Below are 142,933 nucleotides of genomic sequence, written 5' to 3'. Positions count from 1 at the left end.
GCTGAGTAAATTAGAACAAGTCACCCAGCCCTTGTCATTTACGGGGATTTTATTATGTCACAAACAGAGCAGGGCAGATAAATGGCTGGCTCGAGTGTTTGAATTTCATGCGAGTGCAGAGGGTGGGAAATATCAGGCAGTAAAATGAAACAACAGTGGGGCCATCATTTTTCCAGCCTAATTGATCTAATTTTATTCTACAAATTAATTGGCCGGAAAATGTCTAATTGCTCCAGTGCATATCATAAAAAGTGGGTCAGTAATCCCGGACAGCCCAGGGCCATGCTTCACCATCCAGGCTTTGCATGAAGTCAATGCTCTATCATTCTGGCTGCCGGCCCAGTCTTGCACTGACCTACAAAGAGATACATTTGTGGAATCAGTTTCCTTAAGGTTCATTTTTTATTTCATATGCAGGGGAGTCAATTTTCTCTCGCTGTCGTGGAGAAATAAATAATTCCCCGGCGGAGGAAGGGGAAGAAAGCTGGTTTTGGTCTGGGAACAAATGCTAATTTAATCAATCTGCTATAAATCTGACTGGATGCTGACTCATGCATGTCTGCTGCCCCGCGGGGACTTGAATAAAACCCTGTTCTCGCAATTTGTTACTTCCGAATTTAAAGCCCACTCTGCTCGCCAGCACTCAGCACAGCTCCCTCCCCGACGCACACACTCGCACCTGCAGACTGGCAGGGCTTTCTGTGATCTGCAGGAGCGAGATGCTGAGACTGCGCCTTCGGAACAAAAGGATATTGTGCTCCATTCCCTTGATTTGCACGGAGCGAATTTCCCAGTGCGTGTGTGTGTGTACCGTACGTGTGTATTTGACATCCGTCTCAACATCATGAACAGACTATCACAATTTCCTAATGAGCTGCTGACAATGCTAACGTTTTTAGTGGTTAAAAGAACAAACAAGTTGGTGCCGTGGGTATGGGGAGCGACTCAGCCAGTACTGAGCAGAATAAAGTCTGGTAAAGCTGATCACAGGCTGCATAGGGGAGCCCTGCTTTCACTTTCAGTAAATAGTCTGCTATTGTCGTTATATGAAATCTGTTTGGAAAACCTCTCCGTCCTGTAGTGCAGATGCTATCATGTGTGATTCTAGAAAAAAAACTCTATACTTCTGTCCCAGAATCCTGTTTTTTTCCTCTTCAAAGGACAGTTTCTTCCTTGTGGGACCCCAATGCGGAGCTCCAAGATTTCTGCCCGAACAGAGCACAGAATCTACGGAGTTTGTAAACAGACCCTCAGCAGGAGGTCAGGCTTGAATCTCACCCATGTCCACTCTGCTCACCTCCCGAACACTCTTTCTCACAACTCTCTCGCGCCCCTCCTCCACCCTGTCTTCACCCCTGCAGCGGCTCCCTGGCTCATTCCTCAGGAAGAGAGGGGGGATCCTGTCAGTCTGGACAGGCAGGTGAGCTACTCCAAACGTGCTTGCAGCATGCCACCCCTGCAATCTCAATTAGAGTTCGATAGCACTGTTGATTATGGGATTCAGGTTCCAGATCAGTGTTTTTGTTTATCAGAAAAGCTTCTGAGGCAGTGGTTACCGAGACACAGGAGTCTCTCAAAAAAAGAGCTTTAAAGGGGTTCGTCTTATGACTTTCTGACATCATATTTATATTATTTGAAGATTTCTCTAACTTTTTTCACACAAGGAAACTGTCATGGTACACTGTCTCACACGGAGACAAGTATCGCACAGACACACTGCATAGTTTCTCTGTCCCACCTGAGTCCTTAGGTTCAAAACCCAAGTGAATGAACAGCTAAACTAAAGCCTTTCAGTAGAACGTCCTTCAGATCCTACTGATCCACACTTTAACTGTAACCAGCATTAACCCTGACTTAGCCTCAGGACTCCACTAGCACGGGTTACATAACCAGGATACACAGCGTTGGTAGAATGAATACAGTAGTCATTGTAACCACTTTACTTTCTTTGACTCGAGAAGCAGATGAATTATGATCTTAGGGGTCAAAGCTAATGGTGTTGCTACTGTCTGCTGTCTGAGCTAGAGGGCTTTAAGCTGTTTGCTCTACATTCAGCAAATGGTTCCATCTGACAAATGTGTTATAGGCAAAAATGGCTCTGTCTGTATCAGTGAGTCCGAATGTCTGTTTGGATTAAATGGTGCTTATGAAGATGACATATTATGACAGGAAAGCACTAGCAGGAGTGATCGCACCTCTTTTTCGAAAAGGGGAGGGTGGTCGTTCTTCATCGGAGGCAAAGTGCTCTGGGGCTGTAAATAAGACAGTGATGTCATGTCTGGCAATTGCTGATCCATCACACCCCTCTTCCCGGAGGCTCGTTCCAAAATAGGCCCCTCCGACGAAGTTCAGCCCCTCCGAGCTCAGACAGTACCGCCGCTGTCCCCGGCGCGCGTTGCAGTTACAGTCAGTCACGGTCCCTGCAGGCCTGCAAAACCTGAGACCGGGACGGCTGCCATCAGCAGGCTTCCTGCACCGCCAGCATCTCCACACCCGAAAGGGGGCTAAACTAAACAGATCAGTGGACGGCTGGTGGGGAAGTAGCTCAGTGGGTTCCAAATGCGTGGCAGCAAACTTGGCAACCCTGGGGTGTATGAACAATCATTTAGCGCGGATGTGGGTTTGCACAATTAATCATCCTCCAGCGTCTGAGGGCAGACACACAGCACAAACACCCATCAGGCCTCCATTTGCTTGGAGCAGTGAGTTTCTGGGCTGATCTCATCCTGACTTCGTTCCAGCGGCACAAGGCACCAGCGTAGCAGGGCAGCAGAAACTACAGGTGCCATCTGGGCACTAGCTGGAGGCATTTGCTTCGTGAGAAGAGGAGAAACCAGACCAGGGACACATCCGTTTCCCACTAAGCACGTCCACCTCTCTGGGGAAGTGGGGGCTGGTGTTTCTGAAGTCTGGGGCGCACTGCTGCACTTGCGCAGTTCTTCTGAGGACGGGCTGCCTGGTGTCCTCCGGGGGGAGAGAAATGATGGAGCTTTTATGATGGAGTGGGTTGAATTTTCAACGAGCTGCGACTGACAGCACCGCCCGTCAGAAACTCGGGTCAGCAGATAACCGCTGCAGCGCTCATCACAAAACTGCCTCTTGGCAATTGTGTTCATCTCAGAGCTGAAATATTTAATAACGCCTCAGATCAGTCTTCCCCAGGCAGCGGCAGGCATACACTGTGCGTTTATTCACTCTTTTCACGTGGCCCACACTGCCTCCCTCTGTTATATTGGCCAAACAGTATCTGGACTAAGCAGGCGAGTTCCAGCTTAGGCAAAGGGAGAAGCCTTCACTCTGGGTCCGCTGTCTTCTATACTACACACAGTTACACAGTGCTGAACCATGATGTGGATTCCGCCCAGCAGATATGCAGAATACAACCGTTTGGGAAGAAAAACACTTCATAAAATCATGAATGGAGACCATTTGTAATTTGGAAATGATCACGCTCAATGGAGAGTCATTGGTGAGTTTATCCTTTCTCAGTTTATGGGAAATTAAGAAGGTTAATACTGTTGTTTACAGTGTGCCGCTGGCACTGTTTTTAAGTCACTGTAAGGCTGGAACTGAAGACAGCGAATGCAATGAGGCAGGAGTACAGCAGATGTCATTCAGGCATCTGATGCACAGCTGTCTTTCTGACTGGTCTGTGTCAGCTGATCAGATCAAAAGACTCAGGAAGAGCCACAGGTGGGAGCTGAACCTTGCGGCATCAGAAACCACCACCCCCAACTTGTGTCACTCCGCTAAGAGCGGAGAAAATAATCCAGATCCCCGCTGAGGGCCGGATCGTGAGCTTGTCTTAACACAGACACAGCTCCTGCGCGTCTGAAACACCACAGAAGCATTTTGTCTCACTGGAGGTGCGGGAAGCCGACAGAAACACTCCAAAGAGCAGCAGTGTCGAAAACAGTAACGTTAGCTGTGAGCTGAGCCAGGCCTCTGAAACACATCTCAGTGGCCATGCATTCAGTCAGGTACAGTAAGAGGAGCACAAGTGAAGTACATCAGTGCTGTGTCCTGTAGGCAGAATATGGCACTAATCTCACGGACAGACTCGCTGTCTCTGTCCAATCCTTCAGATTGTTTGAGGACAGTAATTGTCATTAACATCTCATTTCAAGCAACAAATTATCTGACGTGCTTTGAGCATGCAAAAAGAATATGAAAAATAAAGCATGATGCCCTTGCGATAAATTGGCCAGACAAGACGTACTTACTCACCTCCTTCCTTAATTGTCCCAGATAGGAAATTTTCTTTGCAGGCAAGTAAGAGGTAACACAACACATAAGACATTTAGCACAACATGAGCCCATTAACAAATAAGAAACATACAGGTATAAATCTGTCATTAGAGAGATGAGGGTTCCGGGGTAGGGGGTTTAGGGTAGGAGGGCAAATACTGCACGCATGTCTAACATTCAAATTTGAAGTTTGGTTTTCCAAAACCAAATATTAAACTAATCCATTCTCACGGAGCAGCCCGTGATGTGGTTATAAGATAGCAGCGCAGGATCTTGAAACATCTCCTGCGCGCAGAACGTCTACCGTCTTCAGGGTGATGACAAGCGACTAAACAACAGGTCATTGTTTCTGACCAAACAGCCAGCTCGCCTCCTGCCCTCACGGGCTCTCAGCATCTGGCAGCGCCCCCCACTGGAGCTGAGAAGGGGGACCTGCAAGGGATTTGGAGAGAAGAAGCTGGCAGCAGGCCCTGACTGACTGTGCCGAGTCATGCTGACATCGGCAGCCAGCGCAATGACTATATTATTGATGACCTGTTCCGGGTGCTGAGAGCACAGCCCTGCCAAGGGATCAGCAGGCCGGGGACGCGACGCGTCTTTCTCGTCAGCGCTGCCGCGTCCCGCCTGCAGGTTTTGGGACTCGCAACCACGACATCATCAGGAGAAGACCGCCTGTGGTTTGTCCGTGATGCCCGGAGACGAAGCCCGAAGCCTGGGACAAATATCCCAGCAACCAGCGCGGTCGGGCTCTGAGGCGCAGGCTGGGACTTGGGACACGTCTTCATGTCCGCGCACAAACGCAGGGCCAAGAGAATAGCTGTCCGAGGGCTGGAGGCTCGGCTTGTTTCTCACCATGTCTCTCTGTTTTGATTTGTGTTTTATTTTAGTAAACAACACGATGTCGACATTCTTCACATGTTACAGTATAACACACCAAACATTTTTTTCCACCTGACAGTGAATTCTAAGCCTGGAGGTGTTGGCTCTGGCCTTCTCACCTTGCAGAATTATCCACAACATCTTCCGATCGCTAGCTTAGGAGAAGACAGGAGGGTGTGATTAGAGCATGGCGCCTCTGCCCAGTGTTTGCCAGTGTGTCCCCTTGTAGTGTCATCGAGCTCTGGTCATGGTTATGCTCTTAACAAGCAATGATACAGAGAAGAGAGGTTGTGTTATTCATTGTGTACATAAATATAGCAGATCATCACACACCACTTCACGAGTGAGTCAAGTTCTGTGAATCTGTGTATTGCCTACACTCCCTTAGTAAAAAGAGAGCAGTCCCATTATTAGACCACACTCCCAATGACAGGCTTAGACAGCGAGTGCACAGACCTATTTAAAGGACAGGGACTTTCCAGGAGGCTCAGGGAAGATCCTTCTACAGCGTTTAAAGGGAAAAGTTAAATCACCAGAATTCCCTGCCCTCGCTCTTACGGTAAACAGTTTCACTTCAATTGTGTTGTTCTGGGACATTCTATGTTACTTTCCCCTTTGTTTTATTATTGGAATTCCATCTTTAAGTATGAAGAATTGTTTTACTTTTCCTTTTGTTTCATTATGGGAATACCTTCCTAAGGACAAGGAATGGTTTTTCACTTTGAACTTTCAGAGGCCCCTCTATTGCTTGAAAGGATGCCCATTAAATCCTCTATCTAGGTCAGCAAACACGTTTTTTGTGGTCCGCCAGCTCTCCACTTTTTACCTGCCTGGGAATCTGTCTGAGCTATTAGTTATTTTAGCCCAGCCTCTCTATCAGAGAGACTGTTTGCTTCTGTACCTGTATAGCTTGAAATAGCTCTGGCACACAGGCCTATCTCTTACCCAGACCTGTCAGGTTCCAGTGTTTCCATGGAGACAGAGGATTGTCATGGCAACAGTAGCGGATGCGAAAGAGAAAAAAAAAATTCAATGGGAAAGTCAGAGGATGGCAGTGTCTTTTCTCATTAAACGATAAAGAAACCGCAGCACCTTAATCTTGACTCCATGGCCGCTTTATCAGCAAGAAATCATTCTGCTTCCTTGAGAATAAATCACACAGCAGTGGCAGTCAATTTGGTAGTCTAATGTTGGTTGTCAATTAATACTGATGCCTGAACTCAATAAGGTCTATTCCGAAATGGGTTCGGTAAATGATAACTCGCAAACGACTCAAGTCTTGTTGAATTTTTTTCTCTCTTCTCATTTCCTTTCAGAATAAACAAGGAGCCTCGATAAGCCGTTATCAAAGGGGACTAAATCGACTTCAGAATCCCGAATAAGTGACTTTAATCTCATCACAGTGAGAAGGAGGAGTTTCTAGAACACAGCAAGCACAGTTCAAAAGGTGTCTCCAGCCCGTGGGGACGACCCGGCAGGAATAATGACGAGGGGGCCATCAGTAATGTCTGTCGCTTCACAGTGAACACCACCTCCAAGCACCTAAAGGTGCAGCGTGTGTTACAAAGGAGGTGATAGAATTAGAGTCGAATTATTACAAATGATATGCACATGGCTGTAGTTACGGTCAATGATACAGATACAGATATCATTTTTTGTTCAAAGCAAAGTATGGCAATGTCAAATCCTAAAAGCACATTTAAAGCATCACAATATTTTGTTGTCATAATCTCTGAATACATTGTGGGCCTGTATTATCTCAACATTAGTTATGTATACTAAAATGTTTTTGCTAGGACCACTACTACATTCTACTCAAAAACCTAGAGTGTCTTTCGGACTCACAGAAAATCAATCAAATTATTTTCTATTTTCCTTGTGTTACAGGCCACCCTCGCTTCATTTAGCCTCTTGTTAAAATGACATTGATCCAGGATTCGCCCGAGTGAATTTTATTTTTTTTTCTGATCACCATTAAAGTCTGCTAAAAAGGGAATTAAGCCTACCAAACTAATAAGGTCAGGTCCCACCCACCTCTAATATGTTAACGAGGTCAGTGGGAAGGTTAAGAAAACACAGGGCAGGTTTTATTAAGTTTAAAAACAGGGAGCTACTGAAGGATGTTATTGCAGTGAGTAATGGCTTCTATAGAACTTTATGGTGCTTGGGCTATTAGCAAGATTAGCTTCAGGGCAGCAGCAGTTTTTCTAGGCATACAGGCGTATATTTTGGCTGCAAAAAAATGAAACGAGTGCGAATGTGTAACATTAGTCAACTTGTCATTGTTCACATTGGTTCATTCACATATCTCTATTATATACTGAAACGCTTTAGAAAAGTACCGTGTATTGTAATCCCTGAATATTAATCATGCAATGCAAACTGACTAATGTGCTTCAGTGCAGTGTCATGAGAGGCTGTGAAATGCCTTTCTAAAAATTCACATTCCCTTTTTGCTCTCCTCATTGCTCTGGCAGTACAAAGTAATTAAATGCGTGACAATGCTATCACACCTGAGTGATAGGAATGGCGAACTCGAGCTCGCACTTGCATAGGTGCAGTTTGCACGCTTTTTTTTTTGCCAAGGTGCTGTTTGCACCTTGAAAACATCCTAAACAAAATTCAGTAAAGGCAAGAAAGAAAAAGAGAAATTCAGCTCTGCAATCATTCAGCCTTCATTTTGATTTGTTCCAGTAATACCCTGATGAAAATAAAAAGAGCCTTCACCAGATTAGTTTTCATTCAACTGTCTGTTTCTCAAAAAAAAAACCCTTTTCAAGGCCCTGTTTAATTGCCTTGTCTGTGGTTGGGTTTTTTTTATGAAGGAGGTTTTCCATTCATGAACCATTCTTGTAGCAGAGTGATTGAATTAATAAATTCAATTGCGTCTATATTGCACCTCATCAGGGATTTTTTTCAAAATAAGCTACATTGCTAATACCATTAATACCTGTGGCTTCCTGCCATCTAATCAGGCATCGGAAACCAGTGATTTTTACCATGGAAACTGCCAGAGCTATATTGAAATGCTACGTGCCCTTCTAATCAAGTTTTTAATTAAAATAAAATAAGCATCCTGATTCAATTACACTTTTTTTTTTCCCCTGCAATGAGGGAAGTTGATTTAACGTCTTTTACGGACTCCACAGAGAGTCGGGGACCAAGGGGGCATGGGTGGAAATTAATTGTAGCAAGCTGAGGATGAGCAGAGATGGCACGTCTTCCTGCGCAGGTGTAAGGAGAGCTCAGCACACCCTGCCCAGGGATGCTGAGTCACTGGGAGAAGAAGGCAATGGTCCTGTAGGTGTGGTAGCATCATTGCCATACAGCACAAGACAGGCCCCAGTGGTCTCCTGCTGTTCCACTCTGCATTAATGTCCGGCTTTCTTTTACCTCAGATGGAAATCTGTCCCACTCTTCTCTAGTGGCCAAGCCTGATCACTGTAAACCCTCACTTCAGACATGATCCCCTATCACTCCTATCTTCCTAGTCACCCTTGAAAAGGAGTCTTCTCCTGGGGATCCCACATGGTTCAAGGTGGAGGCAGGGGATTGATCTGGGAGGGTACTCTGCTCCAGCAGCCAGTGCACTGCTGTATTCATTGCAGCCGATCAATAACCAGCGCGTTCATATAATGGCTCCCCACGTAGATGTGAGGTGCATGGACTGGGACTGGGTGTGTCCGGGCTGGGGTGTGAGCCTGTGTAGGGTTATGGGGCTTTTATTAATTCAGACAAGGGCTTTGATCAGCAGTCAAGCATGCACTTAACATGGACGCTTCAGTGAGGGCTGATGGTAACAATCTGTCATGTACAGTATTTGTATGGGGGGCCACAATGCGTTATTTCTTCAATGTTTTTAAAATCATCTTGTTTTGAGAACACCAGCCAGTTCCCATGACAGAAAAGGGGCAGAAGTTTCTGATCCTGCACAGGTGGTGTGGGGTGTGCTTGTCAGCTTTTTAGATTTGCAATGCGGGGAATGTTCTTATTTTTTTATGTCATACAACAAAGAACATTTAAAAAACTCCAGACCGGGGATCGGTGTTTTTCTGATCCCTGTATTTTCAGAAAATGGTCTTCCAGGTGATGTCTAACTGGACGCCAGGCACTGTGGATTGATACAGCTGGACACTTTAGTGTTTTGTGTTAATTGTGGTAGAAGACCAAGGTTTCCTCTCCCCACTCTGTTTACTCTGACCTTTCTGTTTGTGTCCTTTTACAGGATTGCCAGGACTCCCAGAAATTCTTTAGATTCCGGGTTTAAAACTAGAATCACACCTTCCACCAGCTCTTGGTAACAGATTAGTTTCTTCTTAGAGATTCTCCATTCGCTGCCAGATTCCAGCTCCACTCAGCTCTCCTACAGTTCCCTGTCCCCCCTGTCTCTCTCTCTCCCTTGAGCCTGAAGAAGGCTGAGCAGCTGAAATATCGCCTTTTTTCATTCTTTCTGCTTTTGGACATGGAAATTGACCTCTTCCTGTTCCTTTGCAGCCCAGTCCACTGGTGCAGCTCCTCTCGAACCTGTGCCCTCTAAAGAAGACTGGTTCTCTCACAGAGCAGCCTTATTCTAGCTGCATGAAAGCTGTCTGACTTGTTACTGCCCTGCGTCGGGAAGTATCCCAGCAGAAGGTGCTCCGTCAGGCTCAGCGAGGAAAGAGCTGTCTAATGGGTTGTATTGATCAAAGGGCCAGATAACCTCCCCCAACCACTTACACCAGCAGCACAGTTGCAGCCTGGAAGAAAAAAATCAAAATATAAATAATTCGCTAGCACTCATCAGCTGCATCTCCGAGCCTCTAAACAGAGTGCAATGTGCTCCCGCTTGTATCGGCTGCAGTTCCTTTAATATTAATCACTCTCTGATCTGTGGGTTCAAATCAAACTGACTCACAATAGGGAACAGGGATGCAGCCCCTTAATTGCAGAGTGGATGGCTTGAAAAAGAATGTTAGTTTGATGACAAGGAAACAAACTGCATTTTGGCCGCTGCGCCGTCTTTTCCGGCATTTGGGTTTTGGAATTGTTCTCAGTCGCGAAGGCAGGTTTAGGATGTTTTGTGCACGCTAGAGCAATACTGAATTGCGGAGCCGAGATGTTCCAAATTACACAGGCAGTGCCGTTCTGTGCTCAAGAGGATTCAGCTACATGGAAAATGCCTCTCCTCTACTTAAGCTGTCACTTTCAAATCACGGGCGGAAAGAGTCTTTAGTGGAGAGAGCAGCAGGGAGCCGCATCGCACCTCCCCTGTGAATCTGGGGTCCCTGACTCCACAGCCAGCGCCGTGTTGGGGGGTCCAGGGGAGGTCTGCGTCTGACCCTGCACTGCGAGACCAGGAGGTGCTGAAATATCTCGTGGCCACGCCGCGTAACCAGCCACAAACACACCCAACACGACTCCTTCTGAACAGCTTTCAGCTTCCTGCAAACAAAGAAAACCCTGCCCTTCTCCTTACTCAGTAAAAATAAAGGATTTCTCAATCGGTCTTCACCGATACTCACAGGATTGCACAAGGAATTTCAGTCCTGCAGTCATCACAGATCTCTAAATATATCCTAATGGATTTTTTTTCCAGGAATCTTTGTGTGTGTATGATTGGGGGGGGTGGGGGGTATTGAGAATAGGAAACATCTGGAACGATGATGAGTTGGTTAAATGGCTTTCTGTTCCACTTAACCTTTCATTAAAGACACCAAGACACCCCCCTTTCCAAAGGCTTCTCTCTCGCTGCTGCAGATGGCTTCATTTTCAAATGAAATTAGCAGAGGGTCATCTGCCTGACACCGCACACCCAAGCACACACGCCATGCACAAAAACACGGACATCTCCGAATCCCCAATCAAGAGAAAACAGGCCCCCGGTAAACATCATTACACCCCGCGGGCAAAACACTGACTTCCTCGGGTTTCACGGTAATGAGGGATCCTGTTCCGTTTTAATAGCCGCGTGTGCTCAGGCAGCACCGAAAATCGATGTGGAGTCGTTTCTGCCAACGATCTCTGCAGCAGCAGCAGACTCTTCCACAAGGAACAGGGAGAGAAACGCGAGTTCGACACTGCCGGCAGAAATACTTTCCGGGGAAGAGGAGCAGGAGGAGGGAGGGGGAGAGTCAGAGGCGGAAAGAAGAGAGAACAGACAAAAAGCAAGGAGCAATTATGCACTTGCAGCGCGGAAGGCTGTAGAATCCGGGGAAAGGGGAGAGGTAATCATCTCCGCAGAGATACGGCGGAGACATGATGGGGAGGAGAACGAAACGGGCATAATGATCCTTAATAGGCCGAAGACCGCTAACAACAAGGAATTCCGTTTCCTCTCCTGCAACTGGCATTAAAGATTAATTTGCTCAAACTGCCTGCAACCTGCACCGCACTCTTAGGGACGCTGGCTGGCTCAAAGAATTGGGCAGAAACTGAAAACTCCTTTATTCCTCATAATAATAATAATAATAATAATAATAATAGAGACTTTGGGGGAAATTAGACAACGTGATATTTTACAATTAAATCACACATGCTTCTGTTTCATATTGCGTGCATTAAAAAAACAGGTGTTTGAAGTTTCAGTGGTCCTCGTCTTCTCTTTTTGCCCAATTCACCCTTTAAAATAGCCCACCAGCATCCAGTGGTTCACTCTCCCGGCGGAAACAATCGAACTAAAACCAGTTTAGGTCAGTGCCGCGGCTGTTGGAAGAGCTTCCCCTTCCTCTGCCTGTCGCTGTATTCATGTCACTGCCGACTGAGGACGGGACAGCGGCTCTCCTGCTCTCCTGCTCGGCTGCCGTGTCTGCCCGCCGGGGAGCAGGAAGCGCGGCTCGGAGGCTCGAGGACCTAGGGTGACAGGTGAAATCAGTGGAACTTGTTTAGCAATTTGGGGAGGTTTTTGATTAAGCGTGCTGGCATAGTGCTGCTGTTTGAACACGCCTTTTGGCTTGTACTGTACATGATCTTCCTAACAGTTCATATGTTTCAAGAAAGGCTTGTACAGTATGTACAGTATATGAATACTCGCATATACAAACTGCTATAAACTTAGGTGTAAATTTTAGACTTATTAAATGCAATACAGTACAAGAGAAGTGGCGAATGGCTTAAGACAATGCTGCAGGAAACGACGTTTGTGAAGGAAAGTTTTTAAAAAGTTTTTTTTTTAACTTGTCTAGTGTATTATTTTCAATCCCGTGTAACACATTGTTACATAGCCACACTTAACCATAATCTTAGTCAATTTACTTTAGAAATCTGACCGCAGGTGGGGAGTGAAATAAATACGTTACAGGTCACTTTGAACATACAGTTTCAGTACACACGTTTAAAAACTTTATTTTTGCACATGGCTTTTGTCACATTGTTTCGACCTGTGTAAGTGGGTACCAGCGTTTCTGGGGGAGGCCCTGCAATGCTCAAGGATCCCAACCGGGGTTCAGCCCGCCTGAACCCACAGAGGCTGGGATGAGCTCTGGTGCGATACGTCAAGGGGCTGGAGTGTGGATTTTGATCTTACAGGATAGCAATGCCGTCAAGCAGGCAAACGTGAGTCAGAACTCCTACATGTGGGGTGGGCGTTGTACCCCTTTTCTAAACACAGCCCTCTTTGACTTTACAGGGAGCCCCCTGTCCCCGAGCCCAGACCATGGACTGGCCTCGTCAGCGTCCTAATTAGGTCCTAGGGAGGCACCTAATGCTGCCGGGTGTTTCGTGTTTTTCTGGAGATTTGTGTGCCCCCATTTCGACCAGGCCTTTGGAAGAGAGAGGTTGCACACTGCAGGCTTGGACAGACACACCTGCGCAGGAAGAGACTTGCAGGGAGGCTCGAGACCCCACAGACAGCAGCAGGATGCTGTCTCCAAGGAGGGAACATGGCTGGCATCGTCCAAGAAGCAGACAATCTCAGAGGGGAGGACAGGCGCAGACCCAGGTCTTGTCCAGGGGCAGGCACCGCCAACACTTCCCGTCTGAAACAAGCGCAGAGAACACGAAGAATGGGACCAGAACGGTGGCTGTCTCAGGAAACCCGAAAGCACCATGGGAATCTGCCACCCAGAAACACAAGACCAGCCTGCGGACTGGACGTGCTGTAGAAGACTTTGCCTTTCTCAGCCCCTTTTCTATGGCAAAGGCAGTCTGTACATCTAATGGAGATGGACACCAGTGGGCATGGAGCAAAGACCTACAGACAATTTCCGACTGCCTTAGTGATGATAACAACCTGATCAACAGTACGGTGAGAGAATCCGAAGAAAATCTGCAGGAGAGGTACAGGGAGAGTAGAGGGGAAGTAGACAGTCTCAGGGTGGAGTAGATGATTTCTAATCAGGCCTCTGTTGGTTGAATAATGGAGATGACTGGGCTTAGGACTCACAGATTATTGCAATGTTCAATATGTTGGACTGATTTGCAACGACACCTTACTGTCCCCTCTAACCTCAAACATAACTCTGCTGTTTAATGCACGTTCAGCATTCCCTTATCAATATAATGAGGCAGCTGGCCTTCAGTAAATAGGCTGCATTATTATTGAGCAGCACAGAGGGAGGCCAGAGGAAAGGGGAAGGTCTAATAAGACTTTATAGCTCTTGATCAGTCTTGCATTTCTATCCAGACCAGGGCCAGTGTCTGACTCATTAGCCAAGCAAGAAAGGGATCCAAGTATTGCCCAGAACAGCACCGTCATTTCCAAGAAGGAGCTTTATTACTGGAAAAGCATTGCTTCGAAAAATTAATTGAAACACTCAGTGGAAAATCTAATCTTTAATTGTTCAGGTCATTTATGTGCGTGGGTTGCCTTTGTGACACTGTGTGGATCCTGAGAGTTCATATCCTGATCTGATCAAAAGCCTTGATGATGCACGCAGCGCTCCAGAAATAAATTGCCGTCCTGCTGCTTCTGATTCTGTGGTTGCACCTGAGATGTCCCGAAACGCTACACTGGCTGGCAGTGATCGTAAATCCTGTCATATTAGAGCAACAGCTGCAGCTCACACACACACACAAGCACAAGCACGAGCCTGTGTGCTCAAACACACCCAGACTGACACCTGGGAAAAAGCCTGCAAAGGTATCAAGTATCAAGTATTAACAGTTAAAGGAAAGGACAGAACTCATCTGAAAGGAGCACTTCTCATTACTGCAGTTATTACAATAATGCTGCTTAAAATGTGCTTATTTCAACCAGTCCTGATGTTGCCAGGCAGTTATAATCACCAGCGTGACATATACACATGTAGCTAAAGTTGGTCTATAGTAGGCAGTGGCCAGCTCCATTAAACACCTTTTTATCGTAAATACCTTAAGCGTATTATATACCACTTTCAGATTGCTGGGCTAGGGACCAGAAAGTCAAGGATGCTCTATACAAGTGACCACAGTACAAATCAGGTAGACCCTTTTCACCCAGACAGCTGTGTGAAAGCTCTCAATGATACTGATCTACAGGATAACAAAACAAGTAGCAAAGCAGCTGCCAGCTACTTACAAAACACCCCATCGAAACGAAGGTCAACATTTAAAAATATGCAAACTTTTAAAATATATCTGTTGAGTGACAAAGCCTCACAGAGTGGAGCCACAGTGGTGGACTGGATTTCTTGTTCATTCTTTAGGTCAGTTGCACTGCGGTGGTTTGACTGAAACCTTCCTGTTTCAGCATGAGATGCATGTTGATCAGGTCACTCTGCTGCTCTTCTGAATTTTTCAGCGTCCCTACAGGTAGCCTTGTCAAACTGTCCATTAGGAAAACCCACTGGATCTGGGAGTTGAATCAGACTGATTTTTTTTTCTCATGTAAAAAGCAGGGGATAATGAGATCAATGCATTGGCCACCTCTGTAGGCAGACTGGGGAGTCCAAGCGCAAGAGCTGCAGGATGTGCACAGCATGGATAAGCATTGCCTTAAATAACAGAGGTCTGGGTGTCTGCTCAAGGGAATTCTCAATCCTATGTCTCTGTGTCCGTGAAGCCCCTCCACATTTGATTAATGTACGCGTGCTGTCTCTGCTGAAACTCGAGGTGATGCACGTGCCAGGAGAAGCAGCACAGTAATAAAGGATCAGGAAGAACCCCTGGTGTACAAGAGGAGCTGGGTGTTAGGCCACTATTCCTCTTGGACGTCTCCAACTTAAAGAGAGCTTTGCTTACACTGCCACCTAGTGGTCCGTGTCCTCTGTGTTTTAGCTCCAGCACAATAGAACAGCAGAAAAGTCCTATATGTGGCATTACACCCATCATCTAATCTGGGTCTATTTCTTCATACCTCATAGCCAGTGCTAGTTGTACTGGGAATACCCCCCAGATTGGGACAATCAAGCGATGTATATATTTTTTTAAATCAAAATATACTTTATTTCCAAAAGCAACATCTCGCAATAGCAACATTCTCGTAATTAGTAAACATTCTAGCAAGGTTTTGAATTTAACATGCAAGACATACTTTCCGAACGGGGATGATTGTCCATTATCAATCCATGCAAGCCAGCGATACCAATACCACGCATAGCGGCCAATCAAACATCACCTGCATGTCTTTGGGAAGTCAGAGCAATCCAGACAACAGCTGCGTGTGGCTGCAGCAGCCCACCCAGCCAGCCAGGCTGCGGGGGCTTCAAAAGAGACCAGAGGTGACCCTTGAACCAACAGCGTCTGGAGCAGGGGAGCTCTTGTTCCCAGCCTTCTGACTTCCTTAGGATCCGTGCAGGAGCTGTAGGATTACATCACACGTCCTGCAGGAGCGCATCAGGAACAGCGCAGGGGAGGCCCTGCACCACTCGGTGCTCCAGAAGACTCAGAACCGATTCCCAGACGAGTCTTGCAGGGTTTGTTTTCTCCACAGGAATCTTGTGGGTTGTTTTTTTTTAATAAAAGGAAATAACCGTAATCATGTGGACAAAGACACATTTCTTTGAGTGTCGGCGACCGCAAAAGGAATATAGTGGAGTTGAGAAAGACAGGCAGCAATCAACTCCAGAACGTGTCCCGACCCTTAATAAAAAAAAAGTCCAGCTTCCCTCCAGTTTCCCTGACTCTGCTGTTAAGCCCCCAGAATCATGAAACAACAGCTTTCTGTTATCGAAGTGCTGAAATTCGGATTTAAAAGAAACAAGCGACACCACACGCAGCAAAATCAGATGTCGAACTGTGAACTTCAATAATAATTTATTGTACAACACTGCCCTCTTGTGGCTGCGCGTACAAGTGCGCTGGCCTAGGTCAGGCGTCTGGGCCTTGTGTCTTTTTGTTCCAACCTGGTTTAATTAATTAAACAATTGAACTCATTACTTTCTTACATCAGACATAGAAAGGCTTTTTCTTCTATGAGTTTGAATTTGTTTACACGCAACATTCACTTCAATACAGAACAGTCACCTATACAACATCTCGGAGGCTGCTTCAAGATACTGCAGTTGTTCCAGTTACTTAAATAATTAGACCAGCTTCATAACCGGGAATATCACTGGACAAAAACCAAAACACACCGGTCCCCCTGCCTTAGACAATTGAGGACAGTACACACCACCCGCTGTTTAACTCTCGGTCTAAAGCACTGAGGAGTAATACTGTATCTAAGAGCACCAGGCAAAGACTAGGAGCTGCTGCTGTGTGCTTCAGGAATGCCCGCATGCAAAGACGATTTTCCAGAAATACAATATACAACCCTAGATCGCTTGCAAGCCCATTTCTTTCGCAGTGGCAATCATTTTGGATGATAGCAGGAGCTTCTGGGAAGTTTAGAAAATTGTCCTGTTATGTCGTTGCATCGCCTGACTGACTTGTCAGTGATGTGCAGCAAGTCGGGGCTTTATTCAGTGCACTCTCTCCGCCTCAACAGTAGGGGGCAGTCACGCTGTTTTCAGGACGAATCTTCCTGGGGGGTTAAGAGCTACCGACTTCCTGTAAGGTCGGAAGCGAGAAATCTTTAATTTTTTGCGATATTGACTAAATTCAGTCGTGGTTAAATCTTTTTGTGCGAGCAACTCCGTTCACCGGAACATTTCAGGGAACATAAAGCAATATAAATGATGGAAGAATAGGCCAAAATCAGATCAGATATAGAGATGGAAACACGGCTTTAGGTCTGAGCTTGTTGCTTATTCACTGTGACGGACTGAAAAATGTCCCTTAAAAGCTTTTTCTAATAAAATATTTAGATCGTTTCAGTTTCCCGGTATTTGTAAATATTTTGAACCGGGATATTTTAAATTGTAAGGATATAGTCGGATCTAGATCCTGTCTTTTGATTAGTATCCGTGTGACATCAGGAAGAATATGTTGAAATTTGGCTAAACTACCGGTGGTTTTGTGCATATATTTCCAGCCTTTTATCAGTCGTGTGTAACGATACTGCAGTCTTCAATATCGGTCGTTTATTTTGTATTTGAAAGACATTGTGAATAATCAGAAATAAAAATATTCACGTATGTTGTTAACCCCTCGTCAGTCTTTGTGAACTTAAAAATTCTGATAAGTTGTTGAATTTCATGTTTATATAAACAGCCATGTGTGTTTGCAAATCACTAGTTCCAAAATGTGTGTAACATTTCACCCAAATTGCGTGCAACTCGGTCTGGACTCATGTGTTTAAGAGAGGACTGGGTTTCATAAACAGCGTCTTGCACCAGCATCATCTGACCTGATTCGTTTTTTTTTATCAACACCAAATGAACCGCGACGTGAACCTACTTCAAACCTAAAAGAACATCACCCACCTAATTATTACTGAAACATCAATGTGAAGGCGATTATTGTTATTGCACGGTGTAAGCGTTGTAATGTTAAGACGTTGGAGGTGTAGAGATTTGGAAGTTGAAGGCTCGTAGGTGTTATTTCACTGATAATTTCTGATTTCTTTCATGGGAGCATTTCGGACAAGACGAAATCGACTTGTTGTTTTTTTTCCCCCGCTGCCTTGTCTTATGCCCCCGGAGGGCAGTCCGGTGTCTGTTACCGGTCACTCGTCTGCGCATGAACGAGTGAGGTCACTGTGCACCGCGAGTCCTGCCCGAGCGGCTCCTCTGCACTGTACTGCCTCGCCTCGCCTCGCCTCCCGCAGGTGAAGGCTCTCTGCACTGGTGTACTGTTCCCAGCTCTCTCCTGCGGCCTGTGAACCAGGTGTTTCCGTGCCTTTTGAGTGTTCAGGTGAGGAGCAGTAACCGCTCCACGACAGCTAGTGTGCGCGGAGTCGTTCAGGCTCGTTTTATCGCCATTTTTTTTTTGTAAACGCGAGGGGAGTTCAGAAAGATTATTTTAAGTCCTGAAAATAAAGAAAAATTCTAAAATGATCGTCTGTGAAAAGAGTATAGTACCTGTGCCTTTTCCGCTTGCCGTTTTTAGGTCGCATTAACGCGGTGTGTTTCAAGCCATAACGAAATATAATGAATCTTTCAATGTTTGCTTTGTTGTGTTGTTGTTTTTAATAGTGATAATAATTCCTTACGTTTATAAAGTGTTTTACGTGCAGGAGGGACTAGACTCCACTTCTGCTTCAGCGTGCAGAGATTCAAATTCAAAGAGCTTTATTGGCATGACTGATGAATTACAGTGTTGCCAAAGCAGAAACATTTACATTAACAGACATTTACAGTAAAAACATGTTATTGGACATTTATATACATTACATAAAACTTTAGTATGATATAGGATCAATGTTTCCCAGGCTGCAACAGGAGATTACAGACTGGGCTGCAGCTCTGCTGAGTTTTCTGTCCCCGTAGGACTGGAAGCTGTTCCGATTGTGGCAGCTGTGGGAATTCTTGACTGAGGTTTTTTTTATTTTCAAGATGCATGTTCACTTGATCTATGGCAGTGGGGGCACAGCTTGTCCTCTGTGGACTGTCAGGTCTGCCTGTGTCCAGTGTTAATGGCTGGGCTGTGGTCACTGAGCCTGTCCTCTCTGGACAATCAGGTTTACAGGCATCTTGATGTTATAGGGCCTCCTTCTTATGGTGTGTGTATATATGGTGTTCATTGTGAAGGGATTTGTTTTTACCTGAGGCCTCCCTTTCTTCTGGAAACCCATGACTCCGGACTTGTCCAGATTTACTGCCATCTCTGTTCCACCATTGCCTGGCTCTGCTGCTCATGTTTGTTGATCTAGAAATTGAACAGTGCTGCGCTCAGTCTACAGCCCTGCCTCACTCCAGAATGTACAGACTGAAGCTGGACCACTCAGAGAACACAAGGAAGACAAAGACAATCACAGCCAGCTCTTTCTTTGTCAACAGAGCAAACGCTGAACAGGGCCGTTTGAAGATAGTCCCGTCTTTTTCTGCTGAGTCTCAGTCGCTGAGGAACACAGGAGCGCTGAGGGAAAGATGGCCTTCCGCCTGTTCGAGGAGAAGCACCATGCCTCCGTCTACCAGAAGTTCCGCTTCACCCCACCAGAGGAGGTCAAGACCATCATCCTCGACTACCTGGACAGAAAGGTGAGGGTCTCGGGGCCCAACGGCTGCTAATCAGGGTGGAGATTTCAAGCAGAAGGTGTCCTGCAGTGCAGAGAGTCAGCTTCTTTCCTGACCCCATTATGTTATTGAGCACTGCAAAGCCAGACCTGACTTCATAAGAACTTAAGAACGGTTATAAACAAGTGTTGACCACCTGCCCATGAAACTCCATTGCTAAATAGTCGCTCCCACTATTTGAGGTTTTGATGTTAAACAGGACTGGCCGTATCAAAATATTCTTTTAACAATGGTTTGCCATGTCTAATCTCTAGCTGTGGAATTAATGCTCAGCAACTCTGCTTCTAGCAAAGGGCTGTCCATCTCTGAGCACATTTATCGGCAACACAACCTCTGATTTGATTGCAGACACTGATTTAATCTCTATAAAGTCTTTCCTGTCTGCCTCCATTGAATGGAAATCATGTTTGTCATGTCTCCACACCACACTCAATAATTTGTACTGTTAAATAAGGTCAATTTGAATCATACCCGCTTGTCCAGCAAGTGAATATATAAAAAGACAATAATAAAACACCCAGGTATTTAGGGAGTTAAAGAGACAAAAGATAGAAGATGCCAACATCTATTAATTTAGAAGACTAACAGATTAGAAACCACATGGACTGTTTTTACAATCAGTATGAGTACTGCCTTTTAAAAAATAAGAGAGAGAGACCTACTGTAGGTGGCTCAGTGACAGACAAGTTCCAGCACTAACAAGACACAAATTCAGGTTAAGAAACGTTAATCGGTACTTATACCACTAAAGCCCCTACTGAGGACATAACCGCTCTCTGAACTTATGCTAACGAGAGGGAACCTTTCTCCCTATGCCTAATGATGCATCCAAATATGATACAGAAAGGTTCCTCTAGTTTAGTGGACACCACAAAAAGGAAATACTTCCCCAACTATTAGAATACAACCCATTAAGAATTTTGCCTTAATAAATAAAGAGCAACTGTCCCTGCTGATCTCTATGGTGCTGCACTGAGTAACCCTGCCTGACATGATGCTGCTCAGACAAGAATCTATTTTCTTAGCATTAACTCTCCACCCAAATGCTACTGCCTTTATCCATCTGCCTTTTAGCTATCTTCTGTGTGTCTTGCCGTAGAAAGAGAAGCCCCATGTGCTGGCTGTAGATCTGGGCTGTGGGACGGGCCAGAACACCAGGCTTCTGGCTCCTCATTTTCAAGAGGTGGTGGGTCTTGACATCAGCGAATCCCAAGTGGCGGAGGCAAGAGCCGTGCCTGGATTCTCCAACATCACCTACAGGTCAGTGTGGAGCGACCACACTTCTGGAACACTTCTGCCAGTGTTCCACAAGAGCCTCACAGGGAGGAACTATGCATGGATCTGATCTCTCCTTCTTACCGTGCAGAGCTGGCGGTGCTGAGGAGATGCCTTTCCCAGACAGCTCAGTGGATCTGATCACAGCTGCAACAGCGGCACATTATTTTGACACCGAGAGGTTCCTGAAAGAAGCCCATAGGGTCCTCAAGCCACAGGGCTGCATGGCGCTGCTGGGCTACACTGACCGCTTTGAGTTCTACTATGGAAATTGTGAAGGACGACTCACTTCCATCTACAGAGAGGTAGGGGAGACTCAGGCAGACAGAACATCAAGGGTCTTATTTGTAACAGGACCTACTGTATATGGAAATTACATTGAATTATAACTTGCAATGAATGCATGAAGTAAACTGCTACGACTTTATAGTTAAGTGTTCTTCACCATCTTCGGATTTCAATAGGTTTTTCATTGACAGACAGCTTAAGAATAAATCTGACAGACTGAAGTGTGAACAATGTTTTTGGTTGTAGTGTAATTTCTAAGGGACAGCGGTATGGACACACCAGTTCAGGAGATCTTAAGAAGTGAATCTGTAGACTAGGCTTTAAACTGAACCACCTCTGAAAGCTAGATGTTAGATAGAAACCTGCTAATGCTGCCCATGTCTTGAAAAACACTGAGTACAGATCCAAGCTGATCCACTGCGCTCGTAGGTGGATTTAAACATGTGCTCTCTTATTATACCTGAGCCCCTCGCTCTTTTTCACAGCTTGTGGATGCCCTGTTACCATACACCACCAAGCAGATCACCGTGGCCAATTCGATGTTACAGGACCTGTTTGAGGCTATTCCCTACCCTGACAAAGAAAGGTAGTGTGGAGAATGAGGTCGTGTGCTTAGAAAGTCACTGTTGAACCCTCATTGTATCCCAGGTCTGTGGGGAAACCCCTTATCCTGAGTTTAGTCCAGCTGTTCCCCTGTTGTTTCTACTGTAATTACATCAGCCATGAGGGTTGGCACATCAGAGGTGTGATCTCTGCAGGTGTTCTGTTGTGCAAGCAGCCAAGAGTGCTGGGCTTTCAACTGAGGGTCCCAGGTCTACAAGAGAGAGTATTGCTCCTCTGCAAAAGTTTCAGGAAATAGTTTGCACTTCATTTTCTGCTTGTGTGGGCATTTTGTTTCCTTCAGAAGCTCACTCTTACAGTGCTCTCTCCATGCAAGCATGATCATGAATCATCATGAGTGGTGGAATAGATGGCTCTGTGTTAGATTGCTTAGAAGGGGGTGTCATGTGACAAACTGCTGTGTCGTGCACTGTATTGCTCACCGCTTCAAGTCTTGTAGAACTATCTCCACCTAAGACCACTTCTGTCAAGAGTATAGTATTGGCTTTGAGTAGTGCACTGGTCATTTTGTAAATAAAATACAGCTATCGGTGTATTTTTTACAGGATTGAGAACATTATATTGAAGGAATTGAGACCGGTGAGCAGCGTTGTGGGGCTTTGTGAGTCCTTCTCGATGTACCAGGCGTATCAGAAGGCAGAGCCAGAGGCTGCGAGGGCACTGCTCCAGACCACCCAGCAGAGGTAATGTGCACCCAGACACTCACACCTCCTGTCACCTTATCACCCTCCTGCCACTCTTAGATCTGTACTGCCACAATAAAACCACAGGGGCCTGCTTTTAAAACTGAGAACAGGAGGCATGTGGGGCTGTGTGTGTCCGGATCAAGCTGCACAGACACTTTATATGAGCTGGCTCCTGGCTGACTATCATAATAGCAAACAAACGAGCTTTCTTACATTCGAGTTCTTATGCTCACATCTCTATGAACTGGGCACTGGAATTATATCTAAGTATATTGAAACACCTTTTCCTGTTTGTTTTTTTTACCATTATTTAGAAAAGAAATGGGATCGTACTGTGTGCAGTGAAAGCTTGATTGTATTAGAACTGCAGGCAGCCAAGTGAAATGGAAAGCCCTGTAATGTAATGTTTGTTAATGGGATTCATTCTTTCGTTGTGATCTGTGTGTGTTTTATCTGCAGGTTTCTAGAGGAGATGAGAGTCTCCTCCCCAGAGACGGAGGTGGAGGTCAGGATGAAGTATTTCTGCGTGCTGGCCAGCAAGCCGCGCTAACGAGCCAAGCAGTTCTGTTCTGAGCTCCCAGGGGCAAATTACTTCTTTGGAACATTCCTGATTGTCTTATTTTCTTCCCAAAAGATTTGGAAAAGGCCAAATATTTTTTCTTTCCATATCTTCCCCTCTTCCCCAGGGTACAGTCGCCGGCTGTACTAATCGACAAATCAGAGAGACTCAATCAATCCGTCAGTCGATCAGTCTACCCATAAATCAATTAATTTCAATCAACCTACAGCCTTTCAGTCAACCAGTCAACCAGTCAACCAGTCAACCAGTCAACCAATCTACAGCCTTTCATTCCAGAGCATGCTCAAGGGTCTTACATATATTTACCTATATGTCAAAAATAGAGCAAATGAAAAATACTACAAAAAATCCATGAATGTGAAATTAAAAGAAATGGGTTAAAAATTTAAGGCCATCGAAAACAAGTAAGTTTTGAGCCGAGCTTTAAAAACGCCAGCAGAGGGTGTGTTTTTAATGGATGGTGGGCATCTTCTGAAAAGGCTCTGTACCATATCGTACGATGCAGAGTCCTTGGAACGCTGAGGAGCCCAGAACCAGCCGAATGAATGAAGTGAATGAGCAGGGTCAGGTGGCGCTAGGAAGATGCAGGCATGCAGGAGAGAGGCTGTAGTGCCTGGAAGGTCAACATGAGAGTGTTAAAGTTTGTGCTGTAAAAGAAAGGTAGCCATGAGAGTAGAAGGTTATTTGAGACTTTATTTTAGATTTTTTTTTTAGTTACAGTCAACACTGGAGCAACACAGTTCTGGACATATTGTAGATTCTGAAGTAATTTCTTGTCTAATCCAGCTAGGAAAGCATTGCAGTAATCCAGACTTGAGGAGCTGAAAGCTTGAACTAAATGGGATCTGTTCCGCTAATGGAAGAATGAAACATTGGGGAGAGTCAGAAATCATCCCTTGGCTTTTAACATATTTGATACAAAACAATTTCTGTATCTCCAAAAGTGCTTTAGACGGTCTAATTTTGAGACTTGGTGGGGAGAGACTATAAAAATCTCTGTTTTATTCCTTTGTAGTTGGAGATAATTTTGAGCCTTCCACAAATGTGGCCTGATAGCAACATTGAAATATTGGCAGGGTAAGGGCCGGGAGACGGCGGGGGCAGGGTCTGATTTAGTGTCTCCAGGGTGCAATTGAATCATGCCTAGAACTCATGCCCTAACCATAACCAAAATACTCCATAATCCAAGGAGGTCAGAAAATAGAGCAGGGGAAGAAAAACCCCAAAGGAGAAGGGGCTGCCAGGTAGCGTCAGCGTCCTCGCTCTCTCCAGCAGAACTCGGCAGGTGATAACGGGGTTCGCGTGAGTGAGGCTCCCTCCGCTCTCACTGACAGTGCTGCGGCTTCACAGGGCTGCTGTTATTGGGGTTCGCATGAGTGAGGCTCCCTCCGCTCTCACTGACAGTGCTGCGGCTTCACAGGGCTGCTGTTATTGGGGTTCGCATGAGTGAGGCTCCCTCCGCTCTCACTGACAGTGCTGCGGCTTCACAGGGCTGCTGTTATTGGGGTTCGCATGAGTGAGGCTCCCTCCGCTCTCACTGACAGTGCTGCGGCTTCACAGGGCTGCTGTTATTGGGGTTCGCATGAGTGAGGCTCCCTCCGCTCTCACTGACAGTACTGCGGCTTCACAGGGCTGCTGTTATTGGGGTTCGCATGTGTGAGGCTCCCTCAGCTCTCACTGACAGTGCTGCGGCTTCACAGGGCTGCTGTTATAAGGAGGTCCATGCTAGCAGGCTATGTGCCGGGCAGAGGATAGGGGATATTCTGGTTACTGTTCATATGGTGCTCCTGGGATACATTTGGGAGAATCCCACAGCTGGCTAATGACCTAAATGTCCCACACTGTAACTTTTCATGTTTTAAATAAGTATTCGCATATTTAGATAAAGGTTCCACATTTTTTCTTTTCTTTTTTTTACTTTTCATCTTGGGGTTGACCACTAACTCTTCCTTTGCAGCTTGCTTACTTGTACAGCTGTGTGCTCTAACCTCTGTACATATGCATGGCGCAGCGGGATGTATACCTGCAGAAAGAATTCAACTGTATACAGAACGTGTTTTTAAAACACTTTTCACAAATTGAAGTTTTATTTATCATGGGCGCCTGGTAAATTCAATTAAATGTAAATTTAACTTGTGCAGTTTTTGCTGTTTCATTCAATATTTTCCTGTGGTAGCTGGTATGGGGGTAAACATTGCTGGAGAGGACATACCCCCCTGTGGTGGAAGAAAAAGGGAGTGGATAAAGTCTCAGAGGACCCCTCAGAGATACAGTATGTCTGATTGCTAGAGAGATCGGGGGCTGGTGAGAGGGATCAGTTTAATATACTGATTACAATAATGAAAATGACAAGTTGGTTTGTGGCATGGTAACCTTTTCCAACATTGCAGACAATATGTTCTACTGAGGAGGGGAGTTGATACACAGTTTATTTCAATTTCAATTTATTTTGATATGGCGCCATTCACAACAACATTGCCCCCAAGGCACTTAACAAAGCTGAGTGACAATATTTCATGGCATAAAGATATGGAAAGAGAAAAGGCCAGAAGACAACGGAGGAGAGGAGCCAAAAACTCTAAGGAGAAAAAAAAACCTCTAGGGGACCATGGTCAACTGGCTGCCCAACCCCTCTGGGCGTGCTAACATTATACAATTCTAAAAACAAAGTACTAAATGTGGAGTATGAAGTCTTCCATCATGTCCTACTGTGTGCCAATACTCCATGCAGATCTCTAGACTAGCAAACCCTTTTCAGTCTGTACACAGGTTCAAAGTCCTATCTCGTGAATGGGATGTTAATGTTGTCCAAAGCCAGTCTTGCTGCTGTGGTATGAAAAATACCTCCTTCAGTGGTAACAGGCTAAGATTACCCAATGTTCTGAGTTTTTGTTAGGACCAGTGTTGGGGCAGACTACCTTTAAAAAGTAACCCAGTGAAGTTACATATTACTTGTGTAAGGGAATACAGTTGTCAATAAGAAGTTGGAAGTAATTGCCTTTCAGTGGTAATGTTTTACTTTATGTAGTAAAGATACATACGTTGCATACATCACTTTAACAGTTGACTTCTTAAAATCATTTCCCCGAAACGTTTGCATTTCCTACAAGAGCTAATCCTTTTACACAATCTACCGTACGCAGGCAGCTTGAACATTATTGGACCAGGTGTCAAATATAACTTTTGCCGACACTGGACTGGGACAGAAAAGAAAGCGCAGACTGATAACTCCCAATAACTCTTGTACAAATCCAGACTGAAGACCTATTGCTTCAGCCTAGCCTAATAAGTGCCTTGGGGCAACCTTGTTGTGAAAGCCGCTATATAAAAATAAATTGAATTGAATTGAACGAGACGCGGGGGACATTTTCGCATTTGAGAGTTGTTTTTTTATGCATAAACAATAACAAAAAATACAATACAAACAAGAGTACATATAACATTTCAAGCCAAAAACATCGTATTACAAAATAAATTCAAATTACGGAAAAAAGTTTAAACAGCTTAAATAAAGATAATGCCTGCCCCGCTTTCATATTTTTGCATTTTGAAATAGTCTGTAGATATTCCTCTACATCCTGTGTGAGAAGCTCTGCCAGGGAAGCACAAGGACAGCTGTCTTCGGCTCTGGGCTGGCAGAATGTGACACTGACAGTGCTTTGTGTGCAGGGCAGTCTAGCAGCTCCGTGAAGTTGGCCCCCCTTCAGACAGCACAAACGATGAAACCCACCTCATTCATTAGTGCTGCTTTCGTTTCCGACATATAGCGTCTTGGTTTTTCGGGTAATCACGTGACCATCTACAAGGAAGTTTACAGGTACCAACAAACTCGGTACTTGACCTCCTGATTGTGATGGAAACAATGGGGGCAGTTTGTTTCCCGAGTCTGTCTGGTCGGGTGGGCTGGATGTTTCAATATATTCCAATAAAGCGCCTTCTTTTCCTGGTTGTGACGTCACTCTGTGACGTACAAAACAGCAAAGTCACGACCACCAGATCTTTCAGTTGTGATCTTTTGATCAGTTGACCCCAGACTTTGCAGCCTTTAAGCAAATAAACAGTCTTACATTTAAGGAGGAGTTACTATGTTAGTTCATTAGGTTGGGTGTTTTCTTTACATTTTTAACCATGTTCTCGAAAATGTATTGTTTGTGTACTCCTTTCATTGGTGAAGACACACTGGTTTCTAAATTACCGCTGGTACAACACGAGAGCCCATATTCACATTTTTAGGTATTAGTTTGAAGATCGATATAATTTAACAATTAAAAACCAAACTGAAAGCTTCGAGCATAATGATCTTCGACTTTACATTTCTATTCATTTTTTAAGTACAAAGCAGAAGGTGTTTCCCCTACCTTAAATATACGATTAAAATTGTTCAAATACCATGTATTCATTACAGAAAGCAGTGGAGACAGTTATATTGTAAATAAAAAATGTATTTCGAAGAGTACGGGACATTGTGAATCAATAAAAGACGTTAAAAAAAGTAGCCGATACATTTTAAAAATAGATTCTCATTGACAGGAAACAAGCCGATCCACATGGCGCTGCTCGCTTGAACAGCTCTCAGACCCCTGATTGGCTAAACCCCCGAACAGCTCGGGTCGCGATTGGGTGAAGAGTGAGAATCGACACTCTGATTGGGTACAGCGCCACAGCGGAAGTTCCGAGAACATGTAGATACACAGGTGATGGAAGTTCTTCTTGGTCCAAATACTGTAGCCCCGGTTAACCGTGTGTGCTGTATGAGCACGCTGGATATAAAGTAACACATCCATTGGTTTTCAATTAGTGATCAATCTAAGAGAAGTCGCACTGAGGTCAAAACTGAATAGCAGACAAAGAATGTCATGGAATCCACAGTGGTCATGACTTCGATAACATGTCACGATAGGAATGCGCGCATCACGATCACATCGCAATACCCATTGCGACTGGCGCATCACTGTCATGGCGCCACTGTCGCGACATTAAGTCCATATATCGCGATATGACATAATCCGACAAAATGCCCCGAGCCCATGTCGCGACATGGAGCCCGCATATCGCGATATGACATATCCCGGCAAAAATGCCCCGCCCCATGTCGCGACATGAAAGGCCCTATATCGCGATATGACATGCCCAGCCAAAACGCCTACCCCCCATGTCGCGACACAGAGTCCATATATCGCGATATGACAAAAAGCTGTCACGCCCATGTCACGATATGAAGCCCATATTTCGCGATATGACATACCCCGACAAAATGCCCCGCCCCCATGTCGTGACACGGAGTCCATATGTTGTGATAGGACATACCCTGACAGGAGATGCTGACCCCATGTTGCGACACAAAGTACTATCTGGGTATATCATGTCCTGACATGAGACCTTTGTTGCGGCAGCGGTGACATGGAAGCAAGGCGCCAGTCGTGATATACACTGACGCGCTATACATGCGATATACATGGGGTCCCTATCATGACATGCTGCGGAGGTCTTGTCGCGATGGTATCCCTCAGTTACGCGTTTGGTAACAGTGTCACGGAAGGGAAAGAAAAGGAAAACGTGCCTCAGAAAATAAAAAGCATCGATCTTACAATCACGGTGATTTTACATACATTACAACCACAGGTTTATGTCATAGATGGTTAACTTGTTGGCATGCGTCATGTCTTAGTATTATTCACATCTAATTACATCACATATGTTTATAAATATCGATTGTCTTTAAAATGTTAAGGGTACGAGCTAAACTGTAACAGAGCTGTAACAAAAAAAAATGGACATCGTAATGAAAAAACATTCATGTTGTGTGCTGCTGTTAGTGTATGATGAAAAGTGACCAATTTACCTCAGTACTTATACGAGTGTATAAGAAGTCCTTTGGGGTAGACTTTTGGGGTCGGTTTTCAGACGGGGAAATTAATTCGTTGTTCCTATAGGCTGCAGTTTTTAAAGAACGCGTCCTCAATGTGTATCGCGGTACTCTAATTAGCTGGGCAGGTTTTATTCAAAGCTGCTTCGCTTACTTCCTTACTTAAGAGTAGAGTGACAGCCGTCCACCATTTGAACTCGCAAGCTTGCACTACAGGATCAAGGCGCACACAACTCTTGCGGTGCGCTCAAAGAGCTTTATCGGCACGACCGACGAACTGCAGTGTGGCCTGCGCAAAAACCTTAGATAGAAAAAAACACACTGTTAGATATTTGCATACACATAATTATGCAAAGGAACAAGTAATAGGTTCATTCCATGCTGAAAAGAGAAGAGAGAAAACACAACGTTTCGGCTGTGAAGCCTTCTTCAGGTGTGGCTCACCTATGAACCTATTACTTGTTCTTTTGCAGACTGCGCATGCTGACGCAGCTACCCACCTAAACATAGTTACTAGGAGACACTCTGTGCCTCAGGCTGTGACAGGTGATGTGTGGAGTGGTAGCTCTGTGGCTAAGGATCTGGGCCTGTACCTGGAAGGTTGCCAGTTCAAATCCTGCAGCCAGCAGAGGAATCCTACTCTGTTAGGCCCCCTGAGCAAGGCCCTTAACCCCCACTGCTCCAGGGGTGCTGTACAATGACTGACCCTGCACTCTGACCCCAAGCTTCTCTCCCTGTCTGTAAGAATGCAAGAAATTGTATAGGGCTAATAAAGAAACATTATTATTATTATTATTATCACACACTGGGCTGCAGCTCTATTGAGCTCCCTTCCCCCCTCTCCCAGCACGTTTGGGAGCTGTTCTGATCCTGGCAGTGGGAATTTTGTGTCGCTTAGTAAACAAAAGCTCACATAGTCGGCTCACATAGTTTTGCAGAGAGCTCTCTTGCAGTTTTACAGGGCTTGCTGAGGTGCAGTTCCGGGGGGACTGGAGCTACTGTAGGTAACAAAACATAGCTTACTGATTTACATGTGAGAAACAGCTGTTTTTTTTTTGTTTGTTTGTTAGTGATATCCTCACCATTCATAATGCAAAATGCACTCTGCTCGGTTTGAAATATGGTGAGCGGCCACCATTGTTCCCTTTAAACAATACTCTTTTTTCCCACATTTGTCCTTGAAAAACTCTCGATACTGAGAGTATCACTTAGACGAGTCATTAGTATTAAAATGCTTTAAAATGTACTGCTTTTTCAATCATATTTCTAATAATAGTGGGTCTGAATGCACCTCTGTTAGTCAAATGTGTTTTGATGTTTTGGACTGGAGTTGAAGAACCTGTGGCTACAATGTTAATGGGAAACTGGATGCAGGAGTTAAAGTATGCGTTGGTGTTTTTTTAGATTGCTGTGGTGGTTTCTCGAGGTATAAAGTATGATTCTGTTTTTTTTCTTCCTTGTTTTCAATGGATATGGTTCCTGTTGTTTGTTTAAGTCTGTGGCTATCAGATACTGTAGTCTCAGCAAGATTTGTACTGGCCCCTGACTGCACACACATAACATGATGCTTGTGTATATTTACTTAAAGATAGTACTGAAAAGTTAAGATGTAGATTTATTTTTTTGTAAAAGCAGAGATCATTTTCTGAAACCTTTTTCCGTAAACCTTACAGGGTTCTGTATCCATCACAATGCACGGTATATGTTGGCATTTTTTGTTTTGTTTTTTCAGCTGTGAGATATATTTGTAAAATAAACTTCCTGGCAACTGCAAAAAGATCTCCATCTCCTCACGCTGACAATGCATGTTAACTCATAAAGGACACTTTCTAAAACTGCACAAACTACAACAGATGGGCTGAGTGTTGGCCCTGTTGGCTAAGGATCTGTGCCTGTGACTGGAAGGTTGCTGGTTCAAGTCCTGCAGCTGGTAGAGGAATCCTACTCCGTTGGGCCCCTGAGCAAGGCCCTTAACCCCAACTGCTCTGGGGGTGCTGTACAATGACTGACCCTGCGCTCTGACCCCAAGCTTCTCTCCCTGTCTGTGTGTCTCATGGAGAGCAAGCTGGGGTATGCAAAAAGACAAATTCCTAATGCAAGAAATTGTATAGGGCTAATAAAGCAACATTATTATAAACATAGCATTGGAATAAGTGATGAATTTCTTCTCATATTCACAGAAATACACGGGAGAATGAAACAAGCTCGTTCAGGTTACGTAAGGGAAGTGACGACACATCTTTTTCTATAAGGTCAGGGAGAATGATTAACAAGTCTGTTTGAAGATAATCCCGTCTTTTTCTGCTGAGTCTCAGTTCCGTAGAAACTTTTTTTCCGAGCGCTGAGGAAAGATGGCCTTCCGCCTGTTTGAGGAGAAGCACCATGCCTCCGTCTACCAGAAGTTCCGCTTCACCCCACCAGAGGAGGTCAAGACCATCATCCTCGACTACCTGGACAGAAAGGTGAGGGTCTCGGGGCCCAACGGCTGCAAATCAGGGTGGAGATTTCAAGCAGAAGGTGTCCTGCAGTGCAGAGAGTCAGCTTCTTTCCTGACCCCATTATGTTATTGAGCACTGCAAAGGCGGACCTGACTTTATGAGAACATAAGAACAGTTACAAACAAGAGGTGATCACATGGCCCATAAAAACCTCTTTGATACATAGTCCCTCCCACTGTTTGAGACTTTGATGTTGGCCGTATTGATATAGTTTGTCCTCTGATTCTGTTAACAATGGTTTGCCATGGCTAATCTCTAGCTGTGGAATTAATGTGCAGCCGCTCTGCACTGAGCAAGGGAGTGTCCATCTCTGAGCACATTTGTCAGCAGTGCAAGAGGCTGATACAATTCAAAATGCTTTAGTCCAGTACATTAGCATGTGCTTGCATGACCTCCACTGACTTAATGTCTTTACTTTGCTGTCTGCATTGTATGATGATGACCTCTTTGTCACACGTCTCCACACCACCTGAGCATGTTTGTTTAATTAAAAATGGCTCATGAATTCATGTGCATAAATTGTGTGGTCCTACTCTTTGGTGTATTATAAAAATATCTTACCTTTCCTTTCTACTGTTGTTTTATTTCATGTGTTTTCTTGTGTCCCAGTGTACAAAACCATAAGATGTCTAATGTGTAATGAGGAGAACGAGCACTTCAGCCCTTTAGTGCATCATCTTGCTGTCATTCTGTCCCAGCATTAACACTAGACATCATGCATAATCTTGTGTACGAAATGCCCTGGCTATCCGTATCCTTCTTGATTTCTGTTAAAGTTAAAATTGTTAACCACACCTCCCAGTTATGTCTTTCCTGTCAGGATCTAGGTCTTTTATTAAGATTATAAAGAGCAACTGTCCCTGCTGCACTGAGTAACCCTGCCTGACATGATGCTGCTCAGACAAGAGTCTTTGTTTTCTTAGCATGAGCTCCCAACCCAAATGCTACTGTCTTTGTCCATCTGCCTTTTAGCTATCTTCTGTGTGTCTTGCCCTAGAAAGAGAAGCCCCATGTGCTGGCTGTAGATCTGGGCTGTGGGACGGGTCAGAACACCAGGCTTCTGGCTCCTCATTTCCAAGAGGTGGTGGGTCTGGACATCAGCGAATCCCAGCTGGCGGAGGCAAGAGCCGTGCCTGGATTCTCCAACATCACCTACAGGTCAGTGTGGACTGACCAGCATCGCCCCCTATGGGCAGGCTTGTGCAGAGTCTCTCCTGTCAGTGCTCCACAGCAGCCTCACAGGGCCCTGACCTCTCCTTCTCACCGTGCAGAGCTGGCAGTGCTGAGGAGATGCCTTTCCCAGACAGCTCAGTGGATCTGATCACAGCTGCATCTGCAGCACATTGGTTTGACGCTGAGAGGTTCCTGAAGGACGCCCATAGGGTCCTCAAGCCACAGGGCTGCATGGCGCTGCTGGGCTTCGCTAGCAACATAGAGTTCCACTATGGAAACTGTGAAGGACAACTCACTTCCATCTACAGACAGGTAGGGGAGACTCAGGCAGACACAGAAGATCAGAGGTCTGCAGAGGAACAGGCGAAAGTTTATGCCAGGCTGAAAGGTAAACAGAAAAGACAGAGTGTTTCTTTTCCTTTCAGCATGAGATGAACCTTTACCTGCTCCTCTGCAGCCTACGCATGCTGACGCAGCTCCCTACCCAAACTCAGATCAAGGGTCTGTTTTGTAACAGGACCTATGTAGACAGCTCCACTGAATCGTGATTTAAAATTAAAGCAAGAAGTATAATTGCTTCACGGGATATATAGTTCTGTGTACAGTTATCCTTTCAGGAAAATATATAACTAGGTAAAGTTATATATTTTCCTGAAAGTATAACTTTAACTCAGGGGAGATGACATTAGAATTACATAAAGCACAAGTAAGACCTAGTTTAGAATATTGTGTTATTTTGTTTTAAGCACAGCATTTTAGAAAATATTAAAGGGCATGTTTTTGCAATGTATAGATCCAAGCTGAAGCTGCTGTTCTATGTGGATTTAAACAAGTACTCTTGTATTATTTTCCCTAGCTTGAGGACGCCCTGTTACCATACACCAGCCAGAAGGTCACTGTGGCCAATTCGATGTTACAGGAGCTGTTTGAGGCCATCCCCTACCCCGACAAAGAAAGGTAGTGTGGAGAATGAGGCCATGTGCTTAGAAAGTCAGTCTGGGTGCAGTGGCGTGGAGCCACTGTTGAACCCTCATTGAACCCCAGGCTCATGAACGTGTGAAACGTTGCGGTATAAAATTAGCAGAGCTGGGAAACCACTGGAGGTTGTCATCTAAGATAATTCTGCCACAGTAGTGCAGGTCTGATGTGGTAGGTTTCCCAGACCACTGGATCTGCAGTCCTTTGTTTTGTGTGAAATGGCACGTTCAGCCAGGCCACACTTTAGCTGCGGCTGGAGTCCTGCTACATGCAGACATTCTGTAAGGATTACATGCAGGATCTCTTACCCCCCGAGTGATCACACAGCACCAAGCACATTGTTGTCCCGCTGAGCCCAGAACACAGCACCTCCCGCCTGCCTGATCCGTCCCTCTGTTCCCCTGTTGTTTAAACGGGAGTTTCATTTGAGGTCGGGGCTGGCTTACTGGAGGTGAGATCTTGGCAGGTTTTCTGTAGAGCAAGTATCCAATAGAAGTGGGATTTCAATTCATCTTCCCAGAGCTACAAGAGAGAGTATTACTCCTCTGCAAAAGTGTCAGGAAATACTATGCACTTCATTTTCCACTTATGTGGGCATCCTGTCCCTTCAGAAGCTCCTTCTAAAAGTGCCTCCTTCATGAAAGCATGATCACACGGGTGGACAGCAGAATGAAGAGCAGAGATGGCTGCTGTGTAAGAACATTGCTTAGACACATGTCTCGTTACACAGTGCTGTGTCGCTCACTACGTTGCTCACAGCTTCAAGTCTTATAGGACTGCCCAAGAGGGACTCTGTAAGGCAGGTTTAGTATTTGCTGTTTCCTGTTAGTGTAATGCATTCTTCAAATTTTTGCTTTGATCAAAAAATAAACATGTGTGACTGTACTATGTGCATAGGGTTGGAGACATAGAAATGAACATTTTCAGACCGGTGAGCAGCGTTGTGGGTTTTTGTGAGTCCTTCTCGATGTACCAGGCGTATCAGAAGGCAGAGCCAGAGGCTGCGAGGGCGCTGCTCCAGACCACCCAGCAGAGGTAATGTGCACCCAGACACTCACACCTCCTGTCACCTTATCACCCTCCTGCCACTCTTAGATCTGTACTGCCACAATAAAACCACAGGGGCCTGCTTTTAAAACTGAGAACAGGAGGCATGTGGGGCTGTGTGCGTCCGGATCAAGCTGCACAGACACTTTATATGAGCTGGCTCCTGGCTGACTATCATAATAGCAAACAAACGAGCTTTCTTACATTCGAGTTCTTATGCTCACATCTCTATGAACTGGGCACTGGAATTATATCTAAGTATATTGAAACACCTTTTCCTGTTTGTTTTTTTTACCATTATTTAGAAAAGAAATGGGATCGTACTGTGTGCAGTGAAAGCTTGATTGTATTAGAACTGCAGGCAGCCAAGTGAAATGGAAAGCCCTGTAATGTGATGTTTGTTAATGGGATTCATTCTTTCGTTGTGATCTGTGTGTGTTTTATCTGCAGGTTTCTAGAGGAGATGAGAGTCTCCTCCCCAGAGACGGAGGTGGAGGTCAGGATGAAGTATTTCTGCGTGCTGGCCAGCAAGCCGCGCTAACGAGCCCTACACTTTTGTCTTTAGCTCCAAGGGAAAGATTTCTTTTCTTCTTCTTTGGAACACTTCTGATTTTAGGGAATTATTTGTCTTTCATGTTTCACCCGTTCCCATTGCACAGGTTGTAAAACTCTTAGTCTAGCCTGCTAAATGTTCAGTTCCCATGGGATTACATCACCCAGTAAGAAAACGTTTGTTGAGCAATAATGCAGAAGAAGCTTTAGCTTAATCTTTGCTGCAGAGGAGATGTGGTAGAGAGGGGATGGAGAGTTGAATGTGTGCAAGCGAGAGATGCTCACTGTGTTTTCCAGAAACTGGCATAATGGAAATTAATTTTGCACACTGAACTTCCTCTACAGATGTGCTCCCTCCCAGCCACGTTATTTCACCTCTAACATCCAGTGTGTGCAGACTCTCATTAAAGATTATTGTAAAGCGACTACAGCCACTTTTCTTTTTAGTTTTAATGTGTAGAGAAAAAATAGATATTTATATTCTGTCATTCTGCAAAGCACTTTGAGAAGCCACCTTCAAAGAATGTTCTACATTCTTGATGTAGATGACATACCACGACAAATCCTACAAAATGCCCCAACCCCATGTCGCGACATGGAGCCCGTATATCGCGATATGACATACCCCGGCAAAAATGCCCCCGCCCCATGTCGCGACATGAAAGGCCCTATATCGCGATATGACATGCCCAGCCAAAACGCCCACCCCCCCATGTCACAGTCCAAATATCGCGATATGCCAAAAACTGTCACGCCCATGTCACGACACGAAGCCCATATATCACGATATGACATACCCCGACAAAATGCCCCGCCCCCACGTCGCGACGTAGAGTCCATATGTTGTGATAGGACATACCCTGACAGGTCGCGACACAAAGTACTATCTGGGTATATCATGTCCTGACATGAGACCTTTGTTGCGACAGCGGTGCCAGGGTGACATGGAAGCAAGGCGCCAGTCGTGATATACACTGCTGCGATATACATGCAATATACATCGGGTCCCTTTCATGACATGCTGCGGAGGTCTTGTCGCACAGTTACGCGTTTGGTAACAGTGTCACGGTAAGGAAATAAAAGGAAAACGTGCCTCAGAAAATAAAAAGCATCGATCTTCAATCACGGTGATTTTACATACATTACAACCACAGGTTTATGTCATAGATGGTTAACTTGTTGGTTTGCGTCATGTCTTAGTTTTATTCACATCTAATCACATCACATATGTTTATAAATATCGATTGTCTTTAAAATGTTAAGGGTACGAGCTAAACTGTAACAGAGCTGTAACAAAAAAAAATGGACATCGTAATGAAAAAACTTTCATGTTGTGTGCTGCTGTTAGTGTATGATGAAAAGTGACCAATTTACCTCAGTACTTATACGAGTGTATAAGAAGTCCTTTGGGGTAGACTTTTGGGGTCGGTTTTCAAACGGGGAAATGAATTCGTTGTTCCTATAGGCTGCAGTTTTTAAAGAACGCGTCCACAATGTGTATCGCGGTACTTTGCTGTCTAACCTTTAACCAAGGTTAGTGCTGGGTTTTGAAGTTAATCAACAATAAGGGAGCTGGAATCTTCAAAAACTGCTGCTTCGCTGTCACACGTGTATCTCACGAGAAGAGCAAGATGGCTCATCGTCTCTTCGAAGGCAAGGAACATGCCTCAGCCTACAGGAAATACAGAATCTCCCTGTCTGAGGAGCTCGTAAACTGTATCCTCACCTTCCTGCATGAAAAGGTAGGACATTAACCTGGATTAACCAGGCACTGTTGAAAGCATGTGTTGTGCAAAAGACTCGCAGAGATATTAACTGATATAGTCCGATCTGTAATAATTTAAAGTAGATATTAATTGGGCCTGGGCTGAACACCCCTGCCAGATCCCTGCTGTCTGCCCATGTATTGTGGAAAAAGCAAATGTTTTGCCATTGGACTGACTAATACATTTTTTTGTGGTAAAGTTCACAAACACTGACAAAAGAGTTATTGATTTGTCTAATATAAGTTTTTTTAATGATAAAAGCTATCTTGCATGAATTTAATCATAGAATTGCATTGTTGTGTGTTAAAAATGGTTCCGCCCATATTTGAATGCTCATTGAGAAGGCACTATTACTGCTTTTCGTTTTTAAGAGCGTGTTTGCTTGACTTTCAGAGATATTAGTCCTATGTATCAGGAAATTCTTGGTTTTATGGCTCTGTTGACTCTGGTCTCAGTTGCACTCGCTGACTTATCTTCCAGCAGTCAGCAGATAGAGCAGACACCTTAATAGTGGGTTTGTGTTACATCATTAACTTTTGGTCTAGCACAAACATAAACTCTGGATGGACCTTGGATTTAAGTGTCTGGCACTTGTTTAAAAGCTGGGTCAGTGGCAGTACATTTGCAGAGCTCACTACAGCGCAAGGAACTACACACATGCTGTGAAGCTGGTCATGAGACAATTCAAAGTGTTGAGGTTCAGAATGTCTGCACACATCGGAAATTCTCACTACACAGAATCTGACTTCTGCAATGACAGTCTTTTCAGAAATTTGCTTAATTTTGCTTGTTTAACACACTTTAGCTCTACATTTTACACAATTCTTTCTTTTTTTCTGTTGTGCATTAATACTTGCAATATTGCAGATATTATTCTTGATAGTTCTGTGAAAAAAATAGTTTGTCATGGATAAATACCAAAGCTTATACATGTTCTAGAAGTGGTGAAACCCATGAATTATCCTTCTGTGTTTTTATTTTTCCTGTGTCAGTTTGGCCATGTACTGTATGAGCTCTTATATCTTGGATGTGTGTTTCTGACAGTGGTTCAGTATATGCCCTGTAATGTTCTTCTGGGTCATACTGCCTACATGGCTGATGGTGCCAATCAACATATCTGTAAGCCTGTGTGCGCTGTGTGACCAAGCACCGGAGTGTCTGTTTCACAATGTCACTGTGAATCACAGCATGTCACTGTGAGTCTGTGAGTTTGTGTCCCTGAGAGTCACTGTGTGTGTCCTGTTAGTCATTGTGTGTGTCCTGGAGAGTCACTGTGTGTGTCCCTGACAATCACTGTGTGTGTCCCTGTGTGTCCATGAGAGTCACTGTGTGTCCCCCTGTGAGTCACTGTGTGTGTCCCAGAGAGTCACTTTGTGTGTCCCTGTGAGTCAATGTGTGTGTCCCTGAGAGTAACTGTGTGTCCCGGAGAGTAACTGTGTGTGTCCCTGATAATCACTGTGTGTGTCCCTGCGTGTCCCTGAGAGTCACTGTGTGTGTCCCCGTGTGTCCCTGAGAGTCACTGTGTGTGTCCGTGTGTGTCCCTGTGAGTCACTGCGTGTGTCCCTGAGAGTCACTGCATGTGTCCCTGTGTGTGTCCCTGTGTGTGTCCCTGTGTGAGTCCCTGTGTGTCACCGTGTGTGTCCCTGTGAGTCCCTGTGTGTGTCCCTGTGAGTCCCTGTGAGTCTGAGTGTCAGTGGAGCCATTTTCATTGCAGAAGGGGAAGCCTTTTGTCCTTGCCGTGGATGTGGGCTGTGGCTCTGGGCAGGCCACAGCCAGCCTGGCTCCTCACTTCCAGGAGGTGGTGGGCACCGACATCAGTCCGGCCCAGCTGGAGGAGGCCAGGGGACAGTCCCACCCCCCCAACGTCTCCTTCAGGTCAGAGGGAATGGATGTGTACAGGCTGCATCGCGGTTCCGCCCCTGTATCACGCTTTACACTCAGCATCACTCAGGAATGTTTCTTACACTGCAAATACACTACACTGTATATGTAACACTCAGGTGAAGAAGGCTTCACAGCCAAAACATTGTGCTTTCTTCTCTTTTCAGCATGAAATAAACCTTTGCTTGTTTCTAAAAGAACCGTTTGCTTCTGCTTCAGTCATAAGCAGTACCCCCTGGGTTGGAACTCTGGGCTTGACCCCGCATCCCAGATCTGATGGCAAGGAATTTATTTCTTTAAAAAGAAAGGCCTTTCAGAGCCAAATTAATATTCTATTCTTGTGAGGAACAGATCAATAATCAGAGAAAAGGGCATTGCTTTGTCCCTGGCTTCTGTCCATTCCGGTTTCCCACAGAACAGAATGACTGACGTCTCTCCCCATCTTCACCCCCAGAAAAGAAATATTAATTGAACTAGATGTTAGGGTTATTATGAGCAAGTGATATACTGTATACTGTACTGGTGAAACGCCACAGTATCAATATAGTGGAACAGTATAGACAGTATATAAAGTCTCATTACCCTAAATTGAATAAAGTTATTAGAAAATGGATAGATAATTTATAGTGTCTTCATTTCGTGTGGTATTTAAGGAGCTGTGGCCTATAGTGCTATAGTGCTTTGGTTTTGAGTATTTTGTTTCTACAAGGATGAGGCAAATTTTGGCATGTTTGGTATATTACAAGTACCACTTTGCAGTGTAAACATTTTTGCACTTAAAAACTAGTGAAAACTGTCTGTATCTGTGGCATTACATTTCAGAAACGAATCTAAAACTACACTACAGATAAATCTCAGCCTTACTTCCTCACTCAATTCTAAGTCTAAATTCTAAGTCTACCCTCAACAGAAGTATCTAACCCTATCTCGAATAGTCTTAACCCATAGTGAATTCTGATATAGTGAGCTGTATTCTGTTGCTCTGTGTGCTGTGTGTGAGCTGTATTATGTATTGTGCTGTGGGTGAGCTGTATTGTGTGCTGTGTGTGTCCTGTGTGTGAGCTGTATTGCATTGCTCTGTGGGCTGTGTGTGAGCTGTGTGTGCTGTGTGTGTCCTGTGTGTGGGCTGCATTGTGTTGCTCTGTGTGCTGTGTGTGAGCTGTGTTGTGTAATGTGTCCTGTGTGCGAGCTGTATTGTGTGGTTGTGTGCTGTATGTGAGCTGTGTGTGTCCTGTGTGTGAGCCGTATTGTGTGGCTGTGTGCTGTATGTGAGCTGTGTGTGTCCTGTGTGTGAGCTGTATTGTGTTGCTCTGTGAGCTGTGTGTGCTGTGTGTGTCCTGTGTGTGAGCTGTATTATGCTGCTCTGTGAGCTGTGTTATGTATTGTGCTGTGTGTGAGCTGTATAGTGTTGCTCTGTGTGGTGTGTGTGTGCTGTGTGTGAGCAGTGTTGTGTATTGTGTTGCTGTGTGAGCAGTGTGTGCTGTGTGTGAGCAGTGTTGTGTATTGTGTTGCTGTGTGAGCAGTGTGTGCTGTGTGTGTGCTGTGCTGTTTGCACAGGAACTGCCCTGCGGAGGAGCTGCCGCTGGAGGACAGCTCCGCGGACCTGGTGACGGCGGTGTCTTCCGCGCACTGGTTCGACAGGCCGCGATTCCTGCAGGAGGCACACCGCGTCCTGAAGCCGCGCGGCTGCCTGGCGCTGCTCAACTACTCCATGGACATGGAGCTCCACTACGGCGACTGCTCCGGGCGCCTCATCGAAGTGTGCCGAGAGGTGAACCCACTCCCGCTTCCACCTTGACCTCACACACCAAGCTCCTCTGGGGGTGTCCAGAGGGTGTGTTACAGTTAGCACTGCTGCCCTGATGCTCCTGGCTCCTGCGCTGGTGGCACCTTTCGTGTAGAGTCTGCATGCTCTCCCTGTTGTCATGCCGTTTTTCCGTGCAAAGGCAGGCTAGCTAGTTGAATTGGTACCTCTGACGCGTCCATGTGCATGCGCCCTGTGCTTCGGGGACAGGCTGCAGGCTGCTTCCCAGAATGATAATGGACGGGGTCTCGCCGAAGGTGAAGGTAACGGCCTTGTTGTCTGAAGGTTCCCATCTGAAACAGCTGAACCAAGTCGTTCAGCCGTGAAATATGGATAAATGGAGGATACAAGTATCCCAGATGACTCATTAATTAACTTAAAAACACATAACGAAGCTGTGAAGTTTTAAAGGGCATCAGTCTAACACTCTCAGGAGGCCATTGGTTGTTGGTTGAGAGCAAATGCCAATAGGCATATATACTGTATTTGTAACCCAGACGAACCATGGAATAGCTGACATGCTTTTGATGGTATCCACCAGTTCTACGATGCCCTGAGGCCTTACCACTCTCCTGTTCTGGGCTCCAATACCAGCACGCTGTATGAAGAAATGTATGACTCTTTACCATACCCCGAGAAGGAATGGTAAGCACTGCTGAGCTCAGCTGTAAATGAGAGGAAGCCATTCAGCTCAGTGGGCTTCTTCAGAATGAGTGTCATTCGTGTTTGTAGTAGATGAGGCCATGCAGCCATGCGGTAGAGTCGTGCGTGTGTGTGAGACAGCAGGCCCAGGAGAGTGTCTGGTGCATGCTGACTGCTCTCTCCTTGCTACCTGTCACATTGGTACACTTGTAGCAGCCAGCTTCGAGAGGGTCATGCAGGCAGTGTGGCGTAGTGGAGAAGTCTCTGGCCTTCCAGCTAACAGGTTGTGGGTTCTACCCAGCTGTGTAAGGAGGGACCATCATCACTGAGATTTATGGGGGAGCCATGAGCTTCCTCCTCTTCCTCATATCACAGAAACTGGGATAAGCCCTTGTCCCATGACCAAGTGAACATGGAAAATGAGAGTGGTACAGTATATAGGGTGGTCATATAACACAGGGCTTGCATGCAATTATAACACTGCGTGCTCAAAGGGTTAGCACATCTGTTCCACTCCAGCCTTCTCTGTCATGTGCACTGTGTCTCTATGAGCAAGTGCTGTCACTTGGCAGGCTCTTCTTCTGTCACCAGGCACAATGGGATCACAGTGCGGAGGTTCATGCCTCTGTCCAGCTACATGGGCTTGATTGAGTCCTTCTCCAGCTACCAGGCACTGCTGAAGGAAGACCCAGAGGCAGCCGGATCCTTGTCCAAGCACATTCAGGACAGGTGAGGTCCTCACATAGTCCTACCGCTGACCAAATGAACACTGCCGTAATATTAATAACATTAATAATCACACAGTCTCCAGTGCCCTACACTGACGAGCTACAGGAGCTACAGGAACTGAATCCTTTTTAGTTTTTTTAAAAGAGATGACTGGGAAGGGAAAGTATACAAAATGCTCAAATACGTTAATAAAGCCAAACTAATGGACTTCTTCAGAATGAATAGTGAATCATGAACCAGATGGGAAAAGTGGAAGCTATGAGGAAGTGCATTGAAAACCGAGAACTGATGGCTCTTCTTTACCCAAAGAGCTGTAGGAGTATGGGACAGGCTAGCCAGCCATGTTGTTGAAGCTAATACCCTGGCTCCTTTCAAGAAACAACTGGACGAGTATCCCTGCATAGACTAACTACTAAAAAACAAAACAAAGTAGGTGGGCTAAATGGATTCCTTTCATTTGCAAGCTTTAATATATTCTTATATACAGTACACCTGTCCATCATCAGAAAACCTTTTATTTCTGGCGACGGTAATGACCACCTGGAGCTTATCCCAGAAACACAGGGCATAACGGAGGAAGCCAGGTCATCTCAGGTCACACACACACAAGGAGGATCACACACACAAATAGAAATTGGGTGATACCCACAAAGATAGGGCCCAGTTAGAAATAGCGCAGTATTAAATCATCCGGTTCATGTTCCTCAAACATCATCATTATCTGTCTGTGACTTTTAAACAATGCTGACACACGGAAAAGACAAAGGAAATGTATCAGGTTTGTAAGGGGTGGTTTAATATGTGGTCAAAGTACTGTTCTACTCACTGACATCTGCTCCTTTAACTCCTTTGTTACTGCTGATATGTGTCCCTCTAATAGTCTCTACAAACAGCTATGGCTCTGTTGCTCTTGCTGTCCTCACTGTAGATGCGAACAAGAGGCGGCTGTCTTTTTCCTTTCAGGCTGCTGGAGGTCATGGGAGTCTCCTCTCCTGACACCGTGGTGGAAGTGGCTGTGAGATATCTCTGCGTCTTGGCGTGCAAGCCCAGTGGAGGAGACTGAGCTGCCTCTGTCCTGTGGCTGTGTCGCGCTGTGCTGAAATAAAGCGGGCTGACTTGCACCCAGTGGGTCCACCGTCCTCGTGTCTCCTCATTTTCTGCCACCCATCTGCAGCAGTGCACTCTACATCCTCCTGAAGGAAAACTACACCCCTGAAAACGTCACTGCATGAACAAAACAATACGTGCTACGCTTTAACACAGAGAAACAATAACGTTTGTATTTCTGTAAAACACGGTAACAGCTTTTTATCGCAAAATAGTAGTCTGCTTTTATACAGAGAGACAGTAACATTTTAAATTTGGTACAACACGTTTTATATTCTTTATGTTTTAAGGTTTTATTACAGAGGGTCGTGGGCTTTGCAGGGTCCTTGGCACACAGCTGCTGGATCTGGTGTGAATGGGTTTGTTGAGCGTTGCTGTGTCTCACGAATGGCCTGTTTTATTGTCAGGACTGTTAATAGAAACGTGGGGCACACTACTTGTTAGGCATCTTCTGTGTTTGAACATACGGTAAGAATATACGAAAGGCTCCAAACAAGAGATGGCCCATCTAGCTGGGCAGCTTGTTCCATACTCCCACAACCCTTTGGGTAAAGGGACCCCAAAATGTTAACGAAGAATTGCACCTCCAGATCTGAATGTGGAGCCTCTGGTCAGCATCCGTGTTGCTGTGTGAGCAGAAGGAAGCGGCACAGCGTGTGTAGATATTGAGCCCTCGGAGCTGTTAAGAAGAGACTGGACATGCTTGCTGGATCACTCTCATCGGGAGTGTTGTTCTTAATTTCTCCTTATAGCAGGCTTTGGGTGTGCAGTCTAAAGACAGAGTTCTTAGAAACCTCCTGTACATCTTGGTTGGCCATGTAAAGAAAATACGAGCATTTCATTAAAATGATTCCCTGTTTTTCAGTTTCTTTCCCCTTTTGAAAAGCAAATGCCTCCTTCATTAGACACAGGAATTTTCAGCGAAGCCCTTTCTTTCTGAAGTCTGCAGGGATGCAGGCAGCGCTTTGTTTATCTTGGCCATCATGGGGAGATGTAGATGAGGTGAAGCGAGATGGAAAATAGCACATAATGAGCTCCAAACCATAAGAACCCAATTACTCACGAACTCATCTTTGTGCATATTTACACATATTTGTGTGTATTTACAAAAGTGCAAGACAAGGTAAACTACAGAGGTATTTCCCTCATCTTGAAAATAGTAGATGCAAATCTCTAGAGTCTAACTAATGTCTTATCCCTCACGTACCGGTAAACTCTGCCTTCAACTCATCCATGTTAGCGTGCAAAGATAAATTAAAAAAACAGATATTTTTTTTTGCTTCACATTATAGCTAATTCCTCGTCATATAGCATGTTTCACAGCTTCAGAGGGCTGTACGGTGGGAGCCAACCAAACCTTTTCTCCAGTGTGCTGAGCTTTAGTGAAGAAGGATGATGTATGTGGCCCTCACAAGAGGTATAATTAGTGGTGCGCAAACACCTGGTGCATTGCTGAGGGCAACAGCACTCCCGTCTAATGTGTCAATTCAGACAGCCTTGAGGGTTTACAGGCAGTTTGTGCCAGATAGCAATGAAGCAGAAGTGCAATTCAGCCTGCAAGAAGATACTGAACTGCAATGCTCATCTAATGTGTTGGTGCTGGTGACTGAGGGGTACTACATTATCACAGACATATGTGCCCATTAAGAAGAACCTTTTACACGGTGTTTTACAGCGACTATCACCTCTGGAGGTGGACCAACCCACTATTAACGTATTTTGGTAGGAGAGTATATAATGAGGAATTCCAGATGGGAATTCCCCGAGACTGGATGAGATCATTACGTGGACACGTCTTTTCTGGTTGGCCTCAGCAATAAATCAGACACCTGGGAAGGTCATCTGCATTCTGAGCATGCCTGTGCCCTCCTACTGTATAACAGAGTTTGACATTATCTCGTGTGCACAACTCCAGATTCCTGCAGTGTGACGAAATGTGTCCAGTACTTGTGAGAGCCTGTTTTCACCGGCTACAGATCTCTTTCCCTATCGATCCCTAGTGAGTATCCTCGGACTTTCTTTAATTCTTTTCATGTGTCTCACTGCTTTGCTTCAGCGAGGACAGGAACGTGAGTGTTCTGCTAAACCCATGCGTAAAACAATCAATCATTCTGATTTTCAGCTCCTTCAGCTGTATCAGTTGTTTCAAAATCGTTTTGCTCGTGTGCCAAAACTGTGTATCTTTTTGTTGCTGTTTATTTATCTCCAGCCCAAAGCTTTTTTTTTTGGAAAATGGTTTATCGGTTGTGAAGACAATTTTTTTATGTATATCACCCAATAAATACGACACAGGGAAGAAATAGCACATTTTCTCAATTTTTCAAGACAGGTATCTCAGGTGGCTGTCACAGAACAGTAATTTTAAATTACTTCATTTCTCAAAGTAATGCAGTGCAGTGGCCTCTTAATTTAAAGGACTTTGTACTTCAAGGCATATTTAAACAGCAGTTTGAGTGAATTATGTTTTCAATCTTTGGAGCGAATGGACAATTTGTCAGGGCTTTAAAAGTAATTTGGGCTCCTACTGCAAACCTGATTTTTATGCAAAAACGATATTTTAAATTATCTGCGAAGGAAAGATGTTCTTGCACTGAATAATATTCAGCTTTTAAGCAGCATTTGCTTTGCTACTGGTTAATACTTTTTTAGGCATTAACATTTCAAGACACATCAGTCAGAATTGTCCCACAATTTCACAAAACTGCACTTTACAAGTTATATATACTATATTAGCATGCGTGGGCAATTAAGAAGGGGCTGCAGTTACAGTATAGGCCTCTAATTACTTGTAAATATCAGCACTAGGGGTGATTGACTTAATTGGATAATTGGTAAGGGGTTCAGTGTTTCACAGTCTCATACAGGTGCAGCTAGGCCTTTGTTTTGTGCTCCCAGGGCATGCACAGTGCTAGCGGGCATTGGGGTATTTCTGTGCTGTCCTTTAGTTGGATATTAGTTGGATATTGTTCTTTGTAGGTAATGACTGTTTTCTGGTCTTTATTGTAAGGAGTAATTTGGGCAAACGGAAGTTGTGATTTCCTATAGAAATGGTGCTAATTAAAGGAAGTAACAACAGCAAAGCCTCCTGGACTTCGCTCCTCATGACCATTGTAAGTTTTCGTGTGTGCAGACTGCTGGGACTTCCCTGCTTGAGGCTACTGTCTCTCATAACTATTCATCCATCCATTTTCTAACCAGCCCTCCGTTTCTGTACAAAAATCTTCTGAAAGAAGATTATATCAGATTATATAAGATTGTATGTCTGTTATATCAGTTTTCCTGTCTATCCATCCATTTTCTACTTTTTTCGGTTTTGGTTTGCGGAGGAGTTGAGCCTATACTGGCCAGCAACAGGCACAAGGCAGGGTACACCCTGGACAGAAGGGCCCACACAGGCACAAATACACATAATAAATTAGTAACGATATCAGAGTAAAAATAACAGAGGCATACATTTAAATAAACACAGCAGCTACATGCAAATCTTTAAGAGCTGAGGCTCAAGAGGTCAGTTTTTGTGAGTGAACAGCAGAGGGCGCTGTTCGATCACCAGACCACAGATTGTTCCTGAGAGCACAGATTGCTCGTACGCAGAACCAGAAGCAGTGGAAAAGAATGTACAGAAGGCGTCGTAGGACCCTATGCTCTGTCTGCAGTGTCCTGACGGAGAGGAAAGGGCTGTTGGGCTGCCGAGACAAATAAGGGCACAGCGGCCACGCAAGACAAGTTCTTTAGCTAAGAGCATATTGGGTAGCAAACAGAGGGATCTGATGGAGGTTAATAATACAGGGCCTGGAGGAGTCTGTCAATTTTTATAGGGGTTGCAGGTCTTTCAAAGATCTTTTAAAAAAGTTGCTGTTTAAGACTTGGCAGAAAGATGCGTCGTTTTAGGTAAATAAGTAAGTAATTATGTCAATTAGTTGTGCTGAAATTGGTCTGCAATGAAATCCAAAGCTTTCTGTGGTCATTGTGGACATACAGTTGGTGTTTTAGTCCTGATCGATGAGATACTATAGTCATATTCCAACCAGATTCCCCATCAGAAACAGCTGCCATCATAAATATCTGTATCATAAATAATGGAGTTGCTTTAACCTCCAAGTTACTTTTAATGATTATTCTCTCTTTGCACTGATGAGGCCATAATAACTGGTTGAAGAACAGGATTGGAGTTGACTGAATCCCACCGACTGTCTCTTTTAAATTGCACAATTTCTTGGTTTTCCATCCACTTTCAGTGGAAAAGATCCAGAGATTCAGGTTGCTGAAATAGCAGAGAACACAATTATTTTCTGCAATCAAGTCTTTGATCCTTTGTCTCTGGGATTCACCCACAGTTGTTAAGCTGCAGTGACTGCTACCTCCCACGCTGCTGCTGAAATGAGCTTTTACACATCGGTATCTCATTCCAGGTCTGGAGGCTTGCACACATCCCTCTTCAGTCTGCATTCAGACCTGTTCCGATGCATGAAAGCAAACATGAGTGTATGCTTGTTTTCTGCTCCACCAAACACAGGGCACGAAACTTGCTTCTATTCTGATAGGTATATTTGTGATTTCAAGTTGCTTTACAACTTTTAAATTGGCGTCCTGTAATAACAGTGTTCCCAGATGCAGTAGTGTCTTCATGATTTTTAAAAGCATTGCGATTTCTGGGACAGTTTTTTGTAACTATAGCATGTTCAGCAGAGTTGCTCTGCCTCAGCAAAGTCAACAACAGAGCTAGAGAGGGCTGCATCACCCAGCTCTTCCTACAAGGTTGCTAAGTCCCATGCTGGAACTGCTCTCACTTAAATACTGTACGTGCTGAGTCTAGTCTGCTTTCATTTCTATGTAAAATGCATGCAGTTCTCCTGCATGCTGGAAGCATTGCACTGAGACAAAAGCCCACCTGCCTCCTTCCCCCTGGTTCTATCTTCCTGCCCAGTCCATCTGCAGTTAACAAACTAGTTAGTGCCATACAGCACTGCAGCTCTTCTCTGCCCTGGGTCTGTGCTTGAATGGATGGTTAAACAGAAACAGCTGAATTCGGGCGCCATGTATTCCAGATCTTCACCCCCTGTATGTCTGTGAAATAGAGCTGTCAGCGGAGTCACAAGCGATGCTTCGGGATGCAAGCCTGCTTCCTCCAGCAGGGTCTGGGTGCACAGGCTGACTGTCTCTCTGACAGCCCGACGCCTCTCAGGCAGGTGTGGTTTGCGAGCTAAGAGGGAGCAGAGCACAGCCCAGCACAATGACCCTCTCCAGCCCTCCATCCCTGGATCGATTCCGCTGATTAATTCTCTTCTACCCAGGGAGCGGGCTGATGACAGCTGCCCCTGTTCCCTGCCCAGGAAATGACATTTTCCCCCTTTATACCTTTATATCTGGGACCCTATGCTGCCCAGCAGCTCTTGCCCGTTCCCTTATGGACTGCGGTGGGGCCCCCCGCAATGAGATCAGAGCAGCCCTAGTTCCCGCCGGTATTTGAGGCGTGGTAGAGCCCAGGTCCTGCGACACTGAGCCTCAGTCTGTTCTCTGCAGCTCTTCTGCAAACGTCCTCAGGATGTGCCACTGCTGCTTTGCTGTGCATGGCTACCTAGGTGTGGAGCAGCTCCTTTAGAAAATAATTTCTTGGTGCTTTGCTACAGTTTACTGACCGTTTCCCATGGTGCACAGCGGTCAGCTGATAGCCTATTGACGTTGCACCACGTGCAGGAGAGGGGATTCTGTTCCAGATGCTAAAACTAAGCTAAAACTCCCAGACTGTGGTGGCTGAAACTACCAGAGACTAACAGTAATATTTCACCTCTTAAAGCCGCAGTGCAGGTCCTGATAGGACACAATGTTGTCAGATCATCTTTAGCCCAGTCATTTCCAAAACGATTGCTGCTCCACTTCATTTGGTATTGTGCCTGAATTGAGTCTATGGGTCCCTGCAGCCGCAGCCATTCAGCCTCCAGGAGATCAATGCCAAGTCAACAAAGCTGCTGCAAATTGAACTTGATTTGTTATTAAATATTTTCAAAAGATGAAGATGAGGCTGCTGGGGAATCAGAAATAGAGTTAGCAAAAAACGTACACTCTGCCTTTTAAAGTTATTTTGCAAAGCTTTGAGTCTGCTTTTTTCAAGCCCAGGAGATAATCTGAAATGAACAATAATTCTAGGAAACTTTACATACATGAGATGATTGTTCCAAAAAGTTAGCGCATGGGTGCACATTTCTGGACTCTGTTGGGCTGTTTGACACAGTGAAGGTCTACATGTCCTGTGTGCTAAAAACACACCAAGCAGCACAGTAGCATTTTTCTCACTCCTTTTAAATTCCCTGTATTAGGGTGCCGACTAATCAAAATTCATAATGGTCTGGAGGCCATTGCCATTTTGTAGTTTGAGCTCATCAGATCTGAGTAATTAAGCACAGCTGAGCCCCAGTACTGGGATGGGAGACCTCCAAGAAAAAACTAGGTTACTGTCACAGGTGGTGCTGAACCTGTAGGCGCTGGTCCTCATTCTGGACCTGAATTTCCAAACCGACACCCCAGTGTGGTGAATGGAAACACGATGCTGTAAATGATGTCTGTCATCCTTTGGATGAGACAGTAAACTGAAATCCCAACTACTTGGTCATTAAAGATGTCATGCCACTTCTAGAAAGAGAAAAGGATGTTAACCGTCATCTCCCGGGCTTGAACAATCTTCTCCTACAAAGCTGAGCCCTTAATTCAGGTGGTGAAACAGTTCCTTTCCTCTCTACCCAATCTGCTGTGCAGGGGAGCCACTGCAGGTAGCTGTAACAGGCACCCAGGTTGCGCTGCATTTCAGTGGTGGATGATGTGGGTCCCCTCCTATTCACTACGTATGTGTGCTCTTTAGGATCCTTTAGCATGAGAAGTGCTATCTATACTGTACGTAAGGAGTAAAAGTAAAATAATACTGGTAAACAATAGAGAATCAGCTTCATAATATGGCTACAAAATGGTTAACAGAGGTTTATCAGTAGGCTGGTGGATATTTGATCACAAGTCTAATGAATAAAGAAAGAATACGCATAGAGTTGAAAAGGTAGAGCTCGTCTTCTTGCTTCAGGATTCCCTTGGCATTGTCTGTGCATTAGCGTCAAGGCGGTAACTGAACCCCTGAAGAAGCACTTCGGATCTGGCAGTGAGTCAGAGAAGCTAGACCGCAGGCATCGCCCACATGGCTGCACGGTTGAACAAACACACAGGATCTCTTCTCGCTGACCTTTTACTGCTTGTTTTTTTTTCCTAATGGGAGAAGGACAGCTATCAGAGAGAGAGAGAGAGAGAGCTTTAATCCCTTTAAACTATTCTTTACAGATGAAACGGGAGTTTATAGCCGGGAGCTCTCAGGGAAAACCAAGCACTGCTGAATACCTTCCAACACACAGCTCTGCTTTCTCGTTTACAGGTTTTAAATCACCCGTCAAGATGACTGGGGGGCACACGGGGAAAACCAGTGCCTCAGGCTCTTGAGGGCAGACCCTCTGGCGCCCCCTGGTGGGGAGGAGGAGAAGACACATGTTCCCAGGTCAGCCTGCTTCACGGCTTTCGCTCTGCTTGTGGGCCCTTAACATGGAGCTCTGCTTCTGCATTTTGTGTCTGTTATATCCCGTCCTGTCCCATCCATTTTCTAACCACTTTTTCCAATTCAGGGTTGCAGAGGAGCCGGAGCCTATCCCAGCCAGCAACAGGGGTGAAGAGATCCTGGACGGGACACCAGTCTATCGCAGACAAGCTTATACTCACACCAGGACTGATTTCCCAGAAGCCGATCAGCCTGTCAGTATGGTTTTGGACTGTGAGAGGAAACACACGTGCTCCCAGGGAGAACTGACCTCAGGTCTGCAATGGTAACCACTGCGCCGCCATGCCGCCGTGTTTTAGATAGATAGATACTTTATTGATCCCGTGAGGGAAATTGCAGTGCAACAGCAGCTTGGCACAGTCAACACAGCACAGCGTATCTAAATGATACAATAATACAACAATACAATACAATACAATCAGTACAGTCAGTGAGAAGTGCACTAAGAAGAGTTGCTCACAGTCCAGAATATACAAAGAACAAACCAGAACAGTACACAAAAGTTTTTTGTGCACATTATAAATATAAATGTATTGCACACAAAACAGTTGTCGACAAGAAAAGCCACGTGTAAACAGAGAGTTTACTGTTTAGTTCAAAAACAGGTCAATGTCAATGTTGCCCCTGCCCAGACACACAGTGGATGTGTTGTACAGTCTTATGGCAGAAGGCAAGAATGACCTCCTGTAGCGCTCCCTGTCGCACCGTGGTTGGATCAGCCTATTGCTGAACGTGCTCTTCATTCTCACAAACATGTCACAGAGGGGCTGGGAGATGTTGTCCATGGTGGCCTCTAGTTTGGACACCATTCTCCTCTCAGCCACTACCTCCAGGGGGTTCAGGTCAGACCCAATGACAGTTTTCCAGTCGTCTTCAGTTACTTGCACTTATAAAAAAATAAAGCCAGATCCAAGCAGGCAGCCTTTGCATTTGTCAGCACCGCTCAATACCAGCCCTGGCAACAACACTTTAACCCAGTCGCATCCATTTCTACATCGCAAAGGAAGGGGAGGTGACACTTCCTCAATGTAATCAATTAGAGAAATTGGCTGTGTACAAATTGAAGCTAGTGACAGCTAATGGCGCTACCCATATCTAGGAGACGACAAGAGCTAGATCATGGCAGAGATAATAAAATGCTACGATAAAATGCAGAGATCAAAAACAGTACACGCAAGACATGCTTGGACAAGACATAGTAGTGAATTATGAATATGAATGCTGATCACAAATATGACAGGCAACAGGCAGTGGGCTAGGCTGCAGTCTTGTTGGCTCTGATGCGGGGGCTGTTGAATCATGTCGGCTGTGCTGTGGGCGCAGAGGAAGACACAGAGATTAAAACACTTTGCATGTGCTCTCGTACTGTACGTTTAATGACCCCTGCTGGACGTGACTCATTGGAATGAGCTTCAAGGTGGTTCTAAAGGAATGAAGGTGATTGTTCCTTTTTCCAGATGAGCCAAAAAGGATGGAAGATGGAGCTGAGCAAGCTCAGACTATGATGGATACAGTCTCTGCCTGTCTGACTGGCCTATTGTTATTAAGAGATTCCAGCTGGAACGGTTCCTGGAGACCATCAGGTGGAAGCTGTCAGAAAAGATTTCCTGAGACAGTGATTTTGCTTTAGAAATGGAAATTAGGTATTGAAGAAATTCATCTTGGCTCCTTCTGACTGAGCAAAACTCTCCTGATGTTTGATTTCTGAAGGCTCTTTTAAAAATATATCATGTTGTCTCTCTCATTGTGGAGCAGTGGTAGCAGCAAAACCTTATCATGTCTTCTCATCCCTCAGTGCTGGGGCATCTTCTTAAACCCTTCCTGACTTTCATCGCTTTCCTCAAAATCTCAAAAGCTGCAGGGCGTCACAGAAATCATTTCAGAAGTCCTCCATTCCACCCCCTGGGAGGTTATCAAGAAATTCTGTTTTCAATAGCAGTTAATCTATACTGGTTCTCCACTGCAAAAATGTTATGGAAATCTCAAATTGCATGTTGCAAACGATAGCAGATTAAAATGATAATAATTAATGGATTTTATTTAGTTCGTAGACACTTCAGACCTACACATTTGCACATGAGAGAATACAATCCCGTTCAATTACACTTCAGTGGATGAACAGAAGGCTTCTAATCCAGAGATCCGTATTGAAGAAAAGCCACCACATGTGTGTGATACTGTATGTCACACCTGCTCTCAAACTGCCAGCCTGCATCGTGCACCTTATTCTTATAGCGTCATTGAGTTTGATATACTGTGAATCTATTGTCCTGACTTTAACAACTCTCTGAGACCTCATTTTAGAATAAAACACGGCTCTCCAACAAAGACCCCAGAGATACAGTGCCTGTCAGTCACAGTGATGTGTAAAAACCTCAGAATGAAATCCTCACCTCTCCTGCCAGGACTCCTGAGATACAGGACTCGTCGGTCATGCTGATGTATTAAAACAGCCTCTGAAAAATCTGAAAGGACAGTCAATCAAATTGGTGGAGATTTCTTTAGACAACAGTTTCAAGAGTAGAGACCCTTTCTTGATATTTCACTACAGCGATCAGACATGTAGTGTCAGACTGAAATTAGGTTACAGACGACCAGCACAGGGAGAAAATCAAATCTTCAGGCTGCGGACTGGGTTCTGTGAAGGCTGTGAGCCAAGATGAACTTTTTCTAAAGCAATCACTGCCAACACATAACCCAATATAGTCAGTTCCACAAAAGCGCTCCGGGTCAACACCAGTGTTTATTTGTTCTCCTCTGCCCGAAGCTATTGGTGATTTTATTTCAGATCTATAATTGGACCTCCAGAACAGACTGTATGTGAAATTTCATGCCTTGACTGAAACTTGAAAAGTCTTGTAGATTCAATAGTGAACATTCATTTGTGATCATGTTGATCCAATAACTATAATATAATACAAAATAATTTGCATTGCATGTTGTGTGTCATGGACGTCCAAAGGGACTACCCGAGGGCAGCAGGAGAGCGGAAAAAGACCCATATGCGTAGCGGCGAGACGGGAAAAAGGCCCGGGCTCGTAGTGCAAAGAGTTCAGGAGTGCCGTATAGAAACCTATGCCCTCAGGTAGCGGACGTGGGGCGCCCTGGTGCTAGGCGGGTCTCAGGACATCCGAATGTCAATGCTGAGCCCTGGCAGAGTGCAAGACCCGGAAATATATAGCCCAAGGGAAAGAGAGAGACCGAAAGGACAGCAGACCAGAAACTAGGGACAGGACAGAGAAGGAGCGCCCTCTGGCTACAGAGGGCGTGACATTGTGTCCTTAAAACATTATCAGTGAAGTACTGTAATGTTCCTCATGCCCAAAACTTATGTACAGCGCTCAAAATGATTTAAATCATTAAGTAAATCGTGTTCGCTTAGAAACCAAAATTTTGTTTTGTTGCTGTGGAGAGACTGTTGATTTGGATGCTTGAAAGAGGTAGATATTCATCCTGCCGTTCCTTCTTTCTTGACCCGCACTCAGGCCAGTGGAAAGTACTGTAAGGGACTCCGCGCTGAAAGATCTCGCAGTTCCCTGGCAACACACTTGGAGAGGAAGTCCGCTGCGGGATCTGTAGATTGTGATTCATTAATCTCATTAAAGTGCCCAGAAAAAAGCACAAACATTGGTTCCTTTTTAATTATGATGCATCTGCTAAAAAATGCAGCACATTGGAGGAAATTCAATGTGCATTGTTTCCAAGAGCATTTAAGCTTGGCAGGCCCATTAATTTTGTGATGGAGAAGAGCAAGAAGCCAAATGAAATATGCTGTGGATGTTGCACAGACTGTGCTTAGGCTTCTTTTAACCACATTTCTGCCTTGCAGGACCTATAGGCCTACTAATAGGAGCTATTTATTAATTTATTTGGCCAATAGCTTGTATTTGATCCAGTGTATAGAGCTACACATCTCACTGGTGCACACTGAGTCAACTAGCTTACTTAGCAGTACAACAGCAGTCTCACCCAGGATTTGACCCCTCACCGTATTGTTAAAAGTCCAGAGCCCTGATCACTACTCCACACAGCTGCCTCTGAGCCTGATACAGCATCATCAGAATGTACCGATTCTGTGTTGCCACCAGTGACTGCCAATGGATATTTGGCACTAAAAGGTAGCAGGAAGACAATTCTTCCTCGTGTCAGTGTGTTCCAATCAAGAAAGTTCTTGGCAATTAATTCTCACTGCTAGAGAGCTTCCTCATGGTCGGTTGAAGATGGATCAGATGTGTCTGAACTTCCACACTGTAAAAAACTTGCAGACACAAGGACCTCTGGAGTCCTGTTGGTGAAAGGCACAGTGTGGACCGCTTAACAAGGTAAATGCACCCTGTGACCCAGCTATGAGCAAGCAACTGACTCACCTGTATAAATGTAAGGAAAAGCAATGAGGACAAAGGCAGACCTCGAGTGAAGCTACAGCCCTCACTGGAGGTTAGTGTGACATGTGGAAAGGCCTGTCATTTATCATGTCATCAGTCTTTCTTGAAACATCTTGCTTGAGGTCTGCAAATACAGCAAATGAATTAAAACCACCTGCTCTGGCTTGTAATGTGGTTTGTAAACTTGGTGTCCACATACCCTGAAATTGTACTGTCAGAAAGCGGCAAACTACAATTTGAGCAGAAAGGGTAGGTAAGGCAGCTTTATCAGTTTATTACATCACACATTTTTTTTTTACGTGTGATGTCAGCCTTCCACTGGTAGAGCCCAGTTCTTTTTCCTGAAACTTAAATAAATAGCTCTCAAAACTCTTACTTCTGGTACCTTAAATCAATGATCACTGGTTTCCAAAATAGTAGAAAAATTTGACAGTGCAGTGAAAGTTAGGTTTTACCCGTGACATTCCCTAGGTACATAAAGCTGTTGATCACACTCATTATGACAGCTGGGCAATTTCAGAATATTACCCTGGCTTCCTCTTCAATGGCAAAGCAATTGCTGGGCATGCCAGTCATTCATGCACAACACACAGGGGACTTTTAATGTTTCATTCTGCAGCACAAAGTCACTATCTTGTTTCTAAATCCAAGTAAATGTCAACTGATTTTCCAGAGCTTCAACAGATCCTCATTTTTCATTTCCGGACCTATGTTGTCTCTTGATAAATGTGCCCCTTTAGATTATTACAGTTTGGAAAATTGGAGCAAACTTGACTCTGGAGCCAAGGGCTTTAAAAAATACTGACAGGACAATAGTTCAGTTAAGAACATTGGGCTGGTTGCAAATGAGAGGAGGTCATTTGGTCCTCTGTCACAAGGGGGAACAATTGTGGAAGTGCATTCAAATTGAGAATGACAGGCACCTCTTTACAAAAAGGGTTGTGGGAGTGTGAAACAAGCTAACCAGTTTTGCTGTTGAAGCCCACACTCTGACTTCCTTCAGGAAATGGATCAATTCAATACTAACTACCGAACGGGGCAGATCAGGGGTCTCAAATATAGTTTCTGGGGAGCCCACTGTTTTCTGATATGTGAGAGCTCTCAGTTACACAGTTGGTCTAATTGTTTAATTAGCTGTGTAATTATCATACTCTTAACCAGGCTGAGTAGATTTACAGGCACCTGTATCTTTAATGAAGTGAATATCTAGTGTAATCCAGTGAAGAAGACCCTAAACAATTTCATCATACGGTACACCTAATAATTAAAGAAGTGAAAAAACAGGTCAATTGTTTAACTGACTACTCAGGTTGGAAGAAAAACATAAGATGCAAGGTTCTCCAGGAAGAGAGGCTGAGACCCCTGCTCTGGACAGACCACGTGTGTCGTGAACCGCACGCTAGCACATAGACATCACTGCAGACTAATGAGCACTTCTCACTGTAAACGTCCACGCACTAATTGATCCATTTTCACTCCACATGCTCTTCCCTATTTATACTCTCTCACTCCACTCAGTCTCCGCTCACTGTTGAGGTACCCTCTTCCGAGCTCTTTCCCAGCTTTTCCCTTTGGATTAGGCCTTATCGTCTTTCTTGGCTCTTGAAATCCTGGCTCAATCCCTGGACTACGGCATCGCTTTACATTTTTGGGATTGGGTAACCTATTCGGAACTTTCCGGAACCTTTTCCGGGATTACTCTCCTACAGCCTCGCGTAGGGTCCAAACCCGCTGCCCTGCGGTCATCCTTGACAACATGTCCTCCTCTCATTGGTGACCCTTCTGACATTCTAACATGAAACCTTTCCTTTAGCAGTGAGGATGGGTGTTTCAGATGACGTGGGGATGTTGGCCTGACCTCTGCCTTGGGCTACGGACAGGAGGGGGGTTTATAGAACCTCCCAGTAGCTGAACACAAAATGTTGGATGTAATTGGAAATGTCCACAAAAAACACAAGAATCCGGGAATCGTCTTACCCATTAACAGCAGCAAAAGTAACAAATAAGATCATTCTCACCTGCGAGGTCCGCCAGTCTCTCTTTTATTTGCTTCATGAATCACAAACTGTTTTCTGCTCCTGTTGTGAACAAAATGAAAAGCTGCTGAAATGACTCATTACTGCAGGCTGCTTTCCGCAGAGACTGCTGTGACCAGGCACAACGCTTAGCTGTTAAAAGGATGAAGGAAAAGAGTGCACAGCTAATGGCTGGATATTTTTACAATGCCAAATTGTTCCCCTTAACTAATGGGAAAGCACAATCTTACTCCTACAAATAGAAGGTTGGGGAAGAAGTCAACAACATCTAGAAGGGAAGAAAGCCTGTTATATGTTGTAACAGCCAAGGAAAAGGTGCCTGGCGAAGCCTAGCAAAGCCTGGAAGTGTAAAATCTGAACAATATGTGATCAATTGAGTCCTTTTTAATTAATTATAATTAATTAATCATTACGTGAATGAGCCATATTTCAATGAATGCCAAAAGCTTTGGAATGCAACAATTTCACTTCCATTTCCATGAGTATACTAACATAACAGTGTGTCTGAAACACAGAGAATGCAGATCTGGGGGCATTTATGAGCTTCCTCACTAATCCGTGCTCTTCTTTTCTAGTTTTCTCACTATTATTTGATCATTTTGATCATTTTTGCTAACTGTGCATGAAATGTCCAGGACAGGCTGGCTGAGCAACACCAGAAAAGCTGTGACATGTCCTTGGCTCTGTGTGTGCATGGCACTGCCATGGGGAACTGCTTCATTTCACTGCAGTAAAGCCAGCAGGCTGTTCCCTCAGCCAGGTAGTGTCCATTGAGCAGAACATGTTCTTGTGCTGTCTTAAATTTGTGCACAGTTTCCACCTGTCATCACCTATCACGAGCCCCGTACACTCCCTGTCCATCTTTCCAGCACAGTGGTGTCTGTCCCAGGGATGCCTGTTCACAATCTGTGCCACTGTTTCATTCAAAATTAGAATTATGCGATGGTTTCTATGTACTTAACAAATCAAATTGAATTAGTTAAGCAAATATAAAATGTGGAGGGTCTCATAAAGGTTGAACAATAGCAAAAATGTATTTATTTGCCTTGGCACAATTTCCTTAGTACCAATTACCAATTAACAAAATTAACAGTTATCTATGTTACCAATTACCTCATTAACATCTTTAATTGCACACTTTTCTCCTGTGCATCAGGGTTGTGCTTCACTCTAGTGGTGGATGTCTGCAAGCCTTCCAGAAACAACTGCAGCAGTTTTGTCCCCAATTTCCCTTTTCTCTCTTCCTTAATCTTGCCCCCTCCATTCTCCTTCCCTCCCACTGTTCTCTCCATTTCTGGTCCAGCCCCCAACACACTTTACCTACAGCCCCTGCCTGTAGTTTTCATCTGTTGTTTCTTCTTTCCCCTCTCCCCTATCCATCCTTTCTCTATCCAATGCAGGAGCCCCCAGTCACTCACTTCCACTCTGCTCCATGGGGGTGCAAGCACATGGCGTCAGTCAGCAAGGGATCTGGGCTTCCTCATTCATCCCCATGTTGTCCCTAGGGCTCAGGCCCAGGTAGCTGCAGCAATGGGTCCCCCTCCACCATTTACCCCTTTTGGTTGGTGTCCAACTGGTCGGTGTTGGCCCTTGACTCTTCCCCCTCCAAAAACTGCCAGCTGCATACTTAGCTGATATTCATTCCCTTTTCAGAGGTCCAGCTTGGAATACATTTTTATACATTCCATCTAGCAAACTTCAGCAAGTGACACATCTCTTCCTGGTTCTGCGTCAGACTACTCTTTCAGTCACCTCAGTCTCCTCTGCAGCCCACCATAGAGGATAGCATAGAGTGACCAAGACAGCCAATTCTTCTCAGTTCCTGTGAATTGTCAGCCAAAGCAAATCACTCTGACCAGCACTGACGTTTCCTCAGCCAGGCAAAATAAACATGCTACAGCTTTATATTTGTTGTCTCATTTCATTATTATTAGAATTTGAGTGATCAGAAAAATGAAAATGGCCTGAACTGGCCACGAGCATGCTTTTATTATTTTGTAAAAATTGCCTTTCCTGCACATTAATTGCTTTAATTTTTTCAGCTGGAATTTTCCATCCTTACCATACTTACGGAGGCTTCCCACAATTCAATGAAAGACATGGACCATCTAAGCTGGAAGGCTGTGCTGAGCAAATTATACCAGAGGGAAAGAAAGTTTTAAGGTCTTTGAAGGTTTTGTTTTGAGCTGCTGTCAGTACTGACAGCCATTATATTCTCACTTCAGTTAATGCAATTAGGACTCAGGATGGGTAATGTGTACAGACAGTGTAGCAGAACTTTGGCCCCCTTCACATTTGAAGGCACCCGGCTCTGCTGTTTTGTATCCCTTTTGTTACAACAGATTTGTCTCAGTGCTTTTTGCTTCATGCAGTGTGTGTTTGAGAGAGAGACATTTGACTTGAATGCACTTATGACTTTTGCACACTAAAACTGATTGGCGTGCAAGGCTTCTAAAGTCTTTCAGCTTTAATCTTCTGCTCTGTGGGCAGCTGAGAGCACACTGAATAAATGAGTTACTTTTTTTTACCTGTGCATCCAAGAGCATAGACTGCCCTTCAATCCCCTTTCACGTCTGCCAGATGACTTCACTCCACTTCCAAATGTGCAAGATCACTGCACTTCTGCATCCACGGGACCCTGTGTCCAGGAGTATAGACATCCCATCACCATGGTTTGTATCTCTATGAGTATTTACTAATGCAGAAAAAGACACAATGTGATGTTTATTGTAATATCTTTATTACATACACAAATGGGGGTGGTGTAGCATGGTCTCTGGTCTCACACCTGATGCGGGTTTGAGTCCCTCCTGAAGACACTGCTGTTGCACTTTGAGAAAGGTACATTACCCCAGTTCACCCAGCTGTGTAAGTATTGCTGGAGGTAGGCTCTGCAATGGACTGATGTCCAGGAGAGGTGGGGGTGGGGGAGTCACATGCTCTCTAGGCCACCTAACACCACTTAATATCGGCCACACTGGTTCATGAGCTCTGGCCTGATGAGCTGATATGACTTGGATATGAAAATGACCTTACAGCACCTACTGTACCTACTTTCCCAAATAATGCATATGAAGTAAAGAAATGCAATTTTGTCTTATCTTGGTCCTTGTTCCTGAAATGATGACAACAGGCATCTGTCTCTGCGCTGTTTGTCTGGTCTCTGCTAGCTGGAGAAAGCTGAAAACGATTCAACTTGAACACACAAACAGCACGGGTGTCTCGAGAGCACAGAACTGCACGGGCCTAAAGAGCACATCTCTTTGTTTATCTCCAGATGACACATCTAGAATTCAAAAGGAGGATGAGTTAATGAGTTTCAGATTTAGAGGTAAATTAAATCATTTTCATCCATAGAAGTTCTGTCCTGCATTGTCTGATTAAACACTTTGTTTTTGATTGTTCCTATAGAAGAAAGTTATTTTAATTATGGTTGGGATATCATGAAGTCAAAAAATAATTTTTGATAACAAACCTAATTATGCCATTAATATTGTGGTCAAAGTCTCTGCTGGTTAAAATTTGCTCTTTGTAATGTAATATTGCATTTTGCAAATTGTGCTGAGACTGTATGAATAATTCACGAACTCTGAGCTGCTCTGATGCATGCAAAATATTTTTAATCATATTATCACGAGTTCATTAAGGATCTAAAGAATGTCCATCTAAATAGATTTTTTTTAAATTTTCTTCTTTCAAAGAGATGTCCTCTTTTGTGCCACATTTAATAAGTAGTGATCAGATTTTAGCATCATGCATCTATATTCTAGCCACTTCTTTTAGTTCAGATGCCAAGGGAGAGACAGAGTCTATCGTGGTATCCTGGCAAGCAGCTAGAACATGGCAGGATATACCCTGCATGGGAGACACAAACACAGATACACACACACTCACACCAGGGCCAATTTTCCCAGGCAAATAACCTACGCGTAGGTCTTTGTACTGTGGGAGGAACCCACACAAATACAAGGAGAATACACAAACTGCACACAGACATCATTCTAGGTTTGGAACTGAATCCAGAGCCCCAGCAGTATAAGGGGCAATGCTAACCACTGCTAACCACAGCTCCACCTCATGTCATGGAAATCTTTTATTTTATTGTGCAAGTATTAAGAGACGTTCAGCTGCTTGAGAATAACGTAGAATACAAACGAAAAAAAAGTTGAAGAAACAAAGATTTAGCCAAAATGGATTTTTAGCTCTTCTCTGACTTGCCCTTTGGCATGCAAACGTCACACCTTGCTGACTTCAAAGCACACCTGGCATCCTGCAAGATGATGTGGTGCCAAACTACTGTATTAAGTGCTTTGTATGGAAGTAGGAATGTTCTATACATTCTGGGAAGCCAGTTCAGAGCAGCCAGGGCAGGAGTAACATATTCTTTTATTTTAGGAAGAATGCTAACAACCTGTTTCTGGTAGCATTATGAGCTCACAACTAGTTGTTGAATGTACTGTGTTTTGAAAAGCTCCTCTTCAGGTACTCCTCACATCTTTACACAAATTGTACTTAAGATTTTTATATTTTATTTTTGTCATCACTTAAAAAAGATATTTTTGCATCTGAATAGTTTAATAAAAACAAGCTCCTTGTGGCAAACCAGAACCTTTTATATGATATTAGGCTTCACTGTCTATTAAATTCTTAATATCACATCGAAAGGAAAATGAGCATGCTTTAATGATTTACTCATTTTAGCTTCTTGCTGTTCTTTCAAGTCTCATTACAGAAGATCATTATCTAGTGTGTAGCTTTTCTGACACTCCTGCTGAACCAGGAGCAGAATCCAGAGATGTAATTTCCTCTGTGGCATCTCTAGGCCTGGAAAAAAAATGAAAGATGCCCTGATATTCTCAGAGACTGTGACACAGTGCAGTGCTGTAGGCAAAAATGAGCTCTAGATCAGTTTTAATGTGATGCTACATTCCGCTTCTCAGTTGTGAATTGCATTAACTCATTTAATGATTTTGGAATTGTGCCCTTTCTAAGGTGAACACAAACCACATTAAATCACAGCAGCCAAACAAGACAGGATTTCCACTGTTTCACTGTAAAGAGACACTGGAAAAGTCCGGACTAATTTATACCAATTTTCTGTCAGCCCCATCAGTCCTGATAATATACTACACCACGAACCCCTTCACACAAAGTGGAAACAGTAGTGGTGAGCTCCACACACCTGGCTGAAGGACTGTGGGTTCAAATCCCAGGTGGTTATACTCTAGTTGTGCTCTTGAGCAAGGTAAACAGGTAGAGTCCAGACCAGAGCCACACAGCTCATGGGGCCAGAGGTCATCCTGGTTTCTGTAGCGTTCCGAGGATGAGAGAGAAGAGGAAGCTTCCTTCTGTCAGGGAGGACCGGAGCAGCTGGTGTGACATCATGCCCCTGGAGAGCTCACCACCCTTAATCAACTCCTTCAAATTCCAGTGCAGTTTCCAAAGAACTAATCAGACACACCTTCTTCCATCTGCCTACTTAAACCAACCTGACAGATTTGCAGATTTCTAGGTTTTTGGCTCTGATCCCTGGCTTTGCCTCTGACTTCGTCTTCTGGATCTTGACTTGGTTATTGCGGATTTACTGGTTTTTTTGACCCTGGCCTGACCTCCTGACCCATGTTTTTGGAGAAACTCCTGCTGGTACTTTTGAGTTCAGAGGATTCTGCTTCTTCTGCACCGTAACAACAGGGGTACAGTGCCTCAGTCAAGGGTACCACAGCAGTGTCTGTAGCAGGGACTCAAACCCACAACCTGTCAGCATAGATTCTCCTCTGTCCTTAAGCACAGTACAATGCGTTCCTCCAGATTACATGAATAAATGCCCCGCTGTATAAATGGGTCGATCGATGAGAATTTGTTCTCAAACTGTCCTACCTGGGAATATAAAGGAATGAGTGATCCATGAAAGGGTGCCCAGGTGTATAGACATACAGCACCCAGACGGAGCTGTGGGACTGTCAGTGACCTCATACAGGAATGGGGCTGTGGCCCATCCGGAGGTGCAGACATGTTTCTTGTCCAGCAGTGTCTGTAACCACAATGCTCCTACTGGTCCTGCTTCATGGAAACAGACAGCTGTCCTTACCCACCCCTCATTCACAGAAGGGAGCCTAGCAAGGAAGCCTATGCTGAAATGCTCAAATGCTGAAACCCCAGTTCTTCTCTATCACTTTGTTCATTTAAGGATGACATAAATATGGGGATCAGTCATCCAAATTGTTGATAAGGATTCTATAGAAATGTACATAGTACTTCCTTTTGAAGATTTATGCATAAGCACTGGCTTAATCACTGTCAACGCTGTCTAACACTGTAGCTCAGTGAAGTCCAGGCACTTTCTCCATCTAAGGCCATAGGACTATATTCTCCTCTGCCAGTCTCTGGGGTGGGGGTCCTGGACTCAGCTGCTGCAGCCACATACACCATGTGACAGGCAGGCAGGCAAATCTATGAACAGCTTATCTTCCTGTGTTCTTAAGTTGACATGGATCTCACTGAGGTTAGTTCTTATCTAAAACAATGTCTAGTCAGATTTCAAGGGTTCCTGTAAAAATAATTATTTAAGTTGGTTTTGTTATAGGATCCTTCAATTAACTGGGTGAATTCAGAAAAAAAAAAACAATTTTCTTGATTCTGAATGATCAGGATTGCGGAAAAGGGTGTCATAGCGGTGTGGTTGTTTTGTGCTGCTGCCTCACAGTCGTGGTGGACCCTGGGCTTGGTTTCGGAGTGTGTTTTATGTGTGGTGTATGCATGTTGTTCGGATGGGTTTTTTCCTATAGTCCAAACACATGCTGTCCAGGTTAACTGGTGTCTCTGTGATTTTCCTCTGTATGTGTGTGTCCTCTCTCTCTCTGTGTGATAATGACCTGAGTCTATCACTGGCTTATTGGTATCAGTTTAACAGATCTTTAAGCTCTTTAATGATGCTAATTTTAATTAGACAATAAAACCTGTGGACAAACCGGGCCTCCAACACTGGAACGGGAGACCTTTGTGCTGAGGATGATGAAACGGTTTCTGATGATACCGGATGGACACACGTAGTAGAAACAGCGGAACTATGTGTTTAAGTGTCGCGTGTGGTGGTCGGACGATTTTACCGGAGGGATCAGAAACGGCACTTCCGTCTCTGGTATTGGTGTTTTCTAGAGTTTAAAGCTGTGAAATTTCCAGAAAATCCGTTTCCTAATCACCTATTTTTTTTATTCGGGACTTGTTTCTAACCGACATAGCGATCTGCAGCTTGAGCAGCGGACGGACCTGTGCTTGTGGTCGGTGTTTAGTAATGGTGTAATCCGGAACGCTTTCTTCAGAGACAGCAGGTAAACAGAAAAATAAGGAAGGCGTTAAAACGATTTCACGAAAGCCGGTTTGAACTGAACAGAAGAATTGTGAATGTGTTCCGCGACGAGGTTCGCTAAATGTCCCTCTGGTGGATTCAGTTTAAAATGTTTGAATCAATAGTTGTTGTTTTTTTTTGGTGTAAAGGCATTCTCTGGATGTTCTCGTTTGTTGTATCGGTATTTACTGGAAGTGAGCTGTTTGGAATGTAGTGATATGATCGGCATCTTCTGTTTTTTAAAATGTCTGTCTTGACAGCTGTATTGTAGTGTGACCCGAAGGACATGGGTGTCACTGGCCTTTTGAAAACGTTGATATATTCTTAGGAACTGGGAAGCTGATTAAGTATTTGTTGTGATTCTTTCCGCAATGGACTGGACGATACCGTATTGTGTATTGTTTGCACTGACATCCCGGTACAAGCAATTCATGAAGTGTGATGTGAAATTAATATTAACAAATGTAGTGCAATTTCGAATAATGAGGTGTCTATGGATTAAGTTAGGATCGTGAATGCTCTTTTTCCCTTAGCGAGTCAAAATGCATTATCACACGGATTTACAGTCCTTGCTATATTTTGTAAGCTAGTAAATTCTAATAAGTAATAATAAATGCTTTATTTAACCAGGAGGTGTATGAGTGTTACATTGTAGGCTCTTATTCAAGAGGCCTAGTCACTGCTTCCTTCAAGGTGTTTTTTCCCCAGATTGCTGGCACTGCTCCAGAATGTGGTGTTAGTTTTATGGAATGAAAGGGTTAGTATTTTCTAAGCAGTCCGTGGTTTATAGATAACCTGCAAAACCAGGAGAATTGTGGCTATCTTGCAACCTACAGCAGTGTGCCACTACATATAGATGTATGAGTTCTCCTAACTGCTGCAGTGCAGGCTCTGGTATACTGTGGATTTCAGGAATTCTGCAAGATAGGGGCTCAGTGCAGGATTGCTCTTGTCTGCATAGAGGGACTGCAGAACCGCTGTGTACGGGTTTCTCTGGGAGCCTTTTCAGAGGTACACCAGTGCCTTTTTAATTGACCGTTCAAGTGACCATAATAAAAATGAAGTTATAACTCAAAGGATTATACTTCAGGATGTTTCTTCTAGATTTAAATCTATAATAAACGCATATGTTGAGTAATCAGATTTTTATCGCCTGTAATTAAGATAAATCTTACTATTGTGCACTTCTACATGTGTGCTGATACATTTATCTTTTTTTGAACTTTATTCTATCTTGGCTCTTCAGATTGAAATCAGGTCTTCTCTGTATTGGACATTTCTGGCCTAAAGTAAATTCCTGGGACAGGGTTAATGGGGAGGGGTTGCAGAGTCCTCACTAGCTCTAGGGAAGTTCTCTGGTTTGAGAACCAGTACAGTGAATTTGTCAGTATTTCACAGATCATGATATAGATGGAGTCATCAAAACCGCAGTCTTTCATGTTTGTAAGTGACTCTAGCAATGAAGAGATAATGCTGTGAACAATGAACTTTCTTATAAAAGAGTTATCAGTTTTTGCATAAATTATTCAGTGATATTGTTCCCATGATAGTAAATTTAACCCACAATACATTTTCAGACATCACCTCTTTAATGAGGCCTTCTTGGTTTTCAGGCCTGGTTGTCCTGCAGTATGAAGAAGAAGAAGAATAAAAACTGAAAAACAGATTATGGCTCAACTTGCCACGTTTGGAGTGGAAGGAAGAAATACCATAGCAAATGTCAATCACAGATCGTAATCGCAGCAGAATCATTTTCTGGTGTGGAGGTGATGTCTGGGGCTTCAAATTTTGAATGAGGTGCTGCTCTAATACCAGCATGAGCCAGGCACTTCGCTCAGATTTTCAATAAAATGCTGCGCTGAATAATTAGGTCCAAATTTAAGATTTTGTAGCTAAAACTGTCTTCCAAGTAAATGAATAATACCTACCCCTGGGAGGCTTTGTCCGAGTCCTGTAGTTAACAAGGGGGCTGGGCTGTTTGTGACAGCTGTTGGAAACGGAGTGGGGGAGGGGCACGCCTTTGGCTCAGACATGTATGGGAATCGCAGTGACATGTGATACAGGGCATCTCGGGAAGCAGGACAGAGCACCGGAGGAGAGCAGTGTGCTGGCTGCAGGACATTCAAACGGAGGTGCTGAGGGCAGCGCTTTGCCAAGGGAAGCCCAGTCTGTCCCTGTTGCTGTACGAATGGCCTTTTCCAACTACATGAACTATATTTTCTTAGTGCCAGAGTCTGTGTGGATGTGTTTAGGCATTAAAGAAATAGAAGAGCTGTTGTCCAATACTCCATCTGAAATGGATCTCTTATCCCCTGAGTTTTAAAGTTTCCACCACACTATGTAAGAGTGTTAGTGTGGGGAAGGGACAGAGGAGGTCAAAGAACTGGTGTATTTGATCTGTATTTCCTGTTATTTCACAGAGTGGCTCTCTGCTGTATTGAGCCGTATAGATGCTCATTGACCACCCCAGCAGACATGGCTATTGACAAGACTTCTCAGAAGTCTCTGACAGGCAGTACCTAGGAGAACAAGTTATCAGTACACGACTTTATTTGCTTTGTCAGCAAGGCACTAGAGTGCAAAATGGCTTGATTCCAGTCAATTCTTAACTTTTGTGATGATAATTGTAATAATACATAACCAGTTTTTATGTGTTCCACTTTTAGACATTGGAGAGAAAACGTGCACCCTCTGGCCTCCTTTGTTTGGGATGCTGTATCAGGGCATTAGGAAATGTAGTTATCGGGAAATATAACAGACTGCGTCATATTGCAGTCCAGAGCATTTCCCATATATTGGAACAATTCAGTTATAAAGAAGGACCAGCCAAAAACTGTTATTCAGTTAATAAACTGTTCTGCTGTTATTTATTGATTGGGAATTGGCACCCCACATTCATTAATAGAGTGGAATGGAGTTGAGTCTGAGTTGTCTCGATTAACTCAACTGGATTATGTTATATATTTAAAGGACTGTTGCAAATCTTGTCCCTGTAAAATCGCTGTAGTGTTACTCTAGCCATTTTTCTAGCATAACTTGACTAACATTGCCATGGGCTCATCCTTCTGTGAGGAATAATAATAACATTTGAAAAAGAAAAGGGACACAAGTGAGTACAGCCATTGTTCTGTGTCCCTAGATGTCTGAAATTGTTGAATTGCCTGAGCTCGCAAGGCGTTATTGACTTCTCTCGGATCAGTGGCCTCTGCCGCAAATATTATGAAATGCAAACTAATCTCTCAAACCCCTTGAAGTTTTTTTTGAAAGAGCAAGATTCCCTCTTCCCTCTGGAATCGACAAGCAGGAAAGCCTGAAAGACAAGGTGCCTCTTGTTCACTGTACCGAGGTTATGACTCCAATAAGTGTGAAAACAGAACATTTTCATGCTGACACTGGAATTGCCTAATTATAAATTCTAACAGTTCTGTTTTTATTTAATGTACAAACAGAACAAATTGCTGTAAAAATACAGTGTATATGTACTAGTAGTTGAGTAAAAACTAAGTGAAATTAGGGTAATATCATGGAAAGACATAGAGGTATATGTATGATGGAACCCATTGGGGACCACAGTCAAGCAAAATAAATGCACAGTACTATAATAATAAATAACATCACTTTATTAACCCTTTACAATTTCTTGCATTAGGAATTGTCTTTTTGCATACCCCAGCTTGCTCTCCATGAGACACACAGACACACAGATAGGGAGAGAGCCTGGTGATCATAGGATATGATCATGATCATATGATCACCCTATATGATCATGGGAGAAACACATTTACAAGGCATTAGGCAGTTTGCATTCATCCAGATGCCCTTCTTTCACCGGTTGTAGTGGGCTGACTGGGAGATTGAAAGAGGTCTCCATGCCACAAGGGTTAAGCGGTGGCCTGTATTGGTGTTCCTGTTTGAATCTCACTCAGGTTTCTGAAAAGAGCAGCTTGATCAGCCCTGGGTTTAGAATACCCCTAATTTAGCGCCAGTGCCAGCTCTGTTCCTTTTCACCAGCGGTCCCTCGACAGGAGCCATTGGTCTCTGGGGGTCTGTGTGTCGGTCCGCCTTTCCACTCCAGCGAAGCAGAAAGGGGAGATTGTGTACCATCCAGGGCATCCTGTTGCTGCACAGCTTCATGCATCTTTTCTGTTGGTTCTCCACTGAGAAGATCTCTGTTGTTCGCTAAGAGCATGACTTTTTCTAGTACTAGGTAATTATTACCAGGAAGCAGATTGAAGTGCCAAAGTAGAAGGGCTCCTAAAAATACAACCGTTATCGTACTCTTGTACATTTGTTTAAGTAATGTGAGAGCGACTGGTAATTTTATTATTCTAAGTCAGCTGTATAACATTAAAGCCTCATAGACTGTGCTGTGGCACAGGGCTATGTCCTCTCATCACTGCCAAAACAGCCTTCAATAAAAACAATGCCCAGCTTCTTTGTGGCATTATGAGTCATTTTTCTTGAGTGACCTGTTGACGTGTGTGATCTAGAAGCACACCTGTGATTCTGAGGAAGGTGGAAGTAATACTGCAGAGATCTGTGTGTACAAGAGTTAACCTTGGGACCGACCTGAGCTATTGCAATATTTCTCAGCAGATCTGGACAATAGCCTAATTTACAGATGAACACATTAGCGTGCGCTATAGATAACTGAAGTTAGCACGTACCTGGTGCATTTTTCTATCAATGTCTTTGGGCTGTCCCCCAAAGTTTGACTTGTCCTAATGAAGCCTTGCTGCATCGCATCTTGGCCTTAGAATTAAGCTTCATTTCTGATGGCTTGTTCATCACGCCAGAATACTGTGAAAGTGTAAGATCGTTATGCAGAGTATTTTAGAGCTTTCAGAGTTTTCTATACAATTGTATGCAGTTCAGCTTTTTAGATTCTCTTTTTATTGCAATTCTTTAGCCAGTTTTTTCACCAAACATCTTTTGAGTTCCTGAATTGAATGCATTACTATAGAACAAATCATCCTTTTCTCCTACTGTGGTCCTCTTGTTTCTTTCTGTCTCTCCCTGTATCGGACACATTCTCTGTCTGGGCTCTGTGTGATTCATTAATTTGATCAGTAATTTACATGGGCATTTAAACGGCAACTGTATATGCTTCAGTGAAGCACTGGTTTAAGGTTAAGTTAGGGTAAACCATCATTATCACTAACTGTCTGAATTCCAGTTTGGTATCTATGAATACCGATATCACCTTTAGGCACAGTTGGGAGGTTCTGAAGGCCTGTGCAGAGCAGCAACTAATGTCTAATATCTGCTGCTAAGAAACTGAGTTTAGCCTTAAAGATTGGAAAAATAAAAGTTTATGGTCCTGAAAAAGGATTTCACAGTGGGGGGCAGTTTATTATTATTAATCCTTGAGTTATATTTCTCAGAATGATTTCACTGCTGCCTTAGAGAATGTTTGGAAGATGCTGAGTAATCTGAAACTGAGGAATTACTGAGCGTCTCTGGATCTGATTTTCCTTGGAAAAAAATCGGCAGCAACACAACAAAAAAACGCAAAAATACACAAACCAAGCAAGCAAGCACCCAGATTGCTGTGCTTTGCAGAAGAAATCTTTGGACTCTTTTGTGCCAAAAGATGCTATAAATAAAGGAGTTACTAGTTGTTAGTTTTTATATTTCTGGTGGAAGCTAGGGATCCGAATCTAACCGATCCGAATCTTCAGTCTGTGGGAGACTTAAGGGATTGAACAGGCCCCTGAGCATGGAGCTAGGAGGAGACTGTAGTCAGTAATGCTAATAGTAGCAGCTCCAATGAAGAGATTCCTCAGAGGTCCATAGGTGGCAGGGGGAACAACACATTTAGTTTTGCATGGTTCCTTAGACCGTTTAGTTTTGAAAGGCCGTGGTCTTGCCAAAACAAGGCCTCTGTTGTCTGCGCTGACCTGCAGTGGGGGCTCCCCCTGGCCCGAGCCCTGCTGGGACGAGCCCCCACACTCCCACAGGCGCGGAGCACTGAGCCCTGCGCTGGCTGGCTCGCTCCATCACGTCTTCGGGGCGCTCTGTCTCCGAGACCCATGTGGCACGTGCCCTGGGCCCGGTGGGCTGTGACCCCAGCTTGTTTTGTAATCGGGAAGCAATCCCCAAAACAGAGGTGTGGCGTCGCATTCATTTACCCTCCCCGAATGGCTGGTTGTTCCAGTTTGGATGGGCATTCAGTAAATGGTGAAGGCTTATTTGCAGATGGAGAAGGCCAGGGAGATAACATGATAGGGTTGGAGAGGGCTGCCGTCTGTAGTCCCAGGTGAACAACTGCCCATTTTAATATTGGGAGTTCAAGTGGAATATCCTAACAAAGCTGTTTGCTGTCCAAGTCACTGCGATTCAGAAAAATCTGCTGGTGATGTGATGGCAGAGTACTTCTCGCTTATGTACGTTGGCAGCTGCTTCTTTCTGGGGACAGCCATTATCGAACCACTTCTGCTTCCTGTTTTCTCTGTAATGTCAAGGAGAACCTGTTGACATTGACGGGCAAAGCACTGAAAAGGTCATGCCACGTAAACTGAGAGGGAATACGGCTTATCTCGCATGTTTCTGGGGTATGTGGGTATCTGGCTGCTCTCTGAGGCCCAGGAATGGAAACCCAGCAGAAAGTTGAACGAGCTGCAGACTCTCACACCTAATACTAATCTAGACTATATCCACCAATGCAGGGACACAAATAGAAATTACTCTTGTACCCATGCGTGAGAGAGTGCATCATTTAATACTGAACAGGAGGAACTTCTTTGCACAAATGGGTGTGGGAGTCTGGAACAAGCCCGGCCAACTAGTTGAAGCCGGCGCCATCGCTTCATTTGTAAGAAACAAGTGGACGAGACCCCGCGAGCCTGCTCTCGTTTTCTAACCTCTCTTCCGTCTCGATCGTCTGCCTCGTGCGTGTTGCCTTCCTGCGAGTGAATCTGCACAGACGGGAGCTTTAAGGCATGTTAACACGCACGCCCCGGAAGAGATCAAGCGGCTGTGCGCCGGGGCTCTGAGTGTCTTTCCCCCCGTGTTGCAGGTTCGAGAGCGGAGCAGCCATGCTGACGTTGGCAAGCAAGCTGAAGCGGGAGGACGGGGTGAAGGCCGGCCGCGCCGCCAGCGGCTCACTGGACTCGGCGCACAGGGTGTCCATACGGGACCGGCTGCTGGTCAAAGGTACGAGCCTGCGCCTTGGATATAACAGACTGCACTGCAGAACCTAACCTCTCCGACTTCACTTAATGCCACCTCTCCGTTTAATTACCCAGAAACATGATTGAAGCACACTGGTACAAGGATGAGTTGTCTTTCCTGTTCCTTTCAGTGCCAAATATCAGTTTACACAGTATTGGTACATCCTGATGATGCTGTAGTTCCTGTCTGGATGTCTGTGGGTTCAAATCCCAAGTGGGACAGGGCTGGTGTACCCTTAAGCAACACACTGTAGTTCACTGAGATTGCTTCCGTAAAATACGAAAGTAAATCGATTTGGATAAAACCGCGAGCCAGTATAATTATTATTCCATTATATTCCATGTAGTTTGTTAAAGGGGAACTACAGTCCACATTTCTCAGACTGGTTGTTAAATCAAGGTAACAGAATGCATTAATTGACGGTCTCTCAAAAATTGAGCAAATTCCAAATTAAAATTGTGAATAGTCATCATTGCTGTCACAAACCCCGGTCTCCCACGGGCGAGAGCGAGAGTTCACATGAATTGCGATGTGAAGCGGCCCTTCCTGCTCACTAGTCACAAGCAAATAAGTACAGGTTGTGCAGCAGAAATGTTCCTACGTGATCTGCATGCAGAGTTATCAAGTGTGTTGTATTTGTCCGCAAAACCGTCTGGAAGTAGAGAGCAATATTTATACTGGATTAAAAAATATGTATTCAGACGCCTGCTTGTTTACAATGTTATAGGGCGGCTTCACATCACCGGACGTTTTGTTGCCTTGTTCTGAGCTGCACAACATGGCGCTGTGCGTACCTGGAAATTTAGTCTAGTTTATGATGGTGGTAAAGTTTTACATGATACTGTGTACATTTTACTTTCATTGTGGTTTGCAGTGCACTCATCAATGCTGTTTTTCTAGAAACAAAATATAAAGATAGCATTATAGTTCCCCTTTAATAATTAGCACCTTCCTTTTCACTAATGCACACCTGGACTCAGAAATTCAGGGCAGTGAAAATCCTTAGCACTATCGCAGAGAGCCATCAGGAGCTTTTGCCGTCCCAAGCATTTCAGTCTGTCTCTTATAGACTTACAGTAGAGGGAATAGACACAAAGGGCACTTCAAATATTATTTACTTGGAGAGGCTTGCACATTTTCTTTCTCCATGGAGAAGGTTTTAGTTTTTTTTCTGATGCCATATAAACCTATGAATGAATTCTGACAGTGTCTAGAAGGTAAAGATGGATAATAAGTTAAGAGCAGATAGAGTGAGGTTTGGTATGTGGGTTATAATGTTGGACAGGCATGTTGTAAACCCTGGAACTGAACTGCTGTGGTCTGTAGGTAGAGCTTAGTCTCACCGATGATTGTCTTGTGGCTTTTTAAACAAACTAATGATGTAGAGTTCTCGTGTTCCAAACTACTGAGGTTCATTTTTCACGGCTTTATTCCACAAACGCCTTAGCACTGTGTAGCATCCTAGCATTTAACACTATGCATACTGTTTTATTCCAGGTTTGTTTGTTGTTTTACTGATACTTGCACTGTTTGCATCTTGACTGGATGGGATAGAAGTTGCATTATATAAAGTATCTGCCAATTGAGTAAATAAGAAAAAAGCATTACTGCATGTGGGGGGGGGGGTCTACTTTATTCCATAAGTGTACCTAGCTGTTGCAAGGTACTGCTGAAGAGGTAGTATCCAGCAATCGCAAACCATTTCCATCCTCCACTCAGTAGAGTTGTACTCTTCACATTTCCATTTCCTTCTACTGGGAAAATAGGTCCATTTCTCTCAGAGAGCAGGAGGGTCAGGAGAGATATGATTGAACGGGTTTGAAAGCTGGAAATATTTTGATAAAGTAAAGGCCAGAACTCGGAAACAGCGACACAAAGGCCAGAGCTGAGCTGGATCAGGGCAGTGAAGCGGCGAATATGGGGTCAGGGAGAAGCGTAGCTGGAGAGCAAGTGCTGAATAAGTAGTTGTTTTCAACAGGGCCTTAAAATTAGTTCTGGTCTCTCTTTTTCAATGTGACTTGTGATTATTCCTCATCTGCTTTGTCCCCCACATCACTTCAGAGTAGATTGGATTGAATTGAATTAATAAAGCATGCGTATTTGTGTGTGAGCCAGATAGGACTGGCTTTCTGTATTAGTATGAGTATGTTGTTGTGCTGAATATTTAATACATGTTAATATTTGTTGTTTGTGCCCACTGTTAAAAAAAAATAGGGAGAAACAACAAACCAGTCACATTTTTATTTATGGACTGAAATATAATCCTCCCCATATCATGGAACTGTTAATTTTTTTTAATGTATTAATTGCAACTCCAGTAACATCAGCCTGGACTGGGAGCTGAAACTGGCTATAAGGCTTTACCTGTAGAGCTGCTGACTTTTTTCATTTGATGTCATTTTAGATTGCATCAGAATGTCAGAATAGGTACAGTGGGAAGGAGATCATGCAGCCCATCTACTGCAGCTAATCTGGTAATTGGTAGCTTGTTGATCCAAGGGTCTCGCCCAGCTGTTTCCTGAAGGAAGCCAGAGCATCCAGCATCATGGCTGGGCAGCTTCTTCCGCTCTCCCACAACTCTGTTCGGAATTTTAAATGCACATCCACATACTTTCCACTGTTCGTTGTGAAGTTATTGCAGGATAGAGACTTTGTCTGTCTCTTTGAGGATTCTGAATACTTGAATGAGGTATACTTGTTGTTTTGTTTTAGTTTGGGTTTAGTTCCTTCAGCCTGTCCGTACAGGACATTCCCTTAAGAAGCAGAATATATCTGGTTGCTCTTCTCTGCACTGATTGCATTATTGTATTTTGTATAATCTGTTGACCAAAATTGTACAAAATATTGTGATTGTGGCCTTCCCAGTGCATTTAACTTACTATGTTAAAGCATACTACATTTGAATACCCCCTTGATTTGAATTCTACACTTTTGACTTTACACCCTCATATTTTGTTTGCCTTTTTTATTGCTTCCCCACATTCAGAAAATTAATTCCCCGCTTTACAAAAGGCACAGAAGGTGGGCTATTCATGTTAGATTTGCTTCTGCACGGTACGGTTTAATTCCAGGCAGATTTTTAATCATTTTAACAAATAACTGTGTTCTCAATTTCCTGGAAGAAAACTGGGTCAGCTTTACAATTGAGCCTGTTTTGCAGCAGGGGGGGGAGGCTGTTTTGAAATCTGAACAGTATTTAAAGAAAGCAAACTGGACTGTATAAGCTTCGTTGTTTCTCTGTTCATTCACAAATGTATCCTTCCTTGTCTTTCCTATGAGCTTCCTTCCTCTTTGTGCTTTTTTATCATCCCAGCACATTGCAGTTCACTAAAAGGCATTTTCACTGCTAGAGCTCGTCCTGTTTTTTAGGGCTGAATTCTCTCCTTGCTGATGCCTGCTAACAGTGAGGGGCAGCACACGCGGTTTAGATTACAGTTTCCAATATTCACAGTCACTGTAGGCCTTGTCCAGAGAAGGCTGGGAGTTTTGAAGAAGGAACTGCAGTCCCAATTTCTCAGACTAGTTATTACATCTCGGTCACGGAATTCATTGACAGTATAGAAAATTGTATAATTTTCTAATTAAGCACAAAATCATGAACTTGGCAAAAATACTGTAAATCATCATCTTGTCTCGAACCACTGGTCACACCACGGGCGAGAGTTCCCACGAATTGTGATGTGATACGGCCCTTCCTGCTCACTAGTCACCGCACTGACTAATGTAATCTGATGCACGAGCGAATAAGTACAGGTTGTGCAGCACAGCAGACATTCGACTGCAAACATGTTCCAACGTGATCTGCATGCAGTGTTAACAAGTTCCATTTATCGGAAAAAAACGCTTCGAAGTCAAGAGCAATATTTCTCTCGTATTAAAAAAAGATGTCTTCACAAGTCCGCTTCTTTACAAAGTGATAGGGCCGCTTCATGTCACTGGAAGTTTTGTTGCCTCTTTCTGAATTGGAGAATTTAGCGCAGTGCCCACCTGGAAATTTGATCTATTTTGTGATGTAAATTGGAGGTTTTCCAAGTTACTGTATGCATTTGACTTTGACTGTGATTTGAAATGCAGTCATCAATGCTGATCCTTTCTAACCCCGGAATATAAAAAAGCACTGCAGTTCCCCTTCAATGGCAGTGGCGCTGCACAGGCTGTACAAGCCGCAGGTGTTCAGTGGGCCTCCCCACGCCTTGCTGGTAGCCTTGTTTACCCGTAACGTCACGGAACCAGATCCGCTGGTTGTGGTTTGCCTGCGCTGCTGCTGCTCTGGTGTTGGGGATCAGTGGCACTGCACCATGGGAAGTGATTTCCTTCAGCTTCGGAAGACCAGATCCCTGGGGTAAGCTTCCCCTGGGCCAGAAGTGGGGGGGGGGGGAAACACCTTCAGTTTTCAAGGTGGGTATTAGACCGTGATTGCAGGGGGAGTTTGTTCCGTGTCCTTCAAGATGTCTCCTTAGCTTTGTTTGAGTTTTTTTTTGCTCTTTTTGTTGTGGGCGGTTCTTGGCTCTTTAAAAGCAGCTCTGTTCCTTGTCGCTGACATGCTCGTGGAGCAGCAGAGACTGTTGCAGTGGGACAGGGGCATCTGTGATGTACCCGCTCTTCTGAGGGCTGCAACATATTAGCATTTCAGAAGAAAGCCAGTGTTTCTGGGCGGCCGGGAAATAAATTAACAAGCCTTTCCCGAGGGGGGTGGTGATGTAGAAGCATTTCAACCCTGAGTTGGTTGAGTTTTTTTTCTGAATTTGAAGGTGTTTTTTTGACAGTTACTGAAGCCTTAGAAGGGTTTTTTTTGTTGAGTTTCTAAGCTTAAGTTGTGGCAGTAAGTGAGGAAACACTGGTCAGTGGAGCTTCCTTTCAGTTCAGCTTTGTAAAACAGTGCTCATTGTCTCCAGTACCTCAGCTGCTGTCCACATCAGTCACCTCCCAATAATCGGGGAAGCTCCTTATGGCTCTGAAACCATATGAGAAGATACCCGTAGAAGCTGTCTACCTGCACCAGGTGTGCTGACCCAGAGGCCATCTGTCTGCTGTTTGTTCGCTGAGTTCTTAATTGTGTCCTGACACTTCATCCTTGTTGCAGGATCTATGCTCCCTCTTCTTGCTGTGTTACCTTTGTAGTAAAGCCGCCTCTATAAGCAATGGGGGACTGTGAAATGGGTGGCGAGAGAGTAGAGACCCTGGAGTAAAAGCCTTTCCCCCCCCAACCTGTGCTGTAACCTGCTTTCCTTCACGAGAGCCCCCTGTGAACCAGATGTTAAAGAAGGGGGAGCACCACTTGACCCTGGAGAGTTTACAGCAGCCCTTTCTTGGTACAGTACTGGTGGCTTGCGATTAGTGCAGTGTTATTTCCCATAACACATGAAATTATTTTAGCAGTTTTTTGGAGTGAGGTGCTCTTTTCTTCCTACTGCTTTTTCCTACTACCCACTGTGTGCGTTGTAGCAAATTGGACTGGGAAAACGCATTTTCCACATGGACCGGGAGCTGTATGCTGCAGTATAAGTGGTGGCCAGGCTGTGTTCCTGTGTAATTTTTAATCCTCGAGTGTAGACCCAGGAAGCTTTGACCTATCTGTCTACAGGAGCAGCGTGAGATCCAGCTTTCTTGCACTTGGTGCAACTTTCTGTGTCCTGGAAATTGATTTTGCTTCTCTGGGGGTGGTCCCACTGTTTTGTGTTTTTGCTGCCAAGGGTGTCCCTTCTCTCTCGTTTTTAGTTTCCCGGTTTCGTCGACACCTCGCTTGCATTCCTCTTTTCTGGACTAAGGGGACTCGAACAGAGCAAAGAGCAAACTCAGGATTTCAACGATCAAACTGCTTGAGTTTGCGGAGGCTGGGAGACCTCAGGTCTGATAGGCTCAGCCCAGGCAGCTTCACACTGAGCAGGCAGCTGGGCGTTGACAGAGGAAAAGTACAGGAAGCAATCAGCTTTGCGTCTGCCTTGATCGTGTCGAGGGTATACTGTTTAAAATGCTAGTTTGACCTTGGAAAACTTTAATGAGGCTCAGTGTTCTGCATAAAATTCTGAATTTAGTACATTATCACAAAGGACGTTGTGATACTAATTATGCAGGAACTGTCGTCCTCTGTCTTGAATTGCGGTAGTGAATCAGTAGAAATAATAAAAACGGATTATAAAGGCTTTTTCTGGTTTGACTTTTTTTGCCAAGAACATCAAACCTTATATACAGTAAGTGAAGCAGCTAATCCGCTTCTTCTATTTTCTGAAATGTCCTGATTTTGAAAGCTTTTTCCCTTTTGTGCAGAAAAGTGGTTTTTATGAGCTATTTTTAAAACATCATAATGTTCAGTAAGTTGCTTTCTTCTTTCAAGGCCAGGAGTCTGTAGCCCTAGTCCTGGTCAGGACAAATCCAGTAAGTCCTATAGGTCATCTGTTTCTAAAGGTTGGGAACACCTGTGGCCTATTGATTAATGATGCAGATAATCTCTTCATTTTGGAGAACTCTGATCTTTGAGAGCTGGAGGGCATTTAGATTTTGATCCCCAGTAACCTCTGAATTGCTTAGCAAATCACCTGCTTAATTGATTACAATTGAAAGTGTTCCAGGTCTTTGGAAATTGGTGATTTAATTGTGATGCATAAATCCTGCCATTCTGGGGAATGGAGATCCCTGCTCTTCGCCAGTGCTTCTCTGATCTTGGGGGACTCCTGTGTTCCGAATGAGCTCTTAATCACCGACAGTGATTAAGTATGCTGAATAGTTTCTTCAATTGATCTGCTCGCTTTTTGACTTTGTTTCTGCAGTGCTCCAACAGCTTCAGCATAGAGAGCTTTATGCAGTCTCTCCTCAAGTTGTTACTTTGCTCTCCTGTTTCTGACTAAACATCTCTTAACAGATGATTAGTGTTGGATAAACACCTCCTGTTGGCAGGAATGACAATGTGTCAGACACTCCCACAGTGAGAGATGTTTCCTTCTGCAGATGTCCCAATGGTCACATTTCACCTAACAACCGCTGATTGAGTGGTGTTCATGCTCAGAAATTGGCATAGGGTTCATACCGGTGACAAATCCCATTCTGCTTTAAAAGCTGAAAGCAAATTTAAAGATTTGCCTCAGTTAAAAAAAGGAAACAATTAGCCTGTGATGAACTTGGCTGAAGTGAAAACTGGAAGAGAATGCTGTTGCCCAGGACCAGGTCTCTATGTGCTCTATGTCCTTGTCTAGTTAAAACGCTGGACTGATGTGCAGGACAGCCAACACATGTCAGAAACTCCATATCTCTCTGGTTGTGCTGTGCTTCTGCTGTTCTGTTTTTTGAACTTCTGTATTTTATATTCTAATGTTGCTTTGCTCACGAGAGAAAGGGTCAATTGCACTTAAGGCTGAGTTGTATCCATCAGACAAAGGTAGAAGCATTGCAGAGCACATCTATTGTAAGGGGAAAACGAATAGTGCAGTTCTTTTAAATCTGTTTGATTTACCTTTTCATATAAAATAAAAAAAAAAACTTTAAAATCACCCATGAATACAGGTTGACTCATCCAGTGGACATAAGCAGGTTTAGGAAGGATTCAGAAAATAATCTTTGTGTAAAGAGCCACACAACTGTATTGACAAGGAGAGAGAGTGTTTTAATATCTTTTTTTTTCTCTTTTTCTGTCATTTAATTTTGTTTGCGAAACCTTGGTGGAACTGGGAGATTGGCAGCTCGTTGTGGAGGAGTAAGGTCATCAACAGCTTGGAAACCGAGGTGCTTTTGTCAGCATCTTGATGATCAGTTGCTATTTTCAGAGGGGGGACAGTGTGCATAGCAAGCAGATGCACACGCGCAAAAAATAAATGTTAGCATTCCCCACTCGAATTAAACCTTGTTGCTTTTTATTTTGTGTATTTAATATAAGGAGCGCAGGCCTGAAAGCACGTTGAGGTGCACACCAGTGATCAAAATCAGCGAAAGAATAGAAAAACCTGAGTGTTTGGCAGGTGGACAGTACAGTTGAAATGGGGATCTCTAATGGAATTCTTTTATAGCTGTAACTAGCTGCTGAGGTCTATAATCTTTTAGCTTTGCTATTTGGACAGCTCTCTGGCTTTTCCCATGATCAGATGACATGATTCTCTATGTCCTCGTCTGTGATCTTGTGGCATTCAAGGTATCTTTCCAAGGGTTTGTGAACCTAGCTGATGACTTGCAAACATCTGAGGATTACATTTTTAACAGCTTTACAAGGTATAAATCTTGCAAAAAATGCACTTACTGTATTTCAGACAGATATTTATGCAATATCCAGTGCAGCGGTCAGGATCCTTTACTCACAAGTGGCAGGTTGTGGGTTCGAATCCCAGCGGGGGCCCTGCTGTTGTACCCTTGAGCACTGTGCTTTACCCAATTTGCACCAGTAAAATAACCAGCTGTGTAAATGGGTGTAGGTACTAGACACTTTCAATAAAAGCGTCAGCCAAATCAGTAGGTTTTGTTTTCATTGGTGCAATAAAAACTGAATGTCTAGCAGCATGGTTTGGCCAAGTCGAACTTTGTTACATTAGTTAGCAGTGGTTTGAATAAACCTGGAGCTGGCGGTATGTGGATGGGGTTCGTATTTTTTATTTTCCATCCACTGTTGGGAGTGTGCAATCCTAAAGATGCAGAGCTTTTAAACCATCAATCCCAGTCATCTGAAGCCGAGGGCAGTCCAGCCCATTAGAGCACTGCACTCCTAATCTCTCAGTCCCAGGCTGTGAGAACACCCAGGGGTGGCCTGTCACTCAGACTCCTGTAGCAGGAGCCTCATGCCAGTAGGAGTCTATTAGTGATTTAGAAGCAACAGCCTAATAGCAGCTGAGATTACACTGACACAGCTTTATGTGAAGGGTGCCTTGAACCTGAACTTACGGTAATAGGAGTCAAATGGGATTGTCTGCAAAGCAGTCTGATGGATGCAGCAGCTGAATTTGAAATAGAGATTGGAGGACTTGCACAGTTTTTGTTTGCTGAAAAATCTGCAGATGTGCCAAGTCAGTAGAATATTCTGAACAGAATACCTGTAGGTTGCTTATTCAGGTGGAGCTGCAGTGATGGTCTCTGTGAGAATAGTGCTGGAACTGGATTTTTATTAAGTGATAGAGTCTTACTCTGTAACAGAAGTCTCACTGCACGTGTGAATTGTTGGGTGTAGGTGTCCTAACTTTCTGTCCAAAGCACTGTTACAGGTGCATCCTTTAGGACACCACAGAAGAGGTTGTCATTAAAGTTTGAATGAACTGCTGGACGTGTTTTGCAGAAAATATACAGTAATAGTATATACAGTATTTTACCCATACGTGAGCTCACAACATGTGTCTTACAACATATTCTGAAACTACTGTGAGCTCATAGTTGTAAAATCATTTGCAATGCAGGTCCTAGAAAGCCCTCCATATTGCCAATGAAATAAGCTTCTTGTGATTAATATTGTGTGTATTATTGTTATCTCTTTAGCACATGCAGTTCTTTGAGGCAAATATTACATTAGGGGTAAGTTCAAGGAGAATGCGCATGCAAGTGCAGTAAAAAAAATCGCTTAATCATAAACACAGAGATAGATTTGCAATGCTGGGGGAACACAAAAAAATAAAAAGGTAAGAACTACAACAGTGTAAAGACTGTGGATTCAGAGTGGTGATTTTAACACACTGGTTTCTATTCTATTTCTACAGGGAAGAAGTGTATAAGAAATTACGATGCATCTTGAACTTGTGCTCAGAGGTGGTCAGGGCCTGAGGGCAGTTTGTTCCACCCCTGAGGGGCGAGCGCGGGGCAGAATGGAGGGGGCAGAGGAAGACTGGTGGAAGAGTAGAATGATCATGGAGTAACGCTGCAGGGTACTGTAGCTGAGCTTGCACATTGCACTTGTTGAACATAATTATCTGAATTGTATCAGAGTATAGTTTTGATTATACCCATGTAATGCTTCCAAAAAACTCTAGTGATTAGTTATGTAGTTGCTTATCGCAGTTTTATAAACTTGCATTGGCCTTGAATATAAGTAGTTACTTTGTAGCAGTGTAAATATTTCTGTTGTACCAGCACAGACTGTGCTAACACCCCCTTCTGTGGGTCCACTGATAGAATAATACACTCCATTGTTCATCCTCAGGAACTTGAGGCTTAAAGGTTTTGTTTTTAAAAAGAAGAATAGCTTCTGATCATTTTCCTAGTGTGGATATCCTTCCATTACAGTTTGCGTTGAGAGGTTTTAAAAAAAAAAAGCATGTTTTTCAACTTCATTCCAATCTTGAGAATTGTTTCTTCACATGGTATCTGAATTTAGGAGCTGGAAAGAATCCACACCAGGCTGTTTTGTGCGAGTTAGGTATGGGAAACAACAGTACGCTTCCAGCTCGGGCCATCTATGGAAAAGCCAAATTGTGTGATTTAATGCTCTCACTGCGCTGCAACTGACAGCGAATAAAAATCGTTCTGGTTTGTTTCAATGAGCAGCATCAGAAACATCAAAGGCGTTTTAACTGTGACTCCAATATCTCCCCACCCCAGGGCACAGCACGAGCGAGGGGGATCACTCCCTGCTGGCGGTGCAGCTGCAATCATTTTGGATGTAATGGAAACCAGACAAATCCGCAACATTGATCACATCTGTTTAGCTCTGTTCCTGCCAGGTTCCAGCTCTGGTGTCATCTTTACCAGTGTTGTCAAGATCCTCGTCCGAGTCGTTGAACACGCGGTCTGTGGTGCCGGCAGCGTTCAGCACGCCTGATAACGGGCAGTGCTTTGAAATGGGACGGGTGCTTCACAATTTTTTCTTCAAATCTTGTTTACTGGAGATTGAAAAGCTCAGTTCTTATTAGAATAAAAATAAACTTTATTTTGTATAGCGACTTTAAAGGTGGCTTCTCAAAGCGCTTTACATAACGATAACCACCACAATAAACAAAATACACCAGATACGCACAATGAAAATACACAGTGAGAAACGGGGGTACTGGGTACAGTAGGATCAGGAGGGTAAATAACAAGACCAGTTAGGTAAAGGCCCTTCAAAGGAAGAAGGTTCTGAGTCTAGATTTGAAGGAGTTCGTCAGAGTGCGGTGCCAAGCCCTACAGAGCCTTCTAGGTGAGCATGAGGATTTTGAAGTCGAAACGAAACCTGACAGGAAGCCAGTGCATGGACTCCAGGAGTAACGGAGTGATGTGATCAGTTGCACTAGACCTGGTCAGGATTCTGGCTGCTGGATTTCGGACACACTGCAGTTTGTTCAGTGTGGATTTAGGAGCCCCAGCGAGTAGAGCGTTACACTAGTCAATTGGGGAGAAGACAAATGTGTTGATCAGCTTTTCAGCAACAGTTAGTGACAACACATGATGTAGTCTGGCGATATTTCTGAGGTGAAAGAATGATTTTTGACAGTATGTTGCACATGTGGGTCAAAATTCACTGTAGTCAAGGATTTCATATTTCCAAAAGAATAACTTCAGTAATTTTTGTATCTTTGTTTTTTTTTTTTGCAGAAGTTGCAGACCTTGAAGCAAATCTTCCCAGTAAGTACATCAGCACCATTATATTGTCTCCTTCTCATGGTCAGTGCTTTATAGCCCTCTCCCATCATTTGTTTAGCTGAAGAATATAAAAACAAACTCCCATTACTGTGAAAGCCTATAGTCAGAGCTCCATTTCACCTGACCTAGTCAAGAGGCTGTATTCCAAGTTCGACTGTCCCTCTGCCTCTGACCTGAACTCCATGGGTGCAATAATCAGTTTTAGCAGTAGGTGGAGTTATAAGCAGGATGACTGTTATTACTCAGCCCTGTGATGCTGTGTTTATATAACAGATGTAACAGAACACTTTCACCCTCACCTCACAGAAGGATTATCACTTCCACCACAGTTTGTTGTAGCTTGCTTCATTTATAATATCCAGATCTGTGTTCCTAACACCTGGATGTGTTAACGACAAATGCAGTTTTAATGCACAGGGATTTTAACAGTCTAAGACAGTAAGTATTTTTATTTTGCATTGCTTAAACAAAGGTTTATCTTTGTTGCCATCTACATTCAGAAAGGTGATGAGATTTCTGAAAATATTTTCTCATTTTTTCTGTGGTGAATGACTACATCCTTATTTCTGCTGGACAAATGACAAAAAGCGTGATTGTGATGATCGTAAATATAAAGATTTTTACGGCATAGGCTACAGAAATAGAATTTAAAAATACAAGTATCTGACAATCGGAGAAACTCTGCATTTCAGCTCCTTTTCTGCCTTGCTCAGCACCTCTTCAAAGAATACATTTCTGTTTCTGCATCGTTCATGAGTGATAGTGGCCAGTTGAGTTTTGTTTTTCTTTGACCTGTTTGTGCCCATGGAGTTTGAAACCTTATCCCCCCCCCACCCCTGCTACAGGCCTGTCAGAGAGTTGCTGGAATTAATCATTCCTTTGATTTCTCAGCTCAGTTCTCTTTGTAAGTGGAGCATCAAAAGCCATCGGATGCTTGGCGTTGGCACAGGGACTGGTGCCATGCCCTGCCCTGCCAGCTCCGTCTCTGTCAGAGAGACAAAGCCGTGCCCACTTCCGAGATATCCTGGCACAGCTCAATGTCGAAATGTCGAGAGGGTTTTTTAATTCCAAGTGAGTGGAGTGATATTTAGAACAGGATTTAAATTTTGTTAATTTGTCTCTACTTCTGAGCTCTTGTTCCCCTGGCAATGCCCTGGCAATGTGGTGGGTGTGAAGAAAAGTGCAGAGCACAGCCCCTCTGTGAGCATTTACCCACTTCAGAAAGCTGCTTTGGTCTTGCATTTCCCAGCTCTTACAAGTTGTTTTTTTCTCTAATGCAAATAATGTGGTAAGGGCTTCCTTTAGAAATGTAAGAAAACCTGTCACAAACATTTAGTAGAATTACATGTGTGTGTGTGTGTGTCTGCTTGATGTCTGCATATGTGTGTTGCTACATGTATACTTGTGTGGGCTGTTTCCTGGAGAAAAGGATTCTCATGTTCCTGTATTTCTTGGGCTCCTCTCGTTTGTTAAAAATGCTGTGGCCTGTACAACTGAGAAACACTCTGTCCTCTAAACGCAGAGTGTCTGTGTTGTTTGACTCATTTGCATCTGCCTTTTTGGTTCGGTGAGAAGTTTGTTTCTCTGCGAGCGGTGTCTGGGGGTGTTTGTGGTTTTCCTAATCCCTGCCTCTGTTCTGCTGTTCTTTCCCTGCTCCAGGTACCTGTAAAGTGAATTTCCTCGATGTCAACAAGCTCCACCACTTTCAACTAACCGTCACACCAGGTAACCTCACCGCCGTGAAACTTGTTACACGTTTCGGCATCTTCGAAAAACCCGCAAGACCAAAATGCCAGCAGGTTTCTGGTAACGGGCAGCGAGATGGAAACTTCTGCAGCGATTCTAGCCTTTTTTATTTAGCTGCATAAATAAAAAAAAAAATTATATAGCTCTATAAAGTTTGTCCAAGGAGTACAGTACTTCACCTCCTCCAAAATATAACTTGTAGTGCTGTTAGAAAGAAGCCCAGAGTGCCCGCTGCTTGGCTCACTGTACACGAGGCATTCACACCGTCCCTCATCATTAGGGACCCCTGTGAAAATGCTCTCCACTGCTTTTCCACCCTGTGTTCAAATTCACGTCAGCTTCACATTATTAAGGAATGTATACAGATATATTTTAATCAAACCTTTTATTTTCTCCATTAAAAAAACGAAACCACACGGACACACAACTTGATCAAGCAAATAAAGCGTAAGATAAAAAAAAGACGCAAAAAAGGAAACACTCACTAAAGAACACAATAGTGCATTTTGTTGTACAGTGTGTTCCTCTACTCAAAACGGTTACCTAAAAATTACTCATTACTCCCCCATGGCTCAAACTGAGTCAAGCATGTCCTTTTTTGTAACAAACTCCTTTGTCCTGATCACCCATAATAGCCTTTCCCAACATATGATAATATTTAACAGTATGCTTAAAACTGTTTAATGTTAAAATTTGCATTTTGTGACTATTAAGGACTGTTGTTGGAATGCTCTGACCTTAACACGCTGCCGTGCTTAGCAGTCTTGTCAGTGTGCTGCTGTATGGAGCACCACAGGGTTTGATTGTTTTGCTTTGTATTTCAAGGAATAGCTATTTCTGTAGCTAAAGGTTCTCTTTATACATTTTTGTATTCATCATTATCGTTCTAAGACCAGAACAAATTCCTGTGGCATTCATTTGGTTACACAGCAGAATCCCCCTGGAGAAGAGTATCAGCTTGCAGGCTCTTTGACTCACCCGCACGTCATCCGTACCTTGAGAGGTTTTCTGTTGACTCTTGCAGCTCTCCTTGAAAGATCATTCATGTGCAGCATAAACAGTCAGAAATAGAAAAAAATTCAAGTTTTGTTTTAATGGCAGGATGATGGGGGTGGGGTGAGGCTATGATAACTTCCCGTTATTTTTAACAGAAAAGGCGGCTGCCGTCTTATTCATCTTCGGTTCTTTTCCCTCTCTTCTTGTTAAAAAATAAATCCGTTTGAATGATAACGTTTATATTCCAGGAGTCACTGTTAAGGCTCGAGCACTACATTTTTACACAAGGCTTTTGGGCGTCTGGAAGCAGCTACATATTCAAGTTGTTGAAGTGGATAGCCTGGTTTCTTTTAAGAACAGATGGATGGGGAACCTCGAATCAATTAGCTGATAGCTGCCAAACGGGTTAGATGGACCCAGTGGCCTCCTCTCGTTTGTAATCTTTCTTATGTTGTTGCGTCTCATGATAATTGTGAGAATCTTTGTGTCTCTCAGTAACCAAGTCATGATGTGTGCTGATTCTTAGATCTCTCACCTATGGCCTGCAGTCATGTAGTAATGGTTTATTGAATGAGAGCAAATAGAGATGTGCCATAAAAGCTTCCTATCCCGATTAACCCTTTCTGTTTTGGACATCATCTACAACTAGCAGGGCTGTTGTCCTGTACAGGCAGGTATAAAGGCAGGAGCACATCTGGAGTGTTAAAGCGGGGGGCATGAACATGTAGATCTCTTTATGACAACCAGTATTTTTAATATATCTGAAACTTTTACAAGGAAGCATAACTGAATATATATATATGATTTATTTTAACATGCAATTATTTTGAAGTGCATAAACAAACTCAAACTGTCATGAAATTACAGACTGGTCAGCCTGATAAATGGTCCAGTGTGTGTAGAACTCACCAGCCGTCTCCCCACCACCGGAAAAGTCTCATGTCTGGAGTGCTGATCGGCCTGCTTAAGCTTGTGATGGGTCTCTGGTGGATCATGGCTGGGTTACCCCAGCACAGGGGAACGTTACCTGTGGAGTTGATGCCAGTCACAGTTGCTCAGGTTTTAAAGAATCAGGATGTTTTCCTTTGGTTGCATAAATAACCAATAAACTTCACGTCTCTGGAAAGCTTTGTGAGCCAAACAGTGTCCTGCGTTGATACCTTTTGTTTTCCAAAAGGCAATCCTTTTGGGACACCAAAGGATATTGGTGGGCTGTGTCTGTTATGTGAACACTGTTATTGCGCTCTTGATCGAGGTACATTTACCCCAAAAATCTGCGTCTCTAGAAGCATACCCTACATGAATTTATATCAGAAGCTTTTCATCTAAAGTTTAGATGAAAGTCTGAACTAAATGAGCAAGGGTCTTTCATGTCTCAGCTCCTTGTGAACAGGGCAGTTGGTCTGTCCTGGCACTTCCTTATCCAGGTCTCCCTGGAATCGTGCTCTGTCGATTGTATTGTGAAGGCAGCAGTCATGCTCTCTGCAAGAAGTGCAGGGAAGTGCACCTTACTAGTGTTTTGGTCTTTGCTCTCTGGCTGTAAGGTGCTGAATTATTGAGGAACTGAAGTGTGGAAAGTTAGATTATTTAGGAGCTCCTTGCACCAAGGACACTGTTCAGCTTAGGCCAAGGCAGAAACATAAGTAGTTCATCATCAGCAGAGCCAGACAGGAATGATTTGACTGTCACCTTTACTTTGAGACCTTCTGTGAATGTAACTTTAGTAGTATAACATTGCTTAGTGAGGTGTTACTTGTGTCTCTTGAATGAGAAGTATGATGAAATACTTGTCTCTCTTAAAACTTGAGTTGGCACGAATTAGTATTAATGATCAAGAATAATATTTTATATAGTTTTTTTTATACATGGCTTCTCAAAATGCATTACAGTAAGAAAAAAAAAGATAACGCAGATAGGAGGATGATCAGCACAATTGAACAGCAAGTGTTTAGAATGCATTAGACAATGCAGACACACACTAATTACATAAAAGCCTATCTGAAGAAGAAGGCTTGGAGTCTGGATTTAAAAGCGCTCAGGGAAGGTGACTCTCTGATATCCCTGGGGATAGAGTTCCAGAGAAGGCTCCGTCACCCATAGCACGTAACCTACAGGTAGCTTTGGGGACAAACAGGTGACCAGAGTCAGACAAACGAAGATGAGTTAGACAGGTACTGAGGTGCCAAGCCATGCAGACAGAGCCTTACAGGTGAACACAGTGAGTTTCTCATCTCGCAGATGCAGTATGTGTGACTGTAAGAACCGACCTTTAAATTCCATAAGAACAGGTACAAACGAGAGGAGGCCGTTTTGCCAATCGGGGTCATTTTGATCGTAGATAATTGATCCAAGGCTCTCACTGATTTGTGTTCCTTTCTTTGTGCTAATGCACTTTCACTGGAACTCTGCTGAAGAGGTTTGGAAAATAAGTGCTAGTTCTGAATGTATAGGCATCTATTAAACCTGAAAGTATGCTTATATGTGGAGTTCTCGGGGTGGAAAGTGCTCTATAAATGCTAGGAATTATATTCATGAGTCAGTGTGCCTCTGTGACATGCAGAAGTCTGTTTCTTTGTCAGGCTCTCTGGGAGTGTTTTTTTTTTCTGCCTTTTCATTAACATTAATGCACAGACTCCATCACCTCTTCAGTGATGCAGTCAAGAGCTGTGTCAGCCCGGGCAAGGAGCTCCATTCTGCAGAGCTTTCATCACGTCTTGCTCCCTGCTGCGCCTTTGCTGCCGGGAGGGGTTAGCTCTCCCGTCAGGCAGTGCTGCTGTGTGTGCTGTTGCTCCAAATTTCCTTTTCCCCACCGCTGCTGGAGTCTCAGCTCTGAGCGAGGACAGCCAGCCAGGGCTGTGTTTTCTCGGAACAGATCAATATTAAATTTATGGTGTCTTGAGGCTGTGTTGCAGGAGTTTTGAAAATTGTTGTCGCTGGGAGCTGAGGCTGTTCTGTTTTCCTCTGACCTTTTTTTTTTAATAAACTAGTTTTATAAGTCAGTGTTTTGGGTTTGATCTTCTCCTGCCTGAGACAAGGCAGCATGAAAGCTAATATCAGGCTGACAGTGTAATAGTTGGCGTTATTAAATATGAAGAAATTATTTTCACAAAATCTGGAAACTGGGGGTGGGAGTCTACCTTTTGAATGCTACTTGGATACTTTTCCATATAAAATCTGGCTGACACTTTTGGTGACAATTTGCAATCACCTTTACTATTTGCAGAGAACTCCATTTGCTGGTGTATAAGACACTAGTATAGAAGCCACACTATGATTTTAGAAGGACAATTTAAAAAATTGAATAGTCTCGGTGAATAGTAGTGCTTAAATATTTACTCTTATTATAACAGGAATACATTAATAAGGAAAAAAATAAAAATTACTATAATGGAAATTACCAGTAATAATTATTTACGTATTTATTCAAAACATCAATGTTCACTGAAATCAAAGGATTTCTTTGAACATACGTGCAATATCTTCTACAAGCACAGAAAACAGAGCAATTTAAGGATTTTGCTTCAAATCCAGATGAGTCCTCACTGCTTTCATGTCTATGATCACTGGTCCAAGCATGTGGCCAAGGCTGATAATCATTGTCAGTCTCTGTGCCTCTTCTCCATGCGGGATACACTTGAACACATTTTACTAAATTCCCATATTTAGAGTGTTGAGACACAGCTTTTCTTAAAAGGCTTGGCTAATAACATACCTCCCACTACAGTTCTTGACCTTATCTTGGGGAATAGAAGAGATTTTAGTCTTACAGACCAGTAACTATGATATTTTACTCAGGAATTCTTTTTAAATACTGCATACTTATTAGTACTAATTAGAATTTTAATCTTTTATGAATTTTACTTGTAATTTTCTTGTAGAATATTTAAAAAATATAAATTTGTAATTCTGTGCGGGTACAATGCCATTTGTGTCAATAATTATTATACGATAATTATTATATATCCCCTTTCTGACTTGTTCTGTAAAGACTGCCAAAGGAGCAGTGAGCCTGTAAATATTTTACCTGTTTTATATCATTGAGTGATTAATTATGTGGGATGCACACTCACAAGGATTGCATTCTGGATTTGGGTTCTGAGCAACAGGTTTTACTTCTTCAGCTCTGTTATTTTGTCTTGCATTGGTATGGTAATTTTTAGGGTACCCCATGGGCTGTCACTTTAGGGTACCCCAGGGGCTGTCACTTCCTGAGCCGCGGTTCTGTTTGTAAGCGAGATGGCATTGCAGCAAAGAGGTCAGCTGCCTGCCCAAACGCCTGTGAAGATCTGCTACTGAGAAAAAAGCAAGCGTTCTTTTCATGCATTATTGAATGAGGGAGAAGGTTAACGAGGGGATTCTTCCAGATCCCCCTGACAGCCCTCAGAAGAGCTGTCTTTTAACCAACCCAGCCACCTGTGGAACTGTGAACCCTGTCATCTAATCCACCAGTGTGTCTGAAATCATACCCTCAGTTGTCTCCTTTTCCGCAGTCATCTGTGCTTTCCGTGAGATTTTCGTTTTTGATCTCGAACAGAGAAGACTGCGAGGTGAGCCGATGCACGTCTTTCAAAATCCTCGAAGGCAGTGAGTGGAAACTATGTGGCAGTGCCTTTAAAACTGCATCAAGAAGTGCCCCTTGTTCTCAAGGGCCTGTGGGTGCCCTGGCTTCTTTCAAAAATGGTCTGGATGAGATTCGTGGGTCAATGAACAACTCGCCAGCATGCCGGCTAGATGGGTAGAATGGCTGTCATTTGTTTAGGAACCTTTCCTAGGTTCTTAGGTGGTTCCAAAGTACCTCTTAAAGTTTGAAATGGCTCTTTGGTTTTGGGTAGAAGCAGCATGATAGAGCTGTCAGCTTGAAATCTCTTTAATTACCCAGGAAGGGACTGAGTAGGTGGAGCCAAGCCATTTCTTGTTCTTTCTAAAGAGCTAAATGTTCGTATCCAAACTTGGGCATAAGCAAGTAACTTACGCATTTTATTCTGCTTCATGGGGAGTAAACAGACATACATACCTCTCTTAAACTACTGCTGTCGGTTTCCTCAACGGGCTGTTTTGTATCCTTTTGCTAATGGATCATCCATACCTTTGTAATGCAGGGAGTATGGTGTCATAATCAGAGCATGCTTTGTCTTTCTGGAACAAAGAGAAAACCATTATGTCATCAGCTTTTGTGTGACATTAATTGGGAGTAAATGCGCATGAGGGAGCAGCTTGTGAATTATGAGCTGACCGCTGCCTGAACTCCTGGCTGGCATCGTGCGACCTGTCCTCTTGATTCTGGAGGTTAATGAGAGAGGGAGACAGGAGAAGGGGTTGGGGCAAACAGCCAAAGTCACGTTCATGGTGGCCCCACCCCTCTCTTCAGCCATCGTGAGACCTTGCTGCTCCCTCATGCCTTACTTTGCAGGACAGGAAATCTAAAAATCTGCTGTCTGCAGAAAATCTTCTTGCAGCCCATTATTGTTCTCGGTAGAATGAACATTAAATTCATTTGTTGTTTTGTATATTTATTTAAGCCTGATTGGCCAGATCAATCTTTTTTTTTTCCTTTTGCATTGTCCTGTAAATAGTTTTCGAGATTATGTAGTGAAGCAAGATGATACTCATCCCAAATTGAAAATAAAAATCTAGCATTTAAAAAAGACTTCAGCATTTAATGATGGGGAGAAGGATGTGGTTATTATCTATTCTGTCTCTGTATGTTCCCTGTCACTTTTAAATATTATTATTTTGCTATAAGGCAAAAGCTGAATTTTATTGATGTCTCTAGACAAGCATTTTGGGCATCCAGTCGTATCGTCTTCACTATGTTTATAACTGAACACATCTCTGCACATGACTGATTGGGAGCATGCTCGTTTGTCGAACATGTTAAATAAAGAACCTGATGTTCAGTGCTAGGAACAGGAGCCCTGTCTTTAAAAAAACATTTACTCCGAGCTGCTTAACCCTGCTAGGGATTTGCTACAGTTCCTTAATGATTTTTACATGAGTGACCCCTGCAATAATGATTAGTTTGTCCCCCAGCTCCCAACCCTTATCCCCAAAATATGTAGGTAGGTTTCCACCAGAAGGGAGGGAGAGTTTAACACTCGAATAGCTTTTTCACTCTTTGTACATCAGGACTCTTCAAAGACTGGATATGTCCGCCTGTGATAATGACTCTTAATTAAACAGGTGGTTATCAAATGTTCCAGTTAGTCATATTTAAACATAAAAAGTCATTAAATGAGTGATGAAATTTTTAGATTATGGTGTTAGTCTGAATTTCTTAAGCTTTAATTAATTAGATTGGTGAATATAAATAGCTACATGATTGTTTTTTTGTTTACGGTTTGTTTGCGTTTCCTGAGGCATGATTATTTCACAAGGCAAGCAGTCGTATTGTATCCCAGAAAAATGTGTTCTGGAAATGAGAGCTGATCTGTTTCCATTGGAAGTCCTTCCTTTACTGAAAGCTGCTTGTCTATGCATCGTGGTGAGGTCACGAAGCCCGTCCCGGGGGCCGAGGGCGCAGGGCGCAGGGCGCAGGGCGCAGGGCGCAGGGCGGGCCCCCACCCTGGATGGGACGCTGGTTTATCCCAGGGCAAGACAACACAAGGACGAAACGCGAGGCACCAGCTAATCCAGCCATCGTCTTTAGAAGGTGGGAGAAAATCCGAGTGAGCACGCATGGGTCCGGAATCGAACCCTGGCCCAGTGACGTCCGAGGCAGCAGCACAAACGGGCACGCCACCGTGCCTCCCTCTTTTGTAACTCAGTGAACACAGTGAACACATTTGTTTTAATATCGTCTGCACTACTTTGCATTTTTAAAGATGTGCGGAAATTTCATTACCGAGCCACCAATATTGCAGCCACGAGGGGGGAAAAAAAGCGGGAAAAAGAATTATGTTTAAGCTGAATAATTAACACTCCCGTTGGCTGCTGCATACAACGTTATTGAGCTGCATTTTGAAATGCAATTACTGCTCAGCTTCTTGAGGATTAATTTTGTCTCTGTGTACCAGCCGTTGTTGGCGCTGATTAAGTGTAGACGGCCCAGGCGGGAGCTCATCGCAGGGCTGTGATGAAGCCTACAGTATTGGAAACAGACGGCCTTTTTACCGCTTAGTCCCTGGGAGAGCTGACTTACAAGCACCTGATTCTTTTAGCATTTAGAATTCCTAATTACTTTTTTTTTTGCTATCCTGACCCAATTGTTTGGAGTCCCAGTTGATTTAGAGCGACAATCGCGGCTTGTCACTCTGAACCCCACAGCACGGGAGAGAACAAGAGAGTGGTGTAATAGGGAGACGCAAGCGCCGCGGGCTTTATTTTCTGGGTTTACTCCCTCTGGTTAAGGGAACCCACAGTCCTGCCTGGACACCCAGCTGATATAAAAAGAGACTTATACCCCCTATTAAGAGTGACACTAAATCTGCATGGCAAATTGGAGCCCAATCCTGGCTTTGTTTAGGAGCGTAGAATGAATTGAATGGAACAATGAAACGCTGAATGCAACTGCAGTGTAAGGAAATGGTACTTTTGCCGCCAGCAATGCTTCAATCTCTCAGGTGTGGGTCTTTTTAATTTTTTGTGTATGGGAGCATGTTTCTACAATTTGAGAGAGCCTAGCCTCTTCACTTTCTGAAACAAGACCCTTAGACATGCACTCTTGGTAGCCTTTATTGTATGAGAGCTTTTTCTGTATAAGACCACATAATGCATTGTCTTTGGTGTGCGCATTCCAAAATGTCTTTGTTTCCCGTGCCTTCTGTGTGTCTTTCTGCTGCAGTTGAGCCCTCCTGCTTTCAGGAGCTGTAGCTTCTGCACGTTCGCCTGTCGCTGCTGCTGCTGCACATATCTTCTGTCAACTCTTCTTTTTATAGTCAAAAGGTTCTCTGAACTGGACTGCGCTACAGCATGTGTGTCACGTTTAGGTGTTGCCTCCATTCATCAATGCTGACATTTGGCAATAACAGAAAAATAATTGCGGCTTTTGTTTATTCGTTTTTACTCCAAATGACTCTCAGTCATTTTCATGCCACGTTCATTTCTGGACAAATTAGGGTGACGTTTTTGTATCCTCATGTAATGAATTAGTCTTCAACCTGTCAATGAAGTCCTTCTGCTAATTCTATTATATGTGGCTATTTATAAAACATTGTTGCTCCACAGATGTGTAATATGGGAAACAAATGGTCTAGTGTCTTGACTATTTTCTGGGATGTTGGTTCAGTGTTTTCTAATGGGAATGGATTAGTGGCTCTTTCCTGGACGGTTTCCTGATGGCTTTATCCTGCAAAGCCTTTATGTTAAAAATGGATTGTTTAAAGAAGAGTAACCCCATCTCTGTTTGCACATCTAGTGACTTATGCAGTGCCTTCCACGTGAACTGGGACAGAAAAGTCAAAACTATTACTTGTGCTTTACAGTCGAACAATTTGTATTTTGGATCGTTAGCTTAGTCTAAATTATATGTACAATGTTATATTTTATTTTGGGGGTAATTTTATGCTTCCTTTTGATCATGGAACAAAAGCTCTCATGTGCTCACTCTACAAGTGACCATAAGAATTAGGACACATTGAGCGCATTTCAGAGTGTAAAAGTCCGTTTTTGGTTGCCCGTCCTTTTGAGCCGATAACTGTATGAGATCTGTGACAATGTGAGCTCGCCAAACTCTTATTATTTTAGGGTGCTTTGTTGCAACTATTTTGAGTTCTTGCCTATTCTAGGGGTGTTCTGACTTGAGTGTTTTTTCAGCGTGTAAAATGCTCCTCAGTTAGATTTAAAAGTGGAGATTGACTTGGGCAGTCTTTGATGTTCCGCTTTTTATCTCCTGATGAACACCTTTGTTCCATTGTCTCTATGGAAGCGTGTACAATACATATGGACAGACTTTCTCTTGCATAAGCAGACAAAAAGTCCATGGCTTCACCTCCATTGCTTCCATCAAGCTTCACAGGTGAGGTGGTGCTCTGTGGAGCATCTGCGGCTCCTTTCTTTCTCCACACTTCCAACATTGTCCTTAGTTCTGTAAAGGTTTCTTTCTTTCTCACGAGCCTACAAAACTTAGTTCTAAAACTGTCCTTGTCCATCTTTGTACTTCCGAACAGCTTAAACTCTCTTTTCTGTTCTTGGTGTTCTGGTCTTCAGCAGTCTGTGGATTTTGAACCTTCACCCCTGCACTCTGGAGGTTGTTGGCAATTTCTCTGACACTTGTTTTAGGCTTGTCCTCAACAACTCGGGTCGTTGTTCTGTCCTCACCTGCAGACAATTTTGTCGGCAACACAACCTTGGCTGATTGGCAATTATTCCAGAGTTGGTTTCTTCTTCAGTATGTTTCAAATTGTTGATTTTGGTATTTTCAGTTTCTTTGCTACGTTTCTGTTTTTTTTTCTTTCAGCTTCTAAGTCCCCTGATTTTAATTAACAGAAAGTTATTTGTTTTTTTTATTTCCACACAATAAGATGTGTTTAATTTACCCATGAGGGTAGAAATGATTAAAGTCTATTTAAAAACATATGAGTTGTACTTCTCATCTTCAGGGTATGGGTTCTGTCTGTCACAGCAACCTCTGCAGTGCTGAGCTGCAGATGATGGGGTAAGACGACAGATGAAACTCTCTCAACTCGTCATCTGCTGTGTCTCTGTTTGGTCATCTGTCTGGTGGGGTGTGAGGGGATGGCCTCCACTCCACCAGCGCTGTGCACAGACACTCCTCTGGGCATACATGGTTCTGATTTCTGTGCGTGTCTCCAGGTGGATACTCTTTGACGCTGCTGATGTTCCCTTCATGAGGGAATAAGAGTGCTAAGATAAGCTTGATAAGAGTGTAGGGAGATGAACTTGGCAAGAGCACTTGTTTTTATCTTTGTGCGAGTGTGGCTAGTGGAGCTCTCTCCGTGCCCCTGCTGGGATTCAATCCCAGTCGGTCACATGCTCCTCCAGCGCCCCTCCCTGGCGGAGATGGCGGATGACTCCGCCGGCCCAAAAGGCTGGGTCCTCCATCACGGGAACATCCTGCACAACACCTAGGACTAGTGCGGATCTACTCTGCCCCTTCGAGGGATCAATTGCAGTTGCGAGTGGGCCCAGGGCCACACAGCACCACTCTCCAACCAGTAGGGAATTCTGAGACCTTTCCTCTTTAGTGGCAGAGTTGTAGACTGTTTCAGAGGTGGGGTGATGTCACTTTTCTAACTTGCTCAGTGCAGCCTGATCCCTGTGCCCTGTTACAAGTCTTTGTGTTCTGGTGCTGGAGGCCTGATTTTACCAAGTCCTGGGAAAAACAGAGCGATGGATGGACACTAACGAATCCATCATTATCCCCGTTATAGTGAATGCACAGTGAGCAATAATCATCTGTGGACACTAACAGCAATGATTTAGCTTAATTTCATCAATGTGATCATGGCTATGTTATTTCAGACTTTTGTTATCAGACAGACAGCGAAGTCTTGCAAATAAAATGCACTGTATCTTCCTTGTCATAAGATTTCCTTTTAACAAGATGTCATCCCAGTGCATTTCCATGCCCAGTGCAGGGGTGACTCATGGACTGAACACACACAAGGCAGGAGAGACACTTGACACTATATGTTGGCTACGACTGTGTACCAGCCAGTGTGTGGGTGCACGGTGAGAGAGCTGTTTGCGGAGGTTCCTGAATGAAAAGTGGCAAGGCACCTCTCCGCTTGGCTGAACATTGAATGTCATTAGCCATGCAGATCTTTTGCTTCCATTAACCACACTGTAAGTATGTAATGTCTGAGACGGTTCAAAGATAAATTAAGCCCTGCTGCATTAGAACACTGGGATTTTTTTATTAAGTCTTTGCCTGACAAATACTCCTAAGTCCTGTGACTGCGGGGTGTTAAGTTGCTTTAGAATTTTCAGAAGGGTTCTAGTGCTTCTGCTGTAGATGTGTATAGGGTGATGAAGCACTCTCTGACGTGGTGAATGGCCTTTTATAGTACTGTCCTAAAAAATTACGCAAAAACACGGTTGAGGCTGAATGGCAGTGCAGAACTGTCATGGCTGGGCTTCTCACAGTCTCCCATTTGTCACGGGCTAAGCACACGTCCGGAAAAGGAGCAGATCGTTTCCTGCTAGGGCTGTCAAGTAAGAGGCGAGATGTGGCAATTTAATACCCCAAACTGGAAAGCAGTGATTTTTTTTTTTAGGTGTTCTGTAAATGACGATACAAATCCGAAACAGCCAGTCGTCTATAATGTTCTTTCTCCCTCTTTCTTTTTGTCCTTATATAACATCACACAGGTTGTTGTGGGTGTTCATAAAAAAAAAGGATTTCACAATATTGCACCATTGGGTGATTAAAACGGGATACATGGGCCTTCCTTTAGGAAATATAAGACAGTTGCTGAATTAACAGTCATAACATAAAGCATAGCCAGCAGCCATATCACTTTGCAACTCACAACTGGCAACCCACTGAAGCTAAGCGGGTGCGAGCCTGGTCAGTACCTGGATGGGAGACCTTCTGGGAAAAACTAAGGTTGCTGCTGGAAGAGGTGTTAGTGGGGCCAGCAAGGGGTGCTCACCCTGTGGTCCGTGTGGGTCCTAATACCCAGTATAGTAACGGGGACACCATACTGTAAACAGGTGCTGTCCATCGGATGAGGTGTAAAACCGAGGTCCTGATTCTCTGTGGTCATTAAAAATCCCGGGGCCTTTATCAAAAAGAGTAGGGGTGTTACCCCAGCATCCTGGCCAAATTTCCTTTAGCCCTTACCAATCATGGCCTCCTAATAATCCCCATCTATGAATTGGCTTCATTACTATGCTCTCCTCCCCACTAATAGCTGATGTGTGGGTGAGCGTTCTGGTGCACTATGGTGTAAGCAATTATTAATTATTATTATAAAAAGTAACTGGACACAGGAATGTGCAGGATGAATAATAGCCTCATCACTGCAGGGAAGACATGTCTTTGCAGCTCTTAAGTCATCCTATACCTGATCCTGATTGGCTCTTGATTTAGCTAGAAGAGTGGAATGGGAATACAGAATACCCTTTTCTCTTCTCTTTCTGCCCTGATCATTCTCAACAAGCTCATCACTATTTGCCGAAGACACTGCCTCCTTTGTGCTGCAGTTACAGTGAGCTTGGTTAGAGGGCGCTGTTTCCCCCCACACTGCCTGTTTAAGGTTTGATGAGCGGCACAGGCCAAGACATGCTTTCCATTGTTCTAAATAAATTCGTACAGTTTTAAGAGTTGCAATTTCTGGCAGTTTTAGTACAACTCATTTTAATATAGTTCAAGTGGGTAGGTGCGTCAGCATGCGTAGGCTGCAAAGGAGCAAGTAATAGATTTATTCTATGCTGAAAAGAGAAGAAAGAAAATGTTTCGGCTGTGGAGGCTCCATAGCCAAAACATTGTGTTTTCTTTCTTCTCTTTTCAGCATGCAATAAACCAATGACTTGTTCATTTTAATATAGTATTTGAGAAACCTCATGTGTACACATTCAACTCTGATTTTGGATGTTACTTAAAGAAGTCACAAAACTGATTCATCATTGAGGGCTTGTCCTAAAAGACCAGTTGCCTCCACAAAATCATTATTTGTACCTTGCAAATAAATTGTACACTCCTCTTCTGACCTATTTGCAACAGGTGTACAACTCTTATAACAGGAGAACAAGTTACAATCTTTTAGTACATAAATGATTGTGAACCTGCAGTTTGTACAAATGATTGTGTCCCTTGTGCTCTCTTGAAAGGAGACATTCTAACCCCGCTGCAGTTACCATGAAGGTAGACCATGAACTTTCCACAAACATCTCAGTCCGTCCGAGGTCTGTAGAGCTCTTGTTTTGATCCTTATAATTTAGCTAGCATAACAGGGGTGTGTGTGCTGTGTGTAATGATAGCTTTCCCTAAAGGAGAAGGCTATGAGTTAGCCACACAGGAGGAGAAGGCAGTCACACAATAATGTGGCGTCGCTTGCCACCTCTGGTGCTTGACATTTGAGTTATCGAATCTGCTATAATAGTAAGAGGACACTGAAGAGCACTTCACTATTGTCTGCCTGCTTTGCAGACACTCGGGGAAAATAAAAAAAACAAACTGTTCTTTCATCTCCAAAGTGGTTCCTCTGAACAATGTGGGACCCTATTTGATGACCCGTGTACGTCCAGCAGACTGAAGAGGTGGCTGCTTCTCTCGTTTCGGCTCTTTGCGTCACGTAGGCCTGCGATATGCAGGCTGTTTTGACCCTGTCCTTGAACTTGAGCTTTCTTGCTCGGCTGTAGAAGAATACCGTGTTGCAGGGCCTCTCAGCTGTCTGATTGTTAATACGTTGCCTTTCTATTAACAGATGAGGGCTATTACCAGAGTGGAAAATTCCTGTTTGAAATAGATGTCCCTGAAGCGTATAACATGGTGGTAAGTAAACCTGTCATTTTATTTTAATTAAGAGGAAAAGCTTTTCTGTGGAACCGTACTGGTGGCAGAGAAGGGGGATCAGTCCTATGCTAGTGGCAGATGGCTCAAGACCGACGATGTGTCTTGCAGTGTATTCTGCCAAGCTGCCATTGCCAAGTTCCGTTTCATCATCTGGCCACCCAAATATTTAAATATTTCGTTTTTCTGCTGAATGATTTTTTTTTTCCAGATCTAAAGGTGGAGGTTCGTTATCCCATAATGCCCCCGCTTCTTAATTATCCTCCGGGCAGTTTCGATGAATGTGGTGGGGAAACTCGTCAAACATCCTTAATTTTAGAGATGGGAAACAAGATTTGGTCCAGGTGGGGGCCACAACCCCACACAGGGGCAAGGAAGCTTGGACAGACGCCTCCTACCCCGCCTTCGTGTTTGGGATTGAGCTCTTCTATACTAACACGCACACCCCTTAACGAACGCCCCTGTTTTTCCTTTACAGATTTACCCGAAATGTTGCACTTAGAACATGTTTTAAATGGATTAATGGTTTAAGGCGAGATGGGCTTTTCTGTGTTCCTCTCGGTTCATTTGAGCACATGTATCTCTGGATTTAGTGTTTAGTGTTCTTGTGATCGTAACAGATGTGTTGCTGCCCTGGCTTTAAAACCATTTCCCCCCTCCCCGATATTTAACTGGTTCCTCTCGAGATGGGCGTTTCTGCAGAAAACTGTCATGTCCGTGGAGTTCCTCAGTTAGTGGTGGGGGCAGCCTTGCCTGTTAATCGAGTCGGGCTGTACAGTCATTTAATCTGCTGTGTTAGAACGAGGCTGGCGGTGGCCGAGTGAGGCCCTTCCGAACCGGATCCCTGAAGCGTTTGCCAATGCCGGCAGAAATCTCTGAAGGCATTCCCAGGAATGTCACCACAAATAGCCTGGTGGTGGGGAATGTTGTTGATGGTGTCTAGGGCAGCAGATATTAAGCAATTTGAAGTGCGTCGCTTTCCTTGAAATCGGTGGCTGCCACTGCAGGGCTGACCCCCTCCTCTCCGTGACTCTGTCATGGGCTTTCAGGAGGTTCACCGTCATTGGCCACTACAGGGAGGTCCACTCTTCCCTGTGCAGGCATTAACCTTCTAGCTTCATGGTTTTCTATTAGGAAAACATGACTTTTGTAAGTCACTCCAGATAAGAGTGTCTCTCATCCAAATCGATATACAATAATGAAAGGATTATTTGCTTTCGCTAACACGGTGTACAGTAAGTGCATAACAACGGCGTGGCAGGACCTTGATTGCAGGGCAGCAGTGTGGAGCGGTGGTCAGGGCTCTGTTCCTGCAGGATAGGTGGAAGGTCGTGGGTCAGATCCCCAGCTGACACTGCTGCTGTGCCCTTGAGCCAGTACTCCACTCAGATTGTTTCAGTAAGGGGCAAAGGCTGAATTAATGGGAAGTAGAAATCAACTGCGGTCGCAGTTTGGAGAGGAACGTGGACAGGTTTACTCTTTTTTTTTTGGCTGGACTGGAATGGCATCTGTGTGTCAGGAATTAAAGCTTTGTTTTGATGGTAGAAATCATGGTGGGGACTGTCAGTGCTCATGTGCAGGTGGGACTCATGGACTCGTGTCAAGTTGTCTTTTATGGCCTTTTAAGAATGCATGCCACTCTGTCGTTCGTCGATACATTGTACTTCCATTGAAAGCAGGACCTTTTCAGGATTCCACTGCTCACCGTTAGGCTAGCAAGTACTCTGGCCAGGCCTCTAATCTGCCTTATTAACTTACATATTATAGAAATAAATTGCATCTTGGCAAAACATTTTGCAGTTTATTTCTGTTCTATAAGTGTTCATGCTTCCTAGTGGCTTATTATGAGTAAAGGCACAGACAGGCCTTGGTTATAAAGACAAGAAGAATACGTTCCCAGTGGCGAGTCGGGGCGAGAGGTTTCCCCCCGCTGTGGGGTGTGTGCTGATCCCGGTTCCTGTGGGGTCAGCAGTGGGGTGCAGTCATGGAGCGGGCTGTCAAGCAGGCTAGGTGCTGATGTAAAGACAACCTGCCTACTCGTATGCCATGCATTTTAATGATAAAGGCTAGAAGCTTCCAGGCAGCTGTTAAAAATAATCCACTGCTTGCTAATTGTGTTTAATTAGATTTAACTGTATTTTAAAGCAAACAATAAAAGGAAAAATAATGCCATAATATTTTGAATACATTTGCATTTCAAGCCGTGGGCTCTGCCAGCAGCCAGTGTTATGAAGTGTGCTGTTTTCCTAAATAATGGCTTTAAATAAAGCGCAGCGTGGAAAAAAAGCCAAGACAGCAAATCATTTTAAAGTAGTCCCTAATGTTTTACTCCTTGCATATCTTACAGCTTGGGAAAACGGCTGTTCTTTGATCTTGAAGTGAGGAAAATCTTTTTAAATATAGAAGTAGTTTCTGCTGAAGAGACAGGAAAAAAAGCCAATGTGACATTTCTGAACAATAAACAGAACAAATTCAACAGAAAAGGCCTTTTAAGTTTCTAAACATGAAAATTTTCATTAAAAGGCTTTCAATACCAATATCTTGTGAATTGCAGCTGTCAGCACAGGTTTGTGTTTTACTTGGAAGTTTCATCCCTGTGTCTTTTTTTTTCAGCCTCCAAAAGTGAAATGTTTGACTAGAATATGGCATCCAAACATCACAGAGACAGGTGAAATCTGTTTAAGGTAATTATATCAATTCCTCTTCTTCTTTGGCTGTCAGCATGGTGCAGGTTCAGGCTGCTGCTACATTAGCACTGAAGGGTTCTGTGAAATTAATGAAACACTGGCGTTATGTCATGCATGGAACTAAACCACATCTATTCAGCAGATCTGTCTTAGTTTTGTTCCAGTGAAAGTCCAGCAGTGTTTCATTCATTTAGTTATTCCAGAGTAGGACTTGACTGCATGAAATAGTCCAATAGGCCAGCCCCACCCTCCCATGGGGGAATCAGTCAGGACATTTGTAACAGCTTCTCTTTTGCTGCACATGAGATCATGAAGACAGTGTATCTCCGGTGCTGGAATAACTTGACCACAGCTTGGTGCCCCATGAGAATAGGTGTGGGACTGATAAGTCAGCTCAGGAGCACGAGGGAGAGTATGTGAAGGAAGAGCACAGTGTTGGGAGATCTCCTGCTTTCATCTTCCACACCGATGTTTTCCCTTTTTTGCCATGATGTTCGCTGGACATGACATTGGCTGTCTGGAGAGGTTAGAGTCAGGCAGTCCGAGATGGCACCAACCTCTCGCTCAGTCTGGGTGCTGAGCGCCTACAGTGCAGTGTGACCTTCTTCTCTTCTCTTGCTGCAGTTTACTGAGAGAGCATTCGATTGACGGCACAGGCTGGGCCCCGACCAGGACACTAAAGGTGAGTCAGTCGGTTGAAAAGTCAGGGTGTCGCATCAGACATTCTCTCTGCCCCTACTGGTGTAGAGGCCAACATACTGCGTGACCCTCGATATGAAACAGGTGAAATAATGTACCTTGCAATTATTCATCTCTGCCGTGTTTTGATTGCCAGGTGATTTTTCAAAATGTTTGATTGGACTGTTTTCCATGTCATTTGAGGGCGGTTTCAGTTTCTCATGCAATGCAGTACAAGCACAGTCTGATTCATTGTAATAGGGGAAGGATGCTGGAAAGAGAAGATTTGAAATCTGAGTCTGCTCTGTTCACTTTTTACACCCCATGAAAAAGGTTTTCCTGACTTGATCTTTCACCCCCTCTGCCCTTTCATTCTCGCTCAATGTAAAATAAGTCTGTTATCCCCTATTATCTCTGTTGTGCTGAAGTCCCTGTTGGTGGTGTGTGTTTTTTCTGTATTGCTGTGTTGGACTCTACCATAAAACAAACTTCCCTTAGGGGATGATGAAGCTTGAGTTGAAAAGATGATAAAACACAGGCTGCTTGTGTGTAAGAAGGGTAGCTTGTTCCAGATCCCCACAAAGCATGGCATAAACAAAGTGTCCTAGTGTTCCTTGGTTTGTGTTTCACTGTTACTTCAGAAGAATTGTATTAGGTTGACTTAGTCAGTGTCTAGTGTCCATGGCTGTAGTGCACCAGCAGCAGTACGATGCAGCACATCAGATGGAGGAGTGAGGGATTGTTTCACTTGCTGATTTATGGGGGAGCTTAAGAAGGCTCAACTCTACAAGCCTGGAGTGAAATTGTACCAAGGACAACCAGGGATTGTGGTCTTGCAAATAGAGGAAACGAGATCTTTTAACGGCCAAGTCGTCAGAAGTTCCGTTTAATATCTCATCTGAAGGTTGACAGCTCCTACAGCACTGCGTGTCTGGTCATCATATAGGTCAGTGGTTTGGGAATTCTGGTCTCTAGGTCCACTGGTACACCAACACTACTTTCAATGGCCTAAGAATGTAACCGAGATCTCCTATCACAGTACTAGCCAGGGACACCTTGCTTATTCTGATGTTTGATTTGACCAGATCGGGCTACAGGGTGAAAACACCACTGCCTTAAACAAAACAAAAAAAACATTTGGGGTCTGGGGGGTTTGTAAAAAGTTGGACGGGAGTAAATGACAGGTATATACTCACCTGCCTGGTCCCAGAATCCCGCATTAGGGTCGTGAAGAACATGGCATGACGCTGGCAGACAGGACCCATGGGAGAAGGAGAAAGGACGCTCTTGGCACACGTCCAATAAAATGACACAACTGCACTCCCATGAACTGCACAAGCACAAAACAGCTGTAGGCAACACACTGCTGTAAACAGTGCATTAGTGTCATCATGTGTGATTGAGCGGGCAGAGTTTTAACGGGAAGCTGGCATGTGAATCCGCACCGTCAGGCTTGGTGACAGCACTGCAGTGCGTGTATTTGGTTTTGAGGAGTGCCCTGTGACTCTAATCTTCGGATCTGGTGGAGGGCGTGAGGGTGTAAAGTTTGCGTTTACTCAGTTTGTTTTTGCCCTCCTCCGCACAGTGCCTGTTTTCACCTCTCTGTTGTCTCTCGTTGTTTTTAATGCAACTATTCATCTTGTTTTGTTCCGTTTTTAGGTGTATTCCATCCTCTGTTTATTACAGCCACACAGTGGTTTTTTTTGCTAACGCTCCAGAGTTCAGCCCCTTGTTTTTCTGTGCACTGCCACCATGCTTGCGAATATTTTACCCGTCACGTGCCTTAACACATCTTTAAAATCACGCAATGTTAACTGCATTTATGAACCGGATTAAATTGATAGTGATTAAAAAAAAGTACCGCGGTCCTCAGGTAACTATTGCTTCCGCCTGGTTTCACTCCTCTTCGGTACGCCTGAGCTCACAAGTCCATGCGGGATGGGTATATTCCTCTTTAACACGTTGTGACTGCCAGCTCCGCATCGCTCCTGCCTGCCTGAAGTAACTGCGGATTAACAGAGCTCCAGGCCACCACCTCTGCTTTTCAGCCCACTTCCGTACTCAGGCTGTATCCAAATTATGATGTACGATTATTAAATTCATTATGGTACTTGTGCTCACTTGCAGACTGCAGCTTTTTAATTTTATGGGGTCAGATGAAGTTCACATTTAATGTTTCCATTCTAAGTAGGTTTATGATTATGAAATGCAGACGTAACTCAGTTTTTTTTCCTCTTTCTGACAGTTGTTAGGTGAACATATAAAAAAAAATCGGGCAAAGAGGCAGACTACAGCACCCAGTTTTTACAACTGTCAGTTGCTGAAAAAGAATCCAAGGCAGTTTCCATTTGTACCTATTGATACAGCCGGGCGTTTTGCTGGAACGATGTGAAGTGCCTTGCTCAGGGTTACAATAGCCGTGCTCTGCCTCGGATTCGAACCCCCAGCCATCCAGTTATGAGTCTGGACTTCTTCCCACTGCTAAGTCGAGGTGGTCTCTGGCAGGGCAGAGCTCTGCACTGAGTGGGTAAAAAGCTCCTTTTAAAGTCCCTTGTTTATTACCTGGGCCTGCCCAGTGCGTTTATAATGCCCATAAAAGTGAAAGCAGTCAACCAAAGTGTGATTTATAGTGAGTGTGACACTCGTCCCCTCGCTTGATAAACCGTACAGGAGGGGTATTGTTTTCTGTTAAAGAATGTATTGATTCAGTAAAACAGCACACACAGCAGAGGATTCAAATATAATCCGTCTTGTTGTGCGCAATGCTCTGATTGATGTTTTCATGCCTGACCTTGGAAAACATTCTTGCCACATATGTATAGAATAAAAATATAAATTGACATTTAAGTCTGATGCATAAAAGTGCAGAGCTGTGAAAGAGGAACAGTTGTTGACATTCAGACCATGATGTATAATGATTGGAGGAGTTTAGCATTAACATTTTGTTAATTAGTTCTTACTGTTGTCAATACAGGAAACGGAGATTGATGGGGAAAAGGACTAATAAAACTGCATGCTTAATAGCCTGAATTCCCATCAGGAGGCCATTACTGCCTGTTGCAATCACCAACATAGCAGAGCCACAGTGAATCTGTAAACAGCTACGACTTTAATTAAAGTGACCCAACTTGTGTCAAGCTAGTGACTGTGTCAGTCAGCAAAAAACACGTTGCAAGAAAAATCTATAAGTGCTCAAAGCTCTTTATCAGAAAGGGTGAAAGAAACCTCCATTTTCCTCCATGTAAATGTTCAAGTTTTAAACTAAGCAATTTCATGGTGTTCTCATGAATGCGTTGTGCTTCATGAATGCCCATTGTGTGTTCAAAAGAGTCTTGGAGTCAGAAAAATGTAAGCTAGTTCAGCAGTGGAGCAAAATTCCATGATGTCTAGAATCCATATTACTCATCTGTTTTTCTGCATTAAAAACATAGTTTGAAAATGTTCATTTCTTCAGCGGTCTAGTCTCCTAGCCTTTTGTAGGTTTGTGCTGGGCTGTAAACTGTGTGTCTTCTAGGCAGAGTAATGTTATTTGTAAGACTAGGGTTATTGCTTTCCCTTGCTAATATTAGACGCCATTTCTTCCTTGCTCTTTGACGTTTTGCCTTGCAGCTAATATTCAGAGACGAGGTGAGGCTTTTTGGAGGTCGTCTTTCTGCCTGCTGATTCCTTTTACTGCATAGAGCAGTAGGTGCGAGAGAACTGTTAGTAGAGCTCATTCCTATACTTCATCACCTGCTCCTGGCCGCACAGGCAACCAACACGATACGGACTCTGCACGGAAAACTCGTGTCGGAGGGAAATATGACTAAAACGCAACAAGATAAAGCCCTCGATGTAAAGTACTGTAAGTCCTGGAAAAACACGAAAAACCAATGGCTCTCTTTGGAATTATATTGTAACATGATGAATCAAATTAAAATTGCCTTTTGCGGTATTATCTTTGGAAAGGATTCAAGCTCAAGTCTTTTATCACCTTTCTGTCTAAGGCTTTTAATTCTGGTGTTTTGAATGTGGGCCGCAGTACAGAAGGGCTACTGTGAGTCAAGCCAGTGAACTAAATATAGAAGCACGTCACAGAGTGTACCATGGGTGGCTAAAAGGCACAATTTGACAAGATTGTTATTTTGGACACGGTAACTGTGGTACTTGCACGTATACTCAGCTTCAAAAGAAACCTTTTACTTATAATGGCAGTAGGTTCACAAAATTGTCAGTAAAAAGACCATTTTTATCGTAGGTGCACTAACAATTTACATTGACATCGGCCGATTCATTGATTAATAATAATAACATCACTTTATCAACCCTTTACAATTTCTTGCATTAGGAATTGTCTTTTCGCATACCCCAGCTTGCCCTCCATGAGAGGCACAGACACACAGATAGGGAGAGAGCCTGGGGTCAGAGCACAGGGTCTGCCATTGTACGGCGCCCCTGGAGCAGATTAATGTCTATCGTCATCAGTGCGTCTAGTGTGAAGGTCACGGTTAGGAACTGTGCACGCGGTACATTTGTGACACATGCTTTGCAGTCAGCTTGAACCTGGATAAGCATATGCCCGTTCCCAGGTCTCAGAGTCCTGGATAGCCCACATCACCCAGGCTTGTCCTGATTTGCCAAGTAGCAGGACAGCGCATGTCCTCATGGGATATGTGTGCAATGTCCTTCTTGCAACATGGGAATGTAACCAATATGCTGTGGACACCCCGCTTGCCACACATGAGTCTAACTCCCTGTCTCTGACTTGTGAATGTTTGTTTTTTTTAACCATAAGCCTGACCCTTATGGATGCTATAACCCTTGCTTCATCAAGGTTATGTTCCTGTGCCTGAAGGCTCTTCTTGATGTATAATGCTTCACCCCCCTCCTCCCCCTCTTTCTGTCTTTTCTGTTTCTCCGGAACAACGAGCACCCAATTAACATGGTATCCGTCACCATTACTCTTGGCATTACAGCCCGACTGTCTTCCAAAAATAGTCTGAAGGTCTGCTCTCTATATTTAGACAGGAACCCAGTACCTTCGGGGCTTGGGTCATTGTACAATGTTTTTGCACAGCCGTTGAAGTTCTAAACCTGATAATAAGATCAGTTCTGCTCTTTTGCTGCAGCAGAAGTCTCCTGCTGGTAGTCTGTGGTAGTCAGAGCCTGAGGGTCAGGCATCAAATCGCACCACAGGCATCAGAAATATCAGGTACAGTTTCTTGGACATGTGCACAACATGACTGAGCAATCGAGACTCCGCTCCATTGTCGATACCTTTAACAGTAATACTTTGTCTTGCCAGTCTGCCAGCTCTCACTCCTATGTCCAGGCCCTCTTCCGGAGTAATAGAGTTTTAACCTTCGCCTTTCTCAGCTTTGCATCAAGAAAACCAGAGAGCTGGCACTTGGTTTCCTTTTCCCTTCACACATAAAAGGACACTCAGAGCAGAGCTACATTATTCTTCACTACAGAAAGAGCAAGCTGTTATCGCTCCTCGTGTTCAGTACCCACAAGCCGTCAGATGCAACATAATCGAATGCACTGCCGAGGTTTCTCAGGCCACTGAAATACACGTACCAGAAGGCATTGCAACAAGCAGAACGGTCTCCTGGCGTATTATATGGAGGGACGTTTTGTTGCTGCGTGATTGTTTTTTAAAGAAAGATGTGCTCTTCTAATCTGCATCGGATCACCCGTAGCTTGGATTTGCAAGGCGCAGCAGGCTGTTTGAGGGAGGGTGTGACAGTCCAGGATTTATGATTTATGATTCCACATGAAGTATCTCCCGAACAGTCAACTCGGAGGAAGAAAGATTAAAACTGTCAGGGACAGGACACAGTTTTGTCGTCTGCCGTCTTCATTTCAGCCCTCATAGCAAGGGTGCCCTTAATGAGAGTGCTGGAGAACTCTGGGACAACATCAGCAAACTTAATAGTTTCAGCTGAGTTTCTGTCTAGAAGCGGAGAAGTCAGAAGCAGTACTAATGTCATTTTCAGTACTCTGGTCTTGAGGGTATCTAAGTTAACTTCGCATATTTTTAAACGGAATTGACCATGCAGAATCTGTTTGATATAGAACAATTTACTGAAATCAAAGTGTTGCGTCTGTTATATTTAACATCTGTTGGAGAAGACAAGTAAACACATGACTTCTGTAACATTTTTAAATGGTAATGATTGTCCACATGCCAGAGAAGTAACTTAATTGAATAAGCAGCATGTAATGAAGAAGAATAGTCAAAGTTGCTGTGAAATATGGATGAATAATCTATGGCACTTGAAAGCTAAGGAACTAAAGCTAAGAGCAAAACCTGTTAACTTTTAATGGTCGCTCTGAATGGGAGGGGGTTCTCTTTACAGCTAGGTCCAGCGGTGACTTTCAAATACTGGTGTAAATTAAGACTGTGTTCTAAAGCTGTGATACATACTTTGTACTTGTATTTTTTTTCTTTAAACAGTTATGGGTTTGACTTCATTCGTGTCTTTCTAACTAAAGTTTTTTTATTCATTTGTATTCCAAGGGAAATTTTATTGCTTTAAAAACTGAAACATTGTGGCTGTGATTTAATTTTATCTTGACTATGTAGACAAAAAGACCATTACTTGAACCAACAGAAGTATTTTTTTCAAAGTAGGTGAAAAGATTGCTTTTGCAGAACAATAATTTCACTTTGACCTTTACCGAGTAAAAATGAGTGCTTCCGTAATTCTCCTTGAACTACCTGGAAGGTTTAATCTTCCCTTCCTTTCTTAAAATGTTAAACCTTTGACTTGCTAATTAAGCATGCTTTAGAAGCAGAAAGCCCTGTATTAATAGGGCACTGCTTTCATTTGTGCATGCTTCAAGAGCTGTTAGAACTCTGGGCTGATCAAGTCTGTGATGTGCTATTTAATTACTTATTGGATTGCTTCAAGGTTCAGTCTAGACAAGGACTGACATTTTTGTTTATTTTCTCCCGTAAGAAAGAGGTTTTTATGGCTGGTAGTTCTTGCTGGCTGAAGTCATACTGGACAATAATGTTCACAGAGACTCCAATGCTAAACAAAAAAACACAAAAGCAAAATCACAAAGATCTTCACTTGGTAATAAGGGGAGCGCCTGTGAGATGTATGTGTTAGAGTTGTGTGTATCGGTGCGTCAGTCACTATTCACAGCAGTTTACCATAGCGCACTTCACAGAATTACTCAGCTGTTGACAGCATAGCCACAGTTGACCATGTGGGCACAGAGGACAGGAAAACACAAGCTCCCAGTGGAAGAAAAGAAGCCTCTGGGGGTCCCAGGCCCAGTGATTTACCCCTCTGCAGGCTATGAGTCAGTGATGCATAAATCCTCATAGATCATGAACGAGGTCCTGCAAGGGCAGGGCTTGGGATCCTGCTGTCCTGGGTCTGTCATCACAGGTGTCCGGTGTCTGTGGGCAGGGCTTTCCAGGAAACTGAAACGCCTCCCCTGCTGCCGCGCACTTGCTGTTTCGCCTTTCCGGTATATCCATCCGAAAGATAATTAAAAAGGGACGGTAAGTGCAAAGACAAATAGTGAAAGGAAAGAATGTGTGAGCTTGGCCTGGCCCTTGGATTACCATAACCGACGGCAGTCTTCCAGGACTGATAGACAGTAGGCGCCTTTTCTCCGTGAAACGCAATGGAAGATCGCAGTATTTGCACATCTCCTGTGTTCTGTTTTAGTCCTTTTACCTTCCTCTTGACATACTGTATCTTATAGTAGTTACTGCAGGCATAGGAGCACCATGACCCCAGGCTATGAATGCTGATCACTTCTCTCCCTTTAATAATATTATTATTGTTTCTCTTCCTCTGAAGCCTAAGGCTATGCTGAGATTGTGTTTTTCCAAAGAGGTCTGATCATGACTGTAATGTTGTAAAGGTAAATTACAGTACAAGATCTATTTAAAAACTAAAACCTCAAGGCTCCAACAAATGCACCAGTTACTTCAAACACCAGCTGATAACCATGTCAAATATCGCCTTAAATCAAACAGACGTGTCCTCTGGCCCTCGTCTCATTTTTAACTCCAGTGCATTGAGAGGGAGCAGATATTAACACAAAGTGATTAGTTTTTATTAGAGCAGTAATAGGCTTCACTGACGTGACTTGTCCAACTTTTTCTCTAGCGTTGCAAAGACCGCCCCTGTCAAACAGGGAAGGAAACGCTTCAGGCTCATCAAGGAAGATGAGGATGAAAGGGCAACAGTGAAAGTTAAGGATTATCTTGGACATGAAATGGTTAAGTAAAGAAGTGTTAGAGCTGTTTCTGATCTTATGGAGCAAAATGTCTCTTTCGTCACCAGGTGAATTTGAGGGGAGACTTTAGGGACGCCACCCTGTAAGAGCCCAGTGTGGAATTTAGCAGGGTGCTGGGGTTAACAACCCTGCTCTTATGAGCAGTGCTTTGGGATCCTTTCAGGATCAAGTAATCCTGAGGTCAGTGGTGGAATATGTGGGTCCCCTCCTACACAGGAGAAGTGCTTTCGGAGCCTTTGAGATGAAAGATCCTACATAAATGCATGGAATTTGTGCTGTTGTCTCTCAGATCTGAGCTAGTCAACCCTGATATTACTAGAGTCAGTTTTTTTTTTCCTGTATTGCGTTATGATTGGTATATAAATTGCTGTAATAATGCGGAATGAAAATCCATAATTAATAATACCAGTAGGACTATAATAAGATACAATTACTAGTATTAGGAATTTTTTTGCATACTCCATCTTGCTGTCCATGAGACACACAGACGGGGAGAGAAGCTGGGGGTCAGAGTGCAGGGTCAGCCATTTATACAGCACCCCTGGAGCAGTTGGGGTGAAGGGCCTTGTTCAGGGGCCCAACGGAGTAGGATTCCTCTGTTGGCCATGGGATTTGAACCGGCAACCTTCCAGCCACAGGCGCAGATCCTGAGCCACAGAGCCACTGCACCGTTGTTGTTGTTGTTGTTACAGTTACAGTTACAGTTACAGGGGCTGGGAAGAGTCTTTTAGGACATGTAGTTGAAGAATGGTCGCTGTGTTCTTTGGAGTTAGGGTTTTCTCACTGGGCTCTGTGTGTGCAGCGGTGGGCCGGCAGCACTGCCAGCTTGTGTCACTGCCACACTGGCCCTCCAGCTCTCTCCTCTTCGTGTGACTCACAAGGTCAGCACACGGTGATTAAATCGGATGCAAATGTCTTTTCTGGAGGATAGTGAAGCGCTCTGCATGCACAGCCTCAGTGCAAGAACTTTTTTTTTGTCATCTTAGAAAATTCAGTTCATTTATTAGGTTGGCTGTTGTCGTCTTCAGTTCGCGTTAGTGTTTGAGTGCGTGCAGTGACGTCGGTATTGTAATCACACCTTAAAAATTAGGTCTGTCTTGGCGGCGGATTTGACACCTTTGGACAGCCGCTGTTGTGCACCCAGAGGTCACCCCTCTTTCCACATTGCTCAATGTGCGGGCTAACCAGGAGTGTCGTGGGCCCTTTGGGAATGCTCATGGAATGTGAAGGAGACTTCCGCTAATTTCTGCTCACACAGGCACCCACGATAAGGCCCGGACAGACTTCACGCTCATCCACCCGTCTCCAGGAGAGGAAGACACTCCCGGGATCCCTCCGGAGTTAATTTCTTCCCAGCAGTTTTTTTTTTCTTCAGAATAAAGCTTTTCCCCCAGCCTTTCTTTTCTGTGCTAACTTTGAGCAAGCAGGACCATTCTAGGGGCCTCAGTCAGAACACTCACATTTTATATCCGAGTACAGCTGAAGTTAATCTGCCCGTTTACTCCCTAGCACTGCGTAGGCTGCATTAGCATTGCGGTTACAGGATGACAGGTGAGGGCTTTGCAGTTATTGATGACTGGTCAAAACCTAAATCCATACTCGCCCCCAGTTAGAACTTCTCCACATCTCAGCCGGTTGTTTAAAAATAGATTAAGCCGTTAAGCAGAATCAGTCTTTTAAAATGCATTACTTTTTACTGAGACTCTTCCTTTGTTTTAACTTCTTGCATTGATTTTCTTTTCCTGTTTGTTCTCTTTATTGGAGTTTGTGGTCTTTTTTTTTTCCTTTGAGTTTGGAGACTGGCATTATAGAGGCTGCGTGCTTGGCAGACAGGTGGATTTCAGCGATATTGCTAAAAGATTGCATTGTTTAGAGGCTGAACAGATAGCTTGGCTGGGTATTGTGCAGCCTGTCAGCTCTGTGCAGAAGAGATTTGCACTGAAGTAAATGGTGCACAGAGTCCAATCGCTCATTCTGAGAACCGGCATTAAAAAGCTATTAGATGCAGAGCTGTGAGGAAAGCCCTTTCAGTCGGGGGATTTAATTTCTTTTCTCATTTCTTTTGGGTTGCAAGCATAGGCTTTTTAGAAAAGTGTGCAAAATGCATCTGTTGTTGGTCTCCCCTTGGTTCCTACAGAGTATGACTGTTTTAAGATGTCAGTATTCGAGAACTGTTTGTTGATCAGTGCTACTTCCAAGAGACATAAGTTTTGCTCCAGAAGATTTCTAAAAGTCTCCTAAACCTGCAATCCCAGCTGAACTGTGCAAACCAGAGCAGAAGTAATGCGAGTGTATAGAGCCACACTGGAGTCTCTCACTTCTCATGTTACTCATGCTGTGACCTGGTAGATATGGCATGTTGTCAAAATTTAGAAATCACTTTACAATTGCTCTTTAGAATATGCAAAAATTGAAGGATGTGAAGACAAAGGGATAAACAGAGGCAGAATTAAGAGTATCTGAGGGTCTTCTTGTGTACCTTTGTCTAGCAGAGCAACAGTTAACAGGGCTGGACAGTTCCCAGGTTTGATGGCTGACCTCGTTTCATCATACAGTAGTTTTAAGAATCAGAACTTGAGCTGTCTTAAGTCTGTCTGAGTTTCACTTATATTCCCTCTCTAGCCACTAGGTGGATAAACTCCTTACCAGTTTTCACAACAAAGAAAAGGCAAAGTCCAAATCATAGTTCTCAGTTCTGCACCCATCACCTGACCAGGTGCTGGACTGGACTGGTCAAGTAGACCCCAGTAGGCTTCTTGTGGATGTAGTGGGAGTGACATCCACCATCTTGCCCCACTGCTACTGTAGTACCACACTGTATAGGGTGGGACAAGTGATGTTAACAACAAAACTTCATAATTGGTGAACATTACTGAGTAGCTACTGCTACTGAACATTGATTAGCTACTACAGGACTTCATATTGACTGCCTAGGGATGGTTTACCTTCAGTTGCTGAAGAATCAACAATTCCTACATGACAAGCTTTGTCACTTCTTATCAAAAATAAGCCATACTAATACATTAAATTTTCTATAACCGTAAAAAACCACAGCGCAGCCTTTGAGAAAATTGTTGATGCTTATCACATGCATATTTTAACTCCCCATTGTCTTTGATGCTTAAGACCTCTGCACAGCACTGAATGATTTTGGGTTCAGCAGAATCTCTTTATTAAATTTTGAAACAAATATTGGCACTTCCCAGCTTTGTTAGCAGTAGTTCTGTAATGTAAAGCTGGACAAATGCAGTGCGCTGGTCTACACAAATAGAAACTTGAATACTTTGCTCACATGAAAGCACCTGTACTTTAACAGACAGTTAAAGCATTGTCGTGAAAAGCCAATACTTCATACTTCACTGGCGTGGTTTGATTAACAAATAGAGGGAAAGATCATTTGGAAGTATTTTCATTTCTGGTTTTGTCCTAAACGCATGCGTGCAATTGTCTTGACTACATCTGAATAATTTATTCATTCCAAGACGTTTGTACCTCTGTGTGTTGTTGAGATGACTCGTTTATACAGCTGTGTATGACAAATTGTGCCAACAGATTCTCAAGAGCCATTCGTGCCACCTCTTGAAACTATTGCAGTTTCATTGGCACATACAGTGAGGCAGTGTTCTGCCTGTGTGTGTGGGCGTTCTTTCAGTAGATATATTGTTATAGTTAAACACGTGAATTCAGGTGTTGAAAGAGGAGAATTTTCTTGCTCCTAGTTTTTTCTTTTATAGCTCTGTTTTGTCAATCAAGTGTACATTTCATTCCTTGGTGCATTGCTTTCAGATCAAGGAGAGCATAAGTTGTCAGCACCTGTCCTACTCTTTGTCAGTGTTGATAAAGCCTGTTCAGTGGAACACAGTGATCTTGTATCCCCAGCGAGGATTAAAAACATTGTATTCAATTTGCGTTCCTTTACACCAAATCTTGTCTCAATACATTTGTAAAACCCAGGTGCAACAGGATGGTTTTGGAACTGGAATTCAGTATCGTTGGAGCTCAGGAGGAAATATTTACCTTTGGCAATTGGGCTTCATAATGGAAAATTGTTTTTAAGACATTTCATGCATGCTTACAAACATTTGTATGTAAAGAAAAGATGAAAATAATCATTCTACTTCTTTGCAAGTGAAATAGAAAATACAATTCTCTTTGTGACCTGGAGTGTAGGTCTTGTAAGCCCTGCTGTAGTTCACTTTTACACAAGTTCATTGCTGTTCGTTTCCATGTGAGCAGTTTCAGCTGTTATTCCAATTAGTACCGCTGCCATCACCGCTAGCACTAACGTGTTTGTTGTTTTGTTTCAGGATGTGGTGTGGGGGCTCAACTCCTTGTTCACTGTAAGTATGGGGTTCTGTAATGGGCCATCCTGCATGGGGAGCAGGGAGGGACCACAGGGGGCTGTATTAACACCCTGGGACACAGGACTATTCTCACCGTTTCAGTGCCTTATTAGCAGTCGTCAGAGCTCAAAGGAACGCGATTGTGTTTCCTGGAAGGGTGCTAGAATGACAGCCACCGATGTGATTGGCACTGAAAACGCAAGAACAGCTCCAAGCGTTCCTTCTGATTAATGACAACACAGTGGGAAGCAATTAAAAACATTCAACCTGGCGGAAAGGAGTACTCACTGTACTTGTGTTTTCAGGCTGGAGTTTAGGTCCTTATTCAAATGCAAATCTGCTTCCCATTAAAACATTAATCTCGATTGAAGAGAATTGAGAAGAGATTTGGAAGAACTGGACATTCTTCCACCCTGCAATGTGAGTTAAGAAACAGCACATTCTGAGTTCCCACAAAGCCGTAGTGCAGCTGTAATGTTGTTGTACCATTCTGGGCTGTTCATTATTGCATATACCTCAGTGAGTGGTGAATGATTTTGTGCGCCTGGAGGGGAGTGGGGAGGTGGAGGGTTATTGCACTTCATATGGCAGACTCCAGCCGGTCAGAACGCTTAAAATACATATCAAGGCCCTGCAGAGTTCAGTCCCACAGGATCCCCTCCCAGTGTCTCCCTTGGATGTCTCGCAATTGCAGTTTCCCTGGAAAGAACAGCGTTTACACTGCGCCGTTAATGCGACCTGCGCTTAGTTGGTGAGAGCATACCACGGCCTGCTGCGAGCGAGCCGCTCACTGGCAGGGCGATGTCATCAGCGCGCTCGATGCTGGTTTCCCAGGCCACATCTCTGATTGACACCATGCTGTCCCACGTATTTTGCCCAATTAGACGGTTTTACACATTTGTATCCTGAGCAGGTCCAGATGAGAGAAACCAACCCAGAACTTTATGGCGGTTTGAACAGTTGCCCTAAGATACGGAAGAGAGCTATTTTTAATAATAATAATTAATAATTGCTTACACTTATATAGCGCTTTTCTGGACACTCCACTCAAAGCGCTTTACAGGTAATGGGGACTCCCCTCCACCACCACCAATGTGCAGCATCCACCTGGATGATGCGACGGCAGCCATAGTGCACCAGAACGCTCACCACACACCAGCTATCAGTGGGGAGGAGAGCAGAGTAATGAAGCCAATTCATAGATGGGGATTATTAGGAGGCCATGATTGGTAAGGGCCAATGGGAAATTTGGCCAGGACGCCGGGGTTACACCCCTACTCTTTTCGAGAAACGCCCTGGGATTTTTAACGACCACAGAGCGTCAGGACCTCGGTTTTACGTCTCATCTGAAGGACGGCGCCTGTTTACAGTATAGTGTCCCCGTCACTATACCGGGACCCACACATTAGGACCCACACAGACCGCAGGGTGAGCGCCCCCTGCTGGCCCCACTAACACCGCTTCCAGCAGCAACCTTAGTTTTTCCCAGGAGGTCTCCCATCTAGGTACTGACCAGGCTCACACCCGCTTAGCTTCAGTGGGTTGCCAGTTGTGAGTTGCAGGGTGATATGGCTGCTGGCAATTTTTCTTTTCACTTTAGGCTTAGCAAAGTAAAGGAAGCCAGTCAGCCCATCTAGTCCACTTGCTATCCAGTAACTAATTTATCCGATTTAAGTTCTTATCCAGGATAGCAGCTTGAGTAACATGTCTGGGTACACCCATACCCCTTTGTCTAAAGAAGTGCTTCTCATACTTAAACACTTTTTCGCCATTTCCAGTTGAGTCCTCTGGTCTGCGTTTCACTGTTGCTTCTGAAGAAGTCCGCTGGGTTGCATTCTCACTGCCCTTTAGGTGTCTGAAAACTTGTATTTATGTATTGTTCACCTCACCTCCCTCAAGATGTTGTACACAGCGCCTTATGTAATTGCTTGCAGTTTCTGTGCACACTTTGGCACACGCCCACAGTGTTTGTTACTGGTTGCATGCAGTCCTGCTACCCTAGAGGTAGGACTCGCATAATTCAACACTGAAAAGCTGGGCTACATACAATAGCACCACAAAGGGATGGTTTAGAGGAAGAATATTCTGTTACAGAATATTATGTTAAGAGAAGAAAAGGAATTATCAGCCTACAGTCTTTAAGTACTGTATTCGTCTATTTACATTTCATCCTTCTCCGTGAATAAGAAGTGAGTAACGAGCACAAATGATGTATACCACAACCGCTGGTGTCTGAGCCGGTTTCACTGCTGCAGGGCTTACTGGGCTGGGCGAGGGGGGACACCACCACATGTGCTCAAACACCGTTGCTGATTGAGTTAATTCGTTTCCAATAACTGAGCTTTACATGGCTGCCAATACACCATGCGTCTCTTCCGCTGAATTACCCAAACATGGCTCCAGGCAGCAGGCAGCGCACGGATTCACAAGAACACATGTCCTTCTGGGCTTCATTAGAAATAAGGAAGCTGTAAAAAAAAACAAAAAAACACTGCTGTAAGTGTGTGAGTATAAATGGGATTTTGTACCAAGTTGCTAATGGAGTGTGGAGATTCTGACAGCTTTTAACATGTGACTTTTTTCCTTTTCTAAAGGATCTACTGAATTTTGATGACCCACTGAACATTGAAGCAGCAGAACACCATCTGCGCGATAAGGTAAAGTCCAGCTGTGAAAAGACCCTTTAGTATCTACTACACTGAATGTATGTGGTCTTTTACATTTTACCACATTTTTAGGTTTGTTCCATCTGTTTCTTTGGCCAGAGTTTCTGTTGGTTTGCTATTTTATTCTGTGGTAGTTTCGCAGTCTTTTGCAGTATACTGTGCTTGTAGCTGTCTGTACCACTGCAGGGACAAGGGCAAAGACGGGGAAGTCATGCCCATAAGACTGAAGTTATCTAATGCAAAAAGGCCCCGAAAACACTCATCTCAAAACCACACAAGCCTGGGTCTAAAACAAGGACGTATTGATTTTTCTCTTACAAATGGTCCAATTTGTTACAAAAAAAAATGTTTTGGGATCTTGGGAGAATATCGTTCTGTTATTGTGTCCTTGGCCAGGAAAATCTCATGTTTCGAATGAGTTTTGATACAACCTACAGCAGGATGTGGTTGACTGGTGCAGAGATGGTGACTGGGGAAAGGCAACTCCCTCCTATACAAATGAATGGTCAAATATTCAATTTGGTTTCTGTAGGTGTCCCTCTGGAGTCTTGACTCAGGCTCATAACTTCTGCATGGTGATGTGCAAATCTTCCAATCTTTTGTTAGCTAAACCTGTGCCAGAATACTGAAAGCTTGTATTTTGATTACTAGTCTTCCTCTGTGTAGATCGGAGCTCTCAATACAAGTTAACCCAATCATGCTGTGGTCTGCATGCCCTGCCATAGGTTTTATATGAGCAAAGAAAGGAAAAGTCATTGGGATCGACACTTTAAAGAGCTGTCAGATGCTGCTGTTCTCCTCCTCTGTTAACAGGGTCACCTCACACTTCCAAAGAGTGGAATCAGTAGTGAAATTCTAATGCAGGGCTTTCTTAGATTGTCCAAGTCATGCAGAACAAAACCGAATCTGTTGTACAGTGGTAAGATGTTTTTTGTCTTATTTATTATCCACTAACAGCTGTGTGCAGAGTCTTCAAGAATGAAAGACTTTTTTTTATCAAAGCACCTAGGGGAGGAGACTATTGAGGCAGATCAATGAAAAATACATTAAAAGAATGAAAATGGGATTCCTAAAAGCGTGTCAACTCAGTGCTTATATCAACATGAAACATGAAAGGCCGGTATTAAACATTAAGGAAAATGCTCTGAGCCCTAGACAGTTCTAGGGCACATACCGAAATGTCGCACCTTTTCTAAAAGCGAGAGCGATCCTTTAGGGCCGTTATTAGGATTGGCATTTCCCTTTCTTCTTTACCTGCACTTAACTGAGCAGAGCCCTGGCATCACTCACGCAAGTTAAAAATACCATTTGAGCTGCAGTTCTTGCAAGAGCGTCTTGCTCTGGTTGCTTTGTGCTATGCATCTGCTCGCATCCAGGGGAGGGGCACAGAACCGTGAATCCCCAATTACTTAACTCAGAAACCAACAGTTTTAAAAAAAAACTCTTATGCCTTATTCTGCATCGTAAATGAAATCTACAAGTTCCGTCTTAACAATACCAGCAGAACCATTTCTTTTGGCCTTTCCCCAGATGTCCCTGTGAAATTCACATTACAAATACTTCCTACACACCTAACAAAATGTGTGAATTTCCTTGAGGAAATGCAAGACCTTAAAAATTGGTCATACTTAGTGACGTTCAGTGAAATTGTTCTGCTGTCTGTGTGCCCTTTAAGCAACGTGTTTGGCAGACATTCCAAATGGCTTTCCCTAGTTTTTCCGGGCATTTAGAGGGGAGAAACATTTCAGTGGGCCTGTACAGTGCATGAAATGACTGTCTGCACAGCAAAGGAATAGAGAAATCTCTTGGAGATGGGAGAGTGGACAGACAGTAATCGCCTGGAAACACACAAACAGAAGTCCTTAGAGGAAGGATGGGTAATACAGCCTTAGTGAGTAAAAATATTGCCCTTTTTTTAAGAATGTCATTGCCGTGTGTTTGAGCCTTAAAATAAGGACTCCTCTCTACAGATGAGCAGGGAAGCAAATGAGACTCACCTTGGCACAGCGGGTCTACCTGTCTTGGGTTTTATTACCTGCACGCCCTTGTCTGCACTGTACCAGTAGAGAAGAAAAATACTATTAATTTAGTTAACTTGTGGCTGTTCAGATTTACTCAAAGTAACTAGCACAAAATGTTCAGAGCCTAAGACCCTGTATCATATACATCCTGATCTGAATGTCTGCCATATAATTGGACTCTTAATTATTGCTCAGCTCTCTGACTTGTTTTTGTTGTCCGGGATGGCCTAAGACTGGTTTCATTACTTGTTAGAAATAGTTGTAATACATGATTGCCAATAATTCAATCATTGATTAATTTATTTGACTAGTGTTTTTTTATTATCCTTACCTGTCCAATTATTGCCATCAGTGCTGATCACTGAAAATATCTAGCCTTTGCTCATGCTACTCAAACCAGTAGTAGAATCTTTCATATTTAGTTGACACCAAAGAAATATCAATTCCCTGCAGCTTCTGGCCGAGCTGCAAGCATTCATGATCTCTTAGTTTTCACAGTCGCATTATTCTTCAGATCTTCTCTCTTTTAACTAGTTCAAAGACCTGGAGGAAGGCAAGTCTAGTTGACACTGCTTATATGAGACTGGAAAACATAGTTTCCTGCATTACGCCTTAATAAATGAACAGTCTCCGACATTGCCTGCTGCAGTATGCCTTTGCAGAAGGAGCAGTTTGATGTCTAGAATGTTAGCAGGTTCCTGCCCCACTTTAGCATAATGCGAGTAAATCCTGTATCTGTTTTCTGAGAGCCAGACTTGTTTGCTTTCCGAGCACCAGAGGATGCTTCCCTATGGAAGCATTCTGTAAACATGGATCCGAAGATCAGCGTGACTTTGCTTCATTGTTACCGGAATCTGATTCCATTGAGAATTTTATCTTTCTGTTCTGTTCGCTGTGTTTGATTCTTCATGGCCGTCTGTGCAGCAAAGCGCAGCTCTCCCGCTAAAAGCAGGAGATTGTGAAATCAATGAAATCTTGACATTGTGAAATCACAGTAAACGATGGCATTAAAATAAACAGGTGCTCCTGGGATGGATAAATGAATGCAGACGTTGGAGGAGATGTGTGGCCGGCGTGTGGCTGCTCACAGTTCACATGCACCAGGCAGACTTGACCTCGTTTCCGCAGTAACTGAATCAAGAGCACATCCTTCTATAACATGACCCCTGTCTGAAAGAGCAGACTGGCGTGCCAGGGGGGGTTTGTGTAGCTGTTTGAGTATGCTGTTTCTTGTACATACTTTAGACTGAGCCATGCCGATGAATTGTTCCTTTTGCAAGGGAGTTTCATTTTTTTTTTAAATTTTATATAAGAAGATTGAGTGGAGCGGAGTTTAATTTAGTCCTTCAAGTGCGGGTCTGCCCATCTTCTCGTTTCCCCTTGAGTGGTTTTTGCGCATGAATGAATGGAACCGTCAAAAAACAAGCCCCCGTCTCCCCCGGCTGGCTCGCTGAGCGCCGTGGCAGACAATCGCAGTGTCTCCGCTGGGGTGGATGAGGAAACGGCTCCTCTGCGGTGAGAAGCTGTTGTCCGTTGTGTGGCTCTCTCCTGGGAGCGTAACCGTAACCCAGGCTACGTTCTCGCCAAGCTGACAATTTGGGTCAGGCTCACACGGCAGAGAACCGCAGCAAACTGGAGGCAGGCAAGTCGTCCTGTTGGGTTTTAAGACCGGAGAGCTCGGTTTTGTTTCCTTACGGCATTATAACTAGGCAACAGGAAAGCTCTGGCTTTGGGTCGTTTCATTTCACTTGGGGACTCTCTCTCTCTGCCCAGGATATTGATCGATGCCATTTATTTATAAATGATCACCTGCCTCGGTTAAAATTGCAGCACACGCGAACGTTTAATGGGCAGAGAAAAGTAGTGTAGCTTTAATAGTGAAAGGATCAGTAATGGCTTGGATCAGTAACCTGTACTTGTACTGGGCTAAGAGATGTCGTGACAGAGAGCCGACTGAATTCGAACACAGATTAGAGTTCGAGGGAACTGAGGGGGGCGTTCTGTAACTGGAGTGCAGCAGACAAGCTCTGTAATGAGCACTCTTAACGCTTTGTTTTTATTGCGATCAGTCAATACTAAATATATATTGCAATTGTTTTTACTGTTATAGGACATGTATGTCTTAGATGAAAACTTACTGCTGTCCCCAGCTTTTCCCCTGTTATAGCCCGTATATAAAAATCCTTCAGACTGTCCGCTTCCTGCAAGTACAGTAGTTGCTTTTTTTCCCCCCCCCCGCGTGTAGTAAGAGTTACTCGTGAGGATTCACTGCCCGTTCCATTCCAGGGTGACGATGAGGCGGGTGGTAGTTGACTTCTTCAGTCGGGCTTGACGTCTCTGAGTGTGACAGCGGCGCACTGTACGTGAGGAGCATGTCTGCCAGACAGGGGGGCAAAGGTCGCTGGCCTCCTCCACATGCGTGCATGTTAACACGACTTCCACATTTTTCCTCATGCTATGTGACTTGGATCAGCTATACTGTTTCCTGTTGCATCACAGCCTGAGCTCTCACAGGCGCTGTGAGAAGCCCTCTGCGCTCTTGTGCGCTGAGAGCTATGGCTCGTTCCGCACCCCAGAGAGCGTGCTCAGTGCTCAGTGTTGGACTTGTCCACGCAGCATCTGTCCTCTTCTGTGCTGCTCCTGACTGAGGCGAGTTTAAGGCATGTCAGTCTCTCCGCTTTCAAAATGCAATGCTCCCAAATGAGGTCGTTTTGTCACAGTCCCAGTATTTTTGGCTTTGTGTCAATCCTCATGTCAGATTACACTTGACTCACTGCTGGGGCTTTAGGACTGCTCCTTGTGTCTGCACATGAGGTCCTGGAACATGATTTTCTTAATACTAGTTAGGCTAAAGCATTGCAGTATCGGCTCTAAAGCAAGACAGAGGAAATGCAGTGTCATTGTTGATTGTTTGGGATAAACTTTCTGAATCATCTTGAAATCAATATATAGATAGGAAATCCATTGCAATGCCCGTAACCTTACACCTTAAATCTTTTTCTGTCTCAATCTTTCAATAACTGTACTGCTAAGAAATGTTTTCGATTTCGGTATCCAGCTGGTAATAAAGGTAGGTGACTAATATTTGTTGGGAAGCGCAGCTTTTTAATGGTAGAAGGATTGCAATCCAGATTGCAATCCTTCTGGTTAGCTAACAAGCTAGCACAGTAACAGAAGGCTGTCAAAGTAATATCCATGCTTAGTGTAAACACTGTAGGTTCCTTTGCTTTTTTTTTTTGCGTGGGTGTGGGAGCGAGTCACTGTATGGGCTTCAAATGAGCTCCTATCACTAACATGCTCCACGCAGGGGCCTGGCAGTTTTACCATGAATCAGCTTTCAATTTCAAATTCCCAGTTAGAGCTAATGAACCACTGTACTATGAAACCTAATTGCCCCCAGGATTGTAGAGAAAAGCAAATAGCAGCAAGCAAGTCGGTGAAAGGCTCACTGCCTCAGGGAGCAGGGCTGGAAAGGGGAGAATTGGTGCAGAATAACAAGGAGAGCTGCTGTGCTCCTGAGGCAGTAGAGACTGTAAAGTGGTTTGTCATCGTTTTACATGACAGCAGCTTGTCTTTGATTCCTGTGTTTAGCTGCCTTGCAGTTTGGGTCTGGGGATCTTGTCTCTTGCGGGCTCTGTGGGTCTGTGTCTGGATCTCCAAGCACACACAAAGACTGTACTTCCCTCCAAGGACTCAAGAGAATAATTTGCACAGTGTTACATACTGGGTGACTAAATAGGGTGTCTTGCAAGGCTTTGCCAGTGACGGACGGTTTTATTTTAATTCCATCCCACATGGGACAATTAATACAAGTCTGTCGCTTCTCTTAGGGAGTAAATTGCTGAAACAGCAAAGTCAGAATGTTCTAACTCCTTTTATAGCAGCACAGTCCCAATATTAATCACATCGTGTAGCACCATGATTTTGTCTCAAAGGCATTTGTCTTAATCAGCAAACACATTTGCATAGGTGTGCGTCTCTGTGCCGTGTTATCATAGCTAAACATTTCACACCCTGTCTGAATGTCACATTGCCGTAGTAATGCTTTGACAGGAAGACTCGCTGATCAGGTTTTCATTCCAACTTGTTTTTAGAAGAACCAGTTGAGTCAATTTAGCATTTATCAAATCATTCCAAAGACAGATAGATTATGCCATGAAGGAAATAAGGATGTAGCCTTCTTGCAAGAGTATGGAAGGGATTGTTTTTTGACATTGCTTTTGAGTTGAAATACTTATTTGCTTTTTTGTAACTGCAGGGTAAGGGGAGAATGTCTAACAGTTTTTATGGTAGACATGCCTCCTCTATGTGCATTGCTGACAGGTATTTTCAGACCGTACTTTTTTTTTTAAACATCCCTATTGTCAGCACAGCAGTTATGCTCACAGACGGCCCTGGAAAGGAGAAGAGGCGAGACCATCCTGGGGCTGTAACGAACTGCCCCGCCCTTCCGGCCCGGCCGCAGGGCAGGTTCCAGCTTTCACAAAGCAGACGTCCCACACGATAAAGACACCAGACTCCGTGTATCCTGCAGGACAGTCCGGTTGCTGAGGAGGCTGGGACAGTGTGAGTCCGTGCCTCTCTGCATTTACAAGTTCTGAGATGTGCGGGGTGTGACATCTCGTGACAGGGACTGAAAGAGGAGTGAATCTGTGGGGCTACAAACAGCAAGGACAGAGATACCCAGATGTCACCAGCAAGATAACAGCAAAGAAATAGTCTCCTTGGAGTCTGCTGTTTGCATGGCAAGGACTGTTCTGACAGGAGCCTGTTTGGAAGAGGCCAGAGGGTTAAATCCTGCATAGACTGGTATCTTTACTGGTGTGTGACGTCTGCAGTCAATAACAGACCCCGGGCAGATCCTGTTTATTTGTTTTGCACTTTTTAGATTGAAAACCTCCAGTCTAAGCTGCGGCTTTGTGGAATGTGGAACCTGACAAACCACTGGTATTTCTTAGCATTTCTGTTCACGGTTGATAAGTTTTTTTTAATTAATGGGAACACTAAGTAAGGTGGATAAATGGTGGCTATGTGGTCATTGCCATACATCCTAAATTAATAAAACAACAAAACTGGGTGTGCTTACAGCTTTCTAGAGTGCGTCATCTAAAGCTGTCTTTATATGTCATACCTCAGTTTGACCTTTGAGGTTGCTTCATTTCATTAAAATCATTATTTTTAATATAATTTAAATGCAGTGCTGTCAAACTCTTTATGTACCTGTAATGCAACAGGAAGCCACTCTTATCAGTTTCCGGGATAGCATCATTATTTTATCTTTAATCACCCTTCTCAGCTCTGCTCAGAAAACGGAGCATCTTTGCTGTACAAAGGTCTGTGCTAGTTGGCACTGTCTCACCCTGGATATACTGTAAACCTCAGAAAGACTTGTGAGAGTGAGATCATGTCGGGCCTCCTCACAGCCGTCCTAACAGGAGCTGAAGGAACAGGGGTTTACACACACACAGCGACTCCTCACTACACTCCTGCGGCCTTCCTGAACCGCCTTGGCATCTCCCACAATGCAGACGTGCGCTGCAGGAAAGTGGAATTATTACAGCCGTCCTCTGTGTTCTTCCTTCTTGTAGAAAAAAGCACTTTGCTCACTTTGAAAAGCTTTCATCTACGTGGTGTGCAGACTAAGATGCTTCTTTGTTACAGATTCACCCGAGTCTTCTGACAGGTTCTTAATCGCCATAATTGTTCCTGTTTGACATGCCGGACAGATAAGCAAATTATTCAAGTAAAGATGGCTAGCGTACTCAAAGGCTAGTGTCAGATGGAAATGCTGCCGAGGCATTATGTAAGAGTTTTTCTGCGGTCAGAGTTTTTCAGCAGTTGAGCTGGAGGCATTATGTTCTTGAAGCTCTAGCTTCAGAGCAGCTTCCGGATTTCTTCCTGTCCTGCAACATCAAAAACCGCTCCAATTTTATACTCTATTTCTCTTTCTCCAAGAGGCTGCAAAGCTGCCAAAACAAAAGAGGAAGCGGCGTTAATTTCTCTGTAGCAGGTACAGTAGATCCTGCTGAGAACTCCTTGATCCTGAAAACAGGCGCTCGGTCCGGCACGGTTAAGCGTTCGCGCGGAGTCCCACGTGATCCTTGCTGTCGGAAAGACTGAGGGACTCGGGAATAGGAGATGTGGAGCAGCCCCCCAACTCCTTCTTTCTTCTTTCCCAAGGATACCGAGCACAGAGTGAAGTGGCTGCAGGCCAGGTTTAAGCTTCACTTGGCTTCCTCGGTTCTCCATTAAGCTGCCACTGTTATCTACCAGAAAACACCCACTCCTCTGATTCCTCAACAGGTCCCTATCCAGAATCCACAGGACGCCACCGGTTAATAATTCAACTCTGCTGCTTGTTTCTTAGGTGCTTGTTTGAAAATAATCTTGCCAATTGGCCTCCTGAAGATGAACATGTTGTTTGTAGCACTGTGCACACTAAACAGATGGCAGTTAAGGGATATTGCATAAACCCCGAGCACAGCCAGTTATGAATTGCATTTTTAAACAGCCTTGGGAGGAATTGCTTTATCTTCAGCTTTCGTTTTTGTAGAGCAAGGGGCTCATTTGTTCTTTCAAGGGCGTAGAGAGAATTATGTTCTGCATTAAAGAAACATAACTTCACTTTACTAAGAAATAACAAACAAATACATGATAGTGAATGTTTGATATGAAATTTCAGCTTGATATGAAGGGCAGCTTAAAGAACTTTCTGTTACTGTTGTAGTCTTCCTTGCCTTTAGACAGAGGAGTGCTTTGAAAAGTTCCAACTTGCACACCCATGTCTCAACTTATGAATGTGATTTGTTTTTTGAAAACTGTTCAGAAGGTGAAAATTAGTCAACTGAAAATTAAATTTCCGATACTTTGCACGTGAAACCTTCTGATCCATTCTAGACAATCACTGAATTTTCTGGTTAATAGGTTTACCCTGTTTACACACGTACAGCAGTTACTAAGACAGATGAATGTATAAAACGTCTAGGAACATAGAAGACCTGAGGACCTGCAATGTGGGACCTCACGCAGTGATGACAGTCGTGCTTTAGGCAGCAAAGAAAATGCCTTGAAGCCAAATCATAGGAAAAATCTCTTCATAACTGCAGAATATGTAAATGTGTGCTTCGTTCTAACGAAAATTCATAAACCGTTCTTTTTTGGAAATCGACTGGGCATTTTCGTATTTTGATTTGCAGGCGGTGTAAAGCATGCACCTCAGTTACTGCATCGTGCTCTGCAGGGAGATCAGGGTAGATTTTGGACTTTGAACGGGAGACATTGACTGTTAACAGTGAGGATTTGGAACGAGATTTAGATCCTAGAGAAAAGCTGAGATTTACTTCATAGCCACTGGGGCAGTATCAGTGGACCAGATGTCCTCCTGTTGACTGTCTTTGTACAGTACACCCCCCTTTGCAGAACAGTACATGCCCTTCTCTCACTTGAGAACCACTTAATAGATATCAGGTTGCATTGTTCCGTTTAAAACCATCCTGAGCGGACAGAGACGTTGCAGGTTCCTACAGTAGCAGCCTACACATTCTCTCACCCTCTGTCTTAAAAAAGAATTTCCACCTGCCAAATTACTGAGCAGAGATTATCCCGAGCTTTCTCAAAGAGCTATGGGACAATATTTAAAAATAGACCCTGGCAAAGGTCAGGGGTAGAGGGGCTCTGGAACAGGTGCCAGTGTGCAGTCAGCTTCGTGCTTCAAGAGTTCATCAGAGGCCCCCTGCCTGCACACGCACCCTAGCTGCACTCACAAATACGCTTAACGCTGGGGGATATTTTCATTATTTTTCTTCTTTCTAGATTTGCTGTATTTAGCTGTCCTTTTTGCCGATAATGAATGAAAACGGAATTTTAAAAAGTTTATTTGGTAAGCTTTCTGACCTTCAGTACAGGGACGCTTTCCTTGCTTATGTGTGTGTAGGCCTTCAGCGGGAGGGTCAGAGGTCGATCAGTGAGAATTCCCACAGGATTTTGGAAGCCCCCTGGAATCTGGAATTCCCTGCCCGTTTTGATCTTCTATATTGCGTGTTTTTGTGCACAGCTGGAGTGTGGATATAACTGGTCAAATCATTCGAAAGAGGTTACTTAAAATGGGTAGCAGTTCCTGTCCACAGGGTGTTGTTAAAAAGATTATGCAGAAGATTTTACATTCTTCAGGCATAATAGGCCAACATGACCCTGTTTCCATGCTGGAGACGGTTTCAGATTTCATTGCTCCAGTTTCTTCCCCTTTTCTGAGCCATCAGGATTCAGCCTACGTTGCCTCCATTCGGGCCAGCGTAGGAATGGAAGAGGCAGTGAATTACAATACAGGGCTGTTCTGCAGCTTCCTGACAGTCTCTCGCTCGGCACCCAGTGTTTCCAGGCCTCGTTTCTCCTCATCTCCACCGACACAGTTCGCTGGTCCCATCACCCTCTGGTGAGAAATTAATTTGCCCAACATTTGCGCAGCTGTTTGTGTCTGCCAGCCGCGTTCATTATCAGCCCTGATTAATGAGCGGGGTGCGGATCGGCGCTCTGTCCTCTCTCTGCGTAATGAGCTTCCAGTCCCGCACATTTTAGCGGTGATGCGTATTAGCGCACAATATCTGCGCCCAGGCGACAACGGGCTGCCTGTCACTTCATGTTGCGCTACGCTGCCTTTTTGCAGGGTTAATTGGGAACCTCAGAGACTCAATTTACAAGTGTTGGCATCAATGGTAAAACCATCTTTGCACTGCAGCTAGGTGTTAGCTCTGCAGTTCGGCAGCAGTTTCCTAAAAGTCATGAATGTTTAAAATAGGAGTGCAGGCATTTGTGCGCAGCACAGAGCCTTCACCAGCTACCGCATCAGAATCCTCAGCTCGACTCACAGGCCTCGCTAGAAACTGAAAGAAGCTGTGGGTGTGTTCCTGCAGTTTGTGTCATATGCGAACGACAGGAAATAAGAATGAAAGAGCATAAACTGAGTTCTCATGTTAAGTTGGGTCTTGACCACTATCTGAGATGAGTAATGAAGAGCACAGCTGAGATTAAAAATGTATGACCATCAAACCAGGTAGGAACCAGAATAAATGTGGTTTTTGTTTGCTTATAGCAAAAGATGGGGGGGAGAGACAGAAATATCATGGGTGTGTGACTTCTGCCGTTTTGTTCCACTATACCAAAGTGGCTGCAATTGACGTTCCCTTATGTCTCTTAGGGTGTTATCGATCCTGAAAGCGATCTGAGGAGAAGCATGTCAGTTCTTCATGAACATCTCGATGGTTTCTTTTCAGGAGGATTTTCGGAGTAAAGTTCAAGATTTTATCAAGCGCTTTGCCAGATGATGACGGCGGTCCCGCGTATCCAGGCCTGTGGATCTCCCACTGCACAACCGAATCTCCGCTCTCCCCCTCCCCCCCCGGGCCTGTGCCGCCTCTGCAGACACTGAAACGAAAGAAAGAAAAACCGAAAAACACTCCTCTGGATTCCGGATCCTGCCGAGGCCGCCGACAGAGTCCAGCTCCCAGGAATCGGCATTAGAGCAATCCGACACAAACCTCAAGGTGTCTTTTGTCACAGGGAGATCTTTGTGCACGGAGCGAGTTGCAGTGTCTTTGGGTATCAGCATCACGTTTTGCTTTATTTAAAACAAGGAGAAAAAAGGAATAGACCCCCGCCACCCATGTTTTTCCAGTACCTCATCTTGCCAACACCAGTCTCAGACAGTAGCAAGTCTTGCCCCCCCCTGAGGAAAGACGTAGCAGGACGGGGACTGTAGCTGCTTCCGTTTTACTCTTCCACCTGATAGCACGTGCTCGGCAGAACAACAGGAGAATCAGTCAAGCCGCGCTGCAGGTTTATGATTTATAGTAAGTGGGTTCGTTCTCGCGCGCAGGGGGAGAAAGCGAAAGCTCAGATCTCCAGGAAGGCTTGCCTTTCACACAGCAGCCCCTTATAGTCATGGCTTTCCGTCTCACACGGAGTCATTCACGACACAAATACCTGAATCGCTGAATCGAATGTCATTCATGGCCTTACAAAGCCAAAAGTGTGCCCCGGGGTATGGACCTCCAGATGTAAAAGTCCGACAGAATCGATGGCGACAGATGTCATGCAGTGCAGCTGAACTCTTAGGTGTGGAGTTCCAGCCGTACATCTGAATGCTCTCCGCTCGTACCCCAGCGAGCAGGGGCGGGCGGCGGGAGGGCGGATCTGCTCCTGCCAGCGGGGGAGGAGGTGAAGGGCGAGTCCTGCTCTGTGCGCTGAGCTGCATGAGGGAGCCCTGCCGGGTCAGTGGCCATGCGGCACTCGTTGCAGCAGTGCGTCAGCGCCTGTGTGGCTGGTGAGGGTCTATCCCTTTATTTAACTTCTTTCATCTTTCTCAGAGTTGTATATCCATTTTATAAAAAATATATTAAAGAAATATAATAAAGACCTCCGCATACTTGTCATTTTTTTCCTGTAGCCTGTAGCCTTTCCTATCCATTCCTATTGTGCAACCATCTCATAAAAGCAAATTGTACCACTTTTTTTTTTCCCCTAGCACTTGAATGTAATTAAAAATAGTATCTTTGGGACTCAGTTTACTTTCCAGTTTTGTTCAACGGTTCCCCACCGTGCATCCTAAAATTAGTTCCTTGAAAAATTCTTCTCTTTAGCCCCCAAGACCTCACAGATGTTCCAGCCTCAGTTCAGTGCTGGAACACAAGGATGTGCATACATACCTGCATATGGTAATGCATTGGCATTGAGTAAGAACTGCGAATATATGTAAGGAGTAGTATAACCAATGTTTCTTCAGTATCTGATACCTCATTTTTTTCTCTTTGGATCTCATTTCTAGTGGGAAGCAGAATTGTAGCCTGCAGGTAGGAAGTAGCTAGTGTTTACTGTTTATTGATATTTTTTAAAGTTTTAAGTTTGTTTCTCTCTCTATTTTAGATAAAAAAAATAGGTTTTGCTCCGGTAAATTGTCTCTGGTTGCCTTCAGAGGCCAAGGAGGTTTTTTTTTTCCCTAGATGGTTTCTTGAATTTTGCATCCACGATCCAGTCCAATTCGCCGGCGATTTCAAGTGGAGCAGGTCGTTGGTCTGAAGCGCTGATAATTTGATCATCTTGTTGCAGCTGAAGGCAGAATGTTACAAACCTAACATTTGTGCACTTTTGATTTACCTCTAAAGGTTCGGTTTGAATTGGTGAATCCATGCAGCGCCGGTCTTCACATATTCGCAGTCTTCACGTGTTCGTAGTCCCCATATTCTCTCTCTCACTTTTACCAGACTTGTAAAATCAGGTAAGCTACCTCATGTACGTAGACTGCTGTACAAATATGAAGCTGCAAATTAAAGAGATTTTTGTCCCACTTTTCAGGGAATTAGCAGCTGGATCTCTTTAGAACAAAACAGAGCTGCGAGGATCTAGAACAAGCTTCCCTGCCAAATCAACGGATTGAGGCCCAAACTCTGGACTCCTGAAGGGAGTGGATGGATGGACATTTTAGCTGCACTTCTACTAAACCACTAAGTGAGGTTGTCCCTGAACCTAAACATCTGCTGAATGCATGACTTCCCTTGTGTTGTTGCGGTACAGATGTTGAAGATGCACAGTCTGTACTCAAATGGAAGTATTTTGAGCTGTGTGCAGTTAAGACTTCTGGTGCCGGATTGTCTTCTCTGTGTTAATCAGTTCTTCTTCAAGTTACCTTTTTCTTCTTGCGTGCCATTCCTGAGTTTATTTTGAGCTGGACAGGTGAGAGGGCACACCCAGTAACAAAGCGGCACTGATTATTTGTACGATAGGTTAGGGAAAAGCTGTCTCAGTCAAGCCAGCTGTAGTCATTGTTGTTCTTAGTTATAACTGATTCACAGACGGAACAGTCGATCAGACCCCGACATCAATCACACTCTTGTGCACATTGCACCATGGTGTCTGTTAACGTTAGACAAGAAACCATGAGACGAGCCTATCCTTTCAAAAATATTATTTAAGATAAGAGGTCAGAAGGACATCTCCTGCAAGGTGGAACTCTTCTGTCCAGATAGTTTTTGTGCTGAGTCCAGGCTGCACGGTGGTGCAGTGGGTAGAATTGCTGCCTCTCAACCCTGGGGCCCTGGGTTAAATTCTGATCCTGAGGTGCTGTTGGCGTGGAGTTTGGAAGCTCTCCCCATGTTGGCGGGGGTTTCCTCTGGGTGCTCCGGTTTCCTCCTGCAGTCCAAAGACGTACTAGTAGGTTTTTTTGGCTTCTGGGAAAATTTGGCCCTGATGTGAGTGAGTGTGCATGTGTGCCCTCTGACGGACTGGCATCCTGTCCAGGGTACATCCCGCCTTGCGCCTGGTGCTTGCTGGGATAGGCTCCCCCGTGACCCTGTATTGGATAGAGCCGTTAGAATGGATGGCTGAGACTGAATCCGCCGCAAAGACTAGCACTGGGCGTCCAGCTCGGGCAGGTCCAGTCTAAGGAGCTCCTAGATGAAACTGAGCCTCTCTCTGTGGGAGAGAGGCATGGCATCTCTGCTTTGGAACAGATGTGCAGAATGCAATCGATTGACGCTACATCACAGGAAGATGGAATTCATTTTTCGACTTGAACAGGAATGTAATTTCAGCTCCTGGGGTATGGATTTGCTTTCAAAACCACCCTCCCACCCACGCACTCCATGATGCTAAAGTGGTCTCCCACAATGTGCTTCAGATTGCAGTACTCGTATAAAAGTGCATTACTCTCACTCCGCTGACTAGGCTGGAGGTCATTAACTGCCCATTAGTTACTGTGATGCTGTTATGCCGGAGGGCCAGTATAAGGCTATAATCTGGGGCCATCAGTGAGGTCTGTAGTCAGTGTCCTGTGTCAAGGTCACTTATTTATAGTGACCTAAAAAGACTATTACGGTTGCTATGCCAAGGGAAATTCCCTCATGGATCACCTTGCACAGGAATGTTGTTCCAGAAATATATTGGATTGGACGGAAGTTCTTTTACTGGTGACAGTTCTGATAAAACTGACATCTTAATACGCAATAGTTTAAACTTTTAAGTGCTGTAAAGTGCTGTAAGTGGTGTCCTTCTACACTGATGTGTGTTAACATTTTGAGAATCTGAGTTCAATTACAGCAACCAAATAACACACACACACTTAGGTATCATAGCAATACATAGCAATATCGGAGATGTGTAACATTTCGGCACCTGTATCCTGTTTCTTGTGAATAATGAAGTCCCCTTGTTCTGAACTTCAGGCACACCATGACATTTTGGACGGACAGAGTGATCAAGAAAGGAAAGAAAAATGTAACTCTTTCCATCCAGATTGTACCAGCAGCTCTGTGCTCTGTGAGTGAGTGGCGACATGCCAGGTTTACAGTTAATAGGAAGAGAAGTCAGCTGCCCAGAAAATCGGTTTCTCACAAGCAAAGGTTGTGACATGCTGCAGGACACAGCGAAGGAATTTCTTAACGTTTAAGTCGTTTTGACAACAAATACTAGCCAGGAGCTTAATAAGACAGAAAGCCTTTAAACAAAATGGTTTATGTTCTCGTGGGTTTTGTCCTTTGAAACAGCAGTATTTTTCCAGACTTCCAATTTTTTCTGTAGCTAAGAATGTTCTGCACTTCACAACACTGGAGCTAAAATATACGTCAGTTCGAAACATCTCTCCTGGGGTCTGTTTTTCTTAGAACATACTACCAGAGGAGCCCTTGTGGTTTCATTGGGCAGTTTTTGGAGAATAGTCTAATTTTGGTTTGTCGTGATACATTTGTGTTCTCATCCTATAGATTTAAATCACTTTTCCAGACAAGAATTACTTCGATTTTCTGTCAGCAGACTCAGGAATTTACCATGCACTGATCGTAAAGTATTTTTATTATCCGTGTTTACATAGTGTATACAATGAGCACACATCTTTCATTTTGAAAGAAAAGAAGACCAGTTAAGGTATTAAACACAGGGAAAAACAATGCAGATGTTTAAAATGCATGATCAGGTGAATTTGATAAGGGGTTTTGAACTTGTTAGCAGACAGGAAATGTTGAGCCCATTGGTGAGTAAACGCACTTTTTTTCGTGAATCTTGCAGTTTTGATGACCTTGAGGACTTACTACAGCTAGTCTGGCAAGGGTTATAAAAGCAAAGACAGATTGGATCAAGCACACTGCCCCAGAATGAGTGTGGGAGCTGTGGGAGGACAGAACGTGGAGCTGTGGCCCATCAGAGGAATTCTGGGAGTAAGCAGCCCTTCTGGTGCCACATGTTTCTCTCAAGGTACACACAGTCCACTCCGCTTCCGCCAGATATCAAGAAAGTATTATTCCTATGAGAGAGGGGCTGCATGGTGGCGCAGTGGTTAGAATCTCAATGCTGGGGCCCTGGGTGCAGTTCCTGGCCTGGGGCGCTGTCTGTGTGGAGTTTTCATGTTCTCCTTGTGTTAGACTGTGTTCCCTCCAGCTTCCTCCCGCTGTGCAAAGACATACTAGTATGTTAACTGACTTCTGGGAAAACGGGCCCTTTTGTGAGAGTGTGCACGCGTCTGTGTTTGTGTCTGCCTGCCCTGCGGTGGACTGGCATCCCATCTAGTGTGTTTCCTACTCACCCTTGGGGGTGGGGAAAAAACAAAATTCCAACCAAGCCATCTGTTCGCTCAGTGAAGGATTCAAGTCGGCAAACAGCTCAGCTGGATGAAGACCTGCAGATGTGGGGGTCCCCAGGATTCGGATTGGGGATCCCAGCTCTAGATAAGGTTTGCGAGCTCTAATTTTCCTGTAAAAAACATCAACGCTAAAGTTAATGTGCAATTCATCATCTAGACTGTGAATGATCTCTTCATTAAAATTAATTCACTGGGCAACATCTTAAACCTTATATAACAGTAGTGCAGTGTGTCGGAGCACACAGAATGAAGGGCACAAAACCGTACTTACCTCTGTAGACGTGGCCAAGTGGTTAAGTCAATGGACTAGAAATCCATTGGGCTCTCCTCGTGCAGGTTCGACTACAGCAGATGCTTCTTGCCAGCAGCCATATCACCCTGCAACTCGCAGCTGGCAGCCCACTGAAGCTCAGCAGGGGTGAGCCTGGCCAGTACCTGGATGGAAGACCTCCTGGGAAATCTGACGTTGCTGCTGGAAGAGGTGTTAGTGGGACCAGTAGGGAGCTCTCAATCTGTGGTCTATGTGGGTCCTAATGCCCCAGTATAGTAATGGAGGCAGTAAACTGTAAAAAGGTGCCGTCCTTCGGATGAGATGTAAAACTGAGGTCCTGACTCTCTGCGGTCATTAAAAATCCCAGTGTGTTTCTTGAAAAGAGTAGGGGTGTTACCCCGGCGTCCTGGCCAAATTTCCCCCTGGCCTTTACCAGTCATGGCCTACTAATAAGTATAATAATAATAATAAATCCCCCTTCATCACTCTGCTCTCCTCCCCACTGAGAGCTGGTGTGTGGGGAGAGTACTGGTGCACTCCGGCTGCACACTGCTGGTGGTGGAGGGGATCCCCATTACCTGTAAAGCACTTTGAGTGGAGTGTCCAGAAAAGTGCTATATAAGTCTAAGGAATAATAATAAAAATAATAATATTATTATTATTATTATTATTATTACTACCCTGATATTGCATTAGGCTCGCGACCGGATGGGTGACGTTTTGTCCTCCCTCACTGCCTTCATTCTTTATTACAAAGACAAGGCAGGTGATCCTTACAGCCTTCTCCAGAAGTCTGCCTCTGCACAGCTTTCATCCATAAAACAGAGTGCCACATTTCTGAAACACCCTACAAGAATAGAGCTCTTGCTTCAGAATACATCTCTGTAATGCACTGTAGCCTCCCACAAATCCTACTTCTCACCCCATAATGCAATTACAGTTGATTACAGGTTGAAGTTTATTCCATTTTGCCAGAAATTCAGTAGGGAATAGCACTTCAGTGAATTAATTTTCATGCTTCTACAAGGAAATGCGGATAATGGAGACTTGATGATGATGGAACTAATGCCTGCCCCTTCTCTTTCATTAACTCTGTGAGAGAGGAGACCAGACGTGGTGATGTTCATGTATGTGAAAGCTGGGGCAGGGAGCAGGCCTGTGGAAACAGCACATAGAAACTAGGGGGCATGAATGGTGCCTGGGGTATTGGACCCTGGGAGAGGTCATGACAGGGCCAGGGTGCATTCTGGAGCAGTTTGTGGAGCTGTGGTGTTGAGAAGCACAGCACAAGAGAACTGAGTGAGAAATGTTACGGTCCAGGAAGTGAATTCAGACTCGCTCCTGCAGGTTAGGCTGGAGTCCTTCTCTGTCGCACTTGAGGGGGAGAATGTGCGGCACAGCTGTCTCGTGAAGCGAGATCGGTACACGTGCTCAGGTAGAGGGGGCTGGGGAACAGCTAAGGTGCGGGCTGACGTTCAGGTCCAGCAGAGCTTTTTAAACTGCATGTGTCCGATTCACCATTGCATGTCTTCTTACAGGATTTTCTCCATTTTTAAATATATCAAAGCCTGTCATTTAAAAATAGCTTAATAATTATTAGCCACTCTGAAAGCCCTTTTACTAGTGTGCTGTCTGGTTACTGTTCCCTGTTGTAACAGGCCATGAGTGGCATTGAGCCTGTTACACAAGGTGACATCAATTCCCTTTGAACCTAGAACATATTCTCAATGACAGAAGACCTGGTCTTTTGCTGTGTCTGGACTCCACTGCTGTCTTGGATAGTACTTCCCAGCTCTGATCCAACAGGAACAGTGTTTGCTCCAGCCCAGTTCTTATTCACAGGCCAATTGATTTCTGTTTTCCATCTGAGAGCCATTAATGAATTTGCTTTCAGCTCTTAAGAGGTCAAATGAGATTTGTAATTGGTTGCAACCCTGTAGAAGTTTCAGAACTGCCCTCATTCAGGTGTTGCTAAAACGTAACTAACCAGACCTTGTAAGAAGAAAACGTATGCACTGTGGTGTGTTGTGGGCGTGTCTGGCACAGTGTCACGCCCACCGTGGGCGTGGCCCATCTAGTGTTTCACCTGTGTCTATTCTTCAGCTAATAAGGGCTGTTTGGGCTGTTTGTCCAGGAAAAGCTGTATTTTGAAGTATGGTATTTCTGACACTCGGGACTGACAGAAGAAACAAGTTAAATACAAATAAAGGGTGCAGATCAAGTCGGTCATGACAGCGTTCCATCGGGATCAGGGAAAGGGAAATCTGGTCTAGAAAGTGGAACTGCCCTCTCTGAGCCCATGAGCAACAGTATTCAAATCCCAGCAGCTGCAGAGCACAGATGCACCCATCACACACCGAAGAGCACCATGTGAAAAACCGCTGCACGGACCAGTGTGGAAAAAAGCTAGGGAAGGAAGGGGCTTCAGGTGGTTTCCTCTGCTGGCCTGTGATTGCTCTGAGCTAACGAGGGTACCAGGCCATTTCACAGCAGCTTTTGAGCCACCGATCTCTGGTTACACGAATAACACGCTCTGGCGTGGGAGAGGAAAGAACCCGCACTCATGTAGCTATTGGCACTGGCTGATAATGCAAAGGAAGTTTTGTCTTTGTAATTGCTTTCAGTGTTTTTTTAACTATCTGTTTCGACACCATGTCCCCTTTGGCGAGCTTTCAGATGACATTTAAAATGAATTTCTTTTCCTTTACTGGGATCAAATATTTTTTTTTACTGAAATCAAGAACTTTTTTCCCTCTATTATGGGAACTTGCACTTATAAACAGATTTTAAGCAAAGCCATATGGAATGCCACATCACATTACAGAAGTCTTGCACTGGAAAACCAAGTTTTCAAGACTCAAGCCCGAATCTTAGCTACATACATGGAATATGCCCAATATGATACATTCCTCAACATCTGCTTTCCAGTGCATTGCTCCATATTAATTATTTTAAGAATGACATTCTCTGAATAGAATTAGACCTTGTTTATATGTCATATTTCATATTTCGATTGGATATGGAAGTCCTGGAGAGCTGTCAGGTACCTGACTTTAATATGCACAGCTGGATGCTCAAGCTCAAATCCAGAAACCTTTTGTTTTTGTTTCCTTTCAGAATGGAATTGGATTTGTTTGCTTTAGCAAGTGTAACATGGCACGAGAGAGCAGCAAAGCTGAATCAGAGAGGGAAATGCAATTTATTAAAGGGGAACAGCGAGTCGCATAAGGAAATTAGCCCAAGCAGTGTAATAAAAGGCTTGCAAGTATGCGGCAGAGAAAGGATTTCCAGGAAGTGGCTGTGTGTTGTAAAAGAATGAGTCACAAGTTTGCCAAGCTTGAGCCCGACTGTGTCTCGGGTAGCTAGTGAGCTGAGAACCAGCACCTGCCTGTCGCACTGTGTTCAGGGCCGACCCCGGGACTGACTGTCGCTCTGTGTTCAGGGCCAACCCCGGGACTGACTGTCACTCTGTGTTCTTCATCAGAGTGAGGAGGCTCTGTCTCCCAGAGTGTTGAGCCTGGTCTTCATCAGAGTGAGGAAGCTCTGCCTCCCAGTGTGAGGAGCCTGGTCTTCATCAGAGTGAGGAGGCTCTGTAACTCAGTGTGTGAAGCCTGGTCTTCATCAGAGTGAGGAGGCTCTGTAACTCAGTGTGTGAAGCCTGGTCTTCATCAGAGTGGGGAGGCTCTGTCTCCCAGTGTGAGGAGCCTGGTCTTCATCAGAGTGAGGAGGCTCTGTCTCTCAGTGTGAGGAGCCTGGTCTTCATCAGAGTGAGGAGGCTCTATCTCCCAGTGTGTGGAGCCTGGTCTTCATCAGAGTGAGGAGGCTCTGTCTCCCAGTGTGAGGAGCCTGGTCTTCATCAGAGTGAGGAGGCTCTGTAACTCAGTGTGTGAAGCCTGGTCTTCATCAGAGTGAAGAGGCTCTGTAACTCAGTGTGTGAAGCCTGGTCTTCATCAGAGTGGGGAGGCTCTGTCTCCCAGTGTTAGGAGCCTGGTCTTCATCAGAGTGAGGAAGCTCTGTCTCCCAGTGTGTGGAGCCTGGTCTTCATCAGAGTGAGGAGGCTCTGTCTCCCAGTGTGTGGAGCCTGGTCTTCATCAGAGTGAGGAGATAAGAATTGGCAGGCCTCAAATTAAGTGCTGGACTATACTAATGCCATTAATCCTTAAGATAGCCTAAAGCTAGATCATTCAGTGCCTTATGCAGTATAGAAGCCTGTGCTTGTGCTGGATTTTTTACTTTTCTTTGCTTGCAGTTATGTAAACTTTAAAACCACTGACTGGCATTTAAAATGCACCAAGAGTATTGGAACCAATGCCGTATACAGCGTATGTTATGTTTTTAGGGACTCTCATTAAAGTATACAGTATGTGGTATCTTCTATTATTCTACACGATACTTAATGTTCTTATCTGGGCTTGTATAAACTTTCCCAGACTCCTACAAAACTATGTTTCTCCTTGGGAAATTATCATAATCTACACTAAATGTTTTTAAGAGATACAATGACAAAAGATATTGTTCTGATAATTTTGTTTTACTGCGTGAGATTTACTGTTCTGTCTTGAAATGGTCTCCGAAGCCCCAGTCAGCACTTGATGGAAAGCTCCGGGGAGGAATGGGTGGCTGAGCCTTGATCTCACGGATAATGTTTTCTCCTGGCTTTCACTGGCATCTTCTGACTCCATGCTCTGAGCCTGCCGAGACAGCTCTCAGGAGAGCAGTGTGCCCAGGAGATCCCCTTGAAAGTCAAATCCATGTAAACGTGAAGCACAGCACAGAGGCAGACAAAGGAAGAAGAAAGTGCAGAAACCTGCAAGTGTATCATGAACACAGGGAAATTACTTGGTTTCAGATGTGACAGGAATGAATTACTGTGCAACCTCTTGTGATGGGCAGTGAAGAGGGCAAATACCTTTAATTTTTGAGGTACGATAATCTCCTTGAAATGGGAGAATAACGTACTTCAGATAGTGAAAAGGGCCCTGCAGAGACTCGGGCAGCTCAGGTGGTTTGGTGTGTCTCATTGTTACATGGTCCATTACCTGTGGTCCATTTTTACAGGTCAGCGACTGAAAGCATTTTAACTTATTCTGTTGCGGTCTGGTTTTGTAATCCAGCCTCTCGCAACAGCTGGATAGCATGGTCCACACATCTTCTGAAATAACTGGGGCTTACCATCTGTTGCTTCCAGATATGTGACATGGTTAGCTTTAATTTTAGCCATAAACCAGGCTTCTACTGTATAAATCTCCGGAGATATTACAAAACGTTTGAGGGGACATCATTCCGGGTGGAAATTGACTGAGGTCTCATTGGGTTAAATCGGCAGTCTCTGAAGATTATCAGTGACCCCACCCACCCAGCTCTTAGAGCTTCTTGCCTTGGTTAAGAAGGTTAAGACGTATCAAATCTAGAACAGGAAGGTTATGGAAGAGCACCTATCCTGAGGCTATTCAGTCTTTAACAAAGCACTGATGTAAAAGTATATATATGTAACTTTGCATAAAGATATCATGATATTCCAGGCAGATGAGGTAGTATTTTGCACTAAAACGAGTTGATTATTATCGTCATTATAATGTAGCATTGTATACTATTTTGTATATGATATGTGTATGGTATTTATACTTTTGTTTTTTTGTATCTTGTTGTTGGTACTGTATCTCTGTTGTTTTAGTAAGTCCAACACAAGACAATCCTAATGACCTGAAGGGCTGGTTTGGCAATAAAGTTGACTACGACTACCAAAAACTTCATTAGCTAAACTTCATTCCCTGTTCCTTTCATCACCTGGGCTACACACAGAAGCCCACATTCTCCCTGAGGTGTTTCATAACTCTACACGGCTGTGTTGGTTTTTACTCAAGAGCGAGAGGTTACTGGTCCTGGCTGAAATGTGCCAGTCTAGACATGACCATGATAGTCAGAGATAATATTAGAGGTTTTCTCCATTGTTTTAAAATGCAACAGTGGAAACTACATACATACTGTGATCCTGTACTGTGTACATGTGTTTGAGATTATTAATCTGTACGGCCTCACTTCAAGCTCTCCTTTCAGTGTCCCTTAAATGCTTCTTTGAATGTATGGAAAACAGGGACTGGAGTCTTTTTTTCCATGGTTTTCCTGTTCTGCTTAGACGTCTCGTGGTGATGGTCCAAGCAGTTTATATTCATTATCAAGGGGACTGACTAATCGGAGGTAGAGAGAAACCTTCCAGTTTTAGAAAATGTGTCCGAATGGGCTGGGCTGTCAGTTCAGTCATCACAGGTCACCCGAAGTGCAGCGTGCTCAGTGCTGCTTTTAAGGACTTACTGTATCAATGTGTCTCTGCTTTGGTAATTGTCTGTGTCTCCGGCTGTCCAGGGTACTCTGTGTTCTTGGCTCTTGAGAAACATTGATAATGAAAAAGCAACAGCTTAATGGATCAGGAAGCGGAGGCCAAAAAGTCTTGTAGTACCTCAGAGATGGGCCCTGCCTGCCTCTCTAGGTCTGTGCCACTGCTCCTGGATCTGGTTAATGCGCCGTAAGTGAACACATTCAGATTGAAGAGCTCAGAGCTTTTAAGGCCTTGAATCTTCTGATTTAAAAGTGAAGCACCAGCGTATTGGAGAGCCTGCCTAAGTGGGTATTAAAGCAAAGGCAATCAGCGTGCTGTGTGGGAGTAGCAGGCCTAACCTTTCAAAACTAATAAGGTGGGAAAAAGCTGTGTCGATCAAGGTCCTCACCGATACTTCATGGGGCTCCTCGGATATCTGGGCCCTCTCTCCGGGGAGACGCGCACAGGAAATTAAGGGATCGGTAAAGACTGACCCTGGCGCTCACCTGTATTTATCTTTGGTAGGTAATGGCATCACAATGCTCCTTTTAAAGTCCGTTCACATTCTTGTGACCTGTTAAAAATTTTCAGATAGCTGTCAATGATCTGCAGATTGCTTTTTCTATTTGTTGGAGCTCACCGGCGAGGATCGAGTTACTGTTTTATGGATGGCACACACCTTCACATGACTAACAGGAGACGGGCCAGATGAGGTGCGAGTGCCCCTCTGGACTTTCTACATTTCTTCCTAATGGACTATGTAAATATGAGGCATGTGTGCCTGCTGAACGCCGAGCAAAGCAAAGGGGCTTCGGGATGCTAATTAGAGATAAAATTGACTTTTACAAGCCTCGGTTGTTACAGAAGCTTGAGAGAGTCAAGCATCAAAGCAGAATTCTAGTGAGATTAATAAAAGTTCCAGGTATGTATTTAAGTTTCAAAATAATTGCGGACAGTAGGAGGAATAATTAAAAGGATGGAAAGAGCTTTTCTTCTCATTTAAATATAGACAAAGAAAAAAAAAACAACAAAGCTCTTTTTCTTATTGGTTTATTGCTTTTCTCATTAGCTGACCTACTATTGTACTTTCAGCTACCAGTTCCCCCTTCACATTAGCTGTTCTTTTTGCAGAGAAAAGATCTTGATGATTTGATTAACCTTCTGATCTCTAGCCAGTTCTATTGGAAATCACAAGTCATTATTATTGTGTTTGAAGCAGAGGACCTTGTTCCTCTGAATAAGGGAGCTCTTCAGCTTTTTCTAGTGCAGCCCAAAAAAACAAACGCTCATTACATTAAAAACCATTTGAGCCGACATTGCCTGCATCTGTCTGCATGCTGACGATGGCAAATTGCTGCTGAAATGTGTAGGCGTTTTTAATAATAAAGATCATTTTCTTTTACCTTGTGAGTTCTACCTACGCAAGCGCTTCTATGTGGCACTGTGGAGTTTGCAGTCTCTCCGTAGATGAGTGACTCAATGAGTGGGCAAGGCTATCCAAGAATCTCTCTCTTTCCAGTCTCTCTCTCTCTCCCCGTGCAGTTCAAGACCTGCTGCTGGGAGAGTGCCAAGATGTCAAGAAGCAACGATTGGGTACACAAGACAAAAAAAGATTCTTTAAAACACTTCACACCATGTCACAGCAGGGATTTATTTCCATATAGTAGGGAAGTCAACTGAGATCCTGAAGAAGCGCCATCTCGTAGGGTTGCATGAATGTTCCAGTGCCTAGCATGCCCATTACAGTTTTACTTCTGGTGTCATTAAGGGTTAAAACATACATTTTTAAGGTTGCCTTACATCCAGCGATG

At 44.1% G+C, this 142,933-nt stretch overlaps 4 protein-coding genes and 1 long non-coding RNA gene across 8 annotated transcripts; all 5 read left to right on the top strand.

Moving 5' to 3' along the window:
• The first annotated feature begins 16,976 nt into the window (after nt 1-16,976).
• Nucleotides 16,977-24,029, top strand: LOC148822284 (uncharacterized). 2 transcript variants are annotated; one of them, XM_088931070.1, is made up of 7 exons: nt 16,977-18,255; nt 19,341-19,541; nt 20,677-20,837; nt 20,944-21,157; nt 21,626-21,726; nt 22,307-22,444; nt 22,907-24,029. In XM_088931070.1, the coding sequence occupies exons 2-7, from the start codon at nt 19,431-19,433 to the stop codon at nt 22,995-22,997; spliced, it is 816 nt and encodes a 271-aa protein (XP_088787196.1). In that variant the 5' UTR covers nt 16,977-18,255; nt 19,341-19,430; the 3' UTR covers nt 22,998-24,029. The 2 variants fall into 2 exon arrangements, with proteins under 2 accessions (XP_088787196.1, XP_088787197.1); XM_088931071.1 differs by having other exon boundaries at nt 16,979-17,012.
• A 5,812-nt stretch (nt 24,030-29,841) lies between these two features.
• Nucleotides 29,842-35,564, top strand: LOC148822283 (uncharacterized). The gene is made up of 6 exons (XM_088930521.1): nt 29,842-31,355; nt 32,389-32,549; nt 32,663-32,876; nt 33,421-33,521; nt 34,440-34,577; nt 35,040-35,564. The coding sequence occupies exons 1-6, from the start codon at nt 31,245-31,247 to the stop codon at nt 35,128-35,130; spliced, it is 816 nt and encodes a 271-aa protein (XP_088786647.1). The 5' UTR covers nt 29,842-31,244; the 3' UTR covers nt 35,131-35,564.
• Nucleotides 35,565-36,423: 859 nt separating this feature from the next.
• On the top strand, nt 36,424-43,072 carry LOC148822282 (putative methyltransferase DDB_G0268948). Its single transcript, XM_088930797.1, has 6 exons — nt 36,424-36,883; nt 38,622-38,782; nt 40,346-40,559; nt 41,134-41,237; nt 41,826-41,963; nt 42,927-43,072. The coding sequence occupies exons 1-6, from the start codon at nt 36,773-36,775 to the stop codon at nt 43,024-43,026; spliced, it is 828 nt and encodes a 275-aa protein (XP_088786923.1). The 5' UTR covers nt 36,424-36,772; the 3' UTR covers nt 43,027-43,072.
• A 7,428-nt stretch (nt 43,073-50,500) lies between these two features.
• On the top strand, nt 50,501-52,264 carry LOC148822281 (uncharacterized). The gene is made up of 3 exons (XR_016093888.1): nt 50,501-50,601; nt 50,726-50,923; nt 52,116-52,264. It is a non-coding gene; the product is annotated as an uncharacterized LOC148822281 (long non-coding RNA).
• Nucleotides 52,265-64,175: 11,911 nt separating this feature from the next.
• Nucleotides 64,176-130,325, top strand: ube2f (ubiquitin-conjugating enzyme E2F (putative)). 3 transcript variants are annotated; one of them, XM_088931138.1, is made up of 11 exons: nt 64,176-64,217; nt 64,318-64,407; nt 71,443-71,579; nt 83,070-83,099; nt 84,777-84,842; nt 99,188-99,255; nt 101,887-101,957; nt 102,585-102,642; nt 115,193-115,225; nt 117,823-117,885; nt 129,185-130,325. In XM_088931138.1, the coding sequence occupies exons 3-11, from the start codon at nt 71,462-71,464 to the stop codon at nt 129,233-129,235; spliced, it is 558 nt and encodes a 185-aa protein (XP_088787264.1). In that variant the 5' UTR covers nt 64,176-64,217; nt 64,318-64,407; nt 71,443-71,461; the 3' UTR covers nt 129,236-130,325. The 3 variants fall into 3 exon arrangements, with proteins under 3 accessions (XP_088787264.1, XP_088787265.1, XP_088787266.1); XM_088931139.1 differs by adding an exon at nt 66,845-66,955 and having other exon boundaries at nt 64,180-64,407; XM_088931140.1 differs by lacking the exon at nt 64,318-64,407 and having other exon boundaries at nt 64,200-64,217.
• The last annotated feature ends 12,608 nt before the right edge of the window (nt 130,326-142,933 follow it).

This window comes from Atractosteus spatula, chromosome 13 (assembly GCF_055471065.1).
Source record: "Atractosteus spatula isolate fAtrSpa1 chromosome 13, fAtrSpa1.hap1, whole genome shotgun sequence".
NCBI lineage: Eukaryota > Metazoa > Chordata > Actinopteri > Semionotiformes > Lepisosteidae > Atractosteus > Atractosteus spatula.
This window is presented reverse-complemented; position numbering and strand designations above follow the sequence as displayed.

Bases quoted from the DNA above. Each gene is read 5' to 3' on its own strand.
- LOC148822282 (XM_088930797.1), top strand. From the start codon at position 36,773: ATGGCTCATCGTCTCTTCGAAGGCAAGGAACATGCCTCAGCCTACAGG. The intron at 40,560-41,133 runs GTGAACCCACTC...GGTATCCACCAG, and splicing joins TCATCGAAGTGTGCCGAGAG to TTCTACGATGCCCTGAGGCC. The intron at 41,238-41,825 runs GTAAGCACTGCT...TTCTGTCACCAG, and splicing joins CCATACCCCGAGAAGGAATG to GCACAATGGGATCACAGTGC.
- ube2f (XM_088931138.1), top strand. From the start codon at position 71,462: ATGCTGACGTTGGCAAGCAAGCTGAAGCGGGAGGACGGGGTGAAGGCC. The intron at 84,843-99,187 runs GTAACCTCACCG...TTCTATTAACAG, and splicing joins TCAACTAACCGTCACACCAG to ATGAGGGCTATTACCAGAGT. The intron at 99,256-101,886 runs GTAAGTAAACCT...TTTTTTTTTCAG, and splicing joins CTGAAGCGTATAACATGGTG to CCTCCAAAAGTGAAATGTTT.
- LOC148822284 (XM_088931070.1), top strand. From the start codon at position 19,431: ATGGCCTTCCGCCTGTTCGAGGAGAAGCACCATGCCTCCGTCTACCAG. The intron at 21,727-22,306 runs GTAGTGTGGAGA...TATTTTTTACAG, and splicing joins CCCTACCCTGACAAAGAAAG to GATTGAGAACATTATATTGA. The intron at 22,445-22,906 runs GTAATGTGCACC...TTTTATCTGCAG, and splicing joins CTCCAGACCACCCAGCAGAG to GTTTCTAGAGGAGATGAGAG.
- LOC148822283 (XM_088930521.1), top strand. From the start codon at position 31,245: ATGGCCTTCCGCCTGTTTGAGGAGAAGCACCATGCCTCCGTCTACCAG. The intron at 32,877-33,420 runs GTAGGGGAGACT...TATTTTCCCTAG, and splicing joins TCACTTCCATCTACAGACAG to CTTGAGGACGCCCTGTTACC. The intron at 33,522-34,439 runs GTAGTGTGGAGA...CTATGTGCATAG, and splicing joins CCCTACCCCGACAAAGAAAG to GGTTGGAGACATAGAAATGA.